General features: G+C 44.6%; 5 protein-coding genes and 2 long non-coding RNA genes across 7 annotated transcripts; 4 read left to right on the top strand and 3 right to left on the bottom strand.

Annotated features, from left to right (window-relative positions):
* The first annotated feature begins 16,575 nt into the window (after positions 1-16,575).
* LOC135392855 (uncharacterized) lies at positions 16,576-17,325 on the top strand. Its single transcript, XR_010422259.1, has 2 exons — positions 16,576-16,731; positions 17,066-17,325. It is a non-coding gene; the product is annotated as an uncharacterized LOC135392855 (long non-coding RNA).
* Positions 17,326-18,386: 1,061 nt separating this feature from the next.
* Positions 18,387-19,617, bottom strand: LOC135392856 (uncharacterized). The gene is made up of 2 exons (XR_010422260.1): positions 18,625-19,617; positions 18,387-18,561 (listed from the first exon to the last, which is right to left on the bottom strand). It is a non-coding gene; the product is annotated as an uncharacterized LOC135392856 (long non-coding RNA).
* Positions 19,618-19,927: 310 nt separating this feature from the next.
* LOC135391369 (putative ATP synthase subunit f, mitochondrial) lies at positions 19,928-29,182 on the top strand. The gene is made up of 4 exons (XM_064621623.1): positions 19,928-20,076; positions 20,235-20,333; positions 28,896-29,012; positions 29,078-29,182. Exons 1-4 carry the CDS (start codon positions 19,998-20,000, stop codon positions 29,104-29,106), a joined length of 324 nt encoding a protein of 107 aa, XP_064477693.1. The 5' UTR covers positions 19,928-19,997; the 3' UTR covers positions 29,107-29,182.
* Positions 29,183-36,667: 7,485 nt separating this feature from the next.
* Positions 36,668-50,803, bottom strand: LOC135391368 (ras-related protein Rac1). The gene is made up of 5 exons (XM_064621622.1): positions 50,622-50,803; positions 49,541-49,612; positions 48,554-48,671; positions 43,244-43,306; positions 36,668-38,170 (listed from the first exon to the last, which is right to left on the bottom strand). The coding sequence occupies exons 1-5, from the start codon at positions 50,654-50,656 to the stop codon at positions 37,880-37,882; spliced, it is 579 nt and encodes a 192-aa protein (XP_064477692.1). The 5' UTR covers positions 50,657-50,803; the 3' UTR covers positions 36,668-37,879.
* A 198-nt stretch (positions 50,804-51,001) lies between these two features.
* On the top strand, positions 51,002-76,098 carry LOC135391366 (WD repeat-containing protein 13-like). Its single transcript, XM_064621620.1, has 15 exons — positions 51,002-51,237; positions 53,944-53,999; positions 54,066-54,148; positions 59,738-59,795; positions 61,497-61,624; positions 63,491-63,573; positions 63,633-63,767; positions 64,900-65,066; positions 69,240-69,299; positions 69,353-69,436; positions 70,001-70,059; positions 70,140-70,262; positions 70,668-70,789; positions 71,178-71,374; positions 75,900-76,098. The coding sequence occupies exons 1-14, from the start codon at positions 51,159-51,161 to the stop codon at positions 71,357-71,359; spliced, it is 1,419 nt and encodes a 472-aa protein (XP_064477690.1). The 5' UTR covers positions 51,002-51,158; the 3' UTR covers positions 71,360-71,374; positions 75,900-76,098.
* LOC135391365 (adenylosuccinate lyase-like) lies at positions 74,713-88,713 on the bottom strand. Its single transcript, XM_064621619.1, has 11 exons — positions 88,295-88,713; positions 87,459-87,662; positions 85,824-85,868; positions 85,688-85,767; positions 84,063-84,281; positions 79,302-79,392; positions 77,451-77,516; positions 76,119-76,270; positions 75,883-76,063; positions 75,075-75,251; positions 74,713-74,957 (listed from the first exon to the last, which is right to left on the bottom strand). Exons 1-11 carry the CDS (start codon positions 88,430-88,432, stop codon positions 74,871-74,873), a joined length of 1,440 nt encoding a protein of 479 aa, XP_064477689.1. The 5' UTR covers positions 88,433-88,713; the 3' UTR covers positions 74,713-74,870.
* Positions 88,714-99,782: 11,069 nt separating this feature from the next.
* Positions 99,783-115,166, top strand: LOC135391367 (BCL2/adenovirus E1B 19 kDa protein-interacting protein 3-like). Its single transcript, XM_064621621.1, has 6 exons — positions 99,783-100,133; positions 102,443-102,584; positions 104,177-104,231; positions 105,618-105,685; positions 109,469-109,615; positions 112,613-115,166. The coding sequence occupies exons 1-6, from the start codon at positions 100,088-100,090 to the stop codon at positions 112,653-112,655; spliced, it is 501 nt and encodes a 166-aa protein (XP_064477691.1). The 5' UTR covers positions 99,783-100,087; the 3' UTR covers positions 112,656-115,166.
* Positions 115,167-144,179: the final 29,013 nt, after the last annotated feature.

Here is a 144,179-nt window from a genome sequence, read left to right as displayed (position 1 = left end):
GGCGTGGAATACGAGTTACTTCTTTTGTCTTGCCCACTAAAGTAGCGGTAGCAGCATCGGACACGTTACCAAAATTTGTAGCGGGAATTATTTTTCCGCTATTGGTTAGAAATTTAGCGCGAGCGCTCCTCCGCTACTGAAAAAGTAGCGAAAAGAGCTGCTCTGTTAGTAGCGCTGCTACGCACAGCACTGTCTGTCGACAAGGAAACGTGTCAAGCCACACACGCAAACACACAAAAGAAAAAACTGTCCCCGAATCACGCACGTGTGTGCCGTAATGTAACGCGTATGACTGAATTCAGGTACCGTCTGCACCATGATAAACATTCGTTATGTAGGCAAGGGGATTTTGTCGGTCAAATCCTTTTTTTATGGCAAAAAGAAAATTAAAAGAAAGAGAGAGAACAAGAAACAGCAAATCGTGATAAAATTTACCTTTTTTTTTTGGGGAAGGGGGGATTCATAAAATTAGGCATATGCTGTGGGACTACTTCTGTGTTATGTATTCTTGTCTTTCGCATTGCACGATCTCGAAAACCTTTCGTATAACGTTCCTTCATCTGCCGACGTCCTTGACTCTTGCAAGTGAACATGTACGCGTCCTTACATATGTGGCTTCCCAGCTAACAGTTCTTCTTATGAAGCCACAAAAACGTGGTAGTTAGTAGTTAGTCAGTTAAATAACCTAGTAAAATAAAAATAAAAACATGATATTTCTGTAACCATGTCAACTGTTTTACATGGCATATCGTATCACCAAAAATGCAACAATGCAATTCACCTTCCTGAAGTTGTACAAGTTGATGCATAACTTTCCCATCAAGACAAGAAAAAAAAAAAAAAAGGGTGCCGCGGAAAATGTGTGATCAACGGCATTTAGACACGACGGAGCTACGGCAGACGACGACAGTACGGAAAGGACGGAAAGGCACCACACCGCCCTTTTCCGTATTGTCCTCGTCTGCCGTAGCTCCGACGCGTCTGAAATGTCATGCCAACCCCACACTGCGTTGTTAGTCAACGACATTTGTTTGTGTGATATACACTAACACAACTACGTGAAGGCTTGAGTGTCTGCCTCACTGCCCCTCGGAACTTTATCATGCTGGGGCAAGGTCCCCTCCAAGCAGTCTATCCAGCTGACACTCAGGACGAACGTTTCGCGGGATATCCTAATGGTCGCGTGCTCAATGTGTAGACAACCTCTCGCTCGTCTAGATGCTCAAAACACACGACTGCTCTGGAGCATCTTTACTTGGCGACTGCTGCTCCTCCTTCGAGGATGTACAAGACATTGGATATACATACATATGTTCGGGTGCCTCTTCCCAGTAAACCACAAACGTCTGTTAGACATACCAGAAAGATCCAAACGTCTAAGACATTTGGGATGTCTAGTAGACATCCGGATATGTCCAGCTAACGTGGAATGGGTGTACTATGGATCGTCGGAAGCTCATCCATAACTGTATAAATGGATATCCTCTGGATGTAACAGCGGGACATTTGTCACATTCGGTGGATGTGCTTGTGAGGCATTGCGACGTCTAATATACGTCCAATCGATGTTCCTACCGGATTAACATACGATAATATAGATGTACGTTTACGAACCGTTGTTTCGATTATCAATTCAATAGTAATTTTTACGTATAGCGCTAGAAGAAAGCGAATCTACCTTGCGAGAACGTGAGAAATTGGAGAACAAGTAAAAGCAAGTTTTTCCATTTGTTCGCGTCCTGCTCTCTGCAAAATATCTACGTAGCACTCTTGAACCAACACAGGAAACCTGTCAGTTTGACAGCCCCACTCAGTAGGTAACCTCATCATATACAATAGCCTGAATTACAAACACAATATTTGTTAGCAAGGAATATCAGAAATGTTACGGGCAGTTTGACTCATTGCAGACGTACGAATTAATTGCAGAAACACATCCTCGTCACCGTTACAAACGTTTTCGCCCAAACTACCCTTAACAAACATCCCGCAACTATTGGTATTTTAGTATATGTTCCATCCAGTACGCTAATAGAGGCTACTGAGAAATGCCCAAGCCGTGTCGGGTGGGCTACGGCCACGGCTACGGCATTTGCGCTGTTCACGCACACAAAATAGCTGAAAAAGTTGATTTGCAATCTGGTCTATATCTTGTCGTATTTTAATCCGGCAGGAACTTCGATAGGACGTATATTAGACGTCTCAATGCCTCACAAGCACGTCTACTGGATGTGCAAATGTCCAGCTGTTACATCCAGAAGATATCCATCTATACAGTTATGGATGAGCTTCCGACGATCCATAGTACATCCATTCCACGTTAGCTGGACATATCCGGATGTCTACTAGACATCCAAATATCCACTGTGTACCATCCTCTAGATGTCCATTAGACGTTCGTGGTTTACTGGGTTCTGAGTCACGCGGTGAACTGGCTTTTCCTCTTCGGGCTAAAGCGCGCGAGTACAACGTTATGAGTACTTGGGTGTCATAATTAAAAGCTATCTAAAATTGGCTAGCAAACCTGTTCTAAAGCTATATTCGATGACCTTGGGTGTGAGAATTTTCGATTTTGGGAGTGAACATGAAAAGGAAATAGCAGTAGCGTGTCATATGCGTCGCATGTTTCTCTCAGGGAAGTCACAGTGACAGTACGTCAATCAGCTACGTGTCTGTGAGAAACTTGCTTTTATTTCGTTGCATTTCTCCATATCGTGCTCATAGCATTTGCCATTACCTTCACGTTATTGTCATAATATCAGTATAGGCTCAGTATATAGTAAAGGGGATAAGCCCATGAACGGAGCACCTGTTTCATGACAGTAACTGATCGCAGTTGTCTCGCGACGTAAAGCCTCGAATTATTATTATTATTATGACAGTAGCTATCGGCGTTGCCTTCGCAAACAGCGAAGAATGGTTGTATGAAACAATATCCCCGAAAAAAAAAAGTCCGTACACCGAAACTTCCACACCGAAATGTCCCGTTCCCGCCCCAAAAATGTCCCCGACTGATCGCGTTATTCAGGCTACCAGCGGTATTCCTGCGGCTAATTTCAGAGTTAGCTAATTCCTAAAGTGCGAATGTCACGAGTGTCACACACTACACGAACTCCTCGTGTAGTGGCTCAAGTATAATTATTGCGGGACAGGGAAGAAAACATTTCCGGGCATCCGTTCTAACGAAACAAAATACAAGATTACAACAACACACGTACACGAAGACATGATGATGGCGTGGGGCTGATGCCGGCCAGCAGGCTGACAAGATCACAGACGTTTTTACCAGATGTACGTTTTCTTGTATTTGCGTTCACGCTTTTCTGCTTTTCATAACCGATTGTGCACCCCGATGCTTTGGAGAATTGTCTTTGCGTGACAGTAAAATCCCGAGACGAGGGACGACGAAAGGCAAGGGATGACAAATCGGCGTTCGATGAAACGGCGTTGGGTAAAATGTCCCAGTCAAATGACGAAATGAAAACCCCGTCACATTTCCATGTGCCGTTTCCCTAATGTATCAATTTCGCGTGTGACGTTGTCCCGGTCTACGTTCCTCAGTACGCTGTATTCCAAAGAGAAAAATAATATAACTACTAAAATGCTACTGTATTCTCGTACTAGTGTCGACTGTATTTGCTTGGCTGGTTGGTTATGTGTATCAAGCGTAAAACAACATCATAGAAACAAGGCACAACGAACCATTGCGCATCATTTGCCGCCATGCTTTTCACCGAGTCTGAGCTCCCGATTTTTCTATTAGCGAAAAAAAAGAAAAAAAGACAGGAAATGGGGGAAGTCTATTTTTCCCTTTTTTACAGGCGCCTTTCTACATTCACGACTGCAGATTCGCGGAAACCCACCCAGGAACGTTTCCTAAGCGTTTTTGACGAGCGGTCGTTGCTCAAAACAAATGAGAGCAGCATGAAAAGTCTACTCAGCAACGATAATACCGAAATCAGTTGAACCCTGGGGATATCGTCTGCGCCATAGTCTGCGAACGAAGTGCGGAAGTGACGACAGCGCTCGTGGTGGGCGAACACAAACACGACAGACACGGACGGCGTTCAACTATTTGACACAAATCCTCCCTACCGCTACCCGGGGGCGCGTTTCTCGGCAAAGGTGACGTCTTCCTTTGATGAGTTCCAACCAACATGTTCTTTACCTTCTACGTAGAGCTCCACGGCGCAGCGGATAGATCTGAAATGACCAGTGTGTAACCAGTGTAACAGTCCGTTACGCGAGACCTGGAAATAGACCACCTTACGGGAGATTGGCATCCACTGTGTTGCTGCAACCGGGTCAACGTGACACATGGCCACAGGACGAACGATCGAGGAAAAACAACGAGAATGCGCACGCGTTGACAGTACTTCGGTTGAGAATCACAGGGGAACGCAACAATGCTGTTGTTTAGAGCTTGGCTCTTGAGTGTCTCTTCGCTTGTATTTCTGACATTCTTGCAAGGTTTCCACAGAGTAACATATTTTTTACTCTGTTCTTTAACATAACTTTCATCTTTCATCGTTAACATATTGGCTTTGGATCGAAACAACTGTTGTGGACAGAACTAAAAATCGTAGCATCCTATTTTTGCCCCTAGTAAGCAATGCGTGCGTGTACAATGAACGCTTGCGGCATTTCGTACAACAGCTGTTTCGTTGCAATCTTTTCGCTACGCGACGGACAAGCAGCCCTGCTGTCAAATGGCATATAGAACTGTATTCGTTATTATTATAATACTTATCACAATGAAACTGCGATTATCACAATAGGCTCGAATCATAACAATTGCGCCCTTTGCTGCGCATGACGAATCAACTTCGGTCTCCCAGTGCCACTGACAACTTCTATGACAGGGAAGCCTGTTAGGGCGGAAAGCAGGCTGTTACAAAACAATTGTCAGTGCTGGGCGTGAGTACTATTGCCCAGAGAGAAAAGAATATAAGCCAATTCCCTTCCCCAGAGCACGCGCGTCTTTGTCTCGTTCCTTTTTCTTTCCAACTAGTTTCTTTGTTTTCTACACGTGGGGGAACTGAACGAAGAACCGGAGCATGGAAGGAGGGGACACCGCGGTAAATGTTTATTATGTAGGCGAGGGGAAGGAGTGCTGTCGCATCCATTTTGCTACGAGGAATTTTTGTCGCACGATCTTGCAATGCAAATGCAATTTCTTGGATTGAACTCTGAAGTCTGTAGACGGATCCTTCGTTTATTCGCAAGTACAACGATCGTCTCACGACAAACTGAGGGCAATCAGCGCCGCGTAATGCGATGGAGACGACTGAAATAAACTAGTGAAATGACCACATTTCGTGGCGAAAGATCACACCTCTCGCCATCTCACAAAACGATAACACAAATCGCAGCCAAATAGAAAAAAAAAAGTTATCTTCATCTACTAGCAGTGGCGTAGCCATGGGGGGGGGGCTAGGTGGGGCACGAGCCCCCCCTACCTGCCACGGACCGACCCACACAAATCGTGCAAATCCGAGAACATAATATATGTGGGGTGGGGGGAGGGGAGGGGCAGTGTGACGATCGCGAAAGTTCTTGCAGTTCATGGCGTCTATCTAAGAAGCACTCTTGAGTGGTTTTCAAAGTATGAGCTTTTCAAAATACTTCCAATCTCGTGACACCACCTCATTGGTCATGACAGCCTATACATGTAATCGTACTGTGAACGTCTAAGTCGACTATTTTCGTTCCTTTTTTTAATCCTCAGTTTGCAGTGTGCACAAGTATGTGTGTGTTGTCAACACAGGATCAGCGGGGGGGGGGGGGGGGGGGCGAGTTCTCGTATCGAGCCCCCCCCTACCTTGGAGGTCTGGCTACGCCACTGCCTACTAGTCACAGCCGCTACTATGCCGAATACGGACAGGTTACATAGCGTATAATTGTCGACTTCCCTATTTTACTTCGGTTATGCCATTCCTTTGATTCTTACCATTTTGTGTGCGCACTGTGAGTTGAACTTCAAGTTTCAACAGAACTGGTAATTTCATAATTCATTTCAAGAAATCCTGTTTCTGTAAGCTCTATTGCGATAAAACTGCTACCGATCGGCACGTGAACAGACTGTTCACAGCTGACTGCAATTATTTAGTATTTGCGTCCATTTTTTATGACGGTTGTTTGACCATTTTGCATTTGAGATATATATTTTTATATATCTCAAGTATATTATATTTTGCACAGTATTCGTCACACGCTACGCGCGCGACAGCTACCCCCGTGCTACTCAAAAGACGAAAGCACGAAAATCAACTCGCCATCTTCCACGACAGTCTCAGAAGACTTTTACGAGACAACCGTCTCTTCTACACACGTATAAACACCGGGTACGATAGCATAAGGGTCCAGTCAGCAGCTGTCCCCACGCGCGTTTCTCCCTAACGGGGTCATCCACGGAAACCGCGACGGTGGCGCCCCGCCGTAGGAAGTCCGTAAGTAAATTCAAGATGGCTACCGTGAGACCGTAGCCTAGGGTCTGCACGTGAACGTGTTAACTAGGGCAGCATGTGTAACACCGGTCGACAGTTGATTAGAAGCCTAGAAACAGTCTTTCGTTCAGGCCCGTTGGATGGGTAGTGTCCAGATGATGTATCAGGCGACTATCTTCCCGTTTTTGCGCGTTTGCGGAATGGAAACCGGAACGGAGAACAATAACGCAAATGTTATCAATAGTATGGCCGAGGCTAGAGAAATGTTATCTGAGAATGGTTGCTGATACCTCCAGAAACTTGTAAATATACGAGTCGACGATGTTCCCGGAACCTTTCGCGAAGCTTTCATTCGGTTTTATCGCTTTATCACTGCTGGGCAGTCCAACATTGTACTTTCACACTCATGAACACTTCGAGCACACAAGGAATATCTTTCAAGCAACGACTCTGAAGTGCGGATCGATACCCACAATTCGTACTCCTTTTCCCATGGCGCAAGAGTTTTTCTCCTTCCATATTCAAATGTAAAAAATATGTACCGAAAAATGTACCGATCTGAATAGAGTCTTCAGGTAATCATTGTGAAAAAAAAGGAGAAAAACGGTGTTGAACTGACCCAAACTTTAAATATTGGGCCTTCCCAGAAAGTGTTCAAAGTAATTCCGAAAGTAATTCAAAATGCATTACGCGTTACTTGTAAAGGTAATTCAATTACAGTTACAATTACATAAAACCTAATATAGTTCCGGGAGTAATTAATTACAGTAATTCAATTACTTATAATTAATTACTTTACAGGTCTGAGTTCCTTTGTGGACTAAAGTGAGGCTCTGCAAGCTTCTCGCGTCTTGAAACGTCAAAATTTTTACGTCGAAGCGCGAGTTCTCAAGCGTTACCAGCCTATTGGCTCCTGCGGGCGCTCCCCCGGTATGCGAGCGCTCATTGGTCGGTTTGAAATTATAAACTTCCCGTGTCGCGCTGCGATGCCGGAGGAGCTCGCCGAAAAGTTTCGAAATATGGTGGGTGCAGCAGGGACGCAAGCAAAGCATCTTTGCCGGTACCGCTTTGGATTATTTTTAGTGTCCTTCCTTCAGTAACGGACATATTGTCACTGCCAGGGGAAGCTCGCGCAGTGTTTGCACCGATGGCGACGCGTGGCTTTTGTTTCTTGTTTTTTTCTCGAGGATTCATCCTTTGCAATTAAACACACGAGTTCGCCTCGGACTGGACTATTCGTCTCCAGAGTTACTTCAGCGGCGACGATGGTAACTATTCGTTCTCACGCATATCAAGCAGTCCTCCAGACTCAGGATTAACGCACCGGTCACCCAGTTCGGCACCGGCATACACTACGACACGTCAGCATGGCGGCAGCAGGGATTTCCCTACACCCTCCCTGCATTTTTGCAACCCCCCCCCCTGAAATTTCTCAGGTGACCCCAACCAGCTGGCCACCAACATGTTCTGGTAGTGAGTCCTGAGAATTACATCCTGTACTGTCAAACTTGGGCTGTAGGACCACAGACATGCAGATGATCCTACCATGCATTTGTCCAAAATCATTTGAAGTGACTTTTCAATGCATATATTGCGTGCATATACGAGCAAAAATGCGTGCGGGAACGCAAACTCAATGTGGATCATCAAGAACCATTTGCGCCCAACTCAATCGAGCGAGGTATTCTGCTTTTTTCGTCTAAGGTTTTCACCGTTGGTTGCTAGGTATTCAATGAGCTTCGTGACACAATGCGCTAGTCTTTTTTCTTTGTCGGTCGTGTGATTATGCATCTTAATGTTGAAATGCCGTTCATAATGAATCTGTATTCTAATGTACTGTCTTCTAACGTAACAACATGTACAAATAAAACGGGAAAGCTGTCGAGATATGTCAGCATTGTGCCACGATTGTTTCTGTGTCTAAGAAAAATTCCGCAAGTGGAACCTTCACCAAGCAAACCCCCCCCCCCCCTTGAAAGCTCGGCACCACCCCAGAAGTGAATTTCTGGGGAAATCGCTGGGCGGCAGCCATTCCTCATGGCGTATTCCATTGGGAGAGCAGATTTTGCCCCACGCTGGGTGGGGTTTGAGTGCATGCTCCCGGCGGGGTCACACGATTTTGCTTCGTCAATGGAATGCTAGCAATCGTTCGAGGTACGATGTACGCGCTGCGCATAGCACATCAGCCCGTGCTTTCCTGGGTTAGCTTTGGTCTCGTGAGTCAAAAACTATTGCTCTTTCGAGCAAACGTTTTGCCTTTGCTCCGCCAATGAAACATTCAGCTTCTGACACGATTCTGCCAATGGAACAGTTTTTGTCCCTTCCCGGGGCAAAAAATTGGACCCAGCTCTGCCAATGGAATGCGCCATCAGTTCGACGAGGCCGTGGACTCGTGGAACACTTTTCAGATCCGCCTAGCCTACTTTGAAGGCAATGATCTTACAGACGCAGCATCGGAAAAAAAGAGAAGGGCACTTAATTCTCGTATCGGCACTCAGCACTCGCACGGTAGTCGTCCTCAGGAGCCGCTGCGCTCTAAAAAAGCTCGACGACCTCACCTACTCTAAAGTAGTTCAGTTACTCAACGGCTACTTCGACACGTAGCTCAACGAAATTGCAGTCCTACAAATTCTTCCCGAGAAACCAGTTGCCACAGGAATCTGTGCGGGATTTCATCGTGGAGATCCGACACCTCACATACTCGTGCGATTTTGGTTCGGTCTTGGACAGGATGCTGAGGGACCGGATCATTTGTGGTCTACGAAGTCCTGCTGTCCGGAGGACTTTACTGGCAAAAACCTCTCTCACAATGAATGAGGCTGAGGAAGTGTCTCTTTCGTCGGAGTTGGCCGCCCTCAGTGTTCGTCAACCCAAACGGAACAAAACTTCCCCTGGTGTTCCTGGGGATAACGTTTCCCGGAAATTCGGATCTCTCTGGGAGACAGACATTTTTCCGAGTGGCCACGGTTTGGACTTCCCACGAATATCCGTCATTTGTCCTCACAGGAAGTTACACGGATATACCCGGATGTTGCATGGACTTACTTCTGTACGTGCTCAGGGCCCTGCATTTTCTCATTATGATTCATACTGCTTTATGGAGTTGCCACGTAAGTGTACAGATGCTTGGTAGACCCGTAGGCGTTTTTTTTTTTTTCGCCATTTTCTTTCGGGTTCGGCCACGGCATCGTTGTTTCTTTTCGTTTGTTTCTCGTATTTCCGTTACGGACAATGAGCATGAAGCCTTAGAAAGCAAAAATAAAGACGTATATATACAATCTCTTAGAACCACGAAGATCATTTAGAAAGGCAGTGGCATACCTTTCCAAAGCGAAAACAAATACTATATATTGCTTGTCTCGCAAGCTTCCACAAATTCGAGAGTCCAGTTTGCCTGCGAGTCAAACTAAAAGGTGGAGTGTTTAAGCTATACGTGATTGCGTATACCAACAACAGTGGACTGAAGAACTGCTTAGCGCATTAACTCATTATGATGCAACATTTGTGTTTCTTACTCCTTTTTGTGTAAGGAGTTTAGTTCTTCACCGAAGGTCGAACTCACTCCGCCGGTGCGCCTTGCCATGTTTCTCTCTCTCCTGCGATAATGCTCCACGTAACATCCCGTCAGGGAGTCTATTTGGACAATTCTTCAACCGGTCGTTCCGGTACATCCTGCGGATGTACGGTTAGGGATGTTAATTCATGTAGCTCCGAGGGATGTCCACCTGACATCCATTTCAGGACATGGATGTTGGGATCTATTTCGGACATCCGCAGGAGATAGTGTTCTGTCTGGGAAATGGAGCAGTCAGCAACTGCGATCGACACAAATGGCCATGTGCTCGCGTTAAACCAGACGAAGCCCGTTTCAACCAGTGTTGCGGATTCGAATCCACGGATTTGGTTTAAATCCGGATATAAATCCACCGGAGGGCTGGCGGATTTGATTTGCGATTTGATTTGCGCAAAAAAAAAATATCGGCAGGATTTGGATTTGGATTGAATCGCATTTTCCACTAATGATTTGGATTTGGATTCAATCGCATATTCCACTAATGATTTGGATTTGGATTGAATCGCCCCTTTTTCAGCGGATTTGCGCGTGGATTTCGCCAAGCTCCCTCACAAGATGCATGGATTTGAAATTGAGCGAAGCGCCGTTTCGCATTTTACGCGAATTGATGTGACCTTGTCTGAAATCTGCACACGCACTATGGCGTCCTCTCTCCAGAGCGACAGGAGTAGCCGTTTTGTTCCAATCACTTCCCCTCACCGCACCGAGGGAACACCAGGTGCAGTTCTTTGAACGTAGTTAACGTTATTCTGTCGATTGGACGGCACCTTTTCCGTGGACATCTAGCTGAGTCTTCAAGCACGAGCCGTTTCAAGCTTGCCAAATCATGTCGCGAAATTCTTGGTCTTCGCCATCATATTGAACATATATACGTACACGCATTCACATCAAAACAAATTAAAAACGAACAATAAATATATCACATCCTATCATTTCGTGATTTCGGGAAGGCAAGCCTTTCTTACTCCCACGGACAATCATGGCAAGATGTGCCACTTTTCCTCGCATACCCTTTTTTTTCCCTTGATTACAACAGTCTGCACTGCGCGAGGAAAATTTTTACAAAGCCCCGAAACGTCAGCATTAAAATAGACCCATAGGCTACATGTTTAGTATAAGTATTCATAACATGTCCCACGATCCCAAGTGGTGATTGATAGTCTGGTACACGCCGAGCAGGCGTAACCGAAAGTGTCTTTCTAAACTCAAAAATTTATGTCCTAAAATATTAATAACATTTCGGCCAGCGGGTTGATAGGTTGGTCCTTTATATCCTCGTCAGTCAGACGAAATTTATTGCTGCATTTATTTACGTGCAGTATTAGTAATTTGTAGACACGGTTATACGTCTAGTAATGCTACTGCACGAATTTTGGCTCCCGGATTTGTCAAAAGATTCGATAAATCCGGATTTAAAAGCGGATTTGATTTAACGGGTCAAAATTAAATCCGGACTTGATTTGGATTTGATTTACAACTTTCAGAAAAATGCGGATTTGATTTAAATCCGATTTGAGCGGCCAAATCCGCAACACTGGTTTCAACACAGCACAAGCGTCGAGGAACCACGTCATCCAGTCCGACACGTGCTTGTTCCAGGTGCGGCAACAGCACACATGCCTCCCACGACTGCCCTTATCAGACAGCAGTTTGCCGGCGATCCAACAAAAGGGGACATTTGGCCAGGAAGTCTCCTCGGCGCAGGAAGAATCGGCTGGGCTCTACAGCTCATTGTGAGCCGTAGAGTGAAGAGGATGAAGATGTCTCAGATGGACAAAACGAAGGGCAGCTGCTCACGATCCAGTCGGAACCAGGACTGGTCGGCGCCATCGACATGATTAAGCCCTTGTGGAGGCGTGACTCTGACCATGCAGTTGGACACAGGGGCGCCAGTTTCCATCGTGACGCTTCCAACATACTTGCAGTACAAGGACAAGAAGAAGCTGCCTGTCCAGGGCGGGTTACGCCTTAACGTATCGTTTGGGGTCATACGGTGAAAGCAGTTCTAGCAGTTCTGAACTGTTCCAGGCCAAACTGTGCGGACGAGACCTCATGTTTGCTTTCAACAGGCTCGGAGTTCCAGTTCTGCGGAACACATCCGGGAGAGAAGGGAAGCTACTACATTGCAACCTCCGCACGAAAGGCAACACGGTAAAGAAGTGCCTGGATGAATTCACCGAGTTGTTCCAACCAGGACTGGGTTTGCTGAAGGGTCCTCCAGCGCGCTTTCATCTGAAAGAAGGAGCGGTTCCGAAATTTTGCAAGGCACTTTGCAAGGCAATTTTGCTATGCGCTACGGGATAAGGTCACCAAGGAGCTGGACCGCTTAGTTCGAGTATGAGTACTTTCTTCAGTGGCTTTCTCCGAATGGGCTACGCCGTTGGTGCCCACTGTCAAGCGCAATTGAAGCATTCGCGTCTGTGTGCAAGTTCAGGCAGCGACAAGTAAAGTATTTGGGACACATCATCGATGAACATGGGTTACACCCGAACAAGGAAAACATCGCTGCGATTGATGCAAATGCCCAGGCCGACAACGGCCACGGAACTGAAATCTTTTCTCGGGTTGCTCATGTACTACAACCGTTTTCTTCCTGGAGTTCCTACGGTACTGGCCCCGCTGTACGAACTGTTGGAAGTGGGAGGCCGAACAAGAACAAGCCTTCCTCGAGGTTAAAGAAGCTCTCCGGAAGGCAGACTTGCTGGTTCACCACGACCGGCAGCTACCGGTTCGTCTAGAATGCGACGCATCCCAAAGCGGCACTGGGGCAGTGCTGTCACACCGGATCGACGGAATCGACCGTCCAATTGGATTTCGTTCCCGTACGCTAGCAGCAGCAGAGCGTAATCACTCGCAACTCGAAAAGGAGGCCCTTGCCCTAGTTTACGGTGTCACCAAATTTCGCCAGTACCTGCTTGGACATAAATTTACACTGGTAACAGACCACAAACCACTGCTTCACCCGGCTAAACCTGTTCCAGTGACGGCAGCAGCGCGTATCCTGCGGTGGGCCTTGTTGTTTGGCGCGTACTCATATGACGTGGAGTACAAGCCTGGACACAAAAATATTCCAGCGGAGGCTTTGAGCCGGTTGGCCCAGACATCTACTCCGACTGAGGACGACCAGACACGCTCAATCAACGATGCTGCATGGAGTACGTTCTGCTCACAGAGCACCTGGACAGCGGCCTTGTGTCAGTAATGCACTTGGCCGAAATGACTGCGAGCGACTCCGAGCTAACTCGAGTACAGCGCTGGATCCAGGGTGGTTGGCCAAAATTTCTGCGTAAGGAAGACAACGATCTTCGTCCGTATTTTAACCGGAAGGAAGAACTCACCGTTAGCCATGAACTTCTGTACGGGTGGTGTGTTGAACAACAAGTTGATCCACTTCATCCCACTTTGACAAGCTTCCTTAATTTTCTGGGTTGCCTCCACCTTCAAGGACTATCATATCGTACCATTGGTTGTTATCGATCGGCCATCTCCCAATCGGTTCCCCCTCTCCAGAATGTGCACTTTGGGGAACATCCACTCACTTCACGCCTCTTTAAAGGAATCTTCAATTCGACACCACCTAATCAGCGATCAGCTCCACTATGGGAGGTGAACAGAGTTACAACATATCTGAGCTCATTGGGAGCCAATTCAACCCTATCTCTGACATCCCTATCCTACAAGCTTTGTATGCTCTTGGCCCTCGTAACGGCAGGGCGCACAGCGGACCTCTCCCATTTGTCAATACACGCACTATCCAAGACTCCAGATGGATGGCATGTAAAGCTTTTGGGACACCGTAAAACCTCTCGACCAGGGCACTGCCCTATTTCTCTCTTTGTTCCTAGTTTCCCGCATGGGGATGATCTTTGTCCCTTGAAGTGCCTTGAGGAATACCTTACTCGTACAGCTCCACTACGCCAGGGCATTGACCAGTTATTCCTAACCACACGCAGACCACATACTGGTGCTTCAAGGGACACAATTAGCCACTGGATAAAACGTACACTAGCTTCCGCAGGTATTGATGTCAGTATAGGTTTACATACAGCACACTCTACCAGGGCGGCAGCTACCACTGCTGCCGCAGCAAGAGGAGTACCACTGACTGACATTCTTAAGGTGGCGGACTGGTCATCAGAGTCTACCTTTAACCGCTTCTACTACCGTCCTGCATCTGCAGTGTCCTTTGCTAGACGCATCCTAAGCTAGGCTTTGAACATGCTATAGTTAACCATGATAGTAAGTGCTGAAATTGCTGAAGTATAATTACCAGTTTTGACGAACGGTACTTACCTGAAGTTAAAGCGGGAATTATACGAAGTATATGGAAGCACTTACTATCATGATACTCCCACCCTTACCCTCCCTTTAAACCTGAGCCCATCTTTACTCTTTACAGTGATCTCTCGGATGCCAGGTCGCAGAGGATTCCCCCAGTAGATGACCAAACACCCTGTAGGGGCCACTCATCTCACTTGCTATGAGAACACCTTGGCCTAAAATTTAAAAAAAAGCAATAAGAAATAAATAAAGGAGAATAATAAAACGTGTACAACGTTTCTTTCTTGGCTACACGAGGTGAGACCGTCTGGCTCTGTCCGTCTCAGTCTTCAGTGCCTGCCCACTTCACCTAGTCTCCTGGCCCAAGTGTAGTGGACACTAATAACACCACCGACAACTTACTAAACATGTTACTAAACCATATTAATCTGACGTTGGCAACATCTCCCTGAGCTTGGGGGAAGAGCAAACCAGAAGACGGGCAGCACAAGCCATGGCGCGCCAGCTTGCATTTACCATTTAATTCTATGTCCACTATACTAACGATGAAAGATGAAAGTCTGATCTCTGACAGCGCCTTCTCGCACTTGCCGTTTTGTCTGGGCTCTCGCTCCACCACGGCTCGGTTTTTCGAATGACCGTGTGGTGTCAGGCCGAGCAGGGAAGTCGCAGGGAAGTCGAGGTTTTTGTGCGCCCACTGACCAGACTTGTGCCCGTTACCGAAGAAAAGGAACTAAATACCGTTACCCGTTACTTCAGAAAAAAGTAACTAAATACGTTACTCGTTACCAACATACAAAAGTAACGAGTTCTCGTTACTCACAGGTAACGAGTTACTTTAACGTTACCGCAGCATAGTTAAAGGAGCCAACAAACATGCCGTCACTTGCCTGCAACTCTTTATTAATGCGGAATTGCACTTCAGAAGAAGCTGATACTCGAAATTTGTCGTCCGTCCTTCGTGTTCCGTGTCTCTCGGCCCGTTACCATGAATCTATATCAGTTTGCCTGGACCTTCTCCCTTGTTTCCGAAGTGGGGGTGATCGGAGATCACGAAAACACAAGAAAAAACACTGGTATTCGTGCCACCGATCACCAACGGTTCCCAAAAACAGACGAGGGGCTGCGTCATAATTTAGAGCGCTCAGAAGCTTAGCAAAGACAAGAAAAGGCTAGAAGTCGAAACGCGTTTTTTGTAGCCATAGCACAATTGGAGCCCATTCTTGGGAAGGAGTGATGGTCGGAGATTACGGAAACAAGAGAAAACACAACAACACATCCAGTGAGGGACTGCAATAATACTTTGAGTCACACGTCACACAGGTCAAATCTGCATGCAATGCGCCACACGGAGTGCAGAAATGTGCTCCCCCGTGCTCAAGAAAAGGAACGAGTAACGTCAGTAACGAGTTACCAACTTTTGTAACTGATTCCGTTACTATTACAATTTTTTAAAAAGTAACTGAGTCGTTACTTCGTTACCAAAAAAAGTAACCGTTACCAAGTAACGAGTTACTTGTATCGAGTTAGGCACAACTCTGCCACTGACTTAGGACATACGTACATACGCCAGCGCAAGCCGCGAAAGTTCACGTGACCGCCGCCGTCACCAAGGCTGCGTCTACTAAGGCAGCGCCGCTGCCAGCGCTGTCAGCGGATGGCAAGTTTCCGTCTACTAGGGCAGCGCGCTCGTTTCGTAGACAACCTGCTGTCGCAGCGCCGCTGCTCCCGCTGGCCAGCGCAGGCAGCAGGTCGGGAGCCGCTGCTGCTGGCTGTGTGACGTCACGATAGCAGACGACATCGCCCGCTGCGTAGTTTGAACATGGCGTCCACATCGACTGCTGGGCTCATCACTGTCACAGTGGCTACCCGACGCCAACATGCAGCCTATACGGGTCGTGGATACATGAACTAACCTCAAACGATGTTGGTGACATTCTAAAATCGGTCTGGAAGCGGTAGGGTTTGAACCGAGATACGCTTTCGGCGAGACTAACCTGAAGGCGGCTCTCGTGCATGGCCTCGGATTCTTTGTCTGTTTGCTTTTTTGTAGTAAGGACGGAAAGCGCGCCAGTTATACACAGCTCTTCATCTGTCTCGGAGGCTTCGGAAATAAAAACATCCAGTAATCGACTGCGCGGTACCATCGGGGATCTCGTCGTCTGCTCGTTGGCCGCCATTTTCAGCAAAACCAGCGAGCTTGTCTACTAAACCCACTGATCTCTATAGTAATAGGCTGGATAGCGGATTGAGGGTGCAACCGTACGGTCGCCGGCCGCCATCTTGGGAAGCTCAAAACATTGCCGTCCGCCACTCAGCTGCATTATGTGCATGCGCCTTTGCGTAGCACTTTTGTGGTGTCATGCCCGCCTGCTGTGGTTATGGGTGTGCTGACCGTATCGGCAAGGCACCGGGGACGACATTTCACAAGTAAGTGACATGGTTTTGCAAATAAATGTGATTTATTAGTCCACGAGCGGGGTGACAAAACGTTGCTGTTGATGCATGTGCGCAGCACTTTGTGAATCGTATCTCAAGATCTAAGCGTTAAACTTTAAGCCGTACGTTATCTGCATAGAGTCATTGTGATAGTCTAGCCTTCCTGCAGTTCACGGGTATGGCCTCGGCACTCAGCAAGCGTTGAAGTGCGCTTGTCAGCTGTGATATCTACGGCTCAGTTTGTTGGTCACGGTATCGACGCTTGCTTGCTTGGATTAGCCTTGTCATCCCTTCCGTAATTGATGGCATAAATTGTTCAATGCAGGTTCCCTCACGGCCGCCCAGAACATTTAAACAAAGTGTGCGGTAAATGTCAGGCGAAAGGACTGGACGCCGTCGACGACATCACTGGTCTGCAGCAAACATTTTAAAAACAAATGCTTCGACAGAACGGGCCAAACCGTTCGACTGAGGCCTGACGCTGTGCCCAACAAGTTCGACTTCCCAGAACACCTCCAGAAAGTAATAATGCATGCGACATATGTAGAGGCCAGATTTATATCCACTAAAAGCTAGTTGAACACACATGCATGAAAAACTCATTTATCTTTCTCAAAATATGCACCTCTAGGAATTCATTTGCATGCATTTAAAATACGCAACAAACTCACTGGGGCAAAAGTATCTTACTTTATGTAGTGTACAAAAAGCATGCAGAGTTGAAAGCATAGATCGAGAAGTTGCCCGTCAAAAGGAACTCGTTACAAAGTTACCGTGTGAAAAATGCAACTAAGTTATTCAGCCCGAAACGTAGCTTGAAACGTTACAGAGTTACTTAAAAAAAAGAACGAGTTGCTCCCAAGTTACTTCGGACACAAAATAACACTACACAGGTGCAGCTGAGTTCGACCCTGAGTTGCCTGCGTTGAGTTTTCGTTTATGTCCAACAATTCTAACGTGTTACATCTTATTCCCTGTCTGCACACGATGGTTCAGCTTCATTTCAATAGTAGCAGTTCTTACTTCCTGAACAGAATACTGTCATTGACTGGACATCATGTTTTATGACATAAAATGCTGTGGAAGAACCGTAAAGAAAGCAAGGAAATAAGTGGACGTGAGTGAAAAGCGAATTAGTAACTTGGAACGTAGCTTAAGTTACTTTGGCAAAGTTACCTGAAAAAGGAGTTCCTCTGAAAATTACCACGGCGCAAAAGTAGCGAGTTAAGTTATATAGTTACCAAGAAAAGGAACTTAGTTACAGTAACGAGTTACCTCGAACTCTGGTTGAAAGTGTGTATTTGCATGAAAATCTAGCCTCTAGAATCATGTTCCCTAGTTAAGAGTTCCAAGCAATGGTTGATGATTGGAATCAGTACTGCACGAAGAGCACCTTAAAGCTGCAGCTAGTCCAATATATGAAAACACTCCTGAATTATGCATTCATATGCAGTTAAAAGCCACTCCATATTGGATAGGACAATACTAAGACGGGCAAAAGCATATAAAGAAAAAAGTATTGCATGAACATGTTGACTAACGTACAAACCCGTATTAGTGGGGCATACAAACACACCAGCCACATGTCTCTTTGGTGCATTCCAGCATGTTTACTTTACTTAGAGACAATAAATAATTTTTCAACCTCGAATGTCTACTCTTTATTCTCGCTGCTTAAGCTTGCGACAACACATGTTTGAATGCAGCCCAAATGAAAACAATGTGATCCGTCTGATCAAAGAAGTTTCCCAGTGCTACAGCAGTATCGGACTGTACCACCTTGCCAAAGAATATACAGAGAAGGTGACAGCCAGACCTCAGCTGCGAAAGAAATTGTCAAGGTTGATCATATTCAACAACCAGTAATGCACTCTGCCCACTTACCTGCTTGACTGCTTCAAACTTGCTGTTGCAACTGGACTTGTGATACTTTGATGTTGGAACTTTCACCACAAGACCTTGCTACTTAGCCTTTTTATGACTTATTCACTCTACCTCTAGTCATTTTGAACTGTCTTTACCACCATTTATTTCCCCAGTGCACATATTTCTAGTCGGTATGTTTTTACCGTCATATAGCCTTTATATCACGTATCATTCTAGTCCTTTGGAAGTGCTTCAGTGCCGTTCGGCATTTCGTGTCATAACCAGTCATATCTAAACTTCCTGTGCAAAGCATAATGTTTATACCCAAGCATATTAAGGTAGTTACATAAACAAACGTGCCAAACATTCCCTGGCATTCCGCACCCCCGAGCAGAAAGGAAATGGGAGAAACACGGGAAGCAACACGCTGACGGACGACAAAGGAAACGTAACACAACAAATACAACACCACACAAAACCAGCAAATCACATAATCGTAGTTCAAAGTACAAGATTGGAACGACACGCGCTCATTCGAGTACAAAATAGACAGGAAATAACATGTATGTGACGGGATTTCACACAAAAAACGTAAGGAACTCAATCACGAGGGATTTCTGCAGCGATCCGTGGCAAAATTTTAGCGAAGCAGCAAGGGAAGCGCTCACAAACAGCAAAACTTGTCACAGCTTACATGCATTCCTATGGGCTGTAATCGCTCTTTTGAGCACCGCAATATGGCGGCCGGTGGTCGTACCCTTTCCCCTTTCCCGCGATACCCTCACCCATCCGCTATCCAGCCTTTATACCAGGGGCTCAATCTTGATGTGCACATAGCGATCGTTATAGCTATTTTTCAAAATTTGCGCGCTCATTCCGTCACGCGCATTGGCCGTCAACCGGGGAGCACGAGCGTTTAGCAAGCGTTACGGGATAGCGAAAAGTTCAAGATCTAGCCCGCTTTATACATAGAGATCAGTGGACTAAACCAGCGCCTGCTGTCGCTAGCGCTGCCCCTTACCGGTGCTGTCGGCGCTTTTTTAGTAGACGCAGCCGACGCAGCCCAAGTCGGAAGATGAGAGCGGAGCGCCACGTAGGGACCGCTCCAGAAAGCTGAAGCTCCAAAGAACTGCTTTGAATTTTTGGCTAGTTTTGGCGGATTACTACGAGGAAATGCTATAGTTAACCATGATAGTAAGTGCTTCCATATACTTCGTATAATTCCCGCTTTAACTTCAGGTAAGTACCGTTCGTCAAAACTGGTAATTGTCCAGGTCTCTAGTATAGAGTAGGTCGTGGGCAACACTGGTTAGCAGCCACTACAATCCGATCCAAATCAAATCCCTGATCGTTTTCATTTGCTCTTGACTAACCTTGCAGTGGTTTCAGCGATGGGTTTTGGCGATTATCCCGCTGAGTATAACCCGAAGGTTCATGGTCCTTACGATCCTGCCCGATATTATGGAAAACGTAAGTTTCTCCCTCGCAGCAAAGGCTGAAAACGAAAACTTGTAATCGGGTGACTACCGAGTATGAACATTCTGGCTGCCTCCAGGCCTAGTTCTGCAGTGTTGGTTAGTAAATAATTCAAGCTCATACATTCATTTTGTATTTGTCGTTTTCTTTAGCGGATGTTCCGTTTTCCGAACTGAAGCTGACTGAAGTGGGCGCTTGGTTTGGCCGCAGGAGGAAGTCTCCTCAAGCATTCGCCGGTGCAGTAAGCCGAGGTCAGATAGTGTTCTGATACTTCGGCAGAGTTTATTTGATCTTAGCGATTAAGAATTCTTATTCTTTGGTACTATTTGGTACCATTCGAAAACACGGTTTCGTACCTGGTGCGTGCATAAATTTTGCAAAACTGTTGTCTGTTTCACCGTTTTTTTCCCCATGCAATTGTGCTCTCGATTACGCGAGTTCTGCCACTCCTTTGCATTTGACTACACAGTACTACACCTGTTTTTGTCACGTGTTAAGCCTGATTCATGGTACCGAAGCTCAGACATAACAAAGTTAACTGAACCAAACATTGTATAACCCGATGACACAAAAGTAGCCTTTGATTGCAACCGTGTTACTCACCAAGTCAATCCTGCTGGTTTGAACAGCAGGTGAGCATAGCTTGCCTTAACTAGATATCGAGAGTAGGTGTTTGCCTTCATTTTCGTGATGCTGCAGTAGAGCTCTGCACGGGCCTGGGGATCTTACTTGCTCTGTGCTCTGGGTCGGGCAGGAGCTGATAGAATATTCCAGCACCCTGGTCTGGGCTGACAAACATGTCTCCATAAGCTGGACCACACAGCTAATTTCATACAATACAGGACTATTAGTTCATATGATCACGTTATTGCCTCATCCCTGTGCATATATTTGCAAATACAAACAAAGTATGCTGCATTATGCCTATGGTTTTGCCCTCTAGAACCTGCTCAATGCCACTTCGCATTGCTCACAACTCCTCACATCTTTCACAATCATACTCGCAAAGCTTGGTGAGAGCGATAGCGATTGGAAGCAGGAGTTTGTCCACAACATCCTCTCCCGCAAATTATTCCCAATCCACTCCCAATTATTGTTTTTATCCTCTAGCTCCACAAAAGCTTATAGTGTAACGATAACACACTTGCATGTGTCCTTGACTCTTGACTTGCTTGGCTCTTCTCGTCTCTTCTTCTGGTCCTCTTGCGCTGTTGTTGTGTTAAACCACCAGTTCTATTATAAACTTGTGTGATAAATTTTATTGGTTGGTGCTAGAAAGATGTAAGTCACAGTCTGAGCCACTGAGCGGGGCCGGACTGCACAAAAATAGGAAGGCCAGAGCAGGACTACACCATTTTTCAATGCGTCCGGATCGGGTTTTGCCCGAAAAAGTCGGCCCGTGCACAGCTCTATGCTGCATTTACAGGAAGGTAACAGCTGGGTCATTCCACAAGAACCGTCCCAAAATCGTGGCCCGACCCCTACGGACTTTGACAATTTTTTTTTCACTGCTTCGTATCGTTGAATTATGAATGTCAGAAAAATATTTCAGCCGAATTCCACGCGGCCTTCACGCCAAAGGCGGCGCCAAAGTCTGAAGGAGGGCCAAAAAGTAGGCAGCGTTTAATGGCTTCTCCGCAGGGAATGGCTCAAGCTATTTGAGATTTGCCACTTCCAGACTGATCAGGAAGCACTGCCCCTTAGTTCTAAGTGAAAAAATTCGGATGACAACGTGTATTTAAGGCGCGCCACAGGCTATAACTGTTGCGTTTTTGTCGCATGTTTGGCATTTTTTCCCCGTTCACTGGAAGCACGCACAAGTATGAAATTTGGTGTCCTGATAGATGTGGACATGGTTAACACGTAGAAAAAATTCGAATCCTTCAGTTAAAGGAGAAGGCGGCGAAATATGGCGGGCAATATGCAAATTTTCGAAAATTGCCAATATTGGAAGGAATAAAAGGTGAAGTTGCTATCGTGATACAGACATGCCGTCAAACGCTAAAATGAAGCTCAGCCTGTCCACTTCAAAATATAAAAAAAATCTGCAGGGTACTTTCTTTCATTTTTTTAAAAACAATTTTTCAAATCTCTGTCCCAGATGCAAGCGGGCGCACGCTCCGCGCGCCCACCCTCTTCAGCTTCAAACGCTACCGGCTCTTTTTTTGTGTGTGTGTGTGTGTGTCCGGGACGCGCAGGTTTTGAGATTGTCTGAGCGTGTGGTTAGAAATTCTTAACGCAACTGGGAAATTGTCTTCCTGTAATAAAGCCGGGAAGGGGTAGTTCAATTAGGCCCTTTGCTGGTGACGTCTCCGGCAGATGTCGCTGTGGGTGTTCCGATACAATGCAGGGAATGGTAAAAATTATCATGGCTACATCAGTCTACACTCAGTTGATTACTGGCTGCCAGGTTTCCGCTTGACGCCGCGACAGGAGGCTTGTCGCTATAGGTTAGACACTGCGGTAGGGTCATTATATATGAAAGGAAACAAGCTTCGCTGCATGTCAGTCGCCACTGTCTTCGTCCATGGAGTCAGCCTCAGTAACTCGGCTGACATAAACGACATTGACTTGAACTCGTCGAAATTTCTATGTGCATGTGCCCCGTCCGGCGCACTGTGTTGTGAAAGTGGCCATGGAGCATCCATCTACGTCAGTGAATGTGAGTGACAGTCCAATTTGTTCATTTGGTCCCAATGGATGCAGCGATGAGTGCACTTCCCCTCCAACAAAGTTCACTGAACTAAGTGAAGAGGACCAGTACCTTATTTATGCCAGATGAAAGCGCGCCTCTTCCTCAATCACTGTCGTTTGCAAGAACCACCATGCGCTCTTCGTGCGAAGGTACACCTTAAAGATGGCATCCAAGTGTTGCGTCGACCCCCTTGGATAGCACAGCAAGAGAGTGCGCAGAACTAAAATAATATCGTCAACACTAGCAAAGAACACAGCAAGGCTTGGGCTAGTTCCTGGGGACAGATTGTGCCCCAAATGTTACATGATGTGCATGAAGCACCAGTCTGATACTTCTAGTGAGTCGTAGCCACTGTCCAGCCCAGGTCGTGACCTGGCGATCGCGGATCAGGACACACTGCAGTCGTTCAACGAGTCACTCGAACTTCTTGGTGAAACTCCATTGAGACAGAAAAGACAGACCCCAGAGACAGAAGTATGCACAGGCAGGGTGTCGAACCGCAAAAAATACGGGTTCGGTTCGGGTTTGGGTTCGCGTTGCTTGGATTTCGTTCCCGTTCAGTTCCGGTTCGGCCACGCCAAAAATCGAACCGGTTCACAAACCGGTTCGCAGCCCCGAACCGGTTCGCGAACCGGTTCAACGCTTCCATTTTATATCTCCCATAAAACTGCTTTTATCAGGTAATGCGTGGCTAATAGCTTACTGCTGTTGTCTGCATTGACGTTTTTAGTGGTCAGGTACTCCCTTTAGCGAGAGGAAGGAGAAATGGATGAACACTTGCACATAGCGTCCACGCTGATGAAGTGCTGTAGTCCTGCTACTTTCTATTCCTAAATCTCACACACACAGTGCCAGCAAGATACACTTAAATGAAGCCTAATAAGATGGACAGCATTCACGGATGGGCATAAATACATTTTTTTATTTAAATATAAATACAAAATACTTTGTTGAAAGGGGTATTTAAATACTCTTCATAAATAATTTTCAATGTGAGTGTTTAAATACAGAATATTAATACAGTATTTAAATACTGTAACTACTAGTACCATAAATGCTGTAAGATGGCGTCTGGATGGCATCTGGAATTACAGAAATAATGATGATTATAACAACAAATCAGCAAGTAACAATAACATTTATTTGTTAGATTATCATGGCGATTTTAACATTATAAATTTCTCGAAGACTGCATCTTTTAGGCGTCTTCTGTTCGGCCGGACAATCAGATTCGCAAAGGAGAACAGCATATCCACAGGTGCCGATGAAGAAAGGCTTGTACTAAATTTGACGAGGATGCTTCGTACAACAAGGTAATTGGGTAGTCGTGACCGTTATCCGCAACAGCAGTGAAAAACTCGTCATCTAGAATGGTTGTCGCATGCGCATGCTGGCGCAAACACGGCATAACTGCGCCCGAAACTCGCCCGTCTTCCTGAAAGGTCAAATGCAGGGCAATTTTCGGATATGAGTCAGTACATTCTGTATATAGGAGTATTTATAAATTATTTACAAGAATAAGTACCCAAAAGTTGGTATTTAAATATAATTATAAATACATTTTTCTAGTGTGTATTTAAATACAAAATATAAATACATGTATTTATATTTTAAATAGTATTTTAATTACAATGTATTTAAATACTGCCCATCCCTGACAGCATTTTACATAGACGACGGTACCTGCCGGCACACTGCATTCGCAGCGTGAATCGATCTGAAACCGTACTGAAGCATGTGGAAAATAAGTCTGCCAGCCTTGCTCTGTCCGAGCTCACAGCCGTGTACCAGTTAATCCACAACGCAAACGCAATGTGTCACGACACGACTGCACTACCAGTAAGCAGAACCACATTTACTGTTCAAACCACGACCAATCAAACAGGCACCGTTCTGCGTACGCTCCTTCTCCACTTCTCATGTTTCTGACTTGTTTAATTTTTGGTGCTCACGTGTAAAGGGAAACGTTGGGTGTTTGCTTAATCACATATTCGTCCTATAGAGCTACACAACTGGCCTACTCCATTCATGCTTCATTTGTCCGCGTGGCGCCTCCTCTGTGAAGAGCAGACGCCACAGCGCGTGCGTGGGGCGCTAGCCGCGGCGCTGACAAGGACAACTGCGTTTCAACGTGTTAAAAACGACTCTGAAAGCATACTTACTATACGTCCTCGTTTGACTGCTAGCTGAAAATTTGCGAAATCCATGATTCGTCCCAATGTCCAACGAGGACACCAATATGTCCTCGTTCAGGGATTGAGAGGCACTTGAACTCTTATGCTGATTTCTTTTATGTCCGAACCGTTTTGTTGCGAAGCGGTTACCTCTATTATTTTTTCCGGTTCTGCTCCGGTTCGGGTTCAACAGTGTCACGAAAATTGCGGTTCGGGTTCGGTTCCGGCAAAAATAACTGTTCGGGTACGCTTTTTGGTTCGGGTTCGGGTTCGGTTCGACACCCTGTGCACAGGAGAAGCTCCGTAGGATAGAGTACAAAACCAGGAAGGCCCTGGAAACTTCGTTGGGCATACCGGTATCATCCACTTCAGGAGAGTCATTGTCCTATAACCGCGGAAGATTATGAATCCCTGCTTCAGGAGCCGAGGAAGAAATATTCGGCTGAACAGAGCTAATCAAAAAAGGTCATGATTCTAACGTTGGCCCCATCGTTGTGGTCGAGGCAACAAACAATGAAGTTTTTTTTAGCTTCGGAACGTCTTGTTCGCCGAGCACGAGAAATTAAAAACACGATGGGCGTCCTGAACGAGCCATCTTCCGCGAGAGGAAGGGCTCCGTTGTCTCTTGTGACCAGGGAATCAATTGAGAAGTTTTACCACGATGACTTCATATCCTACTGCATGCCAGGACAAAAGGATGTTCTCAAGGGTCATCAGAAGAGGCTCATGCTTACGGGCTTGAAGGAAGCCTTTCTCATATGGACGGCAAGCAACCCAGCTCTAGAAGCTGGATTTTCTACATTTGCATCCTTGAGGCCTCCCTGGTGCGTGCTTGCTGGAGACCCAGGAACACATTCAGTCTGTGTGCTCTTATCATCAAAACTTGAAGATGATGCTTCATGCTGCGGGAATCCACGAAAACTACAAAGACCTTTTGCGGCAACGGTCTGTGCCATCGACAAGGAAGAGTGCATGCTAGGACGATGCACCCAGGGCCCGGATTTGGAACCTCTACGCGCCAAACTCACTGATAAGCTCGACCATGCTGATGAGTTTCAGGACACCACCACATTTCAGAAGTGGGTATCTGGCGATAGAGCATCACTTCAAACAGTACTTCTCCCCCATAGAGGAATTTTCCGAGAAGCTGATTCTTGAACTAAATTCACTGAAGAGACATCACTTCGTCAGCTCGTCACAGTCGGCTTACTTGCGACAGCTCAAGGCTGACCGTCAGTGAAGGCATCAAGCAAGTCGTCAGGCAAGGCGTCAGTGAAGGGATTGTTCAACTGGATTATTCAGAAAACTACTCCTTTCTGGCACAAAATTCACTACATTCGTTCTACTGGAATACTTCCCAGGCAACTGTGCATCCCATAGTGGTGTATTTTCGCTGCCAATCGGACCCAACCCTGCAGCATTTGTCTTACGTCATTATTTCCGAATCCCTGACTCACTACAACGCTTCTGTACACTTGTACCAAAAGAAGTTCCTCCAGCATTTCCTACCCGCTCACGCACACATCAAAAAGTTGCACTATTTCTCGGACGGCGCTGCTTCTCAATATGAAAACAAAAATAATTTTGTGAACCTTTGCTTTCATGAAGAGGATTTTGGAATATCGGCAACATGGAACTTTTTTGGTACGTCCCACGGGAAAGGTGCGTGCGATGGGATTGGGGGAACTGTTAAGCGGCTGGCGGCAAAGGCGAGTCTGCAGAGGCCTTTTGATCGTCCGATATTAAATCCGTGGGATTTATTCCTTTGAGATGAAGAAAGCCTTCAGAACATATTGCCCATATGGGTGTCCTTTGGAGATGTATCGGCAGAGCAGGTTGCGTTGCAGGATCGCTATGAAATTGCTCGAGCCATTCCTGGAACACGAGAACTTCATTACTTTGAAGCCGTCCCGACTAACACAGTGAAGGTACGTGTGATATCAGCATCCACCGAAGAAAAACTTCACACTGCACTACGCCAAGTACAAGCGAGCGCACCTTGGTATGTCAGGAAAGACTATAGCACACGTGCTGGTTGACCATTAACTGTGTACAGTCAAACTCCTTTATAGCGAACACCTTTTTAACGAAGATACCACTACAGCAAATTTTTTTGCGGTCCCGCTGGAGCCCTATAGGTCCAATAATGGACATCCTTTTTAACGAAAATACCTTTACTGCAAATTTTTTTTGCTGTCCCCTGAGTTTCGTTGTAAAGGAGTTTGACTGTATATGCAAATGTCAATGTTGTCTGTGTACTTTGTGTGTGACATAACACTGTGTGTGTTCTGTGTCCCATATTATATCAAGATTACTTCGAATCTGTCACAATTTGCGTGCTTATTCTGAGAGAGAGAGAGGCAGCGCAAAAGCGTACCTGTTTGCGTACGTGCCCGCTTGCATCTGGGACAGAGATTTGAAAAATTATTACAAAAAAATTTTGAAAAAGCGCCCTGGAGATTTTTTTATATTTTGAAGTCGACAGGCTGAGCTTCATTTTAGCATTGACAGCATGTCGGTATCACGATGGCAACTTCACCTTTTATTCCTTCGAATATTGGCAATTTTCGAAAATTTGCATATTGCCCGCCATACTTCGCAGCCTTCTCCTTTAACTGAAGGAATGAAATTTTTTCTACATATTAACCATGTCCACATCTATGAGGACACCAAATTTCATACTTGTGCGTGCTTCCAGTGAACGGGAAAAAAATGCCAACATGCGACAAAAATGCAACAGTTATAGCCTGTAGCGCGCCTTAAATACACGTTGCCATCCGAATTTTTTCACTTAGAACTAAGGGGCAGTGCTTCCTGATCAGTCTGGAAGTGGCAAATCTGAAATAGCTTGAGTTGTTCCCTGCGGAGAAGCCATTAAACGCACCCCACTTTTTTGCCCTCCCGCAGACTTTGGCGCTGCCTCGCGTGAAGGCCGCGTGAAATTCGGCCGAAATATTTTTCTGACATTTATAATGCAATGATACGAAGTAGTGAAAAAGAAATTATCAAAGTCAGTGGGGTTCGGGCCGCGAATTTGGGACGGTTCTTGTGGAATGACCCAGCTGGTTCACCCAATAGAATACTAAATAAGTTTGCTTCTCACAGATGTTCCGAAATTTTCTAGCATTGGTGTTCGAAAAACCTGAATGGGTTGGATGGGGGAAAAAGAACCCAATAATATCTTATTAGCCCTATGCGCATAGTCATTTTAAAGTGGCAGGAATAGTTGCATCATGAAAACAACACGGAGTGAATAGTTATACAGGTGAACTAAATATGTGACTGTCATATATGCCGATTATACAGGGTGATTCACTAACCATGTCGTTTGGGGTTTATAAGAAAACGGTAGAACGGAAAAATATGCGGTCAACGGCTCCCGTGTGGCAATTAACTTTGCCGTCTCCAAAAAATACTTCTGTCGAATTTCAATTGCACTACATTGAAATTTCTTCATTGAACTCTGAAATTTGCGTAGTCAACATAACGTTTTTTTTACAGAATCAGGAATAGTCGAATACACCGGAAGCCAAAATCTCTAATGCTACAGTGAGTGCAAAAAAATTGTGAAAACCGACTTCTTCTGACGCACGTATTTCAACGGTGCACGAAATCGGCGACAAAGATGCGATGAGAGGAAATATGATTGAAATACGTGCATGAAGCATGAAGCAGCACCTAGTGCTGTTTGTTGTATACCTTCCTGACACAGCACATATAGACATAGTCTATTGGCAGTACACACTCCATGTGGACATGGTCTGAATAAATGACAAACAACCTAGTTTGAACTTCCATATTAATTTCATCGATTCATTTAATTTATACCTGAAAACTGGATGATCAAGTAGCAGTCGGTTTCCCCGATGGTATTTGTAGATCCAACTACTTTGATCTTCACGGTTTCATCAGTGTGAACTGGAAGGCTTTCTGTTGTGTTGCAGCTTTCTGGCGCTGGCAGCACAAGTATGTCCTGCCCAAGCGTTCTGGATTTGCTCCCGTTGCTCAAATAATTGTCGGCGCATCTGTCTTCTTTTACTTCATCAACTATGGAAAGCTGAGTGAGTAGCGAGTGTACAATATTTGCATCAGAGAAGCAGCTTGACAGCTGCTCATTTTATTCCAGAGCACCACAAGCACTACAGGTACCACTGAGACAAGGTAGAAGACTTATCTAGCCCCTGGAAAGCATCTAGCAAAAGGATATCGCAGAAATAAAGGCTTCTACATACGTAATGTCTCTTTGTCTCGCCCACCAGAACTTGTTGGAAGTCCATGAGACAATTGATGTTCTGAGGCTGGAACACATATAGAAGGACAAATACATACAAGGCCTCAAATGCCTAAGAAATTAATGATGAAAGATGGGTTCGAGTCCTACAACTGGCTAACCTTTTCAGTGACTTTCATCATATAGAAGTAGTTTTGCACGTAGGTATTTTACTGTACATCTCTACTGCACACTGCAAATGATTTGTGTGTGTGTATAAAGCAGGAACAATAGATGTGAAAAAAAAAAAAAAAAACTCATGTGACTTCCTTCTTAGCCATATGGCACTAGTGGAACTGTGCTTCTGTGCACATTGTAAGGAGTCTTCTACAGAATTGCTGGTACAAGTAGCAAATGTACTTGTCCTTGCACAATTTATTTTCTGTCGTGTCAAGCAATAAAGCAAGGTACTTTGCATTTTCCAGATGCAATTCTTTTAAAATTCCTCGATCCCAGAAAACTGAAAAACTACCCTACGCTACGTTTTTCTCCCTTTTTTCCCTTGTGTGGAAACACATGGAACTGTGAGCTGTGGTTTCAGAGTACGCAAAAAGAGTTCAGTTGTTTTCTAAAGCTCTTGTACCTCCCATGGGTTGTGTTCGTTTATTTGTCTTTGTGGGTGATGAATGCAACGGCACGGCCCTCATGACTTCGTCCACATCGCAGTGACTCCTGGCCTAAATTTTGAAGATTCAACACTAAAAATGCTTGAGAATCGACTCCCAGTGACTCTGCTCTCGATGTGGTTCGCACGAGTCGACTTATGATGACACTCATATGCCATATCTCCGACTTCAGACTCGCACAAGTTGAATGTACGAACACACCCTTAGTGTTCTAATGCAGACTTTCATTTGTGTGGTAGGAGTGATACTAAAAAAGACGTACAACATTATTTTGGACAACAGTTATTAAATTCGGAATTGCAAGGGTTTGTCATGCGCTCCTGTAGAAACAAACATTCCAAAAAGGTGCTCCAAGAACAAATGTTCTTACGTTTTTCTTTCAAGTACCCACACATACACATACAAACAAACAGTGTCCTAAGGCAAACTCGTCCTGAGGCAATTCCCTTCATGCTTCCTTACTGGTTTGCTGGATTTCTACCAGTGTAATTGGTAGCACACCAAACTGGCAATCAAAAGAGGTGTGGGGTTGAGTGCCACCATCAACACCCACTGACTTTTTCAGACCACACAAAAGAATTCTTAATAGACCGGATCTTGACTCTTCATTCCGAGCATATCGTTTTATCCGTTGTTCTTTGTTTTATCGTTGTTATTTGTTCCGTTGTTTATCGTTTGTTCTTCGAGGTGCAGAAGGACAGAATGTTCTACTGATACGTTCTACCATAGGTTCAGCAAATACAAATGCAATGTGGCTGAGCCAATCAGGTCTGCACCATGCCAGCAGTGTTGGCACTGAATGGTTGTGTGCTACTTACAACTGTAGGCGTTTGCCAATCATGTTGAAAAGTGTAACACTTAACTGTGTTATAGACAGTATCATAGTAACTACGTTGCAGTCGAAACTTTGGTTTTGTGTGCGCAATTTGCTGCACAAACTGCACACAAATTTGAGCAAGCTTTTTAGTGAATAGTACAATGGACAAGCGTATGATTACACTGGGCAGTGCAGCTCATTACTTGAAAGTTAAGAGAGAGCAAAGTGGTGTCTTTCCCCTTATTCCAATAATTCCCCAGATTCCAGATTCCGTTGTATGTTGTACCATTTTACCAAATGATTCCTCATGGCCTGGTAATGGGAGTTCTAGCATTGAATGGCAAACAGCACGATGTAAGGACAAGCTCAACCCAACTCTCGTTCTGGTTGTAGTATGAAACATACAACCTAATGCTTGCTTCGTGCGTAAGTGTGTTGCTTTGTGGTACCACCAACTTGCAATCGAGGAACTGTTCATTGGCGTGCACCGCAGGAATCCACTCCTATGAAGCTCTCGCTGCACTTCAAGCTTATGTAGGTAATCCCATTCAAATGTGGCACTGTGCATACTTAGGGTTCCTCGTTTTCGGGTTTTATGGTTTACGATTTTTCAAATTCAAGGGGGAAAATTGGGTGCTATTTACACACAATAATTGAGGGAGAAATCAGGTGCTATGATCACTGTTTGATATGTCATCGGGGAAACAAAAGGCATGTGAAAGTCATTGGGACAAGAAGCAAGAATCTTTATAGTTCCGCTCTGAACTGGGGCAGTGAATGGCTGCGGTATTCAAACACTTGCTTGAGCTCCACAAAAGCTTGTTTTTCACTCCTGCAGGAGGGGATCATAAAAGGAGGACAAATAATTTGTCATAAATAGCTCCCTTTGCTGATATTCAGACACTTCTTTTCACTTTTCCGACGGTTCACCTAGAACGACAAGCTGAAGGACAGCAGGGATTTTGGGTAGATATTGGGTTTAATACCCGAATTCTTGAAAACTTGTTCAGGGGGAACTATCGTGAAAAATCGGGTTTAACCCAAAAAGGAGGAACCCTACACATACCAGACAAACCTTCACAATACTCAAATGAGCAACAGAAATCCATTGTAATTAGTATGAACCAGGGGTTTCAGCTTAATGGCGTATAATGGTTTCTCGCAGTTGTGAAAACATTTAGGGAGAAACATCCATTTTCGTTAGACGTCCAGCAGTAAGAAAACGCTTACATGTAAGGAAAGGCATCTGGCATTGAAGTACTAGCTCTCTTTCTCAGACTAAAGGGGTTGCGACAGATCATCCCCCGTTATCCCTGATAAACGCAAGACTTTTCTTTGCATCCGTGTGAACCTGCTTTGAAAGTCTCACAGCGAAGAGGGTAATAGAAGCGGAGAAAATGAGCACAGCGAGTACCGAAACTCGTACAGCTCTGACATCAGGTTCAGGTTCAAGTGTGCCTATTCCCTTTCGAATCAGGGCAGGTACGAGAGTACCACAGGCGCAGTACTAGACCGAAGTCTAGATGTAAAACAGAAATCCTCCTCTTCCGTGTTTCTTTAAAAAGCTTGTAGATATATATGCGTCTGTCATTTTGTCTAATATGCGTGTGTCCAACGCTGAGGTGGTTTCTCATCATGAAGATATGATTTCCTCATTCCCGCGGCAGACCTCTTTCGAAAATGTGTAGTACTTGCATTTGACACATGTTTGGGTTCAATTTTGTTTAATAGAGTGCAAATAATGACTCTGAAGGTGTTAGACAACCAGAATTTTGTTCTGAATTTGTGGATATGTGTAACTTGCACTCTTGCTGTTCTTCAGTTCTCAAAACAAACCGGGAGGAATAGCAAAGCAGTCAAATAGTAAACTGTGGTACAAGAACAGGAAAGCTGAGCATGAAACTAATGTTTTCTGCAGAAATTATGATGTTCATTTCTGGTTTACTCCTTCAATGAACTATGTCATTCAGTTACATGGACAATGTGGGTGTTGACGTTGTTTTACGCAACACGTGGACTTCTTGATCCAGAGGGTTGATATTTGCAGATATTATTTGACAAAATTTGCCATATTATATATATTTTCGAACCTGTAGATTGATATTTTTATTCAGGATACAAGCATATCTTCATGCGGTTTCTGCTGTCTACGCCCAATTTTTTGTATTCCAAAATGAATTCTGGAAATACCTGAATAGCGTTGTTTCTGAAACTTATATCATTCGATAGGACATTCATGTGGCTACATTTTCCTATGCAGCAACATATTTTGAAGTTATGTCAGCCACAAAAAAAGATATTTGTCAAACCACCCAAAGTTGTAATTTTTGCGGCGGTAGGGCAAGAGTTAAGTTATACGACTATAAATACTTCGGACTCTGCTCTGCCTCTCGCAATGTCATATACTTTCTTTTCTTCTCCACTTGAGAATATCCTTTTTCATATGGCAGTGGCTAACATTACCCTGTTTTACAGCTTCAGACATATAACCCAGTTTTCACCTCCTCACTTGGACAGAAACACAAAACCTAAAAACACAATGGTCTAACCATATTGCTGCTGAGCGCTATAAGACGAGGACTTAAGAAGGAACACACCATGCACATGCGCTAACTTTAAGCCACCACATGCGCTAACTAAAGTTTGCGCATGTGGTGGCTTAGGAGCAGTCTAGAGGCCCACAACTTTGTTTCTGTTTTTGGTCAGTATGGAATGTTAGGCGGCCGAAAACAGTTTTCCCACAATTAGTGCAACCGTAGCTAAATTGGGACGCCTGCAATAGCTCCCCGAACCTCCCGCACGCGGAATACCCTCCTTCGCCTTCACGATAGGCACGTGATGAGCGCCACCACACACGTCACTATGTGACGTAAGTGGTGAGGACGCTCCTCATTGGACTTGGGATCACATGATCGAGGTGAGCAACATACTTCGCCCAGGCCGGAGCGTCTGCTACCGCTTCGGAGACGCCATGCGTTCTCCGGCTTCGTGATGTCCGAAACGGAGGGTTTGAAGGCTGTCCACGACACAACCACAATTTTTTGGGACCCCAGGCACCACGGGAAGAACGAGTGGTACCGCCCGAAATTAACTGCGTTTGTACAGCAAAAACCCCGTGCTTCTCGACAGTGTGCAGCCTGTCCGACAGTTTTCACCGCGCAGTTTAGGTTCAGGTTCAGGTTCGAGTGTGCCTCATCCCTTTCGAATCAGGGCAGGTACAGAGTACCACAGGCGCAGTACTAGACCAAAGTCTAGATGTAAAAAGAAATAAAAACGAAAAAGTCAGTTAGTTTATCGCCGTGGGGCGTCGCTCGCGTTCCGGGATCCGGTGATCCGGTCGTCCTGTTCGGCTTCGTAGTCGTCTTCTGCTTGTCGTTCCGATGTGGCTGATGTTTGCAGTACGCTAATTCTTCTGCATTCTTTTTCCCAAGCCTCCAGGTGTCTATTTGTAGTTTCAATAATGTATGGCGGGGTGTCACTCTCAAAGCATAGCAGTTTTTGGAGCGGTTCTGGTTTCGGTTTCGTTGGTAGTAGTGCCCGGCATGAATACATTATGTGGTGGAGATCCTCGTCTTCGCCCGTCATGCAAAGTATGCATTCTGCGTTGTCGGTATGGAAAAGTTCTTGAATGCGCTTCCTTGTGGGCAATGATCCAGTACGTGCTTGGAAGAGTAGGCCGCTTCGGTTGTCTCCTCTGTAGAATCCAGCAGTTAGTAGAGTAGAGTAGAGTACCGTGCACCTAATCCCTTTTGATACAGGGCAGATCCCAAAAATAGGTTCACAGGTGCGAAAAAATAGACAAAAATAAAACTAATTAGATAAAAACGTGCACACACACACAAAAATACACATTGTCACTTATGTCTGTCCAGATGTTGTCGATTTTTGTTTTTTTAGTTGCTCCCACTTCACAAGGCGGCGCTGCGCATGATTGAGCCGTTCTGTCGATGTGGTTTCGGTTTCCCAGAATAGGCAGGCGACGAGGTCTTGTTGGTTTTCTGTTGTTTCGTGGCTCTCTGGTTGAAGCGTGTCACATTCTGTCAATATATGATATAGACTCTCCATCCCCTTGCCGCATAGCTGACAAGTGGGATCCACTTCTTCAAAAAGTTCACTCCTCCTGACATTTGTTAGCAGACACCCCGTACGTGCTTGGAAAAGCAGCGCGCTGGCTCTGTCTCCTGTATATTGGGTGCAAACTTCGGGTTTCAACTTGTGGTTAGCGTACCATTTGAGGCTTTGCTTTTTCTTTACATTGTTTTTCCATTCTTCAGTCTCCGTCGTTTTGATTTCTTCGGCCGTGATTTTTGACCACTCTCTCTCGTTGCGGGCTTTATGGCGCCTCGTGCCTCTGCTATATTTCCTATCATACTGGTTTATTTTCTTTATCCAGGCTGTTTTGATACCGAGGTATCGGGTATGCTGAAAAATTCTTTTTGCTATAGATGTTTCCGGTAGGTGTATTAATCGTCCTAGGTAATGTGTTTTGGACTTTGCGTCTCGTGTTGCGAAAGTCGCCCACCCCATTTCTCCTTGGATAGCTACGTTGGCTGTTGCAAAGTTACCCCCTAGTAACCATTTTCCGAGATCTCGTTGATGTTGATCCAGGGTCCTGATTGTAGCTGGCGAGAAGACAACCGCATCATTCGCGAAAGTAAGGGCAGGGACCGCTGTAGATTTCCAAAGTAGTCTTCCTACGCTATATCGGTTATAGGAATGTCTTGCAGAGTTCCAGATATACCCTTTCAATTGGTTAGACTTTTTGACTACGTTCTGTTCGTGCTTACTCAGGTAGTGTTCGTCACTAGCAGTTGGTTCAGTGGCTAACAGGTGGCGCCACAATACCGCCGCAATCGCTAGCTTTCTGCTGCTGTGAATTCTGAGATTGCACAGAAGCCACGGATATATTACTCTTGTGATCGTAATCTTATTTTCTCAGGCTGCGTATATGCTTTTTTTTTTAAAGAAAACGTGATATAAATCATATAAATAATAGAAGTCAACAAGAAGCAGCTCGCAACAGGGATCGGAACCGGAACTGAACCCGAACCGAAAACCGGAAAAAACCGTTATTTTCTGACGAACCCGAACCGAACCGAACCCGAACAATTTTTTTGCTTGTCCTGAGCCGAACCGGAACTGAACCGAAAAAAGTTGATACGGTTACCGGTTCGGGAATCGGTTCAGAGGTGAATTAATTGTACTACTGACCGACCTTTTTTTTTTGCTCACCTGAAACGGTTATCTCACACCTTTCTCTTACAATCGTGTACGGTGAGCGTAAGCTTGCTTGCATGTAGCAAAATTACTGCCCGTGGACCGGTTAAACCGAGGCCGAAAAAAGTAACTGTTCCAATCCCTGTAAATGCCCCGACCGCTGACAGATTTTTTTTTGTCTGTGTATGTGTATGGGGTGGGGGGGAGGGGGGTTCTCCCTGAGCCGAACCCGAACCGAACCGATATACCTGAACCGGTTCAAGCTGATAATTTCGGTTCAGCGGAGCTAAACCCGAACCGAACCAATATGCCTGAACCCGAACCCGAACCGGACCGAAAAAAATACCGGTTCCGATCCCTGGCTCGCAATGTTCGTAGCAGACGGTTTTTCCTACGAACAAATGAGGGGCTCTCTACCACGAACGTCACACTAGAGTGGGTGTGGTCTGCAGTTGGAGCGCTCCGGCCTGTCACCGCGGCAGCGATTTTCCAAATTAATTGCACCGTGGTGATACAACTTTGGACAAATATTTTGTGGGAATGCTTTTCACATACTGCTTTACAAGATGACAGCAGTTTTGGGCCATGTTAGATACCACTTTAATGCTCCATTAAGTCCTCGTCTTACAGCGCTCAGCAGCAATATGGTCTCATACCAACAAGCCCAAATTTCGTCACTCTTACAATGGTCTAAGCAGATATCAGCCCAGACAGTTACTTTCTCTTCAAAAAGTGACAGCATTACTTAGCCGTACTTTTCGCGAAAGCCATAGAAAACATACCACATTCTGTAAACAACTATATATTTATTAGAAGCAAACAATCATGTAACATTTTGAAAAACTTATTCTTTTTACACATGAATGTTACGCTGTTTGGCTACGAAAGGAAGCTCCCCATAATTCCTTCCCAAAGTAGGAATAATTTCCTACAATGGAAAAATTTGCAGGACTATTATTATACACATTTAAACACGTTCATGTTGTACACCAGTGTTGTTTTACCTGTCACACTCCAAAAGTATAAAAAGCCATTCTCTGTGGTGGTTACAACAGAAAAAATTGCCGCAGGCTAACGAAGTGGCCGTTATCAGCTCGGGAGATTGTGAAGCAAATATGAGTGTGAAAAACGGTAAGCTATACAGAGCACAGGGTTTTCCTAGATAAAGTACCAGGTATCTAATGCAACAGCAAGTGATAAGAGAGCTCATCAGGCATGAGGCATATCAAACACTATGAAATAATGCAATTATTACAGACACCACAGTAACCTCATAGGTACTATAGTGACTAAACTGCTCTGAAGTAACAGCGTGGGCTGGTTGGTACTGCTTCGATACAATAAAAAAGTATGATAACAAGTGAAAGAGAAGACACGACACAAAGAGCAGTGTCTGCTTTGTACCGTATCATTACCAGCAATATGTTGCAATGGCAAAGCTTCTATGTATGCTATCTGACCTTCTGCATCAGTCAGATAAATTAGTGTAAGCCAACATTACTGTTAGGTACACCCCTGCCTTCTGGCTTTTATTACACACTATATCTCCTTTTGGTATTCACCCCACCACTGCACTGTTGAACATGCAAAATGGGTACATGTGTGGAAATTCTCATTTCCATACACAAAATTTTTTGCCCGATATTATTATTATTATCTTTTTTGTTAGTTTGATGCTCTAGAGAGCTGGTTACTTTATGTCGGATTACCCTGTACATCATGTCACACTTCCAGAGCAATACCAGCTATCAACACCACCGCAGAGTAGCAAACTCTGTTGTTTCCGAGACAACCAACTGCCGCTCTCTGCTTGCGAGTCATCCTGCCAAATACAAGTTCAATTGTAGAATTCACCTCCCTTTTAGTCCTTCTAGGCTGCACTTTTTTGAAGCGCCGACACGGCAGAACGCAGTTGTTAGCTTTTCCACTCTTTCTAGGTCAAGATTTATGCTCATAGATTAAGATTCGACCCAAATGAGTGCACATTTGAAGCAACGTTCAAAGCAAGGAACACATCCGGCGCTTCTTGGGCTTTGGTTGTGGGCAGAGCACGGCCCGGATGGCCTCATCAAAGACATTCTTGAGACCCTTCTGAGTTAGTGCCGAGCATTCGAGGTACTTGACTGCGCCAATCTCCTTGGCCATGGCAAGACCCTGTGGGTAGGTGATTGGGGCCAGCTTGCGTTCACGTAACTTTTCCACAGTTTCTTTGTCCTCTCGCAGGTCCAGCTTGGTGCCGACCAAGATGATGGGTGTCTGGGGACAGTGATGGCTCACTTCGGGGTACCACTATAGAAAGAAGTGTCAGTGTGAAAAGATCTTCGTGGCTACAGTCAGAGGTGTGACTACTAAAAGAGCAACGACATTGTTGAGGAAGTGCCAGAGATATGAACAGAATGACTAGAATGACTGCACACAATGAATGATGCGTGCACAAGCTCACCTTCTTCCTTTTGCTTAACAGACAGAACGTGATTGGCAGAGAATACTCTGGTTTCTGCAAAGCAGTCACATGTCCAAGGAAGGAATGTGCTGTACAATACCCTCCATTCATATGCAACCAGGCATGATCTGAGAGTTAAAACTAGGGAACTGTTCGTGGGGCAACAGACACTGATGATCGTTAACAATATCTCGAGGAAATAGACTGGTAAAAATACACCATGAGCACTTTCCGAGTCAAAGGATGTGAATGAGGTAAACGACTAGATATGAGACCATAGCCACGACACCCACTCAGAAGTTCACCCCCTGCATCACCTGATTAGATTGTTTAGATACAGCTCTCGTAAATTTGTACAAGAATCGTTCAAGGTTGACTGAGGCTTTTGCTCGAGAAGAATCAGTGAGTGCATATAACTGAATAAAACTTCGGAGGACAAAGTGCAATCATTCCCTTGTCAGCGGCACATGCAGCAGCGGCAGCAACAGTGAACTTTTCTTACGTAAAACACTGCTTAAGTAGAAATGTAGGCTTAAGTAGAAATGTAGGCTTAAGTCGAACACCCCATGATGTCCCTTATACCTGCAATACCCTTAATGTAGAAAGCAGTGATGGCCAGTAGTTAACTACATGTAGTTAAACTACCAGTTAAACTACCTGATTGTAGTTAAAAAGTAGTTATCAAATACTTGCAGAAATGTAGTGGCAACTACTAGTTAAACTACTATTTCGAGTAGTTAACTACAGTAGTTAGGTGACTGCAGGCGCCAACTACTTCCGATTTTGCCACAAGCTTTACGGCACGATTGTGCTTCCAACTTTTACCTTCAGCTACTTGTCTGATGAGAACGGAGGTGCAGAGCAATTGTGCCGTGCACGTGTACTAAATCTTGACTTTTAATGCTTGTCTAGTGAAGCCTCATTTGCTGTGAAATAATTCTGCAACTTAGTTTATCGCGTAGGCACGAAAGAATCCCGCCACAAGCTTTGTATTTGACGATCGTAGCAGCCTGTGTAATACCTTGGTTACCGTCCTGGTGTGCACATAACCACGTAGGATGGCTACGTGATCGATCATCGTGGCTAAGCGAAAATATTTTACGGTCCACAGTGGCACAATCGGCACCCGCCACAATATTTGTGCGTGGCGCATTGATCTGTGACGAAGGCGTCTGAGTGTAAATCTCGTACATGGTCCGTCGCATGTTGTATGTACCTTTATAGCGGGAGCTTTCACTCCATAGAAAATATTTCCGCAGCAAGCTCTTTTGTCAGCGCATAATATACAAGAGACAGGCATGGGTTTTACGACAGTATGTGAATTAAGCGACGTAGGCACAAGAGCTTATTTTCAATATCATTATCATTGCTTGTGTTTCGTATTTAGGTGTCCAAGAACACTACAAGGGATTGGTGTTGATGGACAATGTTAAGTAGTTATAGATGTAGTTAAAATACATTGCAGTAGTTAAAGAAGTAGTTTTAACTACTCCCCTGAAAAGTAGTTGAACTACTAGTTAAACTACTCCATCGCGAAGTACAGTCGACCCCCGTTTATCCGGACGGTGCCGTTCCCGGCGAAATTGTTCGGATACTGGTGCATTCCGGATAAATGAAACGACCAAATAGAAACGTCCTACCGAGCAAGGTTTAATTAAAACACAGAAATCTCATCAATGACAGCTGTTACATAGTAGTGTAGGCACTCGATTCCTGCAAACTTTTGCTAATTGCATAGAGTTGAGCCACGCTGTTGCGCTGCTCGAAGAATGTCAGTGCGGACGCAAAGTGTCAATGTCGGAGCCTTGTTTCTCACTGGCGTCATCGGCACCGTCTTGCTGCACATCATCGGAGGCAACAGCAGCAATCACACCGTCATCAGTCATAGCTGCACACACGTCGTCATCCTTATCAACGTCAACGGAGTCAGAAACCGCAGCATCATCTACGGCAGTCGCAGTGAGCCTATGCATCAGGGATCGCAGCTCAGCTAGGGGAACGTCTTCATCGGCCAACGGGCTGTAAGCAGCAGGCCCTCGGGTTCGAGTTTTCCCCTCTAGAACCGGACAGTTGCTCGAGGTATTTCCAAATGACTCCATTAGTCAACGTGACCCAACGCACACAAATAGAGAAGGGGGTCATCGTGCACGGTTGTCTCCCCTACGGAGGAATGTAGGTCCCTGACGTGTGACGGGAATAACCCCAGCACAGCGAAAAGGGTGACGAAGCGGGGTCAGCGTCTCCTCTTACTCACAGTAGTCCGGATAACTGAAGCTGGATTACAAGAATTTTCGACTTTCGTTCCCTGGAATTCTTGTCAGAGTCCGGAAGCTGAAGTCCGGATAAACGAGAACAAAATACATGGAGGAAAATCTGTTCCCGTGCCTTTTGTCTGGATACCGCGGGATCCGGATAAATGAAGTCCGGGTAAATGGGGGTCGACTGTAGTTAGTAGTTATGGTTAAACTACTGTAGAAGTAGTAAGCGGCCATCACTGGTAAAAAGTACCTGCTTAAGTCGAACTCGTTCATCTCAAAATATTGGCAATTCCGAACAGTTATTTTATCCCAAGGGACATTTTTCATACTCATAACTCAAAATTTCTGCAAAACCGTCAAAGACACGAATGCAGCCACCATACTGACTGAAAGGGACAAATGGATTGACTCTTTGCCGACACAATCCCATCGAAAGCTGGAGCCAAGCCAGACAGAAGGGGACTGCACATTTTCTGTGTGTGCTGATGTTGTTTTGGTCGCGTTCTACGTTAAATTAACGGAGGCCCTCACCTTGCAAAAAAGTGTGAAGTGATAAAGGCCGTTGGAGCAAGTGAGAAGTCAAAAGGACAGGTTGCTTCGTAGTTTGGAATACCGAGGATGTTTTGCAAAAATATGTCGAGTTAGAGGACGAAAATGGGGAAATTGTGCAGTCCCTACAAAGGGTTCAGGGATTTGTAGGTCGAGTTATGTACACAAAACGAGAAAATACCAGAATACTTCCAAAGCTGCGAAAGTACTGCCACATCTAGCACAGATTTGCAATAAATTTACTTTGTGATCAACTGAAGCTTCAAAATAAAGTTTACACTGTAAGGCAATTAATTAATCATCCTACTGGCCAGCGCAACAATTTTTGGGGCAATTTTCAACAAAATTTGAGGCAGGTTTGATAAGTCAAAACTCGCCCTATGTCAAACTAAGATACCCGGATAGTGGGTGTTAGAGTTCAAGAGTTCACTGTATCATGATGACGAGCAGTGCATCTGTTGTTGTGGAACAGTGATGCATAATCAAGTTCCTTCTGAAGGAGACAGTCAAACCAGCTGTGGTATTGGCAGTACAGTACAGTATGCACATCCACACAGTACGACCATATGCAATATGCAGCACAGTATGGGGACAAAATGATGTCGAGAGAAAGGGTGCACGAGTGACGCAGGCACTTTGGCAAATGATGGGACATGGTGACGAATGAACCACATGGACCTAATGATGCAAGAAGGAAGTCTCTGACTTCAGTGACTTCTTTCTTTTATCATTAATTTCTTAGGCACTTGAGGCTTTGTATGTATTTGTCCTTTCTATGTGTCCCAGCCTCAGAACATCAATTGCCATCACTCTGACCTGTTCGTCCGACTGTTAACATCACGTGGAGTGAGCAAGTCATCCTTGAGAACTGGTGAGTAACAGTTTGGGACATTGCAGTCCAGCATAATATTTGTATTGTCAGTGTGAAGACAATCATCCGCGAGCACTTATTGCTCAGCAAAGTCTGTGCAAGATGGCTTCCCAGACACCTCACTTGTGACCAGAAGGGAGCACACGTGGCAGTCTCTGAGCCGCTGCTGAACTGGTTTCAAATCGAGTGGGACAAATTTGCAATCAATCATTACATGTGATGAAACCTGGATGCATCATTTCACCCCAGAGACAAAAAGCAGCAGCAAGGAATGACGACATAGGGCTTCCCTGCTGCCAAAGAACAGCAAGATGCCGCCGTCTGTTGGGAAGCCCATGGGAACTGTCTTCTGGGACATGCTGGGTGCCATCCATGTGGACTTCTTGGCGCAAAGGTCACGATTAATGCCCAGCACTACCCCTCGTTGATAAAGGGTGGCCGTGCGAAGCACAATTCGCAAGAAAAGGCCTGGGGGGTTGTCCGGAAGGTTCATTCTTCATAACAATGCCCAGCCTCATACAGCGAATGTGACTTAGGAACCTTGGCTGAAATGCACTGGGAGGTTTTGCCCCATGCCCCTTATAGGCCAAATTTAGCCCGAAGCGATTACCATTTGATTGGGACCCTTAAAGAGCACCTTGGAGGAAAGACATTCCACACAGATTGAAGCCCTCCAGAAAGATGTTCCGCTTGTGGTTACGTCGTCACCCCACTTCCTTCTACGCCAATGGCATCAAAGGGTTGCCACAGCGATGGCAGCATTGTCTAGATGCACATGGTGAATACTTCAAAAAACTGACATAGGTTGGTGCTCCCCGAATTTTCCATTGCATATAAAAAAATAAAAATCTCAGTCAACCTCAAACAACCCTCGTATTTTGAAAAGCCATATACGTAAAGGGGGAGAACGGATTTGCGATAGATAAGGTTTCATGGTTCACTGTCGTGACGTAAAACAACGTAATTATTGGTCCTAAAAATGTGTTTCTACCGCAAACCGATCAATATGGTACATGCCAGGTATTTTGAAGGGGTGTCAGACTCTATTGAAGCTCATTATCTCCAAAAGCCATTTTCTCAATTGCGCCACTTGCATTAATGCCAGTACGTACTCAACTGTAACTTATAATGCTCTCACAATTTCTAAAAGCATCAAAAGCATCACTGAACATCATGCAGGTTCACACAGTTTGGAGGAACTTTTTTAGTGATAGAGTTAGTGAGAGCCTAACTGCACATACCTTTGCCCTGACGTTTTCAAATGAGGCAGGGTTCACGAGGGAAAAGCATATCAGGAAAACATCCTGCAAGAACAAGAAACAAGGCATTTAAATGTCGCAGTTACTACTGCTTACAGAATTATTCACAGAGGTCGTAATAATCCAGCAGGATACAGACATCATTTAGCCAACCTAAAACTAATAATAAGAACAAGTGTTTTCACAAAAGGTGCTTGACATTGATTTTTTATAAAATAGTTAGCCTGTTTTAGATACGATGAAAGAAGATAGTCACTTTCATCATTAATTTCTTAGGCACTTGAGGTTTTGTGTGAATTTGTCCTTTCTATATGTTCCAGCCTCACAACATCAATTGTCATCATGTTTTGGATATATTCTGGCACAGCCTGGCTCGACTTTTTACATGGCGCAGTTCTCAGATAGCAGGGGACAACTTAGCAACAATGCTCCTCTATGAAAGATATTTTGAACTTGTCCGCCAATGAGTACTCCAATGAAAAATGTACGGTACAGGTGCATGAGGACAGAGCGTCAACAACTCCCATATGCTTGCATGTGCTGGGCTGTTGTATACCTAATGCATTTGACAACTTGATAACAGTGTAAGTTTTGCATAGAGTCTGTCTAGAGTAAGTATCACAGAGATTGTTGTGCCCATAGATGACTATGAGCCGTCAATAACTGATATGGAAAATCTCGATGTAGTCTCGAAGTGGTCTCTCACTGTGCTTAATCGACATTCTGCCATTATGAACTTGCCTCTGAAAATGTCTGACGACAACAACTATGCCGGGGTGCCACCAACCCCTCAGTTCACTAACCATCTCCATCCAAAGCACACATATCAGTGCATGCAATAAAAAATGTGTACTCGTCAAGATTTGACATGTCCCTTTTGTCAGACGTGGCACAATGCAAACTACAATGTGTACCTACATTTACCCTTTATGCTTCGAATAATCATAGAAAGACCGAACGTATGCCTTCAACATATTTTTCATGCCAAGCAAAAACAACACATTCACCTGTGATTATGCAGAGGTACGACAGGTGGATAGAATGCTACATGATATAAACTGCTGCAGTTCCTACAGAAAGGATATTCTGCAACAGTGCTATATAATTAGCACTGTTTAGTTCTGCAGGCTCAAAGATTGAGAGGTGTGGGTGTACATGAAACACTTGCTGCTGAGCAACGTCCTCTCTCAATGTGATGTTGAAATGCTCATTGTTACTAACTTCCATTAAGGTACTCCTGATGTGACAGGACTAGCTGAGCCATATGGAATGCCAATTACAGTTCTTATCTGAACAGTATAAACTTTATGCAAGCACACAGTGAATAACAAACTAAATATACCACACTAACTACAGTGCTAACTAAATGCTTTACAACCATGCACGTAAAGCACCGTACATGTTTTTGGAAAAACTTCAGTGGGCCCCATACAAGTGTAACATTTCTTTGCCTGCTTAGTCAGTGTACACACTGCACTTCTCAACCACGCGTGTGCATCATATATTTCAAGTCAGGTGTTCAACCAAACCCTCAAAAAGAGGGAAAGATTGGACGTAAAGCACGAACACTATTCAGTAAGTATGTACATAGTAGAATCATACAAAAAGCGCTGTATCAGGGAGGAAATGCGCAACTGCCTAATAATAACTTATCAGAAAGTCCATCTCCGGGGAAACTAACAAAGACAGATTTAGATAATGGAGATCCAAAATTGATAAACATACGATACATTTTTCCGGGCGCCGCATGCTACAGAAACGGCGTGGGTCGCATCTTTCAGAATCAGCAATATCCACATTACAAGGGATCCAGATAGCGTATAATGCAAATATGAACTATAAAACGTGTATTTATCAATAGAAAAAAAGAAAAAGAAAAGAAAAAAGTGTTTGCCCCCATTCTTGGAATGGTATCTATAACACGGAGGCAGAAAGAGGAAATGTGACTTAGCCTTGCTTTCGAGCACTGGAAGAGCTATCAAATGAAACAAACACTGCTCTGCCTAACTCGAATTGTGTTCGCTAGGTAGAGCACACACAGTGGAGTGAAGGCTGAGTGACCAAGAGCGTGCCTTTATTGGACACTTTTAAGCATGGTGCTCATGCAAGCACGCGTGACATTTTTAAAACAGAGCAAAGGTTGCATAATAACCTGGACTTCCATTACACAAGAGTCAAAGCAACGGTGATGGACAATGTACGGCTTGGGACAAAAGCTTACGGAACACGGCACTGGTGTATTTCCTCATTGGGGCAGCAGCCTGCTAGCTATTAGGAGGAGACTGAATAAGAAACGGGTCCATGACTTGAAAACCCGAGACGAGGTAGGGACGATAACAGACAAACACGAACACAGGTTTTCAATGGATCGTCACCACCAGCTCGCTTGCTACCTAACTTTCCTTTCGCTAAGAAATGGGTGGCTGGCTATTCCATTCATCTCACTCCTGCTTTCTACCTGGGGGTCGCTCCAATGGAGACTCCATGACTCTCCAGTGTTCCGTAAACTTTTGTCCCAAGCTGTACATCAAAAACCATGCTTAAAGTAAAGTACAAATTACCGGGCAGCAGTTGCGCTTCAAATGCAGTACAAGGTGCTATACAGCTAATGGACATGAAGTAAGGTACAAAGTGCACAAACAACACAAGTACATTTTTAATTTAGTATGTAAAGGGACACGCTTCTCTGCTTGGATGTGACAAAAATGTGGAAAAGGACACTCTGTTTTGACTCTCGTTTTAGAAGTGCTGTGTACTGAGCCTGTAACGTTCCGAGCACACAGGAGTATCATGTGACATAGAAGGAATAATTTGCGTTTATACGTGCACAGGCATGGGAGGCCATGCAGGAGAAGATACATTTGCCCGGTTACTCGTCTTTCTAGCAGACAGCATGCTATTGGCGCCCTCTGGGTACCTTTCAAAATGTACCCGTAATGTCTATGTACAGCTTCGTCCAAACTTGAACACGGTGCCAGCCCGCGGAGTAAGAGGGACGACACTCTAGCGGCTCTAAGTGGAATTATCGGGAGAGAGCGTTGAGGGCTGTTTTACTCGCATCACTGGGGTGCCTGTCTTAGAACTGGTGCTCCACTTCGAATGGGCAATGATAGGAGACGCAAAGCTTCAGCTTGTTTGTAGTGATTACGTGACCTTGTGCCACCTGATATCGCTGTGAAGCAACATCAGTTGCCTCAAAACTGCCATTTCCTTGCTATTAACTGCGCGGGACAAGCTTTGTGCGTTCAAGCACTTCAAGATAATTTCACTCTCATAACGAGCCCGAGTTGTTCTTGAAGCAGCATGGAAGTGGTAATGGACAATGAATACGTGAATAATGCGATCGAGTAACCACATTGTGATGTCGCATGGAAGATTCCATTCTTACGACGTTCTACAAGGCTTTCTTTACCATAAATTATTTCGACGTATAGCAAGCTGCTCATCCTCGTTGTTGTTGTTTGAAGAAATAAAGGGTAGAAGGGAAGAAAAATAAAGGGTAGCACTTATAAGAGTGCCGGCTACTAGACATTACTTAGTTAACATGTTTCACTTCTTTGCTAGCACACTGCGACACAAGGGGAATCACTGGGAGAATGGAACAAGCTTGTCAACTGGCTGGCCATCGCGAACATATGATACAACGTGGCGCGGAATGCGGTGCTTTAAGCAACAATATGTTTTCCAGCAAAATGCATTTACGTGTATTATTATTCCATTGCTTTCATTCTATTGCTCAATTCCGATCAATGTGACGCCGCTACAGCAATATGACACATACCAATGACATGGTTGCTAACGGCGCGGACAATCACTATCAGTTGGCGAAGATTTGAATCGCCCGCAGCAATCTCCAGAACAGACTGGTACGATGTGCAGATAACAAATATCCATGTAAAAGTCAGCGCCCGTTCGAAGCGGAGCACCAGATCTCAGACGGGCACCCCTGTGATGCGAGTAGGACAGCCCTCAACGCTCTCTCCCGATAATTCCAATTAGAGCCGCTAGGGTGTTGTCCCTCTTGCTCCGCAGGCCGGCGCCGTGTTCAAGTTAAGTTTGGACGAAGCTGTACCACCACACAGAACTCTGCCTTGTGATGACACACACAAGACATTACGTCTCACTTCTTCATACATTTAATATTAACGACTTTCAAAGATGCTTGATGAAACATCAAAATTTGAGCATTTAATTTGGGGTTACAGTTTAAATAAAACTGCCTTCATTTAGCAGAAACAACAAAGAAAACTTGTGCCACTGATAGAAATCGTGCAGCTGGAGGCTTTGCTTTCAGCACTGCACCATAGTGCAGAATTAAATGCGAACGTCGCCTGCCCTCGTAACGGTATGATAACGGCAAAGGTGAAGTACGGCCCATGCACGCACATCAAAAGCACTCAGAGAAGGTGCAAACTTTAAACATCCCTATACGAAAAGATAAAGAACATCTGTGGGCAGCGTTCCGTGCAGTGGAGCAGCCAGTGTGGGTGCTCAACACCACATCCCACTGAAACATAAAAAACATTCTATTGCGACTGGAATTAATTTTTGCAAAAGAGGACCCAAAGCCTTGCCAAAACCAAGAAAACCTTCCAAGAAGAGAGCTCCCGTAAAATGACAGAAATATGGCAAAGTATGCATTTTCATGTGAAGTATGCTATAGTTAGAGCCCGAAGTTTTCGGGAAATATTTTTTCCCACATTCGGGGGGTAAAAATCGGGTAAATAAACATGTCCACTAAATTCATGCAAATTCGGGTGAAAAAACTTCCAGTACGCTAAATTCGGGGAGAAATCGGGCTCAGCTATTCAAACTATCTGTAGCGGTTTGGTACAAACGGTGATGTAACTGCATTTTTCTGCCAAACAAGTAAGTTAGTGCATTCCTACAGACATCCCAGTGAGGGCAATTTGCCTGGTAAAAATTGGGTTTCACCCTAAAGAGGCAACCTTAAATTCGGGGTGTGAATTCGGGGAAGAATCGGGTAAAACCCTAAAACTTCAGGCTCTAGCTATAGTGTGCAAGTTTAGTTTTGCAGAATTACAGTAACCCCTGAGCAGTTGTAACATTGCAAACTGCATGGATGTTAGCGCCATCTGTTAGCCTCTCTCGTTTTGCTTTTCCAGTCGCGGTTGATCTACCTGAACTTAAGCAAAACTTTCCCGATACATGTTTCTATTCATAATTACATATTGTGTATTACAACACTTTTCAACTGAATTGAGGGCGACATTACTTTACAGATGCACGTTAAAAAACACCACCACTTCGAACAAGCCAAAACAGACGAACCGTTTGTGGATATGACAGTGGTCGAAGACGATCGTAGTCCTCCTGTCCTGCTGTATCCCATAAGCCCAGGTTGATGGGCTTACCATCCACCATCACATTGGCCGAATAATTGTCGAAGCTGCCAAGAAAAATATGTAGTGAGAAAGCATTATTCAAAGGATGGTTAGTCAACTTCAGTGGACACTTACCACGTGGCTGAAGTTAATTCATAATTGATTTAATACAAAATTTTATATAATGAGCAACACCAGTTAACATTTCTTGTCTAAGGAACTGTGCGACCAATGTGCTGGCATACAAGGTGACGTCTAAACCCACACTGAGTGGAAACATCGGTAGTTTAAAAACCGGCACCAGTAACAGGGAAAGTATTTTACATCACAGAATAGCAGATATAAAGAAGGGACACAGCACACACTCAAATTGTCAAACGGGGATAACGAGAAGTCACCCATGTCAAAAGGTGTCAAGACAATTCAGGTATGTTTCCAAGCATGCAATTTTCCAACACACAACTGAGAAAACTGCTTCAGTCGGCATTCCTGAATCGGTGACACCTCTACACATTAATTACACCTCTCGTCTGAATGGTACAAAAATGTAATGCCACTAATATATTCACCGGCTTTATTGGAAGACACCAGAAATACAGACTACACGTGGGAGACTGTGTTATCAAGTATGGTGATCAGTTTAACCTATGGTTCTTCATTGTTCTTATATCAGGCTAACGAGCACACTGTCAAGCACTAATGTTGAACAATTTTCTGTGCACAATGTTTGACTCGGTAAATGCATTTTAAAATCACGGTACATTATGCAGGCTGAATTTTTCATACTCCACATACATCAAAATTAATATCAGCTTTCTATACCTACAGGTATGGCACTGAAATACATTGACATCTTTTGGGGAACTTCTTCTACACTGCTTTGCGTTTGTGCGAATGTGTGATAAAGGGTTTAAAATATGGCTGTAATACTTACACAGTGGGGATATATTCCCCAGGAAAGGCATTGGTTGTGTAACTGATGAGAAGGCAAGTTTTACCCACGGCACTGGAAGCACACAAAAAGATTTCACCCATCAACCATGGAAAACAAACATACAAGTTTAGTAGCAGGATTTACTATGCAAAGCAAGACAAACATTGTCACGTGTCATCATTCCCCAACCGTCCTATGTAAACCCCAGCTTCTGCCAATAATTGAGCCGGAAATACGTCCTTGGCGGTTAATTTAGCTTTGGAAGGAGGGAGCAAAATGTGGAGCAAGTCAAGAAAGGCACCCCCCCACCTACTTATTTTTGTTTTGGGGCTGTGGAAGAGTTGTCAGGGTTACCTAACACCAATGTGGTTCTCGAAAGGTGTGATGGAAAGAGCTTGTGTTAAATATGTATTTTTTTTTTTTCTTGTGGAAGAGACACAAATGCTTTGTGTACAAATTTGACCACGCGAATGATTGAAGCTTGTTCGTGGCCTTCGGCTGTGTACACTTGTCTGACACTTCTACCAAAACCCTGTCATTTCGCTGCTCGAAACGGATGAATGATAACAATGAAGAGCTCCACGTGGGTTGTCCAGGATGACGCTGTTTTCGCGCAAATACAGCTCAGTGGCACTGTTTCTTGTGTTCCAAACCCATACAGTAGCGTGTGGGATGCAAAATCGGCGTTCTCTTGCGAAACACGATTACTCGTTCAACTAATGTAAAGTGGCCTAACTTCGTTGTAAAACATCACAGCGAAACAAACCGCTGTATATTTCATAAACATACATGCCGCAGGACACTTCTTACGTTCTATAAAAGCCACTTAAGACCTTGCTAGGAGTTTCAGGTGGGCGATCGCAGCCTACCTATTAACACCATTCCAAAGTGCTGATAAATTCATCGTAAGATAGAGACCTGTGATGCCATCCTCCTGCTTGTAAAAATGACATGATATAGGAACGGCGGATCTCCACCGGCGTTTTATGTGTCGATGTTATTAGTTTGGGAGTTGCCACTCATAAGGTTTCCCACAGGCAAAGTAAAACGTTCCGTTTCGCTTCAATAGTTTGGCACTTACCCGTCGCCGACCACTACACACTTGATTGCTTGCATATTGTACGGATGTGTTAACTGTATTTGGCCACTTTGAGCACCGTGCTGAACCTAAAAACCGGAAAACCTCGCTGACTACTCGACTCCCACAGGATCGTGCACTGGGTGGGGAGCAAGATGGCGGCCTCGTACATCGCCAACCAAAAATAAAGCAAAAATATAGAATGCTCTGCAGAGCAAACAATAATTCACTTGTACAAAAATGCATGAAGGTATTAAATTACATAAAATTAAATGTGAACAACAATTTTTGTGGATATTTCAGTCTCTCTCACTCCTATTTTTTTTCTTTTTTTTCTTGTTTGCTTATTGACCAATATTGACTTGGATTGACTTGTCTACATTGCCGCAAAGAAAGAAAAGCAAGAGCAGAAGACGCAGAAGCGTTTCAAATATGCACGGAAGTGCGAGGAACATGCAGGTGTAGTCGGACACATGTAAATCTTGTAGCATAGCGTCTCGGGACACCCGTCCTTGATATGTGAAGGCATACCACCACGCTATGGCAGCTGTGTGGCAGCAAGTATTGGCCTTGGATGCGCGATATAATGCCTATAGGTCGCCACATGATCCAGGCTTCCGTACGTTCTTTGCTATTCTTTTTCTTTTTGTAAGGGTTCTGACACAACGTCGGGTTCTTAGCTGTAGATAAGTTTAAGCGCCTTATCTACAGTTGAGGGTACACATGTTCATGCCTCTTTGTAATTTTTCAAATGAAGGGGGCGATTCCTCCAAATTCTCCCTAGTACATTACAAAGCCTGTGAAACGGCAAAATTTCGCGATAGGAAGCGACCTTCTTGTTATTGCGAGGAGTTGTGATGTTGCTTTCGAAATTTCTTTCATCTACAGATTTACAGGGAAGTCGTAACAGAATATGCATTCTGATCAGAAGCTGTCATCGATTTGACACAACAATGCACCATGCAGTGTAAGGTAGTGCAAGCGAAGTGCACTACAGGTGCTGCGCCCGCGGAAAGTACACCAGACCCCAATCGAATGCAAAGGTGTAAGCTTCAGATAATTTGTCACATATGTCTGAACTGCTTCACAACATTTTGCGCAACTGTTGTATTAATTGACTCGAGGAGCAAGAACAAGCGATCAACCACAGTTCCCCCATTCACGTCATCAGCTCAACAGTGCACAGAACGTTGCCTGGACATTGGAGGAGGTGCAGTATTTTCGTTGCTGCATTCCCACAACACCTTTTTTGATTGTAGTGCAAAGACTGCACCTCCATTGAATCGAATTCGGGAACTTGCACAGTTTGCAGTTCAAAAAGTGCAGCCCAGTCGAAGACTGCTAGAGTGTTGAATCGAACTGGAGCTGAGAATAATCGTTACTTTTTTGGGTGGACCACAGCAACTGCTAAGATGAAGTAGTACTTTCAGAAACACATTCAAAGTATCCAAAATGTCAGAATACTGTAAAAGTAGCAACTTTTGTGAGGACTTCATTTTTGTCCATTTTGAAGTCTGCATTTTCTCCCAAATTTAGTGTTCCCTGAAATGTTGTAAACGATGACAGGAAGGCATAGAGAAACTGTAATTTGTAGCTAACGAGTTGCACTAAGTTGAACTGACCCGCTGAGTGTAATTTGTTGTAGCACAATCGTAATACATATTTAGCGCACATTGAACAACACGCTAATTTGAACATGAATTTGTCACTCCACTCTCGTTATCAATCCTGCAATGTATGTTTGATCGTCAGCGTTGAGTTCGCCAAGGAAGGGTTTGATACTGCGTGAATATTGCAGAAGCCTCAATAGTTCTCGATATCCTAGCTAACCCTCATGGCCCACATATAGCGATTTGTTACACAGGGCTCGAAGCAATAAAGCGGGAAGGCAACGACGACGACGTGGACGGTTAACAATCATGGCAGTACATCTTGGGACAAAAGTTTACGGAACACTGGGGTGTCGCATTTCTCCAATGGAGCGACAACCTAGTAGCAAACAGGAGCGGACGCACATACTGAGAGATGGGTAGAATAGCCGGCCACCCATTTCTTACGCGATCTCTTCCTGACAGCGAGCAGGGAGCCGCTCCGGTGAAGGAATAAGCAGGTGCTGTGTTCCGTAAACGACTGTCCTTGCGTTTGCTGACCAAGTGCGAGGGTGGCTCCCCCACTTGGATGCGGGCCAGTAGAAGGACGCAGAGGGCAGGCATTTCCCGTGCGAAATAACGGTAGCTACACTCCTGTCTAAGTCTCGTTCAGCCATTGGTTAGATTGGTGCGCCATAGCTGAAGCCTAGCGACATGCTAAACAGCAGTAACACTGCACCATCTCTTAGGCGAGGGCTGTGGCTTGGGAAGTGCCTGCCCTCTGCGTCGTCCTATTGGCCAGCGTCCAGGAGGTGGAGCCTTTCTCGCTCTTGTTCAGCAAACTCAAGGATAGTCCCGTAAACTCTTGTCCCAAGCTGTACCAGTGCATGACGTCACAACGACATTTCCTGTGACCTCAGCAGGATTCCGCTGTGTGTTCGGTTGTATGTGAGAATGGCAAGCGGAAAAACAGTGCTAGGTTTTGAGTGCTACTTTCTAGCGCTATAGAGCGAGACGCTGTATGTGGGAACCGGCCTTCAGACTTGTTGATTGTGACTCTGATAAGCTGCATGGCACAGATCCTGATATAGAAGTATATGTAACACCAGAGTGTTTACATCTCCATGGGAGCAACGCCATCGCAGCAAACAGGAACAGATAGACTTACAGATAGGTGACTGGGCATTCCATGCAACTCTCAGTAAGTGTGTCCGCTCCAGACACTGCTGGGGTGCCGCTCAGATCAAGAAATGCGTCGCCATGGTGCTCCGTAAACTCTTGACGGTACCAGTACAGCTGCCTGGAATGTACACCATGAAGGTCAAGTGCCACAAAATATCCCTCACACTTGCCACCTGGCAAATTTGCAAATTGTTAGGACCGCGAAATTAACCACATTCACAGTAGTCTGAATATGGTATACTCCTTTTTCTACTTCGTGTTCGTTTTTGCTATATGTGCTTCATTATAGTTTTATTAATTAGCACAGTGAGTTGATCCCTGTTGGCATCCATTCTTCATCTTTCCGATGGAACTTGACCACACACAGAGAAACCGCTATGTGAAACGGACAAGACACAGTGCTCTTCCTTGTAGAGCAGTGAGTGCTGTGCGCTTCTCTTCATGTTTTGTCTGTGTGTGGTGAGGACTTCCTGGAACGATGGTGAGTCGTTCCATTAACCTCCCTTTAATGCCATGCATGAATTTTACCGTACATTCCCGACTCCTTGATGCAGGAACATTATACATAAGGCGAAGAAGTCAGCTACTAAGGGATGCCCTGAAGGAAGAGGTACTAATCTTAATTGCGTGGATTGGAGGTCCAAGCACTGCATGATCACGTGTCTCTTCCTTCCAGAGAAATGTATCTTTCCGGAGGCAGTATTTGCGTCTACGAAGCCTGCTTTTGGCCCAGCGTTGTGGACTGGCGTTGGATCAAGCGTAAGAATACACTAACAAAAATTTTGAGGGCTGAGGAGAGGAAAAAGGCAATGCTGCCTTGATTACGAGGGTCGTGACAGTTTGTCCCAAATGTGAAAGACAGTTATTTGCAATTGTGTGAACCTGCAACCCAAGTTATACAGCAAGGGGAGTAATAGATACATTGAAGTTTTGCACCATGAATACCGAAACACATCACGCTGTGACATCACTGCAGATGTCTCTGCCAGTGAGGCAGTGTGCAAGAGGTGACTTGCTTACGACGCTGCCAATGGGAATTGCCGTAACTCTTGCTCCTCTGATGCGCAGTGCAATATACATCCATACTGTAATCAACCACATATATAGGGTTCTTCATTTTCAGGTTTCATGATTTTTCAAACTCGGGAGGGAAAAATCGTCGAGAATTCGGGGAGAAATCGGGCGCTGTGATCTCTGTTCAGTGTGTCATCGGGGAATTTTTGGGTCAAACGAAAGGCATGTGAAACAAGCCACTGCTGTGACACTGGGATGAGAAACAAGAACCTTCATATTTCCGCTCGGAATTGGGGCAGTGAATGACTGTGGTGTTCGAACAATTGCCCGAGCTCCACAAAAGCTCGTTTTAGACTGCTGCAGGAGGGGATTATAAAGGGAGGGCAAATAGGTTGTCACAAATAGCTTCCTTTGCTGATATGTATCATTATTGACTTTTCCGACGGTTTACGTAGGACGACAAGTTGAATGACTGCAAGGATTTCGGGGAGATATCGGGTTTTACCTGAATTCTTGAAAATTTGTTCGGGGGGAAGCTGTCGTACAAAATCACAGGTACAGGTTTAACCCGAAAACAAAGAACCCCTACACATATTTCAACGACCCCCTTTAAATGGGTTGTGACAGGTCACAGCAGGTTACCCCCGATAAACGTGAAAGATGGCTCTTTGCATCCCTGTGAACATCCATTGAACATTTCACAGCAAGAGGGTAATAGAAGCAGAGAAGCGTGCAAAGTGAATACCGAAACCCTTACGACTCTGACATCACAGCCCCCACGTACCACCAGTGAGGCAGCACACGAGAAGTCACATGCTTATGGCTCCCAATGGTATTGGACACAATTCTGAGCTTCGTGCCGTCCACTCTTTGCTAGGGAGCATGTTCGAGGGCTTGCATCTCACTGAGTGCGATACGTAGAAGAATAATTCTTTTTTCCTCTGTATTCTGGCGTGCAGTATAATTAGAGCCTGAAGCTTTAGGGTTTTACCGGATTCTTCCCCGAATTTGCACCCCAAATTGAAGGTCCACTCTTTAGGGTGAAACCCGATTTTTACCCGGCAAATTCCCCTCACTGGGATGTCTGTAGGAATGCACTAACTTACTTGTTTGGCAGCAACTGCAGTTACATCACCGTATGTACCAAACCACTACAGTTGGCTTGAGTAACTGAGCCCGATTTCTCCCCGAATTTAGCATACTGGAAGTTTTTTCACCTGAATTCGCATGAATTTAGTGCACATGTTTATTTACCCGATTTTTACCCCCCGAATTTAGAAAAAAATATTTCCCGAAAACTTCAGGCTCTAAGTATAATGCGGCCACGGTGTAATGAACCACATCTATGAAAGTGTCTCAACCCCCTTAAGCGATGTGTGTTCAGTGTCAGCTCTTCACTCGCTGGTTTTTGTTTTCCTGCTAAGATGACGTGCTTCAGCATTTTGTGGGCAGTTTTGTGTGATTATGCTGCTATGCATCTGTGGCCAGATTATACCTTAAAAGCTGCAATTTTTTGTGAACTTTCCAATTTGCTGTTTTTTATTCGACGGAATTAAGGTCCTGCAAAATATTAGTTGTCACAGTGAAAAAGCACAGGCACTGGATCCAGCAATAAACTATTTCCCCAATGTCAATCTGGTTCACTGGCAGCCATTTATTGTAGTGCTCTCACCACTTTAGTACACATTCCAACCCAACCTTCATACCGTTTGCACATGTCTTTCTCTCGCTGTCCAAGCAAAGACTCTTATTACCTGCACTCTGATTTAGAACAGCTATGTCATGATACCGTAATGGCCACTCAGCGTGAAGTGAACGTCCTGCACAGTATTCTGCAAAAGTGCCTGTGTCTGAATTTTGCGAATTATATTGACTGTGAAATTGCTTAGGTGGTACACAGTGTTTGTCTGCATCTACAGCTTTTTCCGCCGTTGTTAATCCTCTCGTCGTACATTATAATCCTTATACTATGACATTTAATCCATTTGCCATCGGAATTAATCCTCCTTTCATTATTTTTAATCCTCATTTCACATAATTTAATCCGTTTCTCATGCAATTTAATCCAAGTGACTGTGTGTGTGCTACATGACTTTTTTGTGTGTATTTTGGGACACTTCCCATGTGTACGCATATTGCACATGCTTTTCACTAATATTGTGGGTTTCTGCACCATAACGGGATACTGTGGGACTGTCAATCTGGATTACGGTGTTGTGGGACTATTCCCATGTCTACGAGTATTACCCATGGTTTTCATTAAAAACTTGGGTTTCTGCATTGTAATAGGATACTGTGGGACTCTGTATATGGATTACGATATTGTGGGACTATTCCCAGGTGTACAGATATTACCCAGGCTTTTCATTGGATATGCGGGTTTCTGCACTGTAATGGGATAATGTGGGACTGTCGATCTTCATTACGATATCCTGGGACTATAAGCAAGTTTACGGTTATTCCCAGTGCTTTCCATTAAAAGCTCATTTTTTTGCACTGTAATGGGATACTGTGTTACCGTCAATCTCTATTACGATATTGTGGGACTATTTCCATGTCTATGGGTATTACCCATGCTTTTCATTTAAAATGCAGGTTTCTGGAGTATAACGGGATACTGTGGGATTGTCTGTCTGGTTTAGGATATTGTGGAACTATTCCCATGTGTGCGGGTATTATCCATGCTTTTCGTAAATATGCGGGTTTCTGCACTGTAATGGGGTACTGTGGGACTATTCCCATGTGTGTGGGTATTACCCATGCTTTTCGTTAAATACGTGGGATTCTGCACTGTAATGGGATACTGTGGGACTGGAAATCTTGATTACGATATCCTGTGACTAAGCATGTCTATGGGTATTCCTCCTGCTTTTTTTGTACTAATGGGATACTGCGGGACTGTCAATCTTGATTACGGTATTTTGTGACAATTACCATGTCTACGGGTATTGCACATGCTTTTCATTAATAATGCGGGTTTCCGCACCATAATGGGATACTGTGGGACGGTCAATCTAGATTGCGGTATCGTGGGACTATTCCCATGTCTACGTATTTTACCCATAGTTTTGATTAAAAACACGGGTTTCTGTACCGTAATGGGATACAGTGGGACCGGCAACCTTGCTTGTGATATTGTGGAACTATTCACATGTGTGCGGGTATTATCCATGCTTTTCATTAAATATGCGGGTTTCTGCACCTTAATGGGATACTGTGGGACCGTCGATCTTGATTACGATATCCTGGGACTATATGCATTGTAATGGGATACTGCGGGTCTGTCAATCTGGATTACGATATTGTTGGGCTATTTCAGTATCTATGGGTATTACCCATGTTTTCATTCAAAATGCGGGTTTCTGCAGTATAACGGGATACTGTGGGACTGTCTATCTGGTTTAGGATATTGTGGGACTACTCCCATGTGTGCGGATATTACCCATGCTTTTCATTAATTATGCGAATTTCTGCACTGTAATGGGATACTGTGATCCAGATAGACAGTCCCATAGTATCCCATTACAGTGCAGAAACCCTGATTTTGAATTAAAAGCATGGGCAATACCCGTAGACGTGGGAATAGCCCCACAATATCGTAATCAGGACTGACAGTCCCAGAGTATCCCATTACAGTGCAGAAACCCGCATTTTTAGTGAAAACCATGGGTAAAATTTGTAGACATGGGAATAATCCCACAATACCGCTATCCAGATTGACAGTCCCACAGTATCCCGTTAGTGCAAAAACCTGCGTTTTTAATGAAAAGCACGGGGAATACCCATAGACATCCTTATAGTCCCAGGATATCGTAATCAAGATTGCCAGTCCCAAAGTATCCCATTACAGTGCAGAAATGCACATATTTAATGAAAAGCACCGGTAATACCCAAAGACGCGGAAATAGTCCCACAATATCCTAATCCAGATTTACAGACCTGCAGTATGCTATTACAGTGCAAAACACCACGTTTTTAATGGAAAGGAAGTGGAATAACCGTTGACATGCATATAGTCCCAGGATATCGTAATCAAGATCGACAATCCCTCAGTATCCTATTAAGGTGCAGAAACCCGCATATTTAATGAAAAGCATGGGTAATACCCGCACACATGTGAATAGCCCCAGAATATCATAAGCAAGGTTGACAATCCCACTGTATCCCATTACGGTACAGAAACCCGTATTTTTAATGAAAACCGTGGGTAAAATCCGTAGACATGGGAATAGTCCCACAATACCACAATCGAGATTGACCGTCCCGCAGTATCCCATTGTGGTGCAGAAACCCGCATTATTAATGAATAGCATGTGCAATACCCGTAGACATGGGAATTGTCTCAAAATACCCTAATCAAGATTGACAGTCCCGCAGTATCCCATTAGTGCAAAAACCCGTGTTTTTAATGAACAGCATGGGTAATACCTGCACACATGGGAATAGTTCCACAATATCCTAAACCAGATAGACAATCCCACAGCATCCAGTTATACTCCAGAAACATGCATTTTGAATGAAAAGCATGGGTAATACCCATAGACATGGAAATAGTCCCACTATATCGGAATGAAGATCCACAGTTCCACAGTATCCCATTACAGTGCAGAAACCCGCATATCTAATGAAAAGCATGGGCAATATCCGTACACATGGGAATAGTCCCACACTATCGTAATCCATATACACAGTCCCACAGTATCCCATCACAATGCAGTCCCATGCAATCCCATCACCTTTTTTAATAAAAGCATATGTAATATCTGTAGACATGGAAATGGTCCCACAATATCACAATCCAGATTGGCAGTCCCACAGTATCCCATTACAGTTCAGAAATCCACGTTTTTAATGAACTCCATGGGTAATACTCGTAGATATGGGAATAGTCCCACAACACCGTAATCCAGATTGACAGTCCCACAGTATCCCGTTATAGTGCAGAAACCCACAATATTAGTGAAAAGCATGTGCAATATGCGTACACATGGGAATTGTACCAAAATACACAAGAAAGTCATGTAGCCCACACACAGTCACTTGGACTAAATTGCATGAGAAACGGATTAAATTATGTGAAATGAGGATTAAAAATAATGAAAGGAGGATTAATTCCGATGGCAAATGGATTAAATGTCATGGTATAAGGATTAAAATGTACGACAAGAGGATTAATAACGCCGGAAAAAGCTGTAGTAAATGTTCTGTGTGCATCTCTGTTGACATTTTTAGTATTGTACGTGCAGTGATGGTTGCATATGATTGTGTTTACTGGGAAGCGTCAAATATATAGCTATGATATACATACTTCGATCATCTTGCATTTAATTGTAGGAGTAACAGGAGTAATCGGAGCGGAGGAGCCAGGAGCAGTAGCCGCATGACTATTGAGGTGGGCATTTATTTCTTCCATTTGTATATGGATACATATTTTGGTGTTGCACTCGCTTCTGCTGTCTTACGGTCAAATTACCTTAAAATGGTTTTTAAAAATGAAGCAAGCCCCATTTTTATTTGCCCATATAGTACTGCCTAGTAGTTAGACACGCATAGAGCTAAAGTACAGGGTGCAGAAAAAGTAGCCCCACGTTTATGCACGTACCGCGTTTGCAGCTTACTGTACGAATGCGACGCATTTATGCGATGAAAACCAGCACAAAAATCGTAGTAACCAATCTTCGCGAAACAAAAAAGTTATCCCAAACTCCGTGCATACCGAATTGCTTATGCAGAAGTCAATATGGTGGTCACGGCACAGTTGCGTTTAGTTACCACTAGGCGTGCCAGATTTTGTTTTGTTTCTGCATAGGTGGCACCCCAGGGGTAGGCCGATCCGACTATGCTACACTGCAATGTCCCATTGGAAATACACGGAGCAAAGTTTGCATGGCTAATGATTTTGTTATGCAGAGTTTGGTTACCACAAATATTGCCTCGAGTTTCATCGCATAAATGCATCATCGTGCACCGTGGGAAGTTCGTACGGTATGCAGGGAATGCGCTATGTACGGAAATGTTGGGCTACCTTTTCTGCATACACCCTGTATTTTTGGAACATTTCCCACAAACTCATTTGTACATAACTCGCTGTCCTGCCATACTTATTAAATGCACGAAGGTCTTGCATGAAAATAGTGAATGAGCAGATGCGCAACATTGCTCTAGTATCTTCTCACGCGCGCTGAGGCTGTCACATTTTTGCATCTCAAGTCACAACAAAAGAGAAGGAGAAGACATTCCTAAGAGGTAAAGCTGGCAGCTTTTTGATAGTCAGACCAGCACAAGACGTCCTGCCAGGTTCTTGTTTTTCTTGTTGTTGTTTTGCATCACTTACCGCCATATTTTTACTCTGCCTTCCGGGACCCCTGTGCATTGAGGGACCCTTTCAGTAGTTTTGCAATGCATGGGGCATGCGCTCGCTGCACGTGCAGGAATCCTTGCCAAGGCTATTGAAGCGGTCAAGGGAACCATCCGGGGTGAGCGAGAATAAGGCGGTTAGCCAGTGAGGAGCTCCAAGGAGTCCCGAAGGGCAGCCCTGAGTACTCTTGTGGCTGAAGTCTGGCAGTTCCGTGAAAGCTACCTGTGAAACTGAACTTTGTGCCACAAACTTTTGAAATAGCCTTACCTGCGTAACAGCACCCCTACTCAAAAGGACAGGCCTCGTTGGGCACTGGGAAATGCTGCTGAGTGCTTTCGACGTCTCCATCTTCCCCAAGACGACTGAGTTCAATGGAGAGCAGGATTATGCAACACTCCTCTATTTGAGTGGCATTGATACAAAGCAGAAATTGTTGACTCGGACTGAGAGACAGAGACTCAGAGAACAGTGTTCGTGGCATTTGCTGCAGGTAGTGAAATGACAAGTTGTTGAGTAAAGAAGAGCTTGACCTCTAGCCTCACTTTGGTCCAGTATCCCTTTTTGACCCTTATTATCTTATTCTCCATCACAGTCCAGTACGTTGAGGATGTAGCCATGTATTTTGCTTTGGTGCACCATGCAAACCATTTTATTGCTGTGCCGTTCTTTCGGATGCTCTCATTTTACTGCAGGTTGAGTAGTGCATATTGCATTGGAGAAGTACTTTTTCTGCAGACCAGCGATTCATTTGAGGCCCGGCTACCCACAGCAGGAGAGAGAAGTCGTCGAGGCTCTCTCAGCACACGACAGAAGTCCGTAACAGAGGAAGGACTAGTTCCTACTCATGCGGCCGAGGCAAGCAGGTGAAGTCAATAGTTAGTAATGTCAGTAGTAGAGTGCGTTAATGAGACTTGATCGGTTTTGGAAGTTCGCCATTAGGCAAACCTGTGGTCATACTGGAAAAAAAAAGTCTTGCTGGTGCAATTGAAAATGCACCAGCAACCCAGGTAGAGTATCACACCTGGCGATGAAACTCCACAGTCATCATCATTAAAGTAAAGTTGATGTTTTTATAAGATTGAGTCACGAAGCTGGATAAATGATGCTCTCAACCTGCATTGACCCTTCATTCCAATCGATAGATGATCATACGCTGTGCTAGTTTGAGTCTCACAATAATTGTGCCATGAAGTTACAACAAATGTGTAGTTATGCAGAAGCCACTTTGTATGAACAGTCTAGTGCATTTCAGAATATTGAGTTTTACAACTAGAACATTTCCATTCTGATTTCGTTTGAAGATTATGGCAGGGGCAGGAATACATTGTATATTATTAGGATCATTTAAACGAAGTTTCCTAGTAGAGGCAGGTGCATTGGTCCATTTTTGCAATCATATGTAAAGATTAGGGAGAAACGAATGTATTTGATGTTAACATTGGGGGGGGGGGGGCGTTGAGTTTGAGGGGAAACACAGGACGAATACAGGAGTGATCCCTTTGAGAGAAATCCCTTCGTCTATGCAAAGGGATTTCTGCAAAAGTGAAATATGATGAATACTGCATATTGATGTGCTTGTGAACTATTAAATACACCTATTTAACCTCAGCGCCAAAAGCTCAACTCTTGCTTAAGAGGCCAGTACCAGAACCTGGAGAACTTCCGCGTCATAATTTGTCACGATACACCTAACAGCTTTGGTTTGAGATGATTGAAGTATTGTAACATGTCTCTCAAAATGACTAAAGGTGCAATGACTAAACTCACTGTAGTGAAATTTTCTTTTATGGTTTGCTTTGATGGGATTTCCATGTGCTTGCAACTAACAGACATTGTTAGTGGTGGTGATCACCCAAAGAAGGAGAAGGGCATGTGTGCACGCATCATGTAGCTCGGTAGAAATGTATTAAGCAATGTTGTTTGTTCAGGGCAAGCTCCTTGGCACCAGTGAATTGTAACTGCTCGAAGTATGAGGAGGATCAAGACATCTGATTGTTGTTCATCCGTGGTTGTGAAAGGAAAAAGCGAGTCAATGGAAAGATACACAGTTTGTGCTAAGACCTGTTGATTGATTCAACAATACCACACCATTGTATAGCATTAAAGGGTAATGGCGGGATAGTTGGTAAATACTCGTACTTGTATCGCAGCCAAAGCGACACGGACAAAGACATTATAAATTATATTTATAAATTTCATACAGGAACATTAAAGCTGTTGTGTTGATAGTATACATAGTTGTCTTTGTTGCACCTTGTCTTTATCCGTGTTCTTTTGGCTGCAATACAAGTATGAGGATTGTCTAGCACACAAACGTCTAACATATGCAATGGAGAGGCATGGCATTCACCACTTATAGAAGTAACACTACTTGAGTAGATGGGAAAATATTCGCTGAAGGGGAACGTGTGGATGCATACTGGTGTTCGAATGCTTGGTTTACGAATTCCCTTTCTTTATGAACAGCACCTTCTGGAACAAGGCACTTCCACATTTCAAACCACAATTTATGAAAAAATTTTCCAGGAACATTAGCCGTTCATAAATCGAGGGTTTACTATATTCATTACCTTTGCACCTGTCATGCTACCAAGAAACTCAGTGCTGCTTGCTACTCCTGTTTGTGCTTGATGCTAAAATTCAACTCAGTTTAATTTGTATTTTATACATTTTGTTGCCACATGAGTATGTCATTCTTGGCTGACAACTGAAAGGTGTGTCATATCCAGAGCTATTGTTGGAGGCACCAGCATTTCTGAGAATTATGCCTTTGCTGGAATGCATCACATCTTTGATCAGCATAAGGATGCAGGTGAGCAGATAAAATAGAATCCTGCCCACACGTAAGGTGAGCATGTAAATGTGTTTCAGTGACCTCTGTCAAGTTTGCAAATAATGAAAAGTTCCTACTGGCCTGCTGTTCTCTGGATGGGAAATTATCTATCTGCGGCTTAAACCCACCATCTGTCCTGCGGGTGCTTGAAGGGCATTCAAACGGCATCACCAGTAAGTGTTGCACATGTGATTACTGAACTTTTTACTTTATTGCTTCATATAACGTACTTGCACAATTAATGCACTCCAACTTGGACACCCAAATGTTGAGCACGGGCCATTCGTGTAGCACGGTGGTAGTCGTCACAGTGCGAGTGAGTGCCGGAGTCACTTGTAGTGTGTAGAGCTGGAGAAGGACCAACAAATCGTATGACAGCACTGAACATTAGGAGAAAGGAAAGTGATCAACACAGTGGTGGCAGTGTCAACACAGTGTGGCACGCAGTAGTTCCCTTTGTTATCGGTGCTATCGGTTTGCCTGGTAGTCAGTGGAAAGTCTAGTACGCTATGTAAGTAGGTGAGCTGTCTGTGCAGCTCCCCAGTTTCCCTCTTTCCCCTGTTGCCCATAGAGTGATCTCAGTGGTCCCTCACTCGATGCATAGTGGAAAGTGGAGTGCAGTTGGGCAATCTTGTTAAAATAGACCATTCTGCACGTTCATGGTTTCAAATTACTGGGCAGTTTTCCCCCCACTTAAGTATACATGACTTTGACAGGACCACAGCACCAGTTCAAATTATCCAGAATTTCAAATTAGTGAGATTGTGTATTTACACTGTGTCTGCTTCCATCATTTTCAAAAATATTTGTGACAAAACAAAACAAAATAAAACGAATAAGTTGTCTTCGCATGATGGAAATTGTAGAACATATTTTTCTTCTCGAGTTTTATGACGTTTACTTTCATTATTTTCCACAGTTAGTTCTCATGAACATTACAGAAGAAAGAAAGCAAAGCTCTAAAGCTGATTCTGCGAAATGCAATGGTTGTAGTTCAGCAGCTGTTAGTAGAAGTCTACAAAAAAGTTGTCTGTCAAACTAAGAAGGACCCACAAGAAGACATTCATTAAGGAATAATAATACTGTAACAGTACGATAGCTTCAGGGTATAGACTCTAAGAGAGGCACCTGACACCATTTTGTGATCACTATGGTTTTCCATCATTTACGTACCTGCCGTAAGTGCAGCATAACAGACAAGTTGGGTGGAAGCAAAAGGACATTGATCGGTCTGTCTATTGCACATCAGAGGTGGTACCGTGACTGAGAGTTCGTTCAGTAATTCTGTCTACTTCTCGTCTGCAGGCTTTGAATGGTCTCAGGCCAATGACCTCCTGGTATCTTCCTCGCTGGATGCAAGCGTCAAGTTGTGGGATGCCCGTACGGGTTTGTGTGTTCGTACAGTTCCAGATTCTGCAGGTGCCCCCATCCTGTCTTGTGTCTTTCAGCCTGGGAACAACAATATGGTTGTGGTATCCTTGGAACCTTTAAGGATAGTGTGTGTACGGGTAAGGTAGGAGGGATTCCACTTGCTGTTATGACCCCCTGATATTCACCGTTTTCACTACGATTACTGGGGTCATGCTGATTACATGCAAATACAGAGTGCTTATTTTTATGCTTGACAGAATTTTTATAAAAAGCTATGAGGGCAGCATAGGTCTTGCTTTTAAAATTGAGTTATAGAGCCAGTCGGACATCCTCTCGAAGAAAGTATGCAACTACAAGTTCACTAATGACTTTGTTAATTAACTCTTTCATTAGGGGAGAATTCAGCGTTGAACATTTAATGGCACATGATCCTACTCTTGATTTTCAAATAATAGAATGGCTTTCAGTGAGGGCTGTCTCCTGTTCTGCTATCTCGCATTTGCCCCAATTTCCTAATTAAAGAGTTAGCTGATGGGTTTGATGTAATTATAGTCATGTTGTAGTTACATACTCTCTTCTTGAGGATGTCTGCCTGGCCGTATAACTCAATTGCAAAAACGACATCTGTGCTGCTCTCATAGCGTTTTTATAAAAGTTCTGTGAAGGATAAACATAAACACCCTGTAGAACTGTGCATGTAACACCTTTGCACAGCTTTGATCTTGAGAAAAGAAAAAGGGCGCCACTTGCAGGGCAGTAAAGTTACTTCCGGAAATCATCGTATGTTCCTGCACATGGTGTTCAGAGCTGGTGAGAGTTAGTTTAGTTTGGCTTTTATGGATTAGTGTTTCATATGGAAATAACAAGGTTGCATTTATACTTTAGCTATATTTAAAATGATGAAGGCACATCTAAATTCCCATTCATTTACAGCGTGGGTAACAAGTGTCGGCAGTGCACAGTTTGCAAAATAAATAAATGAAATGTGTAATGCATATCAAAAATGAGGACAGGACAAACAAACATGCTACCTGTGTGTGTTCATTTGTCCTCGTTTTTTGAGTGCTATGTATCTTCTGTTATAATACCCCTGCCACACAGACGGTATTCAGTATTCAATTATCATTGAAAGCAATGGCCGTTGAACATGAGCGTAGTGCTACTTCATGTGTAATGTGTCAACTTCTCAAATAGGATTGGGTCCAACGCTAGGATAGAGGCTAGGTCAAACAGTACTAGCTAGTCCAGGCGTATACGCGATACACAGTAGGTCTGAGGTGTGTTTCTAATTTTTTAAATATTCGAACACCCAAACAATGATCCTGTCCACACTAAGAACAATGGGAGTGGCTTTGAAGTTTGTATAGCTAATACCAAGCACCGGCAGTGCTCTCTTCTGTGCTATAGTGCAACTTTAGCAACTTAGCAACTTTCCTCTCCTATTGCTCCATTGATTCCCGCTTCCCCTTGCACTCGTTCTCAAGCAGGTGGCAAGGCCATTGTCCAGTATTAGGTGATGCTACAACTCACAGGATGCATGTTTCTGGGGAGATCAGTTGGTGCATGCTTGCTAAATTTCACGGAGAGACTTCTTTGGCTCTTGTCCATTGCACTGGTGTATATACAGGTTGTTTCACCTATAATTCCTGTCAAAAAACTAGGGGTGTGCGAATATTAGAGTGCTCGAATTCGATTCGAATGTCAAACGCTCGAACTATTCGATTCGCGAATTGAATATCCAACATTCGATATTTCAAATATTCGACTATTCCACGAGTATGAACGACACAACCCGAAAGTGGCCTTCACCTGATGCTTCCGTGCATGAGGCGAAGCCTGCTTTACAAAATTGCCCTTGCTGCAGGACCAACGCAAGCGGGACGGTGTTTAGTTTAAGATAACGTTATCCAAAGTTAGTTTTGTAGACATCATGTGTGGAAGGGGTGGCGCCCCTCCCACATGCAGTTTAGCGGTGCCGACGGGGGACTTTAATTTGATGTTTGTGAGGTTGCCTTTAAAAAGTCAGGACTCGTGAACAATAACTACAACCCATGAACAAGAAGGGTGTTTTAAAGATGTCCTTTATGTCTAAAATTTCAGCAGTGCAACTTCCTAGGGCGAGTGCAAAGAAACTAAAGGGTGTTCATGGCAAAGCTGAGGCAGGATGCCAATTCGTTTGTTTCACAAATGGCCTGTGGTTGTCTGAAACAATTACAGCCTCATCCATATAACATGCTACTGCCTGACATAAAATTTTGAAATGAAGGTAGCTACTCCAGTAAGTTTAGACTCACCTGAAAAGCAGGAAGGACTCTGATGTAAAATTAAACTTTAAACATAAGGCTTTAAACATAAGAATTGCATGTCTCTCTAGTGACAGTTAATGCCAGAAAAATTACGCTAAAGCCAAGGGCCACAAAATGGAAACTTTTAGTGCGAAAGTCACATATTGTAAATTTTGCATGAATGTTCGATATTCGATTCAGTATTCGGAATTTTTTCCCTCATTTGATTCGATTCGTCTTAAAATATTCGGATTCACACACCCGTACAAAAAAACCTAGTTGTCCGGAAAAGATGCAGGTGACGGTATTTATCTTGTGGGAACTCTTTGCTGCAACTTTTGTCTGTTTTCATTACCTTTTTTTTGTGGGAAGTTTAGTTTTCAGAATTGAACTCAAAATTTTGCCAAGTGAAGGCAAAGCTTTTTTGAGAGAAATAGACAGCCCACGTAGGAAATACCGCAAGCCATTCAAAGACACGTTCCCTGTTCCACTGGCAGCAGCTGAAAAAGAATACAGTCAAACTCCTTTAGAACGAAGCTCAGGGGACCGCGAAAAAAATTCGTAGTAAAGGTCACTTCGTTAAAGAGGATGTCCGCCATCTTGTTTGTTCACATTTCCGGTTCGCTCCGTCCGCCTGGCGATAACCATAAAAGCAAAAAGGGAGAGACCACTCAAATTCTTCGTATGCACTCACAGAACACATTTATTTGCGCACGAAAAAAGTCAGTCTTCTCTGAACTAGTGCGTTCATTGTGTTTTCTGAACAGTAAACACGCAGACTTGCAATCTTCTCCTCGACTGTAAACTGCTTCCGCTTCGAGGACGCTTGTGCGGAGATGGCATCGCCGCCCTTCGCTGACATGTCTGCCATGGCACAACTTGCCGCGGCAATGGACTCTTCGTAAATGCTGTTGCCCTGGTCTGCACTGAACGCTGTGAACTCAGGTCAACTGTGAAAGGAGGTCGATTGGGCTTTGAACTCCAAGGTGACCGGGTATTGTCCAGGGAGGCTTTGTGACGGAGCCTCTGATGATGTCGTCATCTCTTTCCAAGGTCAAAGCTTGCAAACGTAGATCATTAAGGAGGGGGCCGCAAGAGAAAAACTTGGTATAATCCTCGGAACTTCGTTGTATGTGTTGGAAATTATGTTGAAGGGGCCGCATTTTTGTTCGTTATTAAGGTATTTTCGTTGTAGAGAAATTCGTACTAAATGTTTGAAAAATACATTAGCACTATGGGGCTGTGGCGGGACCCCGAAAAAAATTCGTTCAACTAGTATTTTCATTAAAAAGGCTTTCGCTCTAAAGGAGTTTGACTGTATTCGAAAGTCGTCGTTCTGAGACACGCAGAGTGCTGGCCACCCTCATTTTGCAGCCATGAAGCACTGTGATTGGGAGCCTTGCCCCACCTCTTCAGCTCCCCTCTAAGTGTCACAAGGATAATAACATTTCTGTGTCCAGCATATCCGTTTCTCTTATCTGTCTTTCCTCTGTCTCTCTCCCCAATTCCTTTGTGTTTGCGTAGTGCGAAATTTGTAGGTGAAACCGTCTACAGGTAAGAGAAACGACAGCTACTAGCTACGAAGACTAGGCACCACCATGCCCGTTAGTTTCCCAAGCAGGCTCTATAAAAACACGACTCTACAGCATGTGGCGCTCAGAACTAACCATCGTCCAGAATGACATTGTTCTCTTTTCTGATTTGTTTCACAGTTCTGCTGTTTGCAAATAGAAATTTGGTGATGCTGCTGTGGGTTGAGGTTGCAGATGGCACACCTGCGGGTACAGTCAGAGTACAAATTAACTTACCATCGCTCACCTTCTGTGTACATACTTGCAGAATTCATTCTGCATACAGGATGTTTAGTACGAGAGGAGAGTGTTGCATTTTTTTCTTTTTTTTTGTTGTTGTTGACAGGATATTTTTTAGGCTTACTCTCAGATATTACATTCATTACACTCTTGCTACCTTGACCATATTATCTGCTAGACTGGAAATACTCGTGGGCTTGTGCAAGTTGTGAACATCTCCACTGGCATCTATTTGAAGGTACGGCAATACAATAATGAGAATGTGAAACAGACAGTGGGCTCGTAATGCAGGGCGGCAGCAGCCAGACAACCGGCCGCGTTCTTTGCATGACCTTTGATCCTAGCGGGAAACTGCTGTGGGCTGGTGACGACCGCGTGAGTAAATGCAATGCTCTTTCTTCTTTATTTTGGTAAAACGAGTAGGACTGAACCCTGTAAAACATTTGGACTTGAAAATTGATTTGGCTACTCCCTGCATTATTTTCTTGTCAGCAGAATTTCATCAAAGTAATTCGTTTTTATTTCTTCCCGTCACTTTGTTGACGTTGTTATGCACAAATTAGTCTCCTCTTGATTCATTATCACCGAGTTCACCTGAGGAGGGTCCAGGAGGGTCTGTGAAGGGGTTAGCATCAGGCTTTACAGTGCTGGAAGAACCACTTGAGTGGACATATGAAAGACGCTTTCGGATCAAACGCAAAATTTAAGTGATTGGATGACAATGTGGGCTCTTCCTTTTGTGCATCGAGGGCAAGCTCATGAATGGTGTGCACTAACCACAAGGCCAAGATTTTTCAATGGCTGCCTACATCCAGAAATGAAAAAAGTTTTATTTTCAGTATCACAATTTTTCCACTGCATCCTATAATCTCCCATTTAAGTCCTGAAACTTTGTTTATGCCAGAAGCACTCATACTGGTGTCTTACAATTTATTTCAGGGCTATATTGTGTCCTACCTGTTTGACATTCCTTCTGGGAAACTCACAAAGGGAAAGAGGTTTGTTTTGATGGACACAGTTGCTGTAGAGGTAGAATTACCCCTACATGTGATGTGCTGCATGTGTCCCCCTTTTTTAGGCTGCTGGTGTCAGAAAATTGCCCTATCACATGCCTTTCTGCGAGGCAGTGGGCTAGCCGTGAGGCAAGGAATCCCTCAGTGCTTGCCAACTGCGCTACGGCCAACGTACTTGCACTCTACAGGTAGTAGTAGTACCTAGATTGTTGCATGTTCACATTTCAGCTCAGGGAAATACAGTTGAACCTCGATATATCAAAACTCCCGAGGGTAAGATTTATGTCGTTGCACTGAATATTTCGTTGTATCAGGTCTGACGAAATATGGCAGCCAATTGAGGCAGGGAATACAAATTATTTTCTGTACTGCAAATTTCGTTGTATATCAAGATTTAACTGTATCCTTTGATGGGGCAAAAGAAACTCAATCAACATCACATTTTGTGCCTGCTAACTCTGTAATGTATGGCAGTAACTTTCCCTCAGTAAACGTAGTGGTAGTGAAACTTTGAAAATTTGATGCTACGTAGCTTGAGTGTACAGTCTTCCACAGCAATGACTGACATTTGATTTGCCGACCCATTTGTGCAGCGTACAAGGTTGGGACGGCAGCCTGAGTCTTAAGAGGAAGTTCAACATCAAACACCGTATGGCCACCATGGTGCGGAGTTCCTTCTGCCCAATCATGTCCTTTCGACTTGGCACATGTGTCGGTAATGTCAGAGTTCCTAACCTCACTCCTACATTGTTCATTGCAGCTGATAATAAATTATTACTTGTACATGTGGCAGTGGTGGGGAGCCCTTGAAGTATATTGTATTTACTCACATAATGGACCCGCTCACATGTTCTCTAGTGTGCCTTCAGTGTTGAGTACCAAGTTTTCCTTATGCACCCCGCTTTTGGTCTTTGTCCTTTGTGTTCGACTCCCAAATACTAGGAAGCAAATGTGAAGTCTAACGTACTATAAACATACCTCAAAGACTAGGTTATTGTCATGACATGACCATCTTACACACCATCTGCCAAATATGCATACTGATACTTTATCGACAAGCTGCATTCACTCTTCTACTTATTTAAGCATTGCACGTTCCGCAGTGTCGGGAAGTGAGGACCAGTGTGTGCACATCTTTGATGTGGAACGTCCACGTCCCTTGGTAAACAAGCTCCAGGGCCACTCAGCAGCTGTGCTTGATGTGTGTTTCAACTACGATGAGTCTCTGCTGGCCTCCAGTGATGCTCTTGGAATGGTCATCTTGTGGAAGCGATCGGCTGTGTGAACAGTAGAGGCAGTGGTAGGTACTCAATCGCCCTCATGTCCATTAAAATAAGCTGTTCAGCAAAATCCCAAGGATACGATCTTCACATGAATAACACACACATCAATACAATAAAACAATAGAAATAAAACAATAACAAATTTAAAACTGGCCTTCCAGCCATATGGTTCACAGCAACTGAAAGTATCTGCCTCCTTTGGCTGATGTTTTGTGTCTTTCTCAACAACTTGCTGAAGTCCGCATCTTTGAGTAGCCTGTATTTTGTGTTGATGCATCTATGACTATTGGAAAGCATCGATACTATGGTTGAAAGCATTTGCATCCGCGTGGTATCCGCACATGTAAGATCCACGACACCATTCAGAACCACACTACTGATTCCAAGATTGCAAGTTCGATCCCAGCCGAGAACACCAGCAGCTTGGTGGCAAGGTACAAATTCAAACAACTCTCGAGGGGAGGGGGGGGGGGGGGGGGGGGGGGAGAGGGGGGGAAGAGGAGCTGATGCTAGGAATCAAACCTCCTTTTTTTCCTGAGTTATTTGAATTTGTGGGCGTGTGTGGCTTGTGAGGCTTTCAGGTCTGTGTCGTCCCTAATTGTGGTATGCCTCGACCAACTCTCGTTGACTGAGGCCTCGTATTAAATATGGTGTGTCTTATGATGGATGAAAGCCCATTCAGTATTGAAGTGTGACGTTGAAGAACCCCCAGGTAGGCAAAATTAATCCGCTACCCAACCACTGTGGCATTGCTTATGATCATAATTGTCTCGTGACAAACCGCTAATTATCAACTGGCATGAAATAGGTGGATTATTGTAAACTGCTTATTTTTGGTGTGTCAATAAATATCTCCCTCTCTCAAAAAAAAAAAAAAAAAAAAAAGTATCCACATCCACATGAATATTGAGTATATCCGCATCCATTGCATTTGTGGGAAAAAATCTGCATGATGAAACTTACGTTCCAAACGTTTTGTTAAATGATAGTAGTACTTGAAGAAATGCTTCTAGAATTCATGGGTTTTCTAGGGCGGCTTCAAATTCAAGGGATTCCAAGACCTTGAAATATGAGCTTTCAGGTTCAAGGAGTTTCAAGGCCCTGTGCAAACCCTTCCCCCCCCCCCAAGTTAAGTAACAACAATGCAGGGGATGGCACGCTTCTACACCATTTTGGATTCACTGCAGGCTGCCAGGGGACATCGGCAGAGGCACTAACACTTATTTGTGGCAAGCATGGATACCCGTGCATACCAAAGAGGCGAGAACAAAGAGATAAATGCTGCGCAAGAGTGTTGCACGCCAACGTTTCCAGTCGCAGCAGACCATATTGCCGTGTCTACACTGCAGGCTCTAGACTTGAAGGAAGGGAGAGATATCACTGGCACTGACTGGCCACAGTTATTCCATCTTTTCGATGTGAAGCCTTGTGTAGTACTGGAACTGTAGGAGCATTCTTTTTATCAGAAGAAAAGGTGCTGCCTCATTTTACCTTTTTTAGCGAGGGTGCAACGGAAATGATGGAAAGGTTTCCGACCAGTACGGCTACTCCTCGGCCTGAAAAGAATGTGAGAGTGCAAGTTGGTGCAGTTTATTGCCATTGAACGTGGTTGGAATGGTCTCTACGACAGCGTACACTGCAGTTTTCATGCTTTGACTCCTTAATACTGAACTGAATACAAGTGCAAGTCTCGTCTGCCACTACGGTTAATTGCAGCAGTGTTTCATTATCCACTCTTTTGTCCGAAGACGACAAAGTTTCAGCAAAAAGCTACATGCAAGGAGAAGCTGCACTAACTACTGCGATCGTGCAAAGAAGCTGACTTGAAAATAAACGATTAATTGAATTGAAGACACACATACTTATGTAGAGGAGGTGGTGTTCCTCTACATGAGTCCTGACCGGCGATGATGGAATGTCCCACCGGGCAGATGGACGTGGCCTCACGCTAGGACGGTGCTGGTAGAACTGGCTGCCAGGCGCAGTAGCGCGCGGCAGCAGAGGCGCGTCGTCGTCGTCTTCCATGGGCCGCCACATCACTCCCCCCTCAGAAGCGGAGAGCTGCATGTGGTTGAGGTCCGCGTCGATAGATGGCGGGAACAAGAGCGCTGCAATTCGGGCTGGTTCCAGTGATGAGATGTGAATGCAGAGTGCTTCACTGGTTGCTGATTGTGTTGGGTGTCTGCCGGGTGCGCAGAGTGTTTGTCGAGTGCGTTGAATGATTGTTTCCGAGCGTTGATTGTCGCTGAGTGGGCGACAGTACCATGACCGGTATGAAAGCGTGTATGCTGTTCGTCGCCAGAGAAATGCTGCGGAGGACCATCATGAAGCAGGTTTGAGCTTGCTGTGGTCTCCCTGTGGGTCCCCGGTGGAAAGTGGTCCCGATGCGACTTGCCTGCTAAAAGATGGTTCGCTGCTGGTTTGCCAAAAAATTTAGGATGATGAATGGCCAAATTACGCCAAACATGGTGTTCATTGTTCACCAAATGTAGAGGAAGTGTTGTTCCTCTACATGAGTCCCGACCGGCAATGATGGTATGCCACGGAGAGGCGATGACGGCGGCCTATCTCCACGGCTGCGCCGGTGGAACTGAGGCAGGTGCTCCAGGCGCGTGGCCATCTTTGTCGTTGTCCACGGCCTGCTACACTTGTAATAGCCCTTGGTCATCCTCGACAACGACTTTCCAATCTTCATCAAGACATCTAATATGCGTGCACTTTCCAACACCACGTTGGTACGTGTGTTGTCTGTCTGTTCTGCCCTGCACCCTTGCACCTATTCTACAGACGGTGCAGAGGTTTTAGGGCTCAGTGCAGAAACTGAACAATTTGCACTGTTAAATGAACGCGAACTTGCAGTGGTGCAAATTGCACTCTCCAAAAGGAATGTAAAGATGCTGCCCGCTTACACCGGGTCCAAGGAGTGCAGGTGAAAAGAATACACCTTCTGTGTTGCGATTACCATTTAAGATTCTGTGGAACGAGAACTTTACCTTTCATAATGTCTATCACTATACTCGATAAAAATTACTTTTGGTATTGCAAGTATGACATTGCTTATAGTAAACTAGCTGATAGAGTAAACTTAGATGTTGATTGTTGCATATTCCCTGCTCAGCAGTTGTCAGATTGCCTTCGGAAAGCTTGTACTATTCGCTTGACATGGTGGGTGGGTAAGCTTGGTCACTATTGGAAAGCTATTGAAAGCTGATAGTGCTTTTCTCAACAACTACTTTATTGCGAGATGATGAATGGGGAGTTTCATCCCTAGGGGGGATACTCCACACTCATTGCTGGTGGTGATGCTCTTCTCAGTATCCTAAATGGGCATCTAATACTAGTAGATAAATGAATGTCAAATGTTGAAAAATGTTTTTAATGGTCATTGGAAATAGATCAGGTAAAATTTAAAAACTGTAGAGAAAGCTCTGTAATTGAAAGCTATAACAGGATACAAATATGAATATATTATTGGCCATCATTGCCTCGTTGAATCTAAATTTTCCATGGAGCTCAAATATTAACATTTGCCTCTACACCCAGTTGGTCCTTGTAGGGCTCCAGGGCTTCTGCAACTTCACTTTGAATAAACTGCTTCACCTACAGAAATGGGTAGAGTTTCAGAAGAACTACACACACAAGACAGATACAGGGAGAAATTCGAGAGGTAGCGCTGTAATGTGATATCTCCCGTATGTGACAAATTGCACAACCTACCTGTTGAGGCGCTCGGCCTACGAAGGTCTTTGGGTCAAGAAGTGCATCTAGGCGTTTGTGAATAGGCGCAAAGTAGGCGTCTTGCCGAATGCGTTCAACCAGGTCATTTGGCCTGCCATGCTCTTTTACTTGGGCAGCAGCCTCATGCGAGAGAACGCGAATGCGTTCGTGGCAGTCCTGAAATTACAAAGAATAAAGTTTAACAGGGCGGTGGAAGACCCCTCCATATTCTTTGTTTGTTTTGACCACGACCTACTAGATTATAACGACCATGTCGTGGGTACCCCTTCCCAGCGCCTTTTTAGGAAGCTAGCGGTGGCTCTTCTCATCGTCCCAGTTATTGCTTCCTCAACTTCTACAATACTGTGTACTTCAGCTTACCTTAGTATTTCTCTACAAGCGGTGGACGTTCCACAGATGTTTCATTCTGAGGTTGATTATCATCATCATTCTACGCGTTTTCATAGGAGCTATCGCAGTCGTCTGCTACGGTAGTCGTACATACGCTTCTGCGCGTTCAGAATTCAAATTTCCATCGTCCAATCGTGGCGTGCCGATGAGTAGCGCCCCTGGTGTCTCGTGCGGACGGGCTCCTCATAGGGGTTGCTGATTGGGACATGGTCGTTATAATCTAGTAGGTCGTGGTTTTGACATAAACAACGTTGTAACGTCATGTGTAACATCCTCTCAAATGGTTTGGTGCAGGATTAAACTAAGGTAGGGCTGTGTGAGAAGCAAAGTACCTTACCTATATCCGAAGCCAAAGCTCGAATTGAGCACCCCCGATCCAACAAGAAAGCTTACACACCTGTCTATTTCCTCCAGCCTTGACCATCTCCACCAGGATAGTCTCCGTGGCCATGAAGGGCAACTCTTCACGCAAGTGCTGCGCTATCACCTCGGGGTACACCACCAAGCCTTCGGTGACGTTTTGCAGGGTGTTGAGGAGGATATCTGTTGTCAAGAATGCTTCGGACAAACTGATACGTCTGCCAGGAAATAAACCTTCTTGAAATACGCGCAATTTTGGAATTTCAAGATTACCTGTTAGCACTGTCGTCGAGGGTGCGCTCCATCCATTGTGTGGAATGTGTTGCCAATGGGTCAGCCACAAGTGCCATGAGATGGCGTGCGAGGGAACAACATCGTTCGCACCTCATTGGGTTGCGTTTGTATGGCATTGCAGATGAACCAATCTGTTGTGATCGATGTGCGTAAGATTATGAGAACAATGAGCACAATGTGTTTGCAGGGCATAGAAATGTGCCACATGCCTTTCTAGGTGCTGGGATCATTGTGAGGAAGTAAATAGTACACCCATGTCACCCCTGGTGGAGCCCTATTATGAAGCGTTTTGTGTATGTGTGTGTATCTGTAGCGCGGTGCAAAACGTGAAATATTGGCAAGTATTGCTACATATTTTAAAGCAAGGTATGTTTTACTATGTCCATCCACACACAAATTTATGTACTGTTCATCCAGTAACCTCACTTAGTCTACCTGAATTAACTTACGTAAATTCAAAAGTCTGTGTGTATGCTGTGTCGATGCACGTAAATCTGTATTTTTGCCTCAGTGATTTAAGGTTAAACCCATTTCCCCCCCACTTTGCATCATCATCAGTCACTTTGGGTAAAACACAAAGAACCCTGTAAACTCGCTTGGCAAAGGGGCGATTCAACCTCAAACAGGGGTACTTGAAAATCCTAAAACTGCACATTAAGGCACAGCCGTTCCGTATCTCAGGTTTGTCTAAAATGTAAGAAGCACTTTTTTACTTTTCCCCCTGATACTGCCCGATTTTACCCTGTTTGATGTCTCCTGAAATAACACCCAATTTTTACCCAAATTTTTAGAAAACTTGAAGCTCAAAAACACAAGGCCTCTATCTAATACTAATCTATACTCATCCTCAAGGCCTAATCTATACTCATACATTGATGTAGCTGCTCCTGCCACAATACCAAAAGGAGACCCACTAAGTTAAGAATATTTTTACGCTGGAAAGCTTTCCCGCTGCAAGGTCCCACTTGGCGTTGAAAGCATAAATAATAAACCCTCGTCCAAGAATGGCATTGAGCAAGGCACGCCATATATACTGGCTGCTTTGATTCCTTTAGGCTATTCAGCTATTCACTAATGCTGTGCTCACTATTTGCCTGTCATGCTGTTTCAAATGCTATCACAATACGTATTCCTCGTACACGGACAAAGTGCTAGCTAGCTGCCAGTCACATGCTTGTTGCTACTGCACCAATGGATTTGCGATGCTTTTTGTCTTTTCCTGATAGTAATATTTCTCTCTATTTCAAATTACTATACCTGCTTACTTTGAACACTTAGTATACCTCAAGCTATTTATGGCTTAGGCCATACCTGGGTCTTTTCAAAGGGCTCTTCCACTTCCTTCATGTGGGCAAGCAGCCGTAGGTCGGTGCAGATCTGTGATGGTGAAATGAGAAATAAACTACAATGTCCATCATGCACCTAACATACAAATGGAAGCAAAAAAAAGTTAATAGAAGCCATCATTGCAAAATTCATCACATTTGCAGGCACGCTAACATGACCTTTATCATAAGGGAACCTGGGCACGTATCATATTGACACACAACAACCTTTCCCACCACACAAGACTAAGATTCTCTTCCGTTCCCTTTAACTTTACAAAAGCAAGAATGGTTTCTAAAACATGTTGAAATGAAACAATTTGGAAGTAAGTGATATTTTAGCCAATATAACACTTTATTGACAAAAAAAGTCAAGAAAATTGGTTAAAGATGGTAGTGTCACTAATTTATTGTGCACAGTCGACCTTGTATATTACAATCTTCGATATAACGATAACTCCTATATTACGATCAAATTGCTGGTTCCTGTCAGATCACTCATTGAAGTACATGTAAGCAAGACATCGATATAATGATTGCAGTAAAAGCTTCGCTCGTGCATACGAATCAGAATTCTCCCGGCGAACGGTAAAATGCGTGAAAATCGAGAAGCAAGATTCCTTTCTTTTCATTGAGAACAATTTACAGCTAGATAAAATGCTTCTGCGCCCTCAACGAATGTGCATGTTCAGTGCCGCTGTACTTGTATACTTCTAATTCGTTGACGTGATCCTGACCGGCGATTTTGCGAAAGCTTGTATACAGGGTGTTTCACCTAATGTGATCAAAAATTTAACTGGCAACATACTCGCCAGAGGATTGTGGGACTTTCAGCAATTACCTTCTGAAAACTGCCACCATTAAGAAAGGCTTTGAATAATTTTTAATTTTGGGAAATTTGTTTTTTTCAATTGAACTTGAAATTGAAAATTGCCAAGCAAACCTCACTTTTTTTTACAGAAATATGAAGTCCTCCAAGGATAGTCGCAAAGAAGAGCGCAGAGGAGATGCAGGGAGAGGAGGAAGTGGTTCCCGCCTCTTGTTATACCTTTCTTTCCTCCGCTTTGATCTTGATGCTCCTGACAACCCTCTTATCACAAAGAAGGCAAAAGGCTGGGACACTTCCTCCTCTAGACGCACATCTGGCGGGCACTTGTTTGCTAAAATTGAGCAGGCGGAGCTAAAGTGGAAATTTTATTGTTTTTTTCCCCCGACTATTTCTGTTGCGATACTCTGCAAAGTTTTTGTTGATCTGTGGTTATCCTTGGAGGACTTCATATTTCTGTTAAAAAAAAAAGTGAGGTTTGCTTGGCAATTTTCAAAGTTCAACTGAAAAAAAAAAATAAATTTCCCACAATTAAAAATTGTCCAGAGCCTTCCTAAATGGCGGCAAAAGTTCCCAGAAGGTAATTGCCGAAAGTCTCACAATTCTCCAATGAATACGTCGTTAGATAGAATTTTTTACCACTTCAGGGAGAAACACCCTGTATAACAATAACTCTGACATAACGATTGGATATAAACAGGCCACAACAGCAACAACAAATGCCACAACAAGAAAATGCTGCAAAAGACACAAAACAATAAATGGTCGAATTTTGAGATGAGGTGTTTGTCTACAGTGGTCTAGATGGAGAACACAGACATAAGGGACATTAGGCATGAGGGCATATTTATTGTGGATCCGGTGCTATTTTTAATTTGAACACTTCTGAAACTCCCCAATCTAGCTGAAACAAGTGCTGCTGTAGGTATATGTATACTATGGCAATTAGGCAGCATCAAGGTAGGTAAATGAAGTAAAACTGTCGAGCAGTAGTGCCAGCACACTACTTGCCTTATGCACAGAGCTGCCAAGACTGGCCAGTGCTGAAAGGCAATCTACATCCACTTTCCTCGAATATGTCTGTCCACAGATAATAAAGCTCCTGAAAAGAGAAAGAGGAAATGGGATGACATACACAGTCAAAAGTTTTCATTTATCTATTTACCAGAAAGGGAATTTTAGGTTTCTCTCGCTAGTACAGGTAAAAGGGAACTGTCCTTCTGGAGCCAAGCTCCAAAATGAACATGCAGGGAGAAGGGGAGCAACACTGACCAGTCTACATGGAGAGGGTTCAGAGAGGTATTTTTCCATAGAAGCGAGCAAGCCCTCCAGCGTACCTGAACTCTACACTTCCTTGGATTCGTAGGCGAATCTGCCACAGCGAAATCAACCATTTGCACAGAAGGCATGGAAGTGAAGGTAGTATATTCAGTGTGCTCAGAAAATGTGCAAGCTAAATAACGTTCCTTGCAGCTCAGCACGGAATGGAACATTCAAAGTGGTGTGCGCTACATTGGCAATAGGAACGATGAGACGGAGAGACAATAAAAAATATGGAGTCGTAGGTCTAGTTCAAGGGCTCTCAAACAGGGTTTTGCGGATGGTCATCCACCATTACTAAGACCCTTCTTTTTCTGCGATTCCGCGATTCTGCAAAAATTTGCGGAATTGTGGGTCTGCCGCGGAATATGAGGTTTTGCGCAGAATTTTGCAGAAAGCACGCGCATAACTCAGTTTATGCGCGAGATGAACAGACTTTGCTCGCACCGGGTCGACTTGCGTTACAGCGTAGATGTGCCAACCAGATAAGGCCACCAGGCCGTGATATGGCCTAATCTGTGTGCTGGAACAACCCTCTAACTCCTCTCTCTAGCCCTCAACTCTCTGGGATTCTGGAGTGGAATGCAAATGCTGACCCCTGCTTTGGTGTCCATAGCTGTCAAGTACCTCTGTGTGACAGTAAACTCTGTACACGCAGAGAGGTCACTTAGCAAGTACAATTTGATAGTCAGTGAAGAAACGTCACTCCCTCTCAGAAGAAGGTACAGTGTATCTTGTTATGAAAAAGTCACAAAAGTGTTTGGAACTGTAACCGTGTTTCTCCACACTAACAGCTAACAGAGAGTATTTTCTGCCTGAACTAGGGCAATTTGCCTTTTACCGCGGAAAAATGCAGAATTCACAGTCCCCTGCTGTGGAACTCAGGATTTGCCGCAGCAGAAAAAGGGCCTTAACCATTACAAACTGAACGTAATGGCAAATATGCGGTGGGTCTTCATTTGTATGCCACATTGCGCGTGTCTGAAACGAGGAAGCTCCACAAGGAAATTATCCGCTTCTTTTACCGTTTATACTGTGAAGAATACAATAAGTATGGTACTGAATGAGAAGACCACACAGTGTGTCACTCTGAGTGAGATTTTTTGCGAATAGTTGGACGAATGTGAGTGAAACCTACATCACAGACGGAAGAGGCTGGGGCTTCTTTTACGCCAACAAACATGTCAACACATGTCAATACATAGGGGTGCATGCTTATGCATAGGGGTTTTTTCGGGCTCACAAAGTTTGAGAACGTTTGGTCTAGCTTATTCCAATTAACACAATTTGTCACAAAACATGGCCGCCCACATTGCACAACCAGACAACAATGGACCTCTTTCCTAATCATGCTGCACAGCTGTTGCGGAGCAAAACAAACCCATGTGCATTGCCCCATAGCACTCCGTCACAAAACTAGTCTTGGAGCCATGCCAGCTTGGAGCACGTCGCAATGTCTCGTCTCTTGAGCACGCAACATAATCTGAGAGAAGTGTGCCTGCACTAATCATACGATGATCCTTCAAGATCACATGTGCCACACACACGTCAACAAGAAATTAGGAAACAGGTTCATTTGCTCTTGCATTTTGTGTTTCCCTGAATGTGTGGGGCTCTGGGAACAATCCCTAAATTCTGAACAAAATCAAGAGGTATTGCATTACTGTGAACAGTGGGAATGGATAGAAAATTGCACCCACAGTCGAACAAAAGTGTATGGTTTCTCAACTCCAGATGTTCTTCGCAGGTAGTACCTCTGCCAAACAGTGTGAAGCAATATACATGTTACATAAAGAGCAGCTAGACAGCAGTTGAGCTGGTCTCAGGTTTTACTATGGAGATCAATATACTTAATGCTCTGCAAATATTCAACATTTCCAATACAAATCGAATATTTTCTGTATTCGTATTCGATTTGACAATTTTATATTTGTGGCTTTCGAATAAGTTCAATATCTTCGAATATTCGAGATCACCTGAATCTACGTGCAAATCCATGCAGTGCTTTCCCAATAGGAACGCATCGTACCGGTGCGTTCCGCGCTCGTGACATCAGCGTCACACAAAATCATCAATCACGATGCGCGCAGGTTGCGTGTGTGTGTGCAATCACTATCGGGAGTTGGTTTCATTTTGCTGTTCTTGTGCGTGGGTTTTGTGCTGTGCTCGCATATGTCACCTCTCTTCGTCTGATTGAGATATTAGTAGAGTCTGAGGTTTTCGGGAAATATTCTTTGCCAAATTCGGAGGGTAAAAATCGGGTGGAAAACACCAGTCTCCAATTCAGGTGAATTCTGGTGTCAAATTTCTGTTACAGGTAAAAATTGGGTTTATCAGGCAAGTTATACATATCACAAATGTAAAAAGAAATGGCTTTTCAACTAAGTAATAACACTGCCTGCACTGAGAGGAATGGTAATTCAAATCTGCATGATGTTGCAAATCTGCACTACTACAAAAGTACTACAGGGTCTTACCCTATAAAAGTCTACCTGCGCCGACATGCCATGGTCGCCAATTACTCAATGCAGGGGGCACATCGTGTGGTCTACATATAAAGCTCATGAGGACATTCAATCATGGTAAATTTCGAAGTGACTGAGCACTGCAGCGCAAAGTTATAACGCAAAACGTGCAATTCCCGGAGTCAAAACAATCAAGATGGCCATGTTGCGGAGAGCAGTTGACACGCTGTTCCCCAGATGGCGACGTGTCTCATATCCTGCCAGGATAGTCCAATGACATGCACACTGAAGGCTGCATGTGTGTTGTGCAGAATGTAAACACCCAGATTGCCAGTTGGCAAAGGCAAAGGCGCTGCATGGGAGGGAATACTTACGCACAAATCAGTGGTGACGGCAGAAACGCTTGCCATCAAACTCTCCAAACACGAGCAAAGTAGCCTATCTGCGCTGCATGATTATATTGATTGGCACCCCAGTACGTATCTCGAGCAAATTTCTTAAAAGCGGTAGTTGTGAACACCAGTGATTTATCCATACCCCCCCCCCGAAAAAAAAAAAAAAAAAAAAATTGAGGACACTCCCCCTAAAATTTTGTGAGACTGCACAATATTTCATGAAAAGCATTTAATATCCCCCCCCCCCTTTGCAGAGCCTCACCCCCCCACCCCCCAGGACAAAATTCTGGGTCCATTGGTGAACACAACAGGAGGTGTCCCAGCCATCACATTTGTCATACAGCGAAAACAACCGCTGTCACATTAGAGAGAAGCAGCTTTGATGCGAAGGATAGCTGAAATGATAGGAGTACTCAGTGTACGCCCTTTTTTGCATTGCAGAAGGTGGAGGTTGAAGGGTCAAATGACAGCATCGGTGCCTGATTATAATTACCCAAAAAGGACATTATTTTTTAGACATGTCACGCTGCATCTCTACCACCAGCTACGACATAAAAGGGCAGGCTTAAGCTGATGGGACCAGCGCAATAGCATCGCATACCATGTGAGCATAGCGTAGCTTTTTGCACCCAACTGGCTACGTTCTCACATCCACCACTGAGCTCAGGATGTTGCTGACATGACGTAAGAGTCCATCCATCATGTGAAAAGCCTAAGTCTGGGACAGTCACACAGCATCAAATACACTGTCTTCACTCGAGGTATTTCACAAAGCACTCATCTGCACTGAAGTTTCAGAGTAAATTATCTTGTGGAAGTGGCAACCTTTATTCCTCATCCTTTCATAATTGATGCTTCCCTACATATTTCCGTGATTATCAAACTGTGGTTGTATATGCTTAGGGCCTGACTTTTTAGGGTTAAACCCGTATCCGCCCGATATTTACCCCCCGAACAAAATCTGTAAAATTCAGGTTTAACCCGAATCTACCCGAAAACATCCGGGTCGCGTGGCACACTCATAAGCGTGCATTAAAATAAAGTTTGATAACATTGCTAAACATTAGTTCCATGTTAAGACAAATTTTTATTAAAAAAAAAAAACAAAAAAAACACCCGAATACACCCGAATTCCTGACGACAGAATATGCCGTAACGGGATTTAACCCGAATACACCAAAATTTTCAAATGAAAAATATCACCCGATATTTACCCCCCCAAATTTGGCCAAAAATAAAACCCGAAAAAGTCAGGCCCTATATATGCTGTATGGGCACATTGCAGTAAACAGGGCTGCTTGAAGTCATTACTCAGTTTGGTATTCGTATTTGATCTGTATTCAACACTTTAACTATTCACAGAGCCCTAATTGAGGGGCTCCGAAGACATGGTGGTTAGCCAAACTAAAGTTTCTTGCGGTGTACTTTTTGTCTCGTCTGGTCCTGGGTGAAATGTAAACAGTGTAGTGGCAGTTCAGAGTTAAGATAGAAAGCCAACAGCTTAGTCACATATGAGATTTGGGTGAGGCACGTTTCTCGAATCAGTCCGGCGTAAGCTGAGACTTAGAACGTTTGCACAAAGTATGGCTTACTTTTCAAAACCTGCCATCTTGGTGACCAGTTCATCGAGCTTCTCCACTTTCGCGTTGTCACCTTCGAAGAGCTGCAAGAAGCTGGCTTGAGTGCCTGTTGTGCCCTTGACGCCACGGAAGCGCAGGTCATCTCTTGCCCTTTGGAGGTTGCGCAGGTCCATCAAGAGGTCCTGTATCCACAAGCAGGCACGCTTTCCCACTGTTGTCAGCTGAGCGGGCCTGCGAAGCAATGCACAGCTCAATGTCTGCCAATGTACCAGTCTAGGGACTTGCACTGACATTATAGCATGCTACGCATTTTACGTAACCTTGCAATTACTTTGCAAAATTTAATTTACGGTTGCCTAGATGTCACAATTGAATATTTGGGCGCTGTAGCCCATGAAGAGCATTTTACTGAATACCTGAAATGTTTACAAATCGCCGAGAATCTCTTTGGCAACATACGAGTTGGGCAATTCTGGATTCCACAGACAAAATCTGTATTTCAAGTATAAATTTTCCAGGTATGGTCATTGTCACAAATCCGATTCCGGCGCATTTCGAAAACGTTTTCGAACGTGGATTATGTAACCAAAAGTACGGTAGCAGAGAGCTGCATTTGTCTTTTACATCATGTACTTTGTCTAGACGTTGAAAGGGCCTTTTTCCTGCGAAAAGCAGTTAGTGTTTATGTCTGGGGACCGAACATTGGGAAGGGCACCGAACCCCTGGCCGGGTGGTCGCAGGTGTCAAGTGACAGCACCGAGTGTGTGTGCGTCTGGAATTCCTCCTTCCCGGGGCTTGAGTAAAAGTACAGAACTAGCCGAAGAAACGGTGAACCCGACCTGGAACGAGACCAATAAACGCCAGTCGTGGTTTGTAAACAAGCGTGTGCGGCGGCGGCAGTCCTCGATGGGAGTTGTTTGGGTGCGTCGTGCAAGAAACCGCAGACACCACAAACAGAAAAGGACCCCCACCGCGCGACCCGACTCATCACAACACCATTCTGCCAACGGATATTCGAACCTTCTGCGCAAAATAGCCACGGAGATCGGCCACCATCATCGCCTCTCCGTGGCACACATTCACCACCGGTCGGGACTCATGTAGAGGGACACCTCCTCTACGCTGACAATAACACCGAAACTCTGACGCGAATTGTTCCTGTACAGTTTCATAAAACGCAATGCAAGAGCAGCCGACAGATGTTGAGAGTGGAATTCAATCTCTGGAAATCAGAGAAAATGTAACTCGGACAATGAAGGAGCAGATGGAGGGCCGTTGGCAATCGAGCGGCTGCTGGTTGGCATCTGCTGGTCATGGTTGGCGTCGGACATGTCGTAGAGCCAGGGGCGTAACACTGTGGTTCCGTGCAACATGGTTGCATCAGAACTCGCACTGGTATTAAGATCGCTGAAACTACCTCAGCTACAGAGGGAGCGCGAATCTTTAAAACTCGTTTATCTAATATGTAACCTGTTTTCGGAAGAGAAACCTGGCCAAGTTGGGAGTGAAGCTGTGACAAACATTACCGTATCGGTCTCACACGCATGTTTCCGGATGCGATACTCCCTTTCACGCGGTGACACTGTTGCTATCTGTGCTCAAAGGTATTCTTTACACCACAAGTGCGAAATACTTACTGGAAATGTGTGAACCCAAGCGTGGGAAGGCTGGCATGTTTAGTAGCAAACTTTGACAATCTTTGAACACAGCGAGCAACCTGGAAATGTACGCCATTACTTCCAATGAAAAAGTCTCTAAATGGGATGTACTCACTTTAGGAAGCACTATCTGAAAGCTCTCTTTCAATAGGATAAGATCCTGTCAAGCAAAACAGAAAGAGGAGCATTATTGTCACTTTGTTAGAGACAGTTTTCGCAAGTGCAACTGAATTATAGTTGCGAGGATCCAGATTATAAAGCGTGACCTGGATGTTGTTTTTAAATGTTAAGGGCTTCATGGTGACTCACAGACCTAATTCCAAGCGCACATTTATGCAGTTTGTCTGGGTACCCTATGGCAGTAAACACAAAGGACATATATTATGTAGACAGTTCAGGTTTACTTGAATCCCAGAACTTCCTACTTGAATTTTGAGTTCAGTGATGTCGTCCTCTCAAAATTAATTAAGCTTCAGTGAAAAAAAACAAACAAACAATTCACATTTTTGTTTGACAGAAAAGATGTCCCTGGACACAAAACCGAAGTTTTACGTTCGGCAGGTGAACAGCTTTTCTATGGAAGGATTTAAAATGCCAAAGTTGTCCAAATCTGATAGTTCTGGCAACGTGCCACAACGAGAGGCCATATTTTACGTTTACCTGGGATAACGTGGGATGACCTGTCGCAACCCCTTTAAGTCATTAACAACGTCACTGTGTACCAAATGACTAATTGAGGCTCCTTTGTGTGAGCCGTGTGCAAACGCAATGTAAGGAGGCACTAGGAACACGTGTCTAGTAGTCAGGAAATGAGAAGACGAACGCAAGAAGCGGGAAGAATGCGGAGTAATAGTCCGGAGGGGATTTCAGCTGTGTGTGGCGAAAAAACAGTGCGCTTAAACTGGGAGAAATGACTGGTGGGTGTGTTTCTCAACAGGAAGAACCACCCTCAGCAAATATCGCATGGGGTGCTTGGGAAATTTTTGTAGTACTTTTTTTCTTCTTCTTCGACGTGTCTACCTGTGAAGCAGGGACCAAAACGGAAACAAATATCGGCTCGGTTATGGTTTACTGTCAGAACTCTGAAGCGGTTTTCGTTACGGTTACGGGATTCACCGTTTTTATATTAGCTGTTGCAATTACCAAGCTGCTGAACCAGTATTTATATTTTTCTCTGGGATGTATCTGCAGGCTGCATGGATGTCACAAAACAAGCTACAAAGTGCAAAGGGGCAAAAATTAACATGTTTATCTGTTGCGCTCCGAAAGGTTGGTGCAGTGCCATCCTAATCCTTAACATCACTAATCAGGGTTGTAAAGTGATACAAACATGGTCCAAAGTTGGTCGTTTTCACACTTGAACCGATTCATATGAACCAGTAAGCGACATCACATTTTTCGGTTCAGGTTACGGTTAATTGCCAATGGTGAATTGTGGTTTCTGTTCTTGAAAAAAATTGTGTTCCGAGCAGTTTTCAGTTTTGTTCCGGTTTCAGCCCCTGCTGCAAAGGCTGTATGAGTTGCTACGTTCAGTCTCCTGCACAGCTAGGCTTCCATCATTTGCAGTAAAATCTCAACCGTACTTAACTGACAGCGCAGAACTGTCACTATGGACCTCAGACAGAACCACAATTAATTCTAAGTGCTTACTAATTACTGATCATTTTCTTTCTTTTATTGCACCTGCTGCATGCCTATCACTCCAAAAGCTGTACAGGGCAACTTCGAGGATATTGTTGAGTGTGCTTACAGTATTATCACCGACGTAGCAAGATGTGGCTCCGAGGTGGATTATGGGTGCTGCACGAGGACAGAGTTTGGCATACACGTGCACATGTGCCATCACGTCATGCCGAGTGAGACGTTCTTCCTCGACAGCTGCCGCAAAATCGACATTGTCGATGTTGGCTTCCATCTCATGGATCTGCTCATCTGTTATTCCAATGCCCAGAGACTGAAAAGAAAAGCTCTCGATGAAAAATGTGCCAAATATGTCTTCAGCACTTCGTGGGTGCCACTAGAGCTAGGTAAGGTCTGCCAAGTCACTCTTGTGATCCGGATGGCTCAGTCACCTCCGACTATCCTAGGTGCCGAGAAGGTAGCAACGTAACCTTGCATGTGTCACCAACTCACCAATGGTTTCCCCGATGGTGTCACTCTCTTATGGTGGCTGTTATACTTGCGATTATGCCGAGCACTGACGTAGTCAGCACATATAAGTTAGAGCAAGTTTAGTAGCGAGATGCTGGACACCTAACCAGAATGTGTAAGCAACTTGATTTGTCTTTGATTTTATATTTTATAATAGATCCACTGAAGTTGTAGTTGATGAAGCATAGTGCCGCTCTGGGGTGGAGACGGGGTGTGTTGCTTGAGTGCGAAAATATTTCCAACCTTCTCCACAAATGTGCTTTTGCCATGAGCAAGTTGCCCTTGCAGCATCTCAACTGTGCCCGAGCTTGAAATAGACATTTTTATAGTTTGTTGCAGCTGAATTGATTGAGGTTTTACGATACCAGAATTCCAACCCGTAATTCAGTGAGAGTACAAGAATGAGTGCTGAAACACCGGTGAATATACAATTACCTTTTCCGCTTTAGCCAAGAAAACCCAGAGTCGTCTCCATGTAGAGAACTTCTTTTGTTCGCTCCACACGAAGGACATTTCAGGGCTCGCATAACGAGCGGACAGAGGAGATTGGTACTTCGTGTAAGGGGATGCCATCCTCAAGGTCTTTACTATGGTTCAATATCTGCACCAGAGAGACTCTACTCGTTGAATGACCAAGCGAATCCTGAACTCAAACCGACGTCTCTGGTCACCTCTCTTTCGAGTGTCATTAATCTTATCAATCAATCGTAAACTGTCTCGCCCGATGTCTCGCCCAGCCGGTTTCAAGCATGTGGTTTCAAGGTTTCAAGTTCGATGTAAGCGATAAGAGCGATAAAGCTGCCCGCAACTGTTCTTCTCCTCGTCATTTTCGTTGCACAATAACCGCAACAAGGTGATAAAATGACAGGTCAGCAACAATTATTCGCAAGAAAATGCAAAGGAAACCGAAGATCCCGCATAAAATTTCAGGATAGAAAAAAAAACGGGTGGGCGTTGCCTGCGATATTCAAAACGAGGTGGCACTGCGATCGAAATAACATGGCGGAATGCAGAGATGCGACGGAAGCTGAAACGGCGGAATAGTTTTCTTCACTTCTGTTGACATTCACCCAAATGGTTTGGGATGACGTTAACAGACGGCTCGTAAGTTCGTGCATGTTGTGTGTAATTGATCACGTATGGAACGAAGCCGAGATGTAGTGGTTATTCAAGGTGGAAATCAAATACGAATGCCTCATCGCATGTATTGAAACGTTCCGGGACTAGCCCCAGTGTGGGCAAAGGAGAAGCTTGTTTAACAGTGGTTTTGCTAGATGTGGAAATTATACAGGCACGCTTTCCTTATTTGTCTTCGATTTTCCTACGCAGACGCAAGCGCACGAGGGCATGTGAAGACGAGGGCTGTGAGTTTATGCCCATCTCAAAACGGATTAATAATCTAAAGATCAGGTAAGTCAGTTTTGAAGTAGATTCTTTTACGTTGATTAAAGTACATAAATACTATATTATGAACTGGCATGGTTGATGATGCTGTTGTGAATTGGCCACATAGATGACTTGTGTGCCATGGTGTGTTGAGATATTCATCAGCTTTAATAGACAGACGAGACCTTATTTTGATAATGATGACCAGTGAGGTGTTTCGTCGCAATAGACGATATTCTTCTCCATTGCTCGTGGTAATCTAAAAAAAGAAACGAAAAATACTGACGAGTTTCATAGTCAGGACCGAATCCAACATCGCCCATGAAGGTGAGCAAGGAACTTGAGATATGACATTGGTCATCTGGATTTGCCCATGGACCATGAGGGAGAATATTTTGATGGTTTCAAGACACTGCAGCACAAATCATATGCAATGAGTTAATGCATGCCTGATAAGAGTTATTTCATAGCAACCAAGAGGATATGTGGTATCAACTCTTGGAAGGAATGTCAGTTATCCACTGGCACCGGGCCACAGATTCCATTAGGAAAGGTAACAGCTTCGGATCGTTGGTGTAGAATCTTCATAAGATCTTTATAAAAGTTTAGTGCCTGACCCTGTCGTCTTCTTTCCTTGTCTGGTTGCACTAACTCGTTACGAATATGCCATTAAGAGTCTAAGAATGGCATGGCTCTCACCTGTCTGCACTGCGATTGTCATCAGCCTGCTAGAATGGAGAGCTGCCTGGCGTGGTCAGCCCACCCGTTCTCCACAACTGAACTGTGGGCTGGAACCCATTGGAGTGCTAGCCTGGTCCATATGCCTTGCAGAAGCCATTAGCACACCAGTCACCAAAAGGTCAAGCGATCCTTGTATTGTTATGTTCTCAGTGGCATGCAGTACAAAGCTCTAGTAGGCGGTTGTCGTTCATGCACAGGGATCAAGATGGAGTATGCATTGCAGATATGATTGTCACCTTTTCTGTCAGCAAATACCGAACACCGGGGTGGGTAGGGGTGGGGGTGATTGTCGCTGCTGGTGATAAAAAACGATTACCTCAACTCGTGTGAAGCTCTCCAACAAAATAGTGAGTTAAAATTGACCAAAACGAAATAGGCGAATAAATAATATAAATATATAATAAAAACAGTTTTAATCAAAAGTTGCTTTAGTTATTTCAAAATACAAATAAATGGGCTTCAGGCAGAAAACCAGTAGAAGTCGATGGTAGCCAGGACACTCTGAAAGGCGAGAAAAAGCAGGAAGATGATCGGTAGTTGCTGACAGAAAAAGTGACAGCCCTAATCTGCATTGCATACCCCATCTTGATCCCCGTGCATTGACGACATCCGCCTACTAGAGCTCTGTACTGCATGCCACTGAGAACATAACAATACAAGGATCGCTTGACCCTTTGGTGACCGGTGTGCTAATGCCTTCCGCAAGGCGTATGGAAAGCCCCTGATTGGTCGGCTGGAATCCATAACATTGCATTTTTATTGGTCCAGTCAATTTCATTTGAATTGTGGCCAGTGCCAACGCCACCTACCGTATTCCCGCACATTAGCCGGCATGGCGCAAAAAGCGAGGGAAGCCAGCATGCTGGAAAACCCCATATTTTGCGGCACGCCGGAAAACTCTGGGGAGTTTTCCTTGAAGGACGGAGGAACAATTTCCTGTCGCCAAGATGACTAGCCCCACGACCCGAATCCGGACGACAGAACGGGACAAAGACTATGTTCCCGAATGGATTAACCACACCGTCCCGTGCACTGCGATTAACTAAGTAGGGGACCGTTGTGCATCCAGGTCACCTCGGCAGTGCACTATCTTTCGTGTACGGGGGCCAGTTCACTTGCTGGTTTCTGGTGGGACGGTGTCTCGTTACTGTTCGGACGCGGTGCCTGCCGTACCGCAGATCTACGGGATGGAAAGGCTCGAAAAACAGTAGAGAAGTGCCATGTGCTACTCAAGCGCAGGAACCGTCTCGTCCAAGCCAATTGACGGCGCACCGAGGACAGCGCGGACGCTCTCGCACTCGGAGTTACACCATCGATTTCAAGCTGGATATTCTTACAAGGCTGGAAGATCTGGGAGGCAATATCAGTGCCACTGCAAAAGCGTTTGGTATCCCTCGTCAATGCATGTGGGACTGGGTGAAATGCCAAAGTAAACTGAGGACGTGTGCCAATGAGAAGTGACGTCTGTGTTCGAAAGCGAAGGAACATGCCGTCCAGCGAGGAATGCAAAGAGAAACGAGCAAAGTTTCCCAACATGGAGGCAAAATTGTGGGTGTGGATATCAAAGCGACGTCAAGACGGACTTCTAACATCTTCAAGTACGATAAAGGTACATGCTCAATCCATTCTGGAGAAAGAAGGTGTGTCGGGTGACTCCCTAGCAACGAACGGTTGGCTGGAGCAGTTTATGAAGAGACACAACATTGTCTCCTGGGCTGTGACGAGTGTGGGACAGAGTGTGCCGCCAAATGTGCATTTGTTATGTGACAGCATTTTTTACTTCCACAACTGTGCTGTTAGTGGCGTGCCGGTGTCCTGCATAGGAAACCTGGACAAGACGCCTCTTTGGTTTGACCTACCACAAACCAGGAGATTTGATTTCAAAGGACTGAAGCAAGTGAGGTGCAACACGACTGGCCAAGAGAAGCTGCAATATACAGGGGATATATAATATATGGGATGGATGTTAAAGCCCATGATAATCTTCCAGGGACTGAAGAACGTGCCCAAGTTTGAATTTCCAAAGGAAGTTGCGGTCACAGTCGTCATGAGGGGGTGTATGACAGCCGAACTGATGAACACTTATAAGCAGAAAGTGTGGGAAACGAGATCAGGAGCATTTTTCAAGCCCAGGACCGTTCTCGTGACGGACAGCGCTCAGGCTCATCTCAAACACGCCACGAAGACCATCTTCAAGCAGCGCTACAACAGATCCTTGTTAGTCATTCGTGGTGGTCTCATGCCGCTTCTACAACCAGCGGACGTTGTATGGAGCAGGGCATTCAAAGCAGCGACAAAAGGAAAATGGCAAAATTGACTCCGAGGTGGTGATGTGGAGTTCACAAGAACACTGAAGCGACGGAGTGCACCGTACCTTACAGTAGCTGTTTGGGTGAAGGAATCATGGGATCAAGTATTGGAAGATCTTATCAGAGACTCATTTGTGATGTGTGGGCTTGTTGGGCACCAAAAGGAAGATGTGTTGCACAAACATCCCTGCGACACAATGGCAAAGGGTGCACCATGTTTCGCGGATGCCGAAGCAACGTGTCTCACGGACACAGAAAGTGACGCACAGTGCGAAGATGAATGAATGTCTCAAAGGTGTGGCAAACGAAACAAGACTGCACGACTGAGAAAGCCAAAGAGCGGCAAAAGTGTACAAAGTAAATAAAATTTTGTTAGGGAAGCAAACATGGTCAGTATTGGTCTCATTTGTTTGAAACTCGAATTTTGCGTCATGCCGGGAAAGGCCAGTTTCCGTGAGCCTTAAAATTGGTCTCCCTCAAATATTCCGGCATGCCGGCTAATGTGGGGGAATATGGTATGTACAGAAGGGCTGCTCATTGCCTCCTTTCCCTCCTTCACCACGTGGACACATGAAGTCAGAATTTGCCTGCTGCTCACATTCACCGTTCTGCGAATTTAAGAACCCGCAAATGATTGCAGCTCACCTGGAACCTGCTGACCTAAATATTTAGACAAAAAGTGGAAGGTGCTTTCTAGAAAATCAGTTTCGAGAAAGATTGGGACCGTTTTGCGCTTTATTTCCAAGGATGCGGGACATTCAATCACAGCTCGCAGACGACGGTGGTTCGTTTTCATGGCCACAACCGCTGAACGCACGTTCGTGATTGGCTATAGTTGTTGAAAACACGACCCTCATTGGCTGACTCTTAATTGTTACGTCATGGCGCCGAGTAAGCAGGGTTTCTCCATCAAGGTGTTGTTGCCAGTGCTCTGTGAACTACCTCAGACTTCGGGTTTCTCTGGGGAGCTATTACTGTTGCGCCCTGCCACGACTCCCTCCATTGTTGGCCTTCTATTGAATTGGATGTAGTAGATTATGAGGGACCGTATCAAATTCTTGAGACGTGAAAGGGGAGCGCTGGGTACAGGGTTCTAATAATAGATGAAAGGTTGTCTTCAGTATGTTCGTGTTGCTCAATGCAGCTTTGATTGCTCATTTTAGCTATTGCTCAATCTTTGGCGATGACGATGCAAACAAGAAAACTCCCGTCGTAAGGTTTTTACTCTGACTTTGCGAATTCCCGACCATTTTATGTCAGGGTTACACCTTCACCAAGACACCGAGAACGCAAGCCTCGAATTTCGGAACTGTTCAAGTGAAATCCGGACAGGTGGGCAGCCCTATTTGCAGAAAGAAGACAACACCATAAAGTTCAGGAGTTGTTGACGAGATCTGGTGCAAAAGGTGTCGTCCTTCCACTAGGCTAGAGGTTGACACGGGCCGCCATTTTTTTGCAGCAAGTGTCTTTAAAATTCTGTCACGCATTCTTAAAGGGACGGTTGCATCCAGAAACCCATCTATAGAGCAGATACCACTCGACAATCTACTTGGCTAATTTTTTTCATCCAAAAAGTGCTTAGATATTAAATAGACGCATTTTAAAGATCAGCGCTGCTTCCGCAACTGCGGAGGATCCAGCGACAAGGAGATCAGCGTGCCATCACTTTCTAATAGGAGTAGTGAGAGGTCCTCGCATCAAAGGAGAAAAGCATCGTTCAGGTGCCTGCAACGCCACACCATCCCCTTTTCTCAAGGCTGTGCTCTGATTGGTAGCTTAGGGAACAAAGTTTCTGCCTTTTTCCAGAAAGGGAATTCTGGCATACCCTCAGTATCCGTCGTCTGCTCTCGTCACCTATTCCATCAAATAGCAGTTGAACTGCGCCACTATTTCGCGTGGGAATTTCGAGGCCATGGTCAGTCGTCAATGAGGAATAAAATGACAGCGTAGTTTCAAAATCAACTGGAACTGATGTGACTGTCCTTTTATAAAAGTACTCAAGCCCAGCCTGGCCCAACCGGCAGGCTCAAGAATGGACCTAAGCCTGACCTGGACACACCACAGAAAGACCAGGCTTGCCTGTTTCGCAGATGGGAATCGCGGAAGTCCATTACTGTGAAAAGCAAAAAAAAAAAAAAGCACCTAGCAGATATCACAAACCCCCATGGGATTTGTTCACATATTTCTGACATAGACGTGTCCAAATATTGTACTCTTTATTGGCTACTAAAGGTCATTCTGGAGGAATAAATGCTGTCAATGGACAGTGGATAGAGATTGGCTTGTAATACTTGAAGTACATAGTCAGCTGCACCGAAGCTTTCTTCTGCTCTTCTGTTTCTGCTCTTGGCATCACACACCATTGGAAACCATACTTTCTCGGGATTGTGGAATGTCATTGTCATCAGCCCTGGTGGAATATGAGGGCTTCATTTTTTAAACACTGAGGTGGACAGTGCTTTCTTCTTTGCTGAGCATTTTGACTTGGTAGAGGCTAAGCGACCTAGCAAGTGTTCCTGCAAAAGCATCTCCATTGCTCCAAAGCATGTGGCTCTGTGATGTGGAGTGGATGGCAGTAATCCCTGTGCTCCTGAGTCATTGTTTCGGCTCATTTGCACAGCAAAATTCAGCTATGAATAATATGAATATGTGCTTGCTTCAGGATCTTTAAGAAACAGAATGACTTTCAACAAGCATTATCTCCCATTCTGCTATCTCACCTTCTGTCCAGAAGCCACGAATTAAAGAGTTAATTAATGAGTTTTAGGTAATTAGTCATCTAGTAGTTACATATTTTCTTCGAGAGGATGTCCGCCTGGCCTATAACTCAACTGCAAAAATGGTATCTGTGCTGTTCTCATAACTTCCTTTATAAAAAAATCTGGTACAGATAAAAAAAAAAACTGCGTACTACAAGAGATTGGTGCTTAAGTATGATATAAACAAACCTTTATGCGTGGTATCTCGATAACAATATAGTAACAAGTGTTTTTGTGCTTCAAGTGGTACTTTGAACACAATAATAATTAAATCGTGCCCATCCCAAGTCATTCATCCTTCATTGCTGTCACATGAAACTGGCGTGATTTTGGGCGCGCAAGAACTACCGTAGTTTGACCAGACAATACAGGCAAGAAAATGCGATAGGAATAAAATGTTTTCCAGGCATTATTGAGCAGAGTAAATATCAGCCTTCCCTGTAAGCCAGCGTAGCATAGGTCTTTTTAGGATCTTTTCACACGCGCTTCTCTGTTTTCTTCTTTTGTTACTGTTGCGGAACTAGCCACAAAAACATTACAACTTGCGCACATCAATCTTATTTCCCTATTTCCTTCCATTCCTTATTTCCTGACATTCTTCAAGAATGAAAATTTAAACGTCTAATGTTCCAGGTCCAGTGGAAGTGAGGAATGCTCTCCAGTCCACCACCATGAGGTCAGTGATCTCCGAGTGGTTTTATAACAAGTAGGTATGCATTTTGGCATAACTTTGCTTTTTCATTTTCCAGGGTGCATCTTCGAGCAGTGCCAGCAGCCCACATGGCTCAGACAGTAGTCCCACCGAGAACCCCTACTGCCACATCAACCGGGTGCTCTATGAGGCACACCTGGCTCGGCAGCAGAGAATGACGCAGTCATCGTAATGCGTGGTGTGGGGCAACAGTTTGTTCCAATGCCACACGAAACCTTGCGCTCCCATAGCCGTGTACAGAATTGTGCGCTTCTAACTCTGTCAAAGTGTCGGTGTGGCATTTGGCCACACACAAATACATAACTGGATTTGAATGTGCGTTGTTTGACATTGACGTGAAGGTGCAAATAGAATGCTGTAAACAATTTTACCACAGTAGTAGGGTTTGTATGTCATGAACGCCTTAAAATTTCCGATTGGTAAAAATTGAAACGTTGGGCTACAACATATCCCGAGGTAATCTGTTTAACGTTCGAAAATGTGAAAAGCGACTGTTGTTCTACAGAGTAAAGCGTAACAGTAATATACTGCAGTTGAATAAATCAACTTGAATTGGAACTTTCGGGGTACCATCGTGACACACGTTCAGCCTGGTACAAACCTCTGGACTCCTGCTGTCAGTTTTAAAGTTTGTGTTGGCTGCCTCTGTACGAGGGGTTGAGAATGTGCCTTCTAACATATTCGACAGAGTCAGGCACCTTTTGTCACTAGGTCCCGAGTATCTAAAGTGTTCCCTGCTTCGCACTTTTCGAAGTCTACAATGATGCGTTCAAATTGTATGCACCTTTGCAACTAACTGTAAGTCTGCGCGAGACTGGACATATTTTGAGGCGTGGCCCACTTTTGTGTTCAACCATTACGGTTTGATAACAGGAGATCATAAGTGTTTAGAAGGTCTTGCTTTACAGTTTCGTATACATTTCACTTTTTCTTTTGTGAGAGACATGTATGCTTCCTTTGTACAGCTTCCATTATTTATGAGACATGCTGATATGTAACATGCATGCACAACTACCAAAGGGTTCTCTCTTTGTTTCTATGACCTTGTGTTTCTGTACATAAACGAAAATCGGACATGCTGAAGTAAATTACATGCAATTGATGCAATTGCTCTGAGATTTCATGTGCCTCATTCGGTGCTTTGTTGCGTCTGTGTAAAGGGCATTGACACTTTAGTTTGTACTGTTATTTATACGTTGTTTTTTTTATTTAAACAATGCTGCAGGCCCTATGGAGCCATAGCAGGAGTGCTTTCAATGTACAGATAAGAAGGATAGTGCTGACACACGCGTATGCAAACCCTATTCACGAGACGATAACGACGAGGCTACAAGTGGTCAAGATATGGAATGAAAGTTTCAAAATGATTTGAATGCATTCAGTGGTACCTTCTTTTAGTCAGAAGCAATTTTTACAAAAGAAGAGCATTTGAATCTGTTTTTTTCTTACATTTTTATATGTTTTATATTACTAGCATATATTTTCTGGTATATTTTGCTTTGTTTCAGCAGCTCGCTAGACCATACTCCTGTATTCAAGTATTTTGGCAATCTGAAGGAATGTGACCTCATACAGATGGAGCAAACGAGTAGCAGACGACCTTGGTGGTGACTCTCCAATGTGACGATTACTATGCAGAACATCGCAACAGCACCGATGTTGGTAAATGTTCAAGCGGAAAGTTACGTCGTGCGATGTCACTGATGCCGTTGTCCCTCTGTTTGTGGAGATAAGATGGGGAAAGAGCTGTTATAACAAACCAAAATTGGCTACATCCTTGGGCATTGTGCCAGACATGTTTAAATGCGATAGTTTCACAGGGTCATCGTTGCTGGTAAATTTTTGGCAACATTTTGTTTAGAAGTGGTACTATATTGTTTTTTATTGAAAGCTTTTTGATGTTTTGTTTTTCATTTTCTCCATCGGCTCTGTGCTGGTTACACAATTTTGGCGTACCGCAAGCACAGTCTGGCGACCACATGGTGTCACATAAAGGGTAGGAAATCTCAATTCTAGGACTGACCTCCCTCAGCTCTTTGCGAGCAATTAAGTAGTGTCATGTGGCCCTATATGAAGTCACAGGTGGACTTGTATATGGTTGGCCCACAGTGTGGCATATAAAATGTGTATGGGCTTAAAGTAGCACAGAAGTCGTTTTTAACACCCAGTTTTCTTCCCATAAAACTGTTAAGTAGGCTAGTAAGATGCACCATGCGAAGTAATTTACACCACAGAGTCATAATTATCGCAGGAATTGAATTAAAAATACGCCGCAAAAGGCGACCGTGCGCAACGGTGGTGAAGAGCAGTACCAGCCTGTGATCTGCCTGGAACTTCGCGCTGACGCTATAAGGTGAACGCTCGCTGATTGGCCTAGAGAAATGTTGTCTGCTACTCCGCTGTCGTCTGCTACTCGGCTGTTCGGGGTCCTGATAAAGCCTTTCTCCTTGCTCGGTAATGCTTCGGCTGCTCCTTCTATCCCCAATTCTCCGGGAGAACTGGCAAAACAGGTTTACGGCGGCAAAGGGACAAGGCGCTGACACCCACTGACCGGCGAACCAGAACGAGTCCCTTATACTGTCATCGGTCACGTGGCATCATACTTCCTCATCCTCGTTATAGCTGGAGTGGCGAGTTAAGGGTGAACGCGCGGAGCTATGTTTATGTGAGTTTTTTTCTGGGAAACAAATTGCACACATCAAAACCTTTCGCGCTATTCGGTATAATGACACACATACTTTCATCAGATGTCTTAATCTGAAATTTTTTTGGATGGCCCTCTGTACTCCTTTAAAAGGGTACTGTAACTGCACCACTTCATGCAGACGTGGTTTGATTATGTGAGCTATGTGGCAGACAGCCAAATGTCAGGCGTAACTAAGGGAGTCCTAAGGGATAACTAAGGGTAACAGGCGTAACTAAGGGAAGGAGTGTCCAGTAGTGGTGTAGTAGGGTATCCAGTTGCATCGAGACAAAAGGTGTAGCCCCAGATTTCAGTGGAGGTGAGCAGTTCAATATGGTGCTGTAGCCTTTCTTCCCCTTCTTGGTAAATGGTAATTTGCACAGACGTAGAACCGTGGCTTATCCAGAATCGCAAGCATGGGATCCAGGGGAGGGTTGTTTTTACAGTTGCGCTGTACCAGGTCTACGTATGTATGATTGCTAATGTGTCTAAACCATGGTCTCCCAACTGAAGGGAATAACACCGTGTAACATTCACCTCCAATCAGCCCTTGTGTACTACGTATGGGAGTACGTATATGTATGTACACTTAGTACACCCGACGTATATCATTCGCAAGACCTTGCCAGAAATGGCTCTGTGGTATGCCATGGTGGCTCCTCGGTGTGCAGGTAGTTGGAAGGGCTGTCTGGCAGTAAGTTTGCTTGCCACAAACAATTAATACTTTAGCTCAGAACAAGAAATTACATTACAAGAAATGCAATTAATACAAGAAATATGATAAGTCAAATTTTTATGTGTGTATTGCTTTGGAGTTAATAAGGGGGAAGATAGATGAGAACCGCTGTAGAGTATGCAGCTGCCATGCGTATAGATTCAGCACAGGACAGAAGGGAGGGGGTGTGAGAGGGATCTAAGTCTCTATGGTTTGTCCAGAATCTCAAAGTGGTGAGTGGGTGGGGGTAATTGCTACAGTGCTGTCATAACAGTATAGGCATCACGGCTGACATATTGTCTGAAGCTGAAATAACATTGCCCCCCCCCCCCCAATAAAACGATAAAAAAGAAAGGGGGGGGTCTGGAAAAATCACTGGTGTAAGTCGACGTAGACTATGAAAATTACGTCTTGACAAGCTTGGAGGAGGATCTCTGCGACTCTTCCAGATTGCGACCCACCATTTTCTTCAATTCCAGTTGCAGTTCGCTATCAAGCATAACCCGCCCTCAGTGCCATTATCAAAGCGCGCATTACACGAAGACCGAGGCCACCCGCACAACATGGCAACATCTCCGCGGCTTCGACTTGGTGCGCGCGTGCGTGCGCCAACTCACGCACGCGACGCCACCGGAATCCAACGGAACCACTGCGGCAGAGCAAAGAGCCCGCTCATTGCCGGAACCAAAACAACTCCGACAGCCCCCGTGTGACGTCTTATCGGGTGATTTCCACGCTGCGTTGCGTTGCTAGCTCGCGGCTGTCTGTTTGTTCCCGCAGTTGGCTCATACCCCGTCTTACCTTTGCAATCGCACCACGCGTCCTGCGCACATATGCGATAGCGCCGTCGGACTCCATCAACACGTCGACGTCGTCCAGACATTGGCAGCGTCAGCTGTTTGTGAAGCCCGTCGCCCAGCAAGATGTCCCTAACTCCGCCACTCGTTGCCAACGACGACACGCTCAATGGTGAATTCTCTGTCATTTTGCTACTTCTAGTTTTGACAATCCTCCATAAACGTCTTTCTTTCTGAGGACGTGGAACGCGAGCCATTGTGTTTTTGTTTACGTAATTGTTTACAAACACATCTGCGCTGTCAAAAGTGGTTTTTGCTCAAGTTGATTTCCAATTTCAGGCAAGCTATTTCCGAGTGCGTCAAATGGTCGTACCCGAGTATTCTTGCGGTGTTTGTCGTCCTTGTAATTCGTACAGCCTGGACAGTGTAAATGAACTGCGCCCTTCGTTGTGTTGGCGCCTTTTAACGCGCAGCTGTGTTTCTGCGCACGTCACCCGCGCGTCGTCATCTTGACGTCTGTTTAATTTTTCGATTCCGTTAGAGGCAACATTCAGGTTTTACACTTATTGTGCAACCTGTCTGGCCATTGCGTGGACGCGTGTCCTATGCATATTTGTTGAGTCATAGCACGTCGCAATGTCTTTCTTTTTTTTCTATGACAGCGTTCGTTGACTGCTCTGACAGCTGTGGGAGCTTGTGTGTCAACATGCAGCGATCTGTCTTTGGTCAAACACTCTCGCGTGTTTTATCTCGAGATAAAATGCGTAGCCATATGGTTTATCTCCAAATGGCTTACACTTAGTTTCTCGGGCACCTCGCCTATATGATATCCGCGTGAGCTGGAATGTTTACCAGACTTTCAAATTAAGCACGGGTTGCGTCGGTGGTTTGTTCAGATGCTTGTTTGGCGACACCCCCTAACTGTTTTACCTAACTGTTTTTACAGATACATATAGAGGAATAATATGACAAGCTATTATGACAATGTGCTAATGATCGACCCCCCCTCCCATCCCCTTGCGTGCTTGGCATTCTCGATAAACAACTGGGTGGAGCCTCAAAGCCACGACCGTTGGGCTCTATGATGGACACACATGGTCCATTTTGGAACCTGAAATAAACAAAACAGGGTCACATATAGAGCCTGTACAATTCCCTGTGATGTATGGGCCTTATATGGTTCTGCACAATTGTTCAGAACCTGGCCGCTCCACAAAACCCACATTATGAGCAAAAACTATAATAAAGGCCGCAGCTAGTGTGATTACATAGGATGAACAAATATGAACGACCTGAAAAAGTCGAGCTGTTGAACATGAGGCTGTCGAGGCAGCCTACGCATTCTATGGAGCAAAAGGACCTCGCCCACTCTATGGACATGTCTGTAGCACACAACCTTGTTGACTCAACAAATGGTGCAAAATTCATTATAGGATTGGCAAATGAATGGTTATTAGTTTTCCTTTTCAATAATCACTAGGATCAAAATTATTGGATATGATTTTTGGACATTTGGTAGGAAAACCTTTGTGTTTTTAGATTCTTTCATTCATTCTTTGTTCACTGGTGCAGCCGTAAAGGCTCGTTCACACACGCGTTTCAGAAAGCAGTGCTGCTTCAGCGTTTGCGGCGCGGCAGAGAGGAGCTGATCACACATGCATTTGCCGCCAGCATGCAAATGTGTTTCGTTGTTGTTGCTATATCAAGATTGTACCTGGACTTCTTGCGCTCTCCGTTCAACTTTACAGTGTGAATAATTTCTGCTCGCATTGTCAGTTGTTGGACAGCAGACATGACGTGATATAACATCAACATTTAGTAAGTCAGCAGAACTGTACGATGATGATACGATAAAGAAAGCTATCAAATCCAAGCTTAGCAATGTGATGTCACCCGCTTCAAAGAAGCAAAGCGATCGGCTGCTTAAGTCTTCGGAACTGTTATAGTGAACCCCTTCTGCTGAAGTCGCTAATACAGATGCAGAAAAGGAGCTGCAGAAGAAGCAAGACACATGTTCATCTGCTGGTGATCAACACACGTGGTCTCACTCAAAATTGCATTTATTTTTGTTGATTCTGTGGTTTGCGTAAATTCCGAGCTCGTCGTTGACAACAAAAAAACTTTTCGTGAGAATGACCTCACTTACAGTCCCACCAAACGCACACACACAAAAGGACAGAAGTGGGAGGGCCACCAGTGTCAAACGAACCCCTCTGTTAGCGATCCAATTTGTCGGATGAGAAGCGTTTAAAAAATGCACGTCTTAATCCATCTTTATTCTGAGGCTCTGCTGTACTTAATTACTTGTGGTAAATAGGACCGAGAAACCAACGTAAAAAGAGTGTACTTCAGCTGTAGCGTTGCATGATCTTGTGAGAATTATTGACTTGCATTGTAATGTGTAGGAACACACTTAATCAATCGAATCTTCTTTTGCAAAAATTCTCAGTTGCCTGACTTTGTTATTTCTCATATATCTAGAATCGTGGGTTGAGCTGTACTATGGGGCATCCTCGTCAGATCGAGCAACGCCTCCACTCTCTGGTAATGCCCATATCTTGGAGAAGCTGCTGCTGGAGGCCCAGAGGGAGTCCAATGCATCTTCAGCTAAAGGAAGTGGAAGGTCGGTTCAAAGTTTCTCACTCTTTCCAGATGTCTTAGATGCCTTCCAGTGTCCCCAAGAAAACCGATTTCTTAGAGATGTTGCAGTTCTATGATCACTAAAAATGTGTCTCGATTAATGTAGTCCTGTCTTTAGCTATTCCCATTCTTATTGAAAATTACTGACAGTATATTATGGGTAATTATTCTCCCCGTTAACCCGGTCAGTGCCCTAGATCTAAATGTCAACAACAGAAACTTCTCATATTTTGCTTAAAACAGTTGTATATCATGTTCCTACACATATCATGGGACATGGCTACATCAAACCTCCGGTCGTCTAGTGGCGTCTTACTTCAGTCTGGTGACCTGACAGTGATCTTGGATAGCAGTTGTTTATGTCTTCGGAGGATTATCAGTTCTAAATTTCTTCCTAATTGAGCAGAAAGTAAATTTTGGAAACTAAATTCAACTTGAAGTATAAAATAGGAAACTCAAATGGAGTAAAATTATGCCGCATTCTGTGCATGATCATGTTGTTAAGTTAAAAGTTAATTGGTCAACAGCAACGTGTACTGATGACGTCAGCAGTTTAAGTGAGTATATACACAAATGCTTTTATAACTCTACATGGTATCTGTAGCTTTGCTTTTCCTGTCACATGTTCATACAATACAATGTGATACAGTGGACTCCCCCTAAACAGAGCTCAGTTGTATGGAAGTTGTAAGTTTGTAAGACATTATCAGATGAGATCCAAGAGTAGGAATCCCTTTTCTGAGGAGGTAAGGGCTCAAAGGGGCACTGATGCAGGCATTATCCATAATGTCGATTTTGAGTTCTTAGAAAAAGTGATTCCTACTCTTGGACCTCATCTCATAACGTCTTGTTGGTTTTGCTTTCACGAGCACACCGTTTGAGCCTCTTGCTCCTTATCTTGTGTGCTGACATGTGCATTGTTTGATCCTTCCCATGTTAACTTCCAGTTAGGTGACTTCTTGACAATACGTGTCACATGACTACCGTTGTATAAATTCATTTTTTTCATTAACCCTCGCAAGGGTGGGCAAAAATTACAACTTCGTGCCAAGATGGGTAAGGCTTCATAAACAATGTACACGTCTGATGATTTGTGGAAATTTATCGAATATTCGTACGAATATTCGATAAGCATTTGATAGTCAGAATGCTTACATTTCTACTTGGGTTATGTGTAACTAGGGTTCTTCGTTTTCGGCATTTATGTGTTTTGTCAAATTCGGAAATTTTCAGCATTTTAAAACATTTGTGCCAAAAATATGTGCCAAAAAATTAGCAGCTATAATCACCGGACAGAGTTACACAGGGAGGAGCTAGTTCCCAAAAACCAGCATGAAATACAGGTAAATAATGAAATTATGAAACTAAACATACTTGCATATTAAACTGTGAATACCTGCTACAGACAATACTTTAAAATCAGAATTTTCTTTAATGTTGTCATCAGGAGCTTTCCTCCTGTCCTGTGTCTCATTTCGCACCTGCTCGAGAGACTGGCTTAGTGTTTCACGCCAACCAACTCAAAGGAGGGGGACTCGAGAGAGAGAGAGAGAAAAACGTATATATTCTTTTCAGCCCCAAGAGCCCACACAGTCCTTGTAGTGAGCCACTCACCTTCACCCTGAATAAGGTAGGAATCAATGTTACAGTCATGTTCTGCTTTCCCGATGCACTAGTCCAAAGGGTCCGTTCCAATTTTTTAAATCTTTCTCTTTTTAATTGTTTCATGCGAATTTCTCCATGGTAAACACTGTCAGCTTCAGCATCAGCTCTCTTGATATTTGTTTACAGTGCACGTGTACTGTACAGCATGTGTTTACGTATATAAGACACTCTTGTGTGTAAAAGGTCACTTTTGTTGCCATTGTCAGTTGAACGAACTTCAGGTGCTCCTGGTGCTGGGCATCATCGGTAACGGTTTGCTGCAACTGGCACATAGCGCCAGCAACTAGCTCGTGTCACATGTGGTCACATGGGCCTCACTGCACACGCATTCTATGTCACTTTCATGTTGTCAAAGATAAAAAAAGCATGTCCCAAATGTGCATCAAGCACTTGTATTCACAAGTTTTTTAATTGGTGTAGTTGACATGACAAGTTATCTACTAGTGGCTCTTTACTCAGAATCCAAACATCGCTGTTTTCACAATTCTTTTTCCCATCTCCCACACCTATGTCGCAGATGAAGTAAATTCAATTCAATTCAATGTGCGCACCTACCTGATATGCCAGTGCGATTGTAATGTAGCTGTTGGGTCTATCCGAGTCAGTCTTTCTTTAGGTCAAATTCCAACTGTAGCTTAAGCTTGCATAATGCAAGCTCTGTAATCACAGTGGGTCACAGGTACCAGGAATGCTGTAGGTACAATTTGGGTACCTGAGGCACATCTTGGCCTGACGGTTGCCACAAAATGGCTGTGTTGTGGACACAGTGCGAATTCAGGTCTATACAGTGCAATAAAACCTCAATAATTCGACTCCAGTTATTTCAGAAATTCCGATAATTCTGGGTCCCAGCATATGTCCGCACAAATCCATGGAAACGAACGCTCTTCGGCAGCGGTCACGTGCGCACCGGATATTTCGAACAATCACGGCTTGAGGGAAGCACACCAAAGCAAACAGCGGACAGTCAGATCAGGCCCCTTTCCACACATGCATGCAAATGGTGTAACTTAAATTTTGCTACGATGCAGTAACGAACTTCGAATTCTACTAAAAAAACATGTGCTTTCTAGCTTATATGACTGTGTCAGCAGTGCTACTGAGCGTTGTAGCTGAAAAAGAAAAAAAAAGATGGGTTTTTAATTGGGCATTTCTTGTATACTCCTGTCTTGATACAGAGAGAATTGTTTCTAACTATGCTGTTCAGGAAACTTCATGGTCCCTTTAATAGCACGATTACCATGAACATACTGCAAATTTGAGGTTTCTTTATTCTGATGATGCTTTCTGATGATACAACTGAAAGTGCTTTAACTATCAGTAAAATGGATCTTCTTATTTGACTTTATAGGAGGAAAAGCAAATCCCAACTGATTGGATCTGGGACTGGAGTAGTCGCCCAGACCAGCAACCTCCAAAGTATGTTTATTGTAGCATTTCCATCCTTTCAGTTCAGTTTCATCTGGAGGCAGAATATAGCAGCAGTTGGCAACATGCATGTGTGGTAGTGGCAGGGCCCAGTTTCTGATCATGGGTACGGCCTCCAGATTTGCAAACCGTTCACACGTGCTAAATTTCCTGCACATAACAATGGCTAGGCCTGTCGTATTTGCATTCTTTTCTGGCTGCCATGTAGAATTTCACAACTTTACACATTATATGTACAGGGCTTATAGCACTGCATGTATAATGTGGCACGCTATGGCAATGTGTAGTGGGAGTTCCAAACCTGTGAAATCCACTAAGCTGATCCGCTTACTGCTCTAAAAAATGGCTTACACAACGGTGGAAGATACGTGTACTTATGCATTGGTACGAATAATCGAAGCAAGCTATTAGATAATTCCACATACAGTTGAACCTCAATATAACCAAACTCATGGGAATGGCAATTTCTTTCGTTGTATCGAACATCTTGTTATATCAAGTCAATTACGAAGGCACACACTGTACATAAGTGTCAATAACTTCGGGTACGTTCCGGAAAAGTTTTTCGTGAAAAATGACGATGACAAATATAGCACTAAAGGGCACCTACTGCATTTTATTCTTAGGTGAAATAGGCGGTTACTTGCATCTGTGTCGTGGCCAAAGTCAAAGCCTCCACAGGTTTCTCCATATCATGTTGTGATTCCGCGAACCTCTATGTACGTCTCCCTAACGTCAAAGTATGTCGTGCCACCTGACCACCTGATGAGCCATCAATACACAAGCCTCGATGTCTTCGTCATTGTGCTGTTCGTCACTATCGTTGTCGGCATCTTGCCTGCAAGCGGCCCCGACGATCTCCTTTTCCGTGACACCCTCCTTTGCTACAACATCTTTGTCCACGTCAAGAAAATAATTTAGGCCGGTATCGTCATGTACGCTGCCACGGGAACGAAGTGTTTCCTACGAACTCGCGATGGCACTCTGCGTCTCGTGCTCTTCACTGTTGCCTTAGTCCTGTACTTTGCTGTAACCGGGCAGTACAAAAACCAGGGTGAACCTTCCAATGACTCAGACTTCCTTTTTTAGGCAGACTCTTCCTTACCCTAATCGCGGGTGCCCTTCCTTTGCCGTGGGAACTGGACGCTGGTTGCGCCCTTTGTTTTCGTGACCCTGAAATCCGCTTTGTGGTCATAAAAAATACCTCGTTCTTTCGCTGCATGGAGGCGACGGCTAAAAAGTATTTCGTCGTAGCGGGAGTTAAATTACATTTGTCTCTATGGCGATCTGCAAGGGAATGCAAATTATTTTGATCTGTTTGGTTGTATCGTGTTTTGTTGTAACAAGGTTTGACTGATGGATATTAAGCCAAAGTCGTACATTGACTTTTTTCTTTAAATTGAGGGAGAAGACCATATATTGAAGGCAGACTGTACGAACATGTACAGAATGCAGTTGATAACTTGTTAGGAAGCTTTCGTTTTGTATGGAGCATCCCAGTTAGGTACAGAAGGAGCTTACGAACGTGACCATTGTTAAATGAGTTTTGGGCGCACTCACTTTAAAAGGGCACACAATGAAAAATGCTCAATTTTGCACTGTCTGTCTGTCTCCGGAATTAATGGGAATACTACAACAAAAATTTTGTGTGCCGAATTCTCTCAGTGTGTTCTGGAACAAGAGCATTAGTATTATGTGAAGGGTTCTGGAAGAATAGTGCAACACACACTTGCAGGAGGTCAGAGATGAGTTGTTGGATTATATTCATAACCACAAAATAAGCCCAGTAACCACAAAATAATTGCTGTGGGTTACATGCAGAACGTTGAACATTGGCAGGTTTAACCAGATGCTTTAGTTTAGTGATGTTTCATCACACTACCATATGCATCGTAAACACGTTACACTTACCAAATTATTGAGTGGGTTCTGCAGATAAAAGGTGCATTAAACCTGGCTGTTCAAGAGAAACTCAGCCCAAAATTGTGCATTTGTTGTAGAAAGCACTAACATTTTTTTTTTACCCCCTTCAAGTTCCTTTAAAATTCATTTGACAGTAGTACTTTTCGTACACTTCTTCTGTGTCTAATTTGGTGTTTCTGAACAAAACGGAAGTGCCCTGACAGGCGACAAACCCCAGGGCAAAAGTCTGAGGTGAAAAATGGTGCCACAGCTTTCCTCTTCTGAATTTAGGACAGGCAGGTCTCATTCATATTCATTTTAATCTTCCTTCAACGTACCATAATATCTGGCTGACTGTGCACATTGCTGATAATACACATTTGCTAAAAATAAGATTTTTATTTATTTATTTATTTCATAGCATTCCAAGTGTCCTAATGGACATTATATGTGAGTGGGAATACAGTGGTAATTAAGAAAGGAATGTTTGCTATATACAATACTAAAGTGTGATAGAGCAGTGTACACAATGTTACAATAAGCAAAACAAAAACATGAATGTGTACAGAAAAAGGTATAAATACAATAAAACAACAAGACCACATGCATTGATGTGAGTGGTGATCATGGTATAAGAGCAAGGATTTACTTGCAGAAGGTACAGTTTTCGTGGATGGGTACACGGTTAGTGGGGAGGTCATTCCAATCGATGGCAGTGTTACAAAAGAACGCTTTTGAGAACAAATTGGTGTTGCAGTTGTGGCAAGGGCGGTCAGTTCATGAGAAAATAACTTCGGAACAAGAGATCGGACATACAGCTGGTGGAAATGAGTGAAAAAATCGGTGAAATAGCGATAATTTTATAATTTTGCTATGCTACGCCAGTGTTCCAGAAGAGAAAGACCGAAATTGTATTGTAATGATGCTACTGACGTAAGGGATGAGTAATCGTTACCGATGAAGTGAGTTGCTCTGCTTTGAATAGATTCAGTGAATCGATATTGTCGTCGAGGGTCCCAGATGGCAGAGGCATATTCGAGCCTTGGTCGTATAAGCGAGAGATAAGTTAAGATAAGTGGGGGCCATCTAGAGATTGTCTGATGAATCCAAGTGAGTGATTAGTATTGGCAGTGATGTAATCAGTATGCTTATTCCAAGTTAGGTTAGCAGAAACATGAATTCTGAGGTACTTATGGGAATCTGCAGGTGAATCTTATAATATAAGTACTGGCATATACCATATCTGCTTGCGTATAGAGCGTACATTTTTTACTCAAAAGAAGGGGGTCAACCATGGGGTGCGCCAATATGACGAAAAAAAATTGAACTCAAGAAATGGGTGCTCAAGTTGGGGGGGTGTTCTGCACGCGAATATGTCTAATATGTGAGCAAATACAGTAATGTGCACAAACTCACTTCATCAGTGCTTAGTCTTTGAAAACCAAACCAGCCTGCCTGATTTGGCGTGGAATCTTTCAACGAAGGTTGTCAACACCTGCACGGGTAGTTGGTGACACCGAGAGTATATTCTGGGAATGGCCAATTTGGCCTTATTGGGCAGGCATTGTAGTACATTGGAAGCTACGATGTAGTGTGTGTTAGTGTGCTACTGTTTTCCAGCTAATTGCAGTATGTTGTGAATACTGCAGATAGCAACTGGCTTGTTTGTAAGGTTGGATCAGCTGTGGCTTCTGTCCTGCATTAAAGGATGTGATGATTGAAACAAACGTGCATGCATTTTGCCTGAGGTACCATCTTTCTGTTGCTTTTACGAGGTATGAGGTATTCATGTTGGCGTATTACTGATGTGGTCTACTTGATTTGAGGTATGCCCGAGAGCATCTTACCCAAAAGGTGTAATGTAACTTGCAGAGACTGGAAGTTCCGGCATCCGAGCAATGGGAACCGAAGGCGTCCAGTGCTGAGTCTGCGTGGGTCCCGCATTATACGTTTGGCTGACATATTTCCCGCACTGCTGCTCAGCAACTTGCTCTCAGTTCTTCTTGGAGCTGGCATCGGGTAGGTTCACTGGATATGGTTTTAGTAGTGTACAAGGGGTGTCCCACAAGTTATTGGCTGGATGCATAATAAGATGGCAGAGGTGAATTAACTGACGTTACTTTTTAAAGTAGCCCCTGCCAATGTCCGCACACTTTGCACAGTGATACTGCAGTGTCTTGATGTCCTTGAAGAAATAATCGCTGAGTATGGTGTGGACACACCGTGGAAACAAGAACTGGAAAAAAGAGAACAAAAACATTTAGGGAAGAGAGCTGTGCTTGATCACAGCACTGTAAAACAAAAATTTTCACTTAAACTTTTTGGTTTGAGGAAACTTTTCAGTAAAACACAATAACTAGAGGTGTGCGAATATTGAATTCGAATACGAATGGAATATGAATATCTGCAAAATTGTCCGTGGAATGTCGAATATCACGACATAGGATAAAAGCTTCTAAGAGTTCATTAAGTTAAGAGTTAATTCTCATGAGGCAAGCTGAAAACCGTAAAAAACAAACAAAAAACTTGCACTTCAAAAAATCTTTCATGAACAGTGAACTCCTGTGTAAGGCATTGTAAGTGCTGGTGAAACAGACAGAATGGAAGTAAGGAGCAATGACATGTTCAGAATGCGAGATGGTTTAGTGATACAAGCCCATATCAGAAGGAAAATGAAGGTGGCAAGTGCCGTCTTCTTGCATTGACAATGCTTTCCGCATTTGTTGCGTAGGCGAGAAACTGCACGGTTTCACCGTGCTCTCACGTGTGACGTCGCGCGATGAGACCATCGTTCCTGACTGTAATGCATAGTTTGGAACAGTCTCATTCATTTGGGCAGTAAAACCGCATTCCTCGACGACTTTGCATGACTGTGCTCATCACGCGTAATTGTTTCTGCGATGTTCGTCTTCGGTGCTTCTTTCATTTCATGGCGAAAATCTGCGCCCAGTCCTCAAAGCTCTGTCGCGCCGACGCGCGCGAGTTGCGAGCAAAATCGCTCTATGCAGGTCAGGCTTAAGTCTTGGTATCATCTCTAACAACAGTTAGTGCAGCTTCAAATGGCTTTGCAGCGTTATTGTCGAACTAGTTGACACTTTTTAACATACGTGTCGCACAGCACCGGAGTTGGAGAAACTATGTCGAAATATCGTCACGTCCCACACTTTCATTATCCCCATCATCACACGCAACCATGATTCTATCATATATCGCTGACAACCACAAATTGAAAATGAAAAAAACTCGTTCGAAACATGGGTTTTTGCGGTGCATGCAATGGCACGGTGAACAGCGGTGTTCAGCTCAACACCAACAAAATTTCGATATTCAACCGGAATTTCGCCAAATTGCAGGCCTCATACGAATGTTCAGGATTCGTTAGCAATCCACTAAAGCCGCGACTGTGCTGACTAGCATGAAGTGTACTGCGCTTTCGTGCTTGTCTGGCGCGGCAGCCACAACTGTGTACTAGTTTCGGTTTCGGTTACCGACTGTGTAGTGGAGCATTCGCAGATGAGTGTACCTCAGAAGCTCCACGTGTCGCTTTGCCGCTGTTTGTTTTCTTTTTCGTCGCTGTTACCGCAACGTACAAATACCAGCGCACAACCTGCAACACCTTTGTAATAAGCTGCTATGATATTGGAAAAAAAATGAATATTAGAACTTTTACAAATATTCGAAAACTTCAAATGTCAAATTTTCGAATACGAATCGAATATCGCGAATATTCGATTCATATTCGAAATTTCGAATATTCGGACACCTCTAACAAAAACCACTTGAGTAACAACAAGTACAGGTGGTAGACAAAGGCAATGTCTTTGTAAGCATAAATTTGTAAGCATCGTTACATTGTAGATGGTCCTCCAATTTTATTGAAAACTACGACTTTCGAATTACCTGAAGCTTGAAGGATGTTACACCTACCTCAGCTAGGATCATGAAATACTGAAAGCGACCGTGTCACGATGTCTCATGCATGGTGACACAAGGCAGGTGCCAACCTAGCTGGTTGGTGGTCAGCTGTCATAGAGGCTTTTGTACAGCAACCCCGCATTCAGAAGAAAGCGACCTTAGGCGATGTCATATATCCTTTGGTGATGGCATCAGTCCCAGTTCCTTTTTTTGTATGTCCATAGGTGTACAAAAATGTGTAAGTTGGTCCTGAAAGCTGGTTGTTTTCCACCCCTGCCTATGTCCTGAGGTGGTCCTCGTCTTGGTACACTTCAAAAGTGCACTTCACTGGCAAAAGGCAGCAGCCTAACCACTGATAATCTTTCTCTTCCTGGTTTCCCTGCACATGTGGACTGTGCTTGCTACTCATTGGCCAGCACATGAGCTTGCACAAGAGGTCACACTGCAGTGCCACGTCACACAGTGCCAATAATTGTAACATTCACAGCATTCTATAAGTTCCCAAGAATACAAAGTACGGCCAGCAGAGTCACTTTATAGTTAGTTTCGTAGCACAGCACAGCCACGATAGAGAGGATGACACAACTTTTAGCTGCAGAACTTTTACATTTTTTATAGTCCTCCGATTCGTTGCTGGTACCACACTAGTCATGTTGGGAGGAAAGAACTCCAAGCTAATTGCTTTAAGGTTCTCTGCTGGACAATGTGCCATGCCATTCTTTTCACGCACATAAATATTCTATTTGACTTCCTTAGGTATGCCTCAAACAGACTCAAGGTTTGATGGGAGGCCCCTTTTCTAGCTCTGCTACAGGGCCTCCCTTGCTAAGTGTAGCAGTTTTTTGGCAAATACTAAATAAAAGTCAAAATAAATAAAAGGTAATCCAAACTTTTCTGTTAGACCAAGATGATGATGTTGCTCCTGAACACACAAATTCGCTGGGCTTTATCCATAATTGGGAGTGGGAAACATTGTAAGATAACTTTGAAAGGCGAATTACCTTTGCGAGCAGGTATGAGCAGGCATAGCTGTTCCTGTTTGCTACATTACTGACAGTGAAGGAGTTGGACAGTGTCATAAAGAAATCCTGTATTTTGCAGGGTGTGCATTGGGCGAAGAATGAAGGTAGCCAACGTGGATTGATATAGCCAAGACACATGGAGTGGGTTTTTGTATTCTCTCTCCTTCCTTGTAAAGGTCCTGTGAGTGCTCTGGTTGTGTACCGACTGTACATAGTCACACTACATCCAATATCAACTTTGTGGTCGGCCCAGATAGTGGCCGGCAAATTATGGTCGCGTTATCTCATTTCAAGATCCTATCGATAGAGCCTGCAAGGGATGTTCATGTTGTGGTTCTCATCTTAGATGGAGTTGGATGTGGTTTGTGTGCCATAACACAAGATGCTCTGCTTCTCATTCATTGAAGAATTCTAAAGCCACCACATGTTTTGTTAGGTCATGCGATACGTCACATATATCAATAAGAATAATACATAGGGTTCACAGACTGTACTAAAACAGTATAAAGCAGCGATTTGTTTGTGAAAATGTCTTCTGGTTTTCTTATTTTAAACCAGGTGCTGTAAACGTTTGCTGTAAACGGTCCTTTTCATCTGGTTCAAGTTCGATACTTGAATCTGTATGTTTATTGCGGTCCACTTTGTTTCCGGTCGGTGAATTCTGGTGGTTCGTAAAAAACTGTCAAGAGAAATGCACAAGAACATGCCTTATTTTGTTTTGTGCAAGCTCACTTTGCAGAGATCTGTGGTGTGTTTTTGGTTGATTAAGGTCCAACTGCGAGAGGGGATATCGCAGCGCTATGGGACTAACACGTGACTTAATTCTTTGCCAAAGCTATCTAGGCATGAACAAGTGGTGGTGGTTGAAGCTCAGAATATATTTGCATCACACACAATGCTCTCGCAAGGACTGGCTATGATTGTTATCAGTTGTGTATGTCCATTGAAGGCCGATGAATAGAGCTGTAGTGTGTGGTGTGTTTTGTTTTGCTGCTAGGCATTTGAGAATAAAATGGTTCTCATTAGTACAGTTTATTTTGTTATGCCAAACCTAACAACATACACCATTATTTAATAATATATTCATTTGCTGAATCCGGCACACGCATGTTATTCTGCCCGATAGGGTTAAGTGGTGTCATGAGATGTGTGTGGGCAGCATTAATATTTCATTTTACAGTATCCCAAGAAACGTCTCGCAAGACCCTTTGATGAACCTTTGTTTGCGCAGAAATGTTTCACCTCGGTGTTTGGCTTCTGACACTTAATATGGTTATGATCTAAGTTGCCATACTCGAGAGCTTCGCATATCAACTGTACATTTTTCTTCTTCGAGGAAGCAGTAGTACATTTGTTACTTTTGCATTCCATTGCAGGCCCCTGTGCTGTTTCACGAACGTTGTTCGGATGCAAAAAATTATCTTAAATTATGAAAATTATGAAAGGAAAAGCAGAAGAGAAATAAACCGCTGCATCCAAGTTCATTTGTACAGTCTTGGCTTGTTACTGCTGTTCCCAACTGTTTTCTTGTTACAAGGGCAAATTTTTCATTCTTCTTCTCCGGAGACTGAAGTGAACGTTCTTTTCTTTTTCGACTCTAAGTAGAAAGAACAGACTTCTCGCCACTCCTTTGCTGACTGAAGCAGTGGATACAGGAGAGGAATATGGAGGAACAGCATAACCATGTGTGCTACTTATTTCTTGAAGGAACTAGTATACACATCAGCTTCCAAAATCTGGAGTTTGTGACTAAAAATTGTGAGGGGATGTGCTTGATAGCAAGTAAGGCTCCAGCAGAATGTGGCAGAGTCATGTTCTGTTAAACAAAGATTTTTACGCGGAGTGTGAAGCTTTCTCGTTTAGTTTTCCTTCAATGCCTTTTTGGGGTACACTGCGTATGACCATTCTGTTTGATGTTTGGACAGCTTCACTGCAACTGTAAAAGGTCTTGCAGGACAAACAAGATGCTTTGTATAAGAGTAGAAGGAATCTGTTCTATACATTTGCAATGCCTGCATTCACTCAAAAATAGGAACTTCTGTGCACTTGTGTAATACATTTTTCACTACTGGAATAAGAGTACACCTTGCGTACATACCAAACTTATTTTTTTGTATGCATCAACTGATAATTTTTGGCTCTACGTCAAAACAACTAGTACGTTCATAAATAACAACATAATGACTATGGCTTTTCAGATTGCAATGATTACATGCCTTTGGTAGTACCGGGCCAAGCTCTCTGCACAATGCCTCAGGTTTCCATCATAGGATGAAATGAGCACAAGGAGAGTTGTCCCGTAAACGCGCACAAAACAGTATACGATAATTGTGATGAATCAAAGGGTATACCTGTGTATCTAGAAACAAGCTTCTTGCCAGACCCTGAATGAAACAGACAGACTTGAAACAGTTTCTCAGTCCTGTCATGCACCTACGAGATGACATGCAGAAATGGTACATTGCTTTTTGACTTAACCTGTTGCATGCAGAAGCAAGCTTCACATTTGCAGTGTCCATTTCCGATGAGTGCGAACAAATATAATGAAAAGGGTTTGGAGTGCGTCCTGTAATGTTTCTTGAATATCGTTACTTATTGTGGAATTTGAATATATTAAACTTTATTGAATTTAACTCTGTGTCAAGCGAGTAATTGCCATCTCAGTGCTTTTGATTGTACTTGCATGTGGTGGTAGGTTGTCCCGTTTGGAACAAGTTGATTACTACCACAGTGCCTGTACGTTTTCTTCTTTTTTTTTCTTCTTTTCTTTTTTTACAGAATGCTCAGATACGGAAGCTTGGTGACGGGAATCCTACCGTATCTGACAGATATGTTACAAAAAATCGCAGCCGGGTCATTCTACTCCAAATTATTCAGTGGTTCTGTTCTTCCCTCTGTGGTTTGGTTCCCAAAAATTATCTTGGGGGAAGTCCTATTGAAAAATGCTGAACCGCTCCCGATATACGCGGGGTCAAAGTTTGGGGGTGCGCCCCGTCGCACACTAGCGCCGTGTTCGTCAAGCCCGCAGACGCGCTCACCTCGTGAGCGCGTGCGTGGCTCGGTGTAGTGTAACTTATGGCGAATTCGGGTGGTCATTTCGGAGCAACTTTTTTTGCCAGATCTCGAGCAGTCATGTTCGCTTGGTCAAAATGAAGCAAATGTCGCATGTTCGCGTGGCGCTTTCCGAGCGCTCGGAATTTGCTAGCTAGCACTTTTTTTGCCCGGTCTCAAAACGATCGAGCAGCAGATTGCTCAACTGTTGAACAAGAGATAAACCGATGTTCTGAGGCTGGAACAACATAGAAGGGACAGATACAAACAAAGCCTCAAATTGCCTAAGAAATCAACGATGAAAGATGGAAGTCACTGCGGTGTCGTCACATCCGCACTGCAACGGTGGCGAGTGCCCTCATTGGCCCGCATGTTGAAATCACGTGGTTTAGCAGACGACAGAACTCGAAGACTTGGGGAGAGCCTTTTCGGAAGCTGTCTTGGTACAGGACGAGCGGCGAGAGGCTCACGTGGTTCGCTGACGTCGCCCACTCCTCAGAAGACAGTCACGTGACTTCTGCGCGCGACCTTTGAACGCTTCCCATCCGATTCGGAGGAGCTCGCAGTAAAAAGTAAAACAATTTAAATAGTGAAAAACCTTACTTGTTTTGCGTCGCAGGCTACTTGTGTAACCCATTCCGGGAAACTGAAAAACAATAGCCTTCAGACTGTTGAGTTAGTGAAGTTTAACTGGGGTGTGGTGCATTCGAGATAGGTGGCTGCCCTGTGGGCGCCTTCAGACTGTGAAAAAAGGTGTTAGTTTTCCGGATGAATGACTACATGAGGAGCTCTGCAAAACATTACGAATGCCCCATACTGCAAAATCCCAGGCTTTTATATGAAATTTCTCGAACTATAGCTTGCTTTTGCGCCATTTTGTCACTTATAAATTCCCACACTGAAAGCCCAGTGGCCGTTCCGTGTGGTGTAGGCCAGTGTACGCATCGCTTGTAGAAGATCAGAAAATATGGCAGCTGGTGGCACCAAAGTTAACAAAGAGTTAAGAGAGTAACATGTAACGTGAGTCATCGAGTTTGAGCGCACTTAATTGTTAGCAACAGATCGAGGCATTTTACAGAGAACTGTCTAATTTAGAGCTCCTTTGTGTTTCTGACTACCACGGTGTAAGATAAAGATATCTTTATCTTACACCGTGCTGACTACCCAGCCTGCAAATTTGCGAAAGAGTAGAGTGGCTGTGCAAGTTGTTGTTACAAAAGTGTTCACAGTGTATGTTGATACCTAAACACTGAGAGCCTTAAGCTGGGGAAGTCGGTACATGACAATTTAAAAAACGCGCACTTGGCAGTTCGTTCTGTCTCTGTGCGTGCCTCTTTTGTCTACAATAGCGTCCTTGCAGTTCGCAAAATGCAAAAGCAATTGTATCTTATACTGAACACCGACCATGTTTAAGCACCGCTACTGAATTCCACGCTATTAAAGGTCCAGTACATGAATATTACGTAGGCGTTTACGTTTTCTTTGAATCGTACGAAAGAGAAAGTTGAGTGTTGAAGCGTCTAATTGGCGACGGAGAGACGGACGCGCGGCGTGGGCAAAAGCCCAAAGTTGGGGAGATGTGTAAGAAGAGCAGATACAGAGTGCTTTTTATAATGTAACAGAAAACAAGTATTAAAGTAGTGAGTTTAACTAAGTAAGTGCGTGTGAAAAAAATAGCAATTGTAACTGCAGAGATACATGACCCAGACAGAACACTTTCTCCTGTGGACGTCCGAAACTGATCCCAAAGTCCATCTCCGGATATCTATATCCTTCGGATATCACTGGGAGCCTGATACATGGACGTCCCAGGATCTGTATCCACAGGATGCACGGTCGCGGCTGTTTCAAGAATTGTCCGAGTTAGATCCCTGTCGGGATGTTACACGGATCATTTATTGCGGGAGAGAGAGAAACGGGTGGCAATGTAGCACTGCGAAGTTTGACTTTCCATGTACCAGCTGACTGTCTCTAACCAAAACCAGTAGAAAACACAGACGTTGTCTTGATAGCGAGTTAATACATCGAGCAATTTCTCACTTCGTTGTTGTATTCGTGGGTAATCGAATTAGGCTTAGGCAACTCACCCATCATTTTGATTCACAGGCGAGAACGTATCTGGAATATGGGGATGCTCGCGAGACAAGCAGTACATGGTATATGTTCTCTCTTTGGAAGGAAATGCACTGCCTTTCGAAGTGAGCTTGTGGGACTGGGTGGTCCTGTCGGAGCTTTTGTATATTTTTTTTTTCTGAGTAAAACGCTGCGTTCGTTCTCCGTCATGGTATGTACGAGAAAGAAAGAGGAGCAACAGAAATTAAAGGGTGTGAGGCGGGGATTAAAAAATATGGCAGGCAGAAAAATGCTGATTTCTACGAAAACTGAGGATAAATGTCTATCTCCTCTACGGATGTTTGTATATCCACACAACGTGTGCATGTACATAAGTAGGTCCGTGCAATGTCCAGACATCTCCATGTAACAGCCTGTGAGGACAAACGACGGATATATGTGGGAAGTCCGAACCGTGGCCACTCGGAGATGTGGGGGACGTCCGTCGGAAAAATGTCTGTCTCCCAGGGAGATCCGAATTTCCGTGAACGGTTATCCACTGGAACTCCCCGGGAGGTTTTGTTCTGTTTGGGGACAGCTGTCACATGATCGGGAGCAATAGACAAATATTTCTATCAGTCACACGAAGGCCTCTTTCGGCTCTTTCGTTCGGCTCAGCTCACCATCTAACCATTCCTCCAATTCATCAAACTGTAATGTCTGTGGAGTGGAAGCTGCCATCCCACACCAGCTCCTGTATTGCCAGCAGCACCTTCAACATAGCGACACCCTCCGTTGCCGTCTGCTCCAGATTGGCTGTAACGACTTTTCGTTGGCCGCTCTTGGCCCAGTCTTGCACCCCAACCAGTGGGCTGTCACTGCCGCTCTCCTCGGTTTTCTTCGTGCCTCAGGACTCGTTAGCTGCATGTAACAGTTGTGCTAGTGTTTATTTTCTTCTTTCTTTCTTTCCTTTCTTTTTGTTTTCCCCGTTTTTTCGTTTTTCTTTCCTTCCTTTTTTTTCGATTCCCTCTTTTTTCTTTCTCCTTCCTTTTCTTCATTTCATTTCAACAAAACCCGAAGGGTCCGGAGGTTTTCCTATTTTCTTTTCCTTTTTTTTCGGAATAGCAAGCCGGCTCTTTACCCGGCTAACCTTTCTTTTCTTTTTTTCTTAATAAACATATGCCCCCCCCCCCTTTCCTCCAGAAAACTTAAACCTTACGACCGAGGAAGCCACAGTCTGCAGAATACGTTTTCCAGTTTTCCGGTTTAGCTAAACGGCTTAGCTATCAGTGCTGTTCTCGAGGGATTACAGCATGAGAGTCACTCAACGATACAAAACCTCATCCATACCAGAAAAAAAATATCACCCGAAACTTAATTCAGACTGGAGCGCGACCATAACCAAACGAAGCCTGAAGGGAGCTCCTCCGGATCGGGTCGGAAGCGTTGAAAACTCGCGCGTTAAAGTCACGTGACCGTCCTCCGTGGAGCGACGTCAGTGAACCACGTGATCCCTTCGGTCCCCCCTCCTGTACCAAGGCAGCCTCCGAAAAGGTTCTCTCGAAGACTTGCGACCGCGACGCCCCTAGCGTGATCCAAGTACCTAAAACCCCTAGATTCCTAGCAATCATGTTTGTGTGGCAACGGTCACGTGATACAGCTCGGTCGCCGACCTAGCAATTTCCGAGCGCTCGGCCGTTTTGCTACGAAATGACTACCCGAATTCGCTATTATACTACACCGAGTTTTCGGAGTTTTCAACTTTTCCGAAATTCGGAGTTTCTCGGAGGATTAAAAAGTCGGAAAAATGAACGGCGCCGATTTCGGAGTATTGCGGATTAGTCATCGGAGAGACAATGAGAGACAATGAAAGGAAAGAAGTGCAAAAGTAACTGAGAACGCACGCAAAAATATAGCGCACGGATGTTTTAATATCCAGAGCTATTGAAGTACAAACAAGCGTATTTGCACAAATTGTGAGTGGTGCCTTGGCTCAAAATGAGTAGCAGCTGCGACGAACACAAAACTGTTCTGTTCCAAGCTAGACCAGTACCCGGGGTCAAGTAGAGTCACTAGGATCGAGGATGCATAACAGACGGGACAAATGTGTGTACTACCCTCCTTTTGGGCCATTCATGCGTCCAGCGACCCTGGAGGATGCTACCACTTGTGACTTTTTTGTTGTTGTTGTAGACCAGTTTGTCTAAGTAAGTCTAAAGTATTCATGGGAGAAGGGGGGCAAAGGAAGAAGGAAACAGGAAAAACCTTAACGCCGCCACGTGGGCGTTGGACAAATCGGAGTTCATCGGTCAGTTCATAAATCCGATTTTTTGCAAAAAAAAAAAAAAGTAATACGCTGTGCAAGTTAGAGTCACTAAATAGGGATACAGAGGAACGCATTCCTGTTCCGCGCCGGAGCCGCCGTTTGGTGTCCGCGATTGGGCCGATCGCGTCACGTGGTTTCTCTTAAGAACTCACCCTCCATGCTGGGTCCTAGAGCCCTGCGCGTATGAGATTTTTGGCATCCGCATCCGACCCGCATCATCGCACACGTTACCGCGTCCGATCCGCATCCGCAGCATACACAACCATTTACATCTGCATCCGATCCGCTGAGCAAGACGCACAATCCGCATCCAATCCGCAAAATCCGCGCGTTTCGAAGGACGCGTAAAGACCACAGGAAGCACATGTTTGTATAATTTCGGATGCTTCCATGCTGTCATGGAAGTGCTCACGACGACAAGCAAAGGTAAACCTTTCAACAAACGCGATACGGAGAGACTTCTGCAACGCGTGGAACGCTACCTCGCCGGTGCTCGCGTGGTTCCAGATGCCGGAATGCCTCCTTTCCCGTCTTGGCCGTGCATGGTCAAAGGTGAATCCGAGCATGCGCTCGCTGTCAGCGCGCAATACAAATAAATTGCAGGTCGAAAAATTACTGCACGCGTTATATCCGCATCCGATCCGCTGCTTTCACATCCGCGTCCGATCCGCATCCGACCTCGAGCCATCCGCATCCGATCCGCACACCGCAGGAAGTGCTAAATTTTCATCCGAATCCGCAAGTATCTTGCGGATATCCGCTTCCATCCGCGGATGGTGCAGGGCTCTACCAGTGGGTCCCCTCCATCCGAAACCGGTTTCCTTGATTGCGAGCTGGCTCGTCTGCGCGCTCTTCTCCGGCGGAGAAGTGGGAGATTGCGTCCCATTGCTAGACAACTCAGCCGCGCCGGACCCAAGATGACGGTCTCGCTCGGCGGCGTGGCTCAGTGTCGCTACTCTGCTCCCTATTTAGCATGACTCTACTGCAAGTAGGGCAGCCTTTTGCGCAGCCCCTCAGCTTTTTCCTTTGCTCTCGTGCACGTTGAACGATCTCTCGTGAGGTCCACGTTACTTCACCAGTTTGCGTGCGGCCATGTCACGCCAAGACTGTGAGGTACCCGGGTTCGATTTCCGGTGCCGGCTGTGCTGTCGGCGGCTTTTTCTGGGTTTTCCTCAGATGCTGTCAGACATATGTCGGCCCACAAGTGGCTCACATTCCTCCCAGAGTGTTAGTCGTGACGTTGCCCACCTCTGTGAGCTAGGCCGGCCGACAACGGCGAGCTCTTTCAGCAGCTCTACCACCACCATGTGGCTTCGTCTTTTTCACCGTAGTGTTGTGGGGCGTGGAGGAATCTATTTTGACAGGAAATGTGAGCTGGCAAGGATGGCTTGCTATTCCTCATTAAATAATGGCCTCGTTAAATAGTGTTGTGGCCCGTCTGCGAATGGTCCCTTATTGTGCTTTGAGCCCCCCCACCCCCCAGACGCGAATGCCCCCCCAGACGATTTGTCACGTGCTCTCTCCATCCTTTTCTGCCTCTCATGCGCAGTCGTAGCGTATATAGCAGAAAGTTGAGCTAGTCTGCGACTATTCATCGTTGATTGATGAAGCACCAAAGGAACATGGAAAAACAGGGGTAAAAAGGGAGTTGCCTCAGGACAGAAGCCGCCGATATTTCGAACAGAGACTGTTCTTCTGGGCACCGTCCTCATCATTGGCATGGTATTTAAAAGGTTAGGTGTGACGTGTTTAAAGGTTCGTGCGAATTGTGGGTCAACAGCCCGGAGGGAAGAAAGGATCCGTACGGGCTTCGACGGCCGGTGTGAATGGCTGCTTTGTTAGAGTGTAGAGGGTACATAGTGAACGTAGTGTGAACGTAGTGATCTAGGCTACAGACCGGTTACAGAAAAATGGAAGGTTCACGAACACGTGGACGAAACGGGACAACAGGCAAAAATTGGCAAGCATAGCGAAAGATAAAGAGGTTAGTGGTTACGTGGGGAAAATTCCAGAACGAGCAAAGTTTTTTTTTTTTAGATATTTGTAATACAAAGTTGTGGCATGCAATAAAGAAAGTAGAAAGCAGTGGCCATGTAGAACATAGCAGATGATAATGGAGGTAGAAGGGAAAAGCATATTTTATTTGTGAAGCGTTTCTAGGGTGCCTTGTGATTTGTTGATACCGGACGGGTGAAGAGCGTTGAACTTGTATATGAGATAAGACTCCCCATCACGTCTGTCACGGGTGGACCTAAACCCGGTTTCTAGAACATACAGTTTAATGTTGTCAAAATTGTGACGAGGAACGTTAAAGTGTTCGGCGACTGCTTTGGGGAGTTTGTTGGACGTGTCGGTTCTGTGTCCGGTAAGGCGGTTGTTCATTTGTTGGCCGGTTTCACCAATGTATTGCATAGAGCAGTCGCCGCATTCAATGCAGCATATGACATTGGAGCTTGTGCATGTGAATGCGTGGTTAACGGGGTGGGTGTAATTGCTCGCAGTGCTTTTGATGGAGTTAGCGTGTTGAACGTGCTTGCATGTTTTGCAGCGCGGGAGGTTGCAGGGTCGTGTTCCCGTGTACGGGGTGCTCGTTTTGCTGATTTTGGCATTGACCAAGGAGTCTGCCAGGTTTTTTGCGCGTCGGTATGGTCACCTGTATGGGATTTGTGAATATATTGCTAAGTCGGCCACTGCTTTGGAGGAGGGGCTCGTGCTTCTGTAGAATGGCTTTGATGTTTGGAAGTACGTTGGAATATCTTGTGATGAAGCTTATTTGGCGCGCGTCAGGATTTTTTCGGTTTTCCAGAACCTCGTCTCGATCGAGTGTGAGTGCCTTGCGACGGAATTCGATTAGGAGGGAGTCTGGATAGTGCCTTTGGGCAAGTGTACTGCAGAGTTCGTCAAGCTTCTCAGCGTAATCTGTGTCGTTTGAACAAATTCTGCGTAGTCTTACACTCTGCCCATTAGGAATTCCAACCTTACAGTGACGCGGGTGGTGACTCTTGAAGTGAAGGTATTGTTGTTTGTCAGTTGGCTTTTTGTACAGGGTTGTGATGAGGTTGCCGTTGTCTAGTGATATTGTGGTGTCGAGGAAGTTAATTAAGTGAGTTGACTGTTGTGATGTGAACTTTATGTTGCTATGCGCGGTGTTCAGTAGATCTATGAACTTTTGAAATTCATGTTCCCCGTGTTCCCATATTATCAGTATATCATCGATGTATCGAAGGTACAGCGTGGGTTCTAATGAGAGGGCGCTGAGAACTTTGTTTTCTAAGAACCCCATGAAGATATTTGCGTATGTGGGTGCAACAGGTGTGCCCATACTTGTACCGTGTACTTATAGGTAGTATTCGCCATTGAACTCGAAGTAGTTCAGTTTAAGGACCAAGTCCATTAGAGCGAGTATGGTTTCCGTGTCTTTTCTGGTGTTTGTTGTAGAAAGGGTATTGCAGGGGGCTGTGATTCCGTCGTTGTGTGGGATGTTCACAACACAGTACCTAAAGGCCTCACCTCTAAAACATTTCCTGCATTAGGAAAACTGACACCTGAACTAGAGCTAGAGTGGGCATCAGCCCTTAACAACACAGCCCGTACGTTTCTAGAAATATTAAAGAAACAGTGCCACGCGCAACTCGCTACGATCCAGGCCCATATGAACAATATCAGTCTCACCGACGCGGAGGCAAACACTCTCGAACTACACATTCAACAACTCAACCGCGAGCTAGCTAACAAGGAACACTCAAAACTCGGAAAACCTAATTCCAACAACGACACGGATACCGGACCCACTAACACGTCACACGCAGCAGACGAACAAATCATTTCCAGCACCACAACCACAACTCTCCGCAACATCGCTGAGCCACCCCGAGAAAACGCTGACGCAAGCACCGTAATAGATATATCACGCTCACTAACCAGCGACGAACTACAAGTCCTCTCTAGGGGGTTAACATTCTGCCCTACACTCAATTCTGTTAACGAATACGAAATCCACAAAGACATATCAGACTTTGCGAGACGGCTACGCCTTAGAGAATTCTTCGCTCATACAACACAAGAAAACAACAACGACCTCCGACTACCATCAACCTGGACACCAAATCACGGCCGAGAACCCGCATTAGACCTGTACATTAAACAAGTAAGCAACGACATCCTTCGAGGTATTTCCCAAAGCTCACGTGGTCACAACCTCACTAAAACACAGCGTGACATCATCAAAGCGCTAGCTGACAGAGACGATATCATTATCAAGCCCGCAGATAAGGGTGGGAGTATCGTCATCTGGCCCACAGATAAATATATTTCTGAAGCTCATAGGCAACTCAACAATACGCAGCACTATACCTCAAACTGGACCATGACCCAACAAAGGAGTACACGGCGCTAATAACCCATACCATACAGGACCTCCACGAACGAAAGCTCATCACACGTGATGACCTCAGATATCTCACCCCATCAAACACAGGCGCAGGCCGTTTCTATTTACTGCCCAAAATCCACAAGGTACACGCCAACGAGCTCTATACGGCTGACATCCCCGGCAGGCCAATTGTATCTAATAACAACACACCAACAGAAAGACTCTCGAAATTCCTGGACCACTATTTAGACCATATTCCGACAACACTGCCATCGCATGTACAAGACACACCCCACCTCCTCAGAATAATCAGAGATATAAACAACACTCGTACATTTGGTAGGGAAACAATACTAGCCACGCTGGATGTGACATCACTGTATACTAACATCCCACACAACGACGGAATCACAGCCCTCTGCAATACCCTTTCTACAACAAACACCAGAAAAGACACGGAAACCATACTCGCTCTAATGGACTTGGTCCTTAAACTGAACTACTTCGAGTTCAATGGCGAATACTACCTATAAGTACACGGTACAAGTATGGGCACACCTGTTGCACCCACATACGCAAATATCTTCATGGGGTTCTTAGAAAACAAAGTTCTCAGCGCCCTCTCATTAAAACCCACGGTGTACCTTCGATACATCGATGATATACTGATAATATGGGAACACGGGGAACATGTATTTCAAAAGTTCATAGATCTACTGAACACCGCGCATAGCAACATAAAGTTCACATCACAACAGTCAACTCATTTAATTAACTTCCTCGACACCACAATATCACTAGACAACGGCAACCTCATCACAACCCTGTACAAAAAGCCAACTGACAAACAACAATACCTTCACTTCAAGAGTCACCACCCGCGTCACTGTAAGGTTGGAATTCCTAATGGGCAGAGTGTAAGACTACGCAGAATTTGTTGAAACGACACAGATTACGCTGAGAAGCTTGACGAACTCTGCAGTACACTTGCCCAAAGGCACTATCCAGACTCCCTCCTAATCGAATTCCGTCGCAAGGCACTCACACTCGATCGAGACGAGGTTCTGGAAAACCGAAAAAATCCTGACGCGCGCCAAATAAGCTTCATCACAAGATATTCCAACGTACTTCCAAACATCAGAGCCATTCTACAGAAGCACGAGCCCCTCCTCCAAAGCAGTGGCCGACTTAGCAATATATTCACAAATCCCATACAGGTGACCATACCGACGCGCAAAAAACCTGGCAGACTCCTTGGTCAATGCCAAAATCAGCAAAACGAGCACCCCGTACACGGGAACACGACCCTGCAACCTCCCGCGCTGCAAAACATGCAAGCACGTTCAACACGCTAACTCCATCAAAAGCACTGCGAGCAATTACACCCACCCCGTTAACCACGCATTCACATGCACAAGCTCCAATGTCGTATACTGCATTGAGTGCGGCGACTGCTCTATGCAATACATTGGTGAAACCGGCCAACAAATGAACAACCGCCTTACCGGACACAGAACCGACACGTCCAACAAACTCCCCAAAGCAGTCGCCGAACACTTTAATGTTCCTGGTCACAATTTTGACAACATTAAACTGTATGTTCCAGAAACCGGGTTTAGGTCCACCCGTGACAGACGTGATGGGGAGTCTTATCTCATATACAAGTTCAACGTTCTTCACCCGTCCGGTATCAACAAATCACAAGGCACCCAGAAACACTTCACAAATAAAATATGCTTTTCCCTTCTACCTCCATTATCATCTGCTATGTTCTACATGGCCACTGCTTTCTACTTTCTTTATTGCATGCCACAACTTTGTATTACAAATATCTAAAACAAAAAAAAACCTTTGCTCGTTCTGGAATTTTCCCCACGTAACCACTAACCTCCTTATCTTTCACTATGCTTGCCAATTCCTGCCTGGCGCAGCGGTAACGCGTGCGCTTGGAGACTGGGAGGTCCGCGGTTCGAATCCGCGGGCCGGCTGTGCCGTCTGGGGTTTTTCCTGGGTTTCCCTCAGATGTGTAATAGGCGTATGCCGGCACAGTTCCCCTGAAGTCGGCCCATGGACGCAGCTATCCTCCCCCCGAGCGGATTCCGCTCGGTCTTCCACTTCACCCTTTCCTCCTCTCCACCATCTTTCCCTTCCCGAGAAACATGCCGCCTAATCAGGCAGGCAGACCTCTCGGGTTCCTCCCAACGACACTCCTCCTCCTGTCGCGTTTCGTCCACGTGTTCGTGAACCTTCCATTTTTCTGTAACAGGTCCGTAGCCTAGATCACTACGTTCACATAATCCCCTCCACACTCTAACAAAGCAGCCCTCCGGCCGTCGAAGCCCGTACGGAACCTTTCTTCCCTCCGGGCTGTTGACCCACAATTCGCACGAACCTTTACACACGTCACACCTAACCCTTTAAATACCATGCCAATGATGAGGACGGTGCCCAGAAGAAGAACAGTCTCTGTTCGAAATATCGGCGGCTTCTGCTCTGAGGCAACTCCCTTCCTACATCTCTACCGGTTCGCTGGATTTCTACCCATCTATGGAAAAGCGAGGTACGGCAACACAAGTGTTTGTGTTGTTTTGCCTCTCTTGTCCATGCTCCTTTGGTGCTGTGCTCCATTATTCCGTGTAGTATGTTGAATGCAGAGAACCTTTCCTTGCGCTTATGAAAAAGTGCCTTTTTAGTCTTTACGACTTTCCTTTTTACGACTATGGAGGGAATTATCTCAAACTATGAGCTCTATGGGGAGCTGTTCGAGCCTGAGGAAACGCCTGCGTCTCCCATTTAGTGCACGTGTTTCGGTTGTTGCCGCGTAGTAACTGTGCTAGCAGCATGCCAGAAACATGCTGTGTTACGAAATGTCGCTCTGGGTATCCGGGAGGTGGCAAAGTATCAATGTTCGCGTTTCCTGCGGATCCTGAAGCGCGAGAAGTGGAAACGTGCCATTCCTCGCATTGAAGGTGGGCGGTTCAGTTTTGACTCTCTTCACACACGTGTCTGCAAGAAGCACTTTGACCACAGCGACGTCGTGTGGCACGACGAATTCGTCATCAACGGCGAGAAAGTGCTGCACAAGCGTGGAAAGCCAAAGCTTCGAGAGGATGCAGTGCCGCGCATATTCGACGGCTGCCCGTCGTATCTGAGCACGCCGAAACCGCGAAGCCGTTCCGTCAGACAACGCGCCCAGGGAAACGGCCCCATAAAAAGAAAGCGTGCGCCGTCGACACCAAGAACGAACGCAGTGCTTTTATGGATAGGATCTTAAAGAAAATTGCTCAAGCAATTGGGGCTTTTGAGCTGATTTGGCTCCCAGGGATGTTAACTCGTGCAATAATCGTGTAATCGCGGTCGACCGAACGAGTCAAATACTAAGCGGTCATGTAACTGTCTGCGATTAACTGTAGAAAGTCCTCTACGCGCTAAATAAAGTACGCATTATTGAAGTTGTTTGGCATGGCAGGGTAAAGATGCTGCTCGAGATTGATTCACGCAAGCATGTCGAACACATGGCGGTTCCTTTCAGTCTCGGAAAAGAGATTAGGTCGACGCGAGATAACTAAAACAAGACATGAACGGGAGGGGGGGGGGGGGGGGGCGCACAGCGGCTAAATTTCGTGACATGTCTGACTTAGTCGAGATCCTTTTAGAAACTGTAAGTTTGTCTTCATCTTCGCGGCAACAATTGAGAGTAAGTCATCTGGTACCACGTGAAAGAGACTGGTGTGATTGCGACGTCGGTACGCCGTCATGCGCGCAGTAACGGTCCTCTACGCGCTAAATAAAGTACGGATCACCTTACCGCCAGGCACTATATGCACATAAACGGCGCCAGAATCTCCGGTTGAGGGTTTGAAAATAGGAGACTCGCGACAATAAACTTCTACCCGAGAAATGCCATCATGACGTTGGTAGACAGACTCAAACAGATCGGAAGGGGAGAGCTGGGTTCCACGAATGGGCATTTGTTCGCTGCCTCCTATCGTAAGTAAACTAGGACCAAAGGTCGCGTCCCTCTAGTTCGCCACTAGCTTTGAACGTAGTTCATCTCTACCAAATTCGTGGCGCTGTCGAACACTATGACGTCATTTGTTTACAAACAAGTAGAGGTCTATTCTTCCGTGCCATTTGAAGTGATCGCAAGCAGCTTTCCGCATAAAATAAAGTCGAACAGAAAACGATTATTCGCATTATAGTTGCAGCAACGTAGCAGGAAGCCATCGCAACAAATAATTTTGTTGTAGGATGTTTGGAAAAGCGCAAAAACAACACTGCATCTGCCGTTCCCATGACATGGCCGGAGCGGGGGCTTCTACCGGGTTCTGATCACGGCGCCGCCACGCGGCGCCCGTTGTCTCTAGGCCAACTTTTTGATGGAGCTGCATGACCAGAAAGCTATCAAGGGACCGTGGTATTAGGGAATTTTTTGCCCTGAACTAGAGGCTAGCAGCTCCGCAGGGCTGTATTCACCGCATTCCACCTGGAAACGAGGTGAAGGACAAAGAAAATGTGATGCCCCAGAGGAAGAAAAGTGCCATCGGATACCGGCATTTTCGGCAGTAGCACCATATGCAAGAGCTCGGAGTTTTTTAGAACATGCCGAATTTAAAAAAAATGTTCGGGTGGTGTTTTTCCTTGTTTTTCGGCAAACCCGAAAATGCGGGACCCTCCTGATTGGGTATTCATGAACATTTTTGAGAAGCGAACTGCCGAGGGTCTTCGAGGACCATTGGATTATTTGCCATAGTTACCAACGCGCCGACACCATTTCGTTACTTGGATTATTTGGCATGGAATGACCCAGCCGTCAAAAGAAGCATACAGGGTGTCCCAGCAAACTTCGAACATATTTTTTAAAATATATATATCATTTTTTCTGAGATGAAATCAATTGCAATATAGCATATATGCTGAAGGGCACTCCTTAGGAGGACATTAGCAAACTCCTAAGGCAATGTCTTACCAATTAACTTTCAGTAATTATCTTTCTAATTATAGAAGCTACGAAGTTGTCCCAAAGAGAACATCTGGTCGCTTCGGTCACCTGATACCGGAGACGTTTTCAGAACAAAAATCCGTTCGATAGATCGTCCGCAAAAAATTCGTGAAGGAACACCATTTTTTGTCTATATTTTGTTGATTGTGCGTCTTCGGAGACGCGTCCTCCCTTCACCCCCAATGTGAGAGGGTGCACAGTGCCGCGAGAACACAGTGTGGCCTCATGCGTCAAAGATGAGCTTTAACGTGCCGAAACAAAACAAAAAACAAATATATCGGGTGACTATCGGAACTGCCCTTATCTTGGGTTGCATTCTCTGTTTTCTTGTAATCTTTTTCCAGGACGCAAGAGGCGATAGTGTGCTCTTTCACCCTCTCACATTGGGGGTGAAGGAAAGACGCGTCTCTGAAGGTGCGCAATGAACGAAAAAAAAAATGAAGTGTTCCTTCACTATTTTTTTGCGGACGATCTATCGAACGGATTTTTGTTCTGAAAACGGCTCCGGTATCAGGTGACCGAAGGGACGAGATGTTGTCAATTGGGACAACTTCGTAGCTTTTATAATTAAACAGTTAATTATTGAAAGTTAAGACATCCCAGATAAAACAAGCCTATCCCAGGGACGTCGACGGGACGTCCGCCTTCGGACTGCACGGACATCCCTGGGACTGCATCATTTCGTTCGATACCAGTCCGTATGAACTCCCAGTGAAACTCCAACATATGTTTTATGGAGGTTCCAGGGATGTCATGTGGGATCATATCAGGAGCAAGACAGGATTTGCAATGGATGTCTCGTGCCTTCTTTTATACCCCACTGATATTTCTTTTTCATTTTTTCGGCTCCTATACATCTTTAGGTTGAAAAAGGCAACATATGGAGTACACGTGTAATATGGTCCATAAAATATATGTATTTTTTGCGCTTCCCAGTCAGAAAATTCTGTCCCACGGATGTCCATCGGATATACTTTCACGGAGGTACGGATATCCGCAGAATAATGAAATTCCTCCAGCGGAGATACTACGGAGATCCACTTGGCCGGGCTTCGAACTTCCTACGAACGTGCACTTTGCGGACATAACCAGGAGATACGGACAGAAACAGGAGCTCTGTGGGATGTAGCGTGTATCTCGAGCGCGTGTTACTTTTTTATTTTTCAGAAGTCAGTACGCTTTGTAGTAAAATATAAAGCGTACGTGTTTCCGCCATTTTTTTAACATCTGCCACCGTCGCCGCTCGTTTCACTTTCTGTTGCTCTGCTTTGCTTCCCATGAGGAAAAATCAGCGCGGCGTTTCAAAAAAAAAAAAGAAAAGAAACAGAAAAGAAAGAAGAAACAGCAACAAGAGATTGGGCCACTCAGCCGAAATGCTTTGGAAATGAAGTTGCATTCACTTCCAAACAGGGAACAGACACTGTACATTGGTGTTCTCGCGAGCTTCTACACATTCGAGAGCCCTGTTCGCCTGTGAGTCGAAATGAAGGGTGAGCTGTCTAAGTTTAATTCGATTGCGTGCACAAACAACGGCGAAATGAGAAATTGTTTGGCGTATTAAGTCGGCGTAGAGGTAATGTCTCTGTTTCTTACTCATGTAGCTTGAGAAAGTGAGTTGGTTAATGGAAAGCCGAACTTCTGCAGTGCTACATCGTCCCGCGTTTCTCTCTCTCTTCAAATACATGATCCGTACAGCTTCCCATCACGGAGCTGATTCGGACAATCCGTAAACGGCCGCAACAGGACCTGCTGCGGATATACGGCTACGGATATCCTTCCATAAATATCCAATGAGAGTCCCACGGAGGTCAGTTTTCGTATATGGACATTGGGATCCATTTTGGACTTCCGTAGGAGATGGTGTTCTGTCTGGGTAATTGCCTTCAATTCTCTCATTCACTTTTTAATTAGGAGATTTCGGGCACAAGCGAGATAGCAGAATGAGACACTGTCAGTAGTAAGTACTGACCGCTAGCAGACCACAACAGAACAAGGGACTGGACAAGAGGAACAAGGGGGTCTGGACGCCATTAAATTAGCAGTTAGAACGATTTAGGGCCCCCCACAGTAATTAGGATCAACCAGTGAGCCATTACACTAATTGAGGAGCATCTAACTCGTGTCCAGACCATGCTGTTTGTTCTGGCCAACTAGCGGTCACAAAAAAATAAAAACAGAAATAAAATGGAGAAAAACAATTTATTTGAAAATCACTGATGCTATGTCAAAGAAATCGCTTCGGAACGGCCAGAGACCGCCAGCTTGTTCTTTGACAACAATGGGTGGTTGCAGAGATGGACGACAGGTAGTGATGACTAGATGACTAGCTAGTAGCAAGGCATCACACCAGATGGCGCCACCGTCCCGCTCATGGTGATGTGTGTAGAAGACAGAAAAAATGACAAAATACTAGCAGCGGGTGAAAATTGCCACAAGAGAGACACAAATGCACACCGCTAAACAAGTCTAAACATGCGATAGCATGTACAAAACACTGGAGAAAAGGTCTAAGGTGGAACGCTCAGGCGTAATCTCAGCATAACCGCACATCGCTACGAAACTCAGCGGCTAACTCAAGACGACAGCAACAAAATGCTAGCGGCAGGCAAAAACTGCAGCATGATAGGCTCTGCTAAACAAGTCTAAACATGCGACAGCACGGAGAAGGCTTAAAGGAGTACAGAGGGCCATCCAAAAAAATTTCGGATTAAGACATCTGATGAAAGTGTGTGTGTCATTATACCGAATAGCGCGAAAGGTTTTGATGTGTGCAATTTGTTTCCCAGAAAATAACTCACATCAATGTAGCTCCGCGCCTTCACCCTTAACTCGCCACTTCAGCTATAACGAGGATGAGGAGGTATGATGCGACGTCACCGATGACGGCATAAGGAGACTCGTTCTGGTTCGCCGGTCAGTGGGGGTCAGCGCCTTGTCCCTTTGCCACCGTAAACCTGTTTTGCCAGTTTTTCCGGAGAATTGGGGATAGAAGGAGCGGCCGAAGCATTACTGAGCAAGGAGAAATGCTTTATCAGAACTCCGAACAGCCGAGTAGCAGACGACATTTCTCTAGGCCAATCAGCGAGCGTCCCTTATAGCGTCAGCGTGAGGTTCCAGGCAGATCACAGGCTGGTACTGCTCTTCACCACCGTTGCGCACGGTTGCTTTTTGCGGCGTATTTTAAATTCAATTTCCGCGATAATTATGACTCTATTGTGTAAATTACTTCGTATGGTGCATCTTACTGGCCTACTTAACAGTTTTATAGGAAGAAAACTGGGTGTTAAAAATGACTTCTGTGCTACTTTAAGACGAGCGCTCAGGCCTACTCGCAGTGTAACCGTACATTGCTATGAAACTCAACAGCTAGCACAAGATAACAGCAACAACAAAATACTAGCGGCAAGGAACAGGCTGCGAAAGTCCACTCATTCATACTCATCGGGGGAAAGGCCTAAGCAGTACGGCAAATAACAATCGACGACACTCAGCTTTCCCCGCATGGCTACGGAGAGCACGACCTCACCTCCGCTCCCGACGAGACCCAGCGCACAACTGACGTGGGGTAACACCACGGTGACGGAGCACCCGACCGCATGTCCACTACCGACGAGAGGCAGGCCACGACTGACGTGGAGCTCCTCCCTGCGAGCGCTCCTAGCGTCCCCTGCGGAGTGGCTGGCAACCAGCGGTCAGCCCCTCGCGTGCTCCTAGTGGGACCAGCAGTGCTGAATTTTGGTTTTGCTCTTCTTTCTCTGCACGCCCGGCCGGCATGCATGCATGCGCGCTCCTAGCGCCACTCGCAGGAGCGGGTTGCTTCTTCGTTTCGGTTTCACTATTGTTTCGTTGCGCATGTTTATTTGAAATTGGTCTATAAAGGGAGCACGCACTGCGCTCGCATCATCATTCTGACCAATACGGGAAAATGTTCAGTTACTAGTCTTTGCAAACTCGTCCCCACATCCACGCTTCCTGCGAAGAAGTGGAGAATGAATATTTCAACAAGGTGACTCCTCGGAACGAACTCGTCATCACTGCTTTTCGCTACGTCGTAGACATGGTGGGTTTTGGCAATATAAGAGAGATCTCTCCGGGGCCGCTGCAGGAGATGGTGCGTCGGATCTATGCCTGTTACAAGGACGTCTCAATAACGGTTGTGGATAAACCCCTGGGGGGAATCTTTGAAGTCGGCGAACACCGAATTAAACAACGTGTCTGCAGACATCGTGGACCTACTCGCTCGTGCCGTTGCTCATATTAAGTATGCACTGCGGTGGCAGCACCATTTACAAGCAATCTACATTGTGAACTTTGTCACTGATTTATTGAAATACCGTGTGGTTATCAAAATGGAACACGTTAAACAGTCCCAATACTTTGATGAGACTCCGTTTTTTCTGACTCATAGAAATATCTTTATTGAATCTAAACATACAGATGTCTGATCTCACGAACAGAACATTACGAGGAGAGGCCCAAGTCTCTCCTTTTCTGACGACGTTGCGTTTGGCTACCAGGGCGCATGCACGAAGACTTGTCACTCTCGTCCAGGTTCCTCTGCTACGCTGCAAAACAAGAGCTTTGTGTTAGAACGCATCACGGGAGAGAGAGAGAGTAACTTACTTTCGCATTTGTGGCTGATGTAATGGAAGGATCGCACGGGCATACGAGTCACTATGACCGAACAAAATCAAAACGTGATACTAACTTTTCCTTGCGCTTAAGGAACGCTTCAGCTAGTTGTTGGGAGAGGTTGCTCGATAGCTGACTCCGTATAGCTGATCGAGGAGCTCCTGTGTGTTTAATGACATGTTGTGGCACTCGTTTCCTGAAAAACAGTACCAGATGTAGAACAAACACAGCAGAGACTTACATTTTTCGGCTCTTGTCATCATCCCCAAACGGGTTTTCTATCAATCCTCGTAGCTGGGATACTGTCTTCTTTACTCCTCAATCTTTTGCATCCTTTTTTTCCTTGTGATGTCGCATATAACAACGATGTGAACCGCTTCGACGAAAAAACAAAAGAAGGAGATAATTTAACCCCAATTTGAACTAATTCTCCCTCTAGGAACTTCTTAATTTTGCACGATCATCATGAGGAGAAACTGGGTCATAACTATACATCCCTGGGGATGCATCGTGATGACGCAGTTCTGCCTCATGGAAACAATTTTGAATGGAAGATTACTCTACTGAAATTGGTGTGAGGCGTGAATTTCCCCCCGTTTTGAAATAATCTGACGAAAAACGAATGAAGGAGTTTAATTTTGAACAAGTCCAATTAATATACTCCCAGCAACGCATTTAGCCTAATCAGAATTCATATTCATCAAGAATGCTCTCCCCCCTTAGTTGTGAATAGCGCGGAAGATCGAATCCTAATCGGACTTCGTGTAAAGCATGAAGTCCTTCTCCCCAATTTGAAATAATTCTCCACAGGAATGAACCTAAGAAATAGAGAAAGAAAAGGCATTACTCAATCGATTTAGACTCGAAAATGCACTTATCGTCTGTGAACACAGAAAGCCTGCAGGTGTTTGAGGTGCTGCTGGTGGCATCGTTGTCGTCGCCTTTAGCTCCAGATCCCACGCCTTTAGCTCCCACGCTCGTTGCTATACGGAGGATCAGCGGTTTCCCATTCCTCTATTCTATTAGAAGGGAGAGCTCACCACGTGATGGGACAACATGCTTTTATTGCATCACTCGATTACAAGAGGCGAGAATTTTCTTGGTGCTCCTGGTCGTAGTCATAGTCTTGATTCAGGATCCAGGGATCCAGTCTAGTAATAAACTACCAGAATGAACATCCAGTGAAAAAGGAGTATCGAAAAAATACTCATGGTATTTGACAAGACAGCCAGCGCTCTGGCGCTATTCCACTGTTGCACCAGGGATTAGAGGAGGTGCTCTGCTGCGCCAAAACTTAAAGGGGCAGTGCCTTCTAATGGCAAAGTCTGCTCCTGTAAGGTTCGAGGCACTCTGAAAAAGAGCTCCCCCTCTAGTCCCCGCTGCATGGCAATTTCTCGCCACACCGTAACGTAGCACGGCATTAGAATTTCTATTGTTGTGGTTTCTATCTTTTCCTCGTATGCTAGTGAAAACGTTTGTAGAAACGTCTCCATGTCCCCTCAGAGTGAGGTGGAAGAGCAGTTGGACGATGTGCGTCACTGTGAATCCTGCAGAGAGACGTGAGGTATTGAAAGGTACTCTTTAAAGAGAGAGAGAGAGGAACCTACGAAAAGGGGGGCGAATATAGACCAGAAGGTCCATAATGGTCTGAAAGGTATGGATCATTGTCACAAGGGATGATTCTGGAGATAGTGGACGAGGTGGTAATGGAGAGATGACCTTCTTATAGCAGAAGATTCTCACGCTAGCATTGATTCATTTATGTCATATCCATCGATTACGTAAATCTGCCATTTTGCTTCTGTGACAAGATGCCACGCCTTGTTTCTCCCATATCGTGCGATGAGGAGGAAGCACCTTCTTTCTTTCATATAGGGGGTTCGAGTCCAAACACGTTCAAGGACGTTATAGAGACCGAGAGGAACTGCCGCATCCTGGGCCGACTTCTATATGACGACAAGAGGACTGAGAGCGGGATTTGAACCCTGGAACCTCCCAGACTGGACATAACATGCTAACCACTAGTAATTCATGTTGAGCCCTCAAACATTGTCTCTATGACGTTTTCATATCAAGGAGTTCCTGTCGAAACACGTCCAATCATGTCCAAACACATTCAAGGATGTTATAGAGAGTGAGAGGGAAAGCGTTACTATAAATGTCGAAGCAACACCCAGTAAACCACTAATATCCCTAGGACATCCTTACAAGGTCGTGAACATCCTTAATATCTGGACATCCATGCAATATCTGTGGGATGTCCCAGAACGGCATTCGCCTTTCTATTTTATCGAGTAAATCACAGATGTCCTAGGTACGCCTGCAGGATATCGCGCTTTGGACATTTGAATGGAGGAAAAGCCTGGAGATCTCTTGGATACCCATGAATACCCAATGGACCCAGCAAACCAGAGACGTCCCCTGAACATCCATGTCATATCCTGACTCAGAGGTTGGAACGTCCCAGGAAACACGCCACAAATCCCATAGACATCATCTGTACGTCCAGGGGACAAAAAAATCTTCCCCTGTTGCACATTCCATGAACATCCCACAAACGTACAGTAGACGTCCGTGGGATATTGACAGCTTTGAGATCGAGACGACGCATGGATATTTATTGGGAGCTTGAAGTTGCTTTTATCATCTTCAAATCATATATTGAAACATTTTGCGAGAGTTGTGTGTGTGTGTGTGTGTGTGTAGGGGGCTGGTGTCGGCACCATTAACGGACCCGTAACTATAGAGAGTGGCCACCACATAACTATTTCATTCCCTGTTGCCCCACTGTACCCGTTTCTGGTAATTCCCATAACGGACACAAAGCGCGGTGGTTTAAATAAAGCAAACAGAGAAATGGAAAAGCTCACAGTCCAAAAAGCTTCAAAAGATACTAGCATTCCCTTTCCAAGAGAAAACAAATATTATATTGCTTGTCGCGCGAACTTCCGCGAATTCGAGGGTACTCCTCGCCTCTGAAACAAAACGGATGGTGAGCTGTCTAAGTATAATCCGATTATGCACAAAAACAACAGTCAAGTGATGAGTTGCGTGGTGTATTAACTCTGCAACAAGGTAACAGCCGTGTTTCTTACTGCTCTTGGTCTGAGACACTCAGTATAGGTTCATCGAAAGTCAAATTTGAGAGTGCCACAGAATTCCGCATCTCTGCGAGGCAGAAATGTCAGATGATGTCTATGGGATTTCTGGCATGCTCCCTGGGACGTTCAGACCTCCGAGTCAGGATATCACATGGATGTTCAGTGGACGTCTCTGATTTACTGGGCATGTTTTGGGAGATTGGCAGCGCCCGCTTCTTTTGCTCGAACTATTGTGGTTTGTGGTCCAAAGGTAGGCTCTTTTTTGTTCGTTCTATAACAAACCATTTTTTAAGAGCGAAAGCATTGGACGGACCGATTGATACACCCCTTCTCCCGCTTCAGTGCGTTGCAAAGGAATTCGACTCATAAAAGAAGAAGAAAAAGAAGATGGAGAGGATGGACTATCAATGTCACTGTGATTGATGATCACTGTCTCTCTGTCTCTGCGTTTAAAAACACGTGTTTCTCGTTTCCTTTCTCGGCGATCAGCTGAGCTAGAACGTGTCGTCGTAGTGGACTCTGGTCGACGAACCCCAGCCATTGGCTAGACTCAGACCTTCGTCCGTATTTGTGCTGTTTTACCGGCTATGAAAGCAAAGCCGGAGGCTAACTCCCTCTTTCATGTAACCTCTCACGATAAATAAAAAACAAGATTATACTCTCATTCCATCTCAGTTATGGCGCCCGAGCAGAGGTTTGCAAACTTTGGGCAAACGCGAATGTATCAAGACTTGCTGCGATTACACAGTTACGAGGGTGGTTCCATACGTTTCCGGCCGACGAAACAAGTGTATCACTTTTCGACATAGTCACCCTTAACTTCGATGCACTTTTGACACCTTTCAGCACCACCTTTGACACCAGCATTCTTATACCCTGGAAAAAATAGTTTTGTCCGCAAAATGCTGGAAAACTGCCTCTTGCACCTCACTATCGTTTTGAAATCTCCGTCCTCTGAGATCCCTCTTCAAGTTTGAGAACAGGAAGTAGTCACTCGGTGCCAAGTCTGGACTGTAGGGTGGGTGGTGGATATCTTCGAAGCCGCACTCCTTCAGTGCAGCCTTGGCAACAGAAGCTGTGTGGACAGGGGCATTGTCAGGGAGCAACCGGACACCTCGACTCAACCTACCGCGCCTCTTTTCCGTGACGGCGTCTCGCAGTCGGTGCCGGAGTGAAGCATAATAAGTCGCATTCACTTTGGTGTTCCTCTCTTTGAAGTCGATGAGGAGGACCCCGTGACAATCCCAAAATATTGTTGCCATGATCTTCTTTGTGGATTGTGTGACCTTGGCTTTTCTTGGGGGTGCTTCTCCTGGTTTGCGCCATTCCATCGACTCCTTTTTCGAAAGGGGATCATAGTAGAGCACCATAGTCTCATCCCCTGTGACAATTGAGTTCAATATTTCTTCTTCGTTCTCTTGACAGAGCTCCAAAAACTCTTTGGCACAGACGACGCGCTGTTGCTTTTGAACTGACGACAGAAGTCGTGGCACCCATCTCGCACTGACCTTTTTCATGTGAAGGCCCTCGCCGATGATGCGAAAAACGGTTGTTTTGGAAAGCCCCAGCCTCTCTGACATTTCCTTCACCTTCAGATGCCTGTCGCTCAGCACTTCCTCCTCGACAGGAGACAATTTTCTTATGTCACCACTTCCACTGGACGACCATCGCATGGATCATCTGCAATGGACTCTCGCCCCAGTCTAAACTGCTTAGCCCAGTCTTTTACCGTTGTGTATGACGGAGAGGCTTCCCTGTACACGTTGTCCAGTCGCGCTTTAATTTCTTTAGGCGAAAGTCCCTCTTTTGTCAAGAATTTTATCACAGCGCGGTACTCGATTTTTTCCATTTTAACTGAAGAGTGCACCTTGGCTGTTTGAAATGCCGCTCTCCAACCGACAAAAGCATGGAGAGGGTTGAGGGTGGTGATCCGGCCCTCCAACAGATGGCGCCACGCGTCCTTAATCGCATTTTCAAATTCGCGCGCATTTTCTACCTCGGGCCGGAAACTTATGGAACCACCCAGGTATGGGCATAAATACACTTTTTGGGTATTTAATATCAATACAAAATACTACATGCTTTCATGTATTTAAATACTGTCTATAAATACTTTATGATGAAAGTAATTAAATACAAAATTTAAATACATGAAGACAGTATTTAAATACTGTTGCTACTTCCGTAAATACTTTGAGCAGTCCAGGCACATTATTCTTTTAAATTATTGTGTAAATAGAGCCACCTGTTGATGCACATCTGCTGGACACAGTGCCCACATATTTCTTTATTTTGTCGTGGTGCAGTGTAATGATTTCAGCATCTTGCGTGAACCGACTTTCCATTGAACGGAAACATCTACTTGAACATGAGAGAACTGATGAGAGGAAGACAGGACAGAGAGGGGGGACAAGAACCGACGACGACAACTCAAAACCAGCGAATGAACTTGTTATCGCTGCTTCCACTTGTGTCTATTGTCTACTTGTGTCTTCTCAATGTGGAATAAAGTGTTCATTTGCTGCTTTTGAGTCGTCGTTGTCGGTTCTTCTCCCCTGTCCGTCCTGTCTAGTCCTCCCCCCCCACCCCCACGCTGTTCCTCGGACTCAAGGAGATCTTTCTGTTCAGTCATATACACCAGCTTGCTTGCCTCCTCTACTTATGTTCATCGACTTTCCATCTTCAGCAACGACAGTGAAAAACTCCCCGTAAAAAATTGTCTGACGCGCTGCAGCCATTGCCCGGAGTTGCCATTAATGACTGAGTAGAATTGCCGATAACTGTTGCATTTTAAGGGTTCCCTTTAGACGCCAGGCTTTGTCAAGTATCACAAGAGGGTCACGAATCACATTTTTCCCAAATTGGTGTTCTCATTTCTCTCCTCGCTTCCAAGACTGAAGCAACGGGAGCGACAATGCCCTCATTCGCGCATCGTGCAGTTTTCTAGAAGGACGGAAATCCCCGAACACGTGGGCATGAGTGACGTGTAGCCTCTAACAAGATACCCTTCATCACGGGAGGCTAATAATGGTGAGAAGCCCACAAATATGGGAGGATGAGATATGTGTATTTAAGTGTATTTTAAAGATAAATATGCCTACAATGGTATTTAAATGTAAATATAAATAAAATTTTTTCCCTGTAGTTAAATACGTATTTTAAATACATGTATTTATATTTTAAATACTATTTTAAATACAATGTATTTAAATACTGCCCATCCCTCAACCACCCTCGTATATTCATGGCGATGGCTGCGAGGGTGATTTTCGTTCTCTTCTCAAGACGATACCCTTACGTATTGCAAAGAAAATGAAATGCTTCGTAGATTACAAGCTCGAGCTCTTGCAAAAATACAAAACGAGTTGAGGACGTGGACCAGTGCATCATCAACGTGGGTTTCAACAAGCCCATCGTCCGTCGCTACTAGCTTCTCCACACTTCACTGGGCGTCACGGTGGTCGGCAAAAATCATTAGGTAGCATGTTGGAAGATCGTCTCGCAAGCATCTTATGTATGTCGTGAAAATAAATGAACTAGAGTTTACGCAACGAAATCTCTCACGAGGGGACATTTTATTTTTCGTCGTTCTCTTTGAAGTAACAGGAAAACATGGATACACAATTTTTCAAGCTGTAGCGTTTCCACATGCGTGTGGCTACGTATATACAAAGAAGCTCGTAGTAAGGCAAAAAAGGCGATTGAATACTTTTGTCGTTATACATTCACTGCTAAAGTTCTTCGAAGGTTCGTTTCGATTGGAGGAAGCCCGTAACTGTAGAAAAACACGGCAGTTTCGTCATAGTTTTTCAGGTAGAGCACCCAGTGCTGGCCGCACTCTCTTCTCTTTTCCGTATTGATGATTAAATAGCCGAGTTTGTGTAAAACGAAGATTTCATTGGAAGCGCAAACACCTCTCAGCATGGCAGAAATGAATGGGGTTCAGGGAGACGAGATCCAAGATGTCGCTCTCGTACGTTTTTTATGGGAAGGTGATCGTACGGCCCTTGTCGATGTATAAGCTGGGACACTCGGAAATCAAGAGGACTGTGACCACGTGGGGCAGGGCTTTAAGCGAAGTGTAATACAGACGCATCTTCCCTTTTCATAACTTGTTCAAATGGGAAGGAGAAGAACACTTGTCAACGTCCAACTTGAAGTAGAGAAGGGATTCATTCGTTTTGAATCTGCCATAACTGTACTTGAAATGTTTTTCACCCAGTTCTTGCAAGGAGTTCAAGTAGGGAATTTTCACGAGGTTGTTCTTAAAGCTGTACTGGGCTCGCAGCTGCTGCCTGTCCACGGAGAGCAAAGAATGAGACAAATCGTGACCAAATTTGTAGAGGTGCGTATGGATGTCGCCGAGGAAGTCGGACGTCGAGAGCAGGGCAACGCATAATCTGTAAGGCACCCTTTCGGGGTAAACATCGTCAAACTGAGCGCCCGAGCTCCTGGCATTCGAACTTCGCACACTTTGGTTTCCAGTCCTCGCAAGACGTATATGGCAGGCATGGTCTGAAGACGACTTGTATTTCAAAAGCAGGGAAGGCTCCAGCATCACCTTCTTCAAGTTTACTGTAATCTCCTTAATGTTCACCTCGTAATTGTAAGTTTTCTTGTCGTTGGGGTTGATATCAATGTAAATTCTTCATTATTTAAAAGAAAAATTACACGAATTTCGACAACAGGTAAGATCAGACGCGGCTGTCGGAACAAGTCGGTATTGATCTGACGGACCAGGTTAAAGTATTTCCCAGCCTTTGTCGCTTAGTAGCACTGTTTCGGACCACGAGACGTGACGTCGTAGTCGTTTTTTAAATGTACATCGTCATCGACAAAGAGTCCAGGCCCGTGAACAGTCTCTTGAGTCAGGGACGTGGAATGAAGCATGACTTCCAAAATGCTCCTGTAGGCGTACATCTCGGAGCTGACAAGTTTGTTGTTCGCATAAACAGTGACCATCTTAAACATGCTGCTCAGCAAATGGTTTACTGGAAAAACTACGTACATCTTTTTCGTCCATGCCTCCTCCATCGTTGCGAATGATGCACGCAGTCAAAGGCACGAAACTGCCATTGTGATCCAAGTGTGCCCCATTTGTAAATTTTGAATACAAAACTCGCTCCCCGTATTGTTTACCCTGTTGATCGGATAAAAGAGTTGGTACGAAGTATCTTCCACTCCGTATTGAACAGACGGGGGTTCGAAGATCATCACGTCACTCATAAGACTGTTGCGCCTGTTTTTTTCTTTTTCGTGGACGTCATGGCGGGAGCACGTAAGATGTGTGACCCTCACGACGAACCAAAGATATCTGCAGGTATGTCGTGTGTCAGCGCTTTTTGATGGCTTTTGCATCATAGCTTCCCATTTTTCTTCCTGGAGCACTCCATGGAATCCAGCATGTCTCTCCCTGTTGCTATGGCGGTCCTTTTTACTGTGCGCGATATTCCTTCGCCTTCTGCCAAATTCTGTGCCAAGCACTTAAACGTTTTCTTGGCAATCGGTTTTATTTGTTGCCAGATGGGCACGATAAACTTGGATATGTTGCTTAACGCATCGCCTCTGGTCGTGGGACCCGCATAAACGGGAAATATTTTGGGGGAATTACGATGCATACATGGTAAATTAAGCCAGGTAGCGCAGGCAAGGAAAAAAAAAAACAAATCTGACCCAGCAACACTGTCATCTCCGTGACTCGAGCGATCCTGGGTGTTGGAAGCACAGGTACGGTCGTAAACAAAAATATTTACGACGCGCGCATCGGTCTTTTATAAACTAATAGTTTATTCATAATTCAAGTATAGGAAAAGCTATCTGTTGCCGCACTAGTACACATATACGAAATCATCTACCACCTGAATACGTTTCCGTATCCTGCTCCACAGCGCATGTGTAGCAGCACGCTCGTTTGTCCGTGCATTCTTGTATCCGTGCCGTGTTCCCGTGCATTGTAATGCGGAGTTCGTACATTTTTTGGATTAAACAGGAAGCGACGTTCACATTTCGAAGCTGTAGGCCAAGATTAACACGTGTGAACAGATGAGTGCTATGCATCCCGTGTTGCTGGCCCTGAGAAAAAAAAAAAAGGTTCGTCATGGCAAGACCGGCCATGATAGCGTGAGTGTTAGCGAATCAGCTGTGCACCAACGATGCCATGCTTTTTTTGCAATGGACACATTATGACCGCTAATTGATGAAATACAAACAGCTTATCACTACGTGTGCATTTAGGTCTAGGTTTGGAATGGACATTATGTGAAACTTCCTCTTTATTTGTGGTTATCACATACCCTTCGTCAAAACCTGTGATAACTCTATGTATTTCGAACTGATATGTGTCATTAAACCTGATGTGATTTATTCTTCTCTGTTCTCGTCTGGTATTGCTGTCCTGGGTGACTAGTATGCAGTGGCGTATCTAGAGCTACCTGCGCCCATGGCAACATGGTTAACATGATGTCCTTGGGGATGCGTTTTCGTGTGGTCCGCACTAGGTTTCATACTACAACCTCTCTAATGGCGGTTGCTTTAGATAATTTATGAATGTGCCAGGTTGAGTGCCTGACCTGGCACATTCACACCCGACCACATAATGGCACCCCTGTTCACCTGGCGCCCATGGCACCTGTCCACACCTGCCACACCCTAGATACGCCACTGCTAGTATGGTTCGGTAAAAAAAAGGGTATACAACGCAAACGAAGTACGCGAATGTAAACGTGCCATGGCTAATTATGCACTACTTATTATTCATGCTGCTGACGTCATATGTGACATCATTTATTTACAAAAGTAGTAGTCCGCGCAACGGTAGGATGGCGCTGACAGTCTCTATCATGGCGCCATCTGAAGAGGCAGGGCCCCATGGGAGTTTCGCTACCGGTTTATATATATACCTTGGTGCATATTTCAAGTGCAACGTTAAGTTGGTTCTACCCTTAGATCACAACGGTAAACGTCTTTCCGTTTCGTCCGCGAGAACAATCGTCAATGAGGGGATTTCAAATTGAGAGAGGATAAAATACTGAATGTTATCTAATGTGTATAGTTGACAACGTGCTTCTCTTTCTCGTAATAAGAGGGTATCTTTAATATCGTTTTTTTCCA

This window comes from Ornithodoros turicata, chromosome 4 (genome assembly GCF_037126465.1).
Source record: "Ornithodoros turicata isolate Travis chromosome 4, ASM3712646v1, whole genome shotgun sequence".
Classification (NCBI taxonomy): Eukaryota; Metazoa; Arthropoda; class Arachnida; order Ixodida; family Argasidae; genus Ornithodoros; species Ornithodoros turicata.
Note: the sequence above shows the minus strand (reverse complement) of the source record. Positions and strands in the feature narration are given on the sequence as shown.

Coding starts and splice junctions, on each gene's coding strand:
- LOC135391369 (XM_064621623.1), top strand. CDS start 19,998: ATGGGTTTTGGCGATTATCCCGCTGAGTATAACCCGAAGGTTCATGGT. Junction 20,077..20,234: donor TGCCCGATATTATGGAAAAC/GTAAGTTTCTCC, acceptor CGTTTTCTTTAG/CGGATGTTCCGTTTTCCGAA. Junction 20,334..28,895: donor CGCCGGTGCAGTAAGCCGAG/GTCAGATAGTGT, acceptor GTTGTGTTGCAG/CTTTCTGGCGCTGGCAGCAC.
- LOC135391368 (XM_064621622.1), bottom strand. CDS start 50,656: ATGCAAGCAATCAAGTGTGTAGTGGTCGGCGACGG. Junction 43,307..48,553: donor CACTGTCATATCCACAAACG/GTTCGTCTGTTT, acceptor TTGTTCTTGCAG/GATGTTTTCCTGATATGCTT. Junction 38,171..43,243: donor TTGAAAACGTCAGGGCAAAG/GTATGTGCAGTT, acceptor TTCTTTCTATAG/TGGTACCCCGAAGTGAGCCA.
- LOC135391366 (XM_064621620.1), top strand. CDS start 51,159: ATGGCAGCTGTGTGGCAGCAAGTATTGGCCTTGGATGCGCGATATAAT. Junction 54,000..54,065: donor GGGATGCCCTGAAGGAAGAG/GTACTAATCTTA, acceptor TCTTCCTTCCAG/AGAAATGTATCTTTCCGGAG. Junction 59,796..61,496: donor GTAGCCGCATGACTATTGAG/GTGGGCATTTAT, acceptor CTTTTTCTGCAG/ACCAGCGATTCATTTGAGGC.
- LOC135391365 (XM_064621619.1), bottom strand. CDS start 88,432: ATGGCATCCCCTTACACGAAGTACCAATCTCCTCTGTCCGCTCGTTAT. Junction 75,252..75,882: donor AGGCTGGAGGAAATAGACAG/GTGTGTAAGCTT, acceptor TTGTAATTTCAG/GACTGCCACGAACGCATTCG. Junction 74,958..75,074: donor TAGGCCGAGCGCCTCAACAG/GTAGGTTGTGCA, acceptor CCATTTCTGTAG/GTGAAGCAGTTTATTCAAAG.
- LOC135391367 (XM_064621621.1), top strand. CDS start 100,088: ATGTCCCTAACTCCGCCACTCGTTGCCAACGACGACACGCTCAATG. Junction 102,585..104,176: donor TCAGCTAAAGGAAGTGGAAG/GTCGGTTCAAAG, acceptor TATTCTTTTCAG/CCCCAAGAGCCCACACAGTC. Junction 109,616..112,612: donor CTTCTTGGAGCTGGCATCGG/GTAGGTTCACTG, acceptor TGTATTTTGCAG/GGTGTGCATTGGGCGAAGAA.